Consider the following 144,179-nt stretch of genomic DNA (forward strand, 5'->3'; position numbering starts at 1 on the left):
AAATTACTGCAGTCTAACAAAAATATCAATATGCTTTTGAAGAATTAAAAAAATAATTACCCCTATTGTTTTGACTGAAGGTAATGTTGCCATAGATATGTGGACTTTAAATGCAACACATCATGTGTTTTAAATCATTTCCCATAAACAGTAGAGCATAATAGTTATTTACTGGGGTTTGAGTAAAATGTATTAAAAGTGTAGCTCCATTTAATTCACTAACATCTAAGTAAACTACTTATTTTTGGAAAGTAAGAGTAGAATTTATTATACATTTAAGCACCAGGAGGATGTTAATGCTATGATAGAGTGGCTTACTCTTCTGTAAGCAGAGAATAAACAAATCACTACATACTGGTCAACAAGCTAATAAATCTGTTTAAGACTGTCAACACCATGGCTTTAAGTAGAAGAATTTCCAAAACTGAGAGAAAAAAATGCCTTTTCATTTTAAAAGAAGATGAACTAGAATTTTGTAGATGTCATTAACTTTAGCATTAATCACTCTAAAGTGTTTGAAGTCAAAATGAAGAGCACTGACAATGTATACAAGAGGAATACAGATAAAAAGGAAAAGACCATAAGCAAAGTTCATTTGCCTATGATTATGTTCATTCAGGTACATGGGAAAGTGGGTACACCCCAGCATAGTACATGAGTCTTTTTTCTTCCTTGATATTTGTCTGGTAAAATAAAAGTCTATAAAAACAGAAAATGTCAGAGTTCTTAATATAGAGTGCTACCTAGGAGGAAAATAAAAAGAATCATTCATTGAATTCTAGTATTTGCAACCTTTTTACCCTCCTGACTTTCTACAGAAATGAAAAGGTGGAGGTAGTCTTTTGACAGAACACTATGACCTATGTGAAGTTTATGCTTCAGGGTGAAATACTAAAGAAAATGTTTTATTTTATTTTGTTTTAGTAGGTGAAAATAACTAAGACTTGGTTACTGGAGTGGCAGAGGGACCTCTTAGAAGTCAGATTCTCTTTTCTCTTTTTTGGATTTAGTTATCAAGGGCTTTAATTTTTTTTTTGTTCACTTTTTCTTAAATAAGATTTGCATAGACATTTAGTCAAGTACAACGAAAATCACCACGGAAACATATTACTATATTTCAATATTTCATTTCAGATTTGTTCAATATCCTAGTGTTGATCTGATTATAGATCACATACAAAAATAAACTATTTGTGTTTCAATGTATTTTTATGAAACTGAAACACATTTAGGTTTCACTATGTATACCAATATAGCAAAAATCCCACAGAAACAATGTTTCACTCTGCTTCAAGCTTATATAAGCAGTAGCACAACATATCTAGAAAAAAAGCATTATGCTTTCTAGCCCCAAGCTAGACAGCATAAAGAAAGAAATGCAATATAATAAGGTACAACTACTACACAAAGGATATAATTATGCATTTTGACTTTCCCATTTTAAAATGAAAATGAAATCTGAGAAAGGAAGTGCAATGGAGACAGGAAGGAAAGATATAAAATATGATTATTTTCTGGAGACATATAAAGATCCCAAACATTTCTTTAGTTTGGGCTTTAAACAATATTAGAATCAAATCATGAAATTCAGCTGAGAAATAATATAGTTACTTGGCTTACTTGATAAAATTCAGAGTAATACACAGAGCCTATTGGCTATTGTATGGAAAGCTTTATCAGATAAGTCAGTCTTAGGAGAATGACGGAAGAAAAAATTTTTCATTATCTATGTGCAAAGAAATAACCTAATAGAAAGAACTTGAATGGAAGAGAAGGGAAAATCTTGTGCACATTTATTTTCTGTAACAAGAAAATGATGTGAGGAAAATATGCACCAAACATTGGAAAATGAAACAATCTATGCTTTAATGAATCGTCTATGTTTCAGAACAATTCGAAAATATAACATTTTTACTTGTGAAAACTGAGATGTCATGAATTGAATAATTTTTAAAGAGTATATTCTTAGGCTTTATGAAAAAGATGTGAAATGCAGTCAGATACTTTCATCTTGTATATTGGAATTCAGATTTGAAATCAAGATCCTTTGGCTCAAATATTGGTTACTGTGCTTAATGTCTATTTGATCTTCTAATGGTATAATTAATCAATTTATTTTGATGCCTCAGAAATCTATATATTCAGCTATAATTTGGAGGCCCAGTCTAGCTTCCCTGACTGAATGCTTATCAAACATTTTAAATTGCATGCATATAGGCATTGCAAACTCCACATATTTAAAATGTACTTTTCCACTAACCCCATCCCTCTTCCTTTTGTCCATGTCACCACCATCCTTTTAGTTAAAAAAATTCTTGACCTCAGAATTAGCTTGCACTCCTCATTCTTACCCCACACATCAAATTAATTGCTAAATTATATAATTTCATTCTCTTGAATCTATTAATTTCTTCATGGTAAGGCCAAACATCGTAATTCAGACCCTTACTGTACTTTTTACTGAAATGATTTAAATACCTTCATAATCCCTCAACTCCCACCACCTCCATATGCATTTGCCAAAATAGTATTCCTAAAACAGAGTAATGAATGTATCACTTCCCTTCTCAATATATTTTAGGGATATCTTGTTACAACTATGATTAAATATAAATTATTTTGTTTGATAAAGAAATCTATCATAATAATGTGTTAATTCATTTAAAATATCAGTTATGTAAATTAATATTTATTTTATTACATTGTATCCTTTATCATCAAATTCCCTTAAATTTCACAGAAACTACCATCATTTTTAAGGCCTCAAGACCATTATCAAATAAATCTGATCTAGGTAAGAAGTCTAACATGGACATCACTTGAAGAGTCATACAAAATAATTCATCCAAAAAGACAGAATCCATGAAATGGTGGTAATATCAGAGACATTTCTGAGTAGATTTCTAGATGGAAAACAGCAGTGCTAAAAAGGGGGCAAAACCAGGAATCATAGTTCCAATGATGATACCTCTGATGCAGTATTTGATTCCAATTATGTATCAAAATAATCTGTAATAAGACAGCTAAAACATAATAAAGCTTTGAGATGTAACCTGGTCTGAGACCTTTGTGGATAGTAATATTTGCCACAGACTTCCACTCACTCAGTATTCATCAGCCTACCAGCCAAAACTGCCTCCTCTCTTGGAGTCATGATACTGTGAAAGAGAATTCTTTACTCTATTACCTATCCTGAGTTAACACTAACTTAAGTACCTCACTAGGTTATGAAGACAGGACTAACTCTCCTTCCTCTACGTTTTGATTGAATCAACACAAGCTTGAACTAGGTAGAGGAGCTCACAAACCACTTAGTGAATTTACACCCTACTTAGTGCTAGATGAGAAGCCAGCCAGATACTTGGAGAGCTCCACCCTTTTCTCTAACTCAGTGACAACTCAGGTGACGACTCAGAAATGAGTGAATCCTAGGAGAGTTAACACCTTTAGAGGTGAGAAGTCAATCCCACAGAGGCTGCCCCTGGGCAGTGCTAGACAATTTCGAAATTGTGATTGGCCCCTGTGAAGAGGGGCAGGGACAGGAAACCACCATAAAAACCACAAAATCCATCAGCTGGGGCAGGTTAAAAGTTGAATCTCCTGGAGAGGGTCTCTTTCACTGGAGACTGTGGCTGGGGTCTTGGCTTCAATTTAAACTGACTCCTGGACTACTTTGTTGGGTGAGTGAAAAGGCTGATTCCCTTCCTAGTTTCCTAAGAGATTAGCTTCCATCATGGGGGAAGCCTTGTAGTTACTGATTATAGGACCTCCAGGCTGAGGATTAATATAGGTATTTTCTCTAACCTCTCTCACATTTCTGTACTTTATTGTTTCCCCTCTATTTCGGTAAATAAACTTCTGACTTGAGATATAATAATTTTGGCACATTATTTCATATAATTTAAGTCCAACCTTTATAATATCAATTCCTTGCCATTTTCTAGGCCTCCCCAGTTGTCTATCATATCCACCCACCACCATTGTGCGCAAATAAAGTTCAAATTTTCCTTCACACACGGACTGAGATTGTTACCAAGGTATTTAAAGGATTCAACCCCCCACAGTGAATTCATATTTCCCATAATTATTTAGAGATAGTTCTCTATCTACTATGTCATTGGAAAGGAAGTTACTTCCAACAACTTCCGCCTATTTTCTTTCTAAAACATAATCATCTGTACCATTATACTGGGAAGGAAATTTGAAAATTTAGAGGGATTAGGGTGTAACAAGCCTTCAGAGGAGTTGAAAACCTCATTTCTGATGACCCTCTATGGAGGGACTTCATAAAGATTGTTTTGGTTTTGACTGAGACACATGTAAAAATGTCCATCCATCTTAGGTAAGTCTTCCTTCCCCTCCCACTTCCTGGGCTAACACTGATTCATCACATAGGCAGCTTCTGGAAAGTAGGCCACCCAATCCAAATAATCAAGTCATAGTAATGAAGCTTCTATTTTAAGATTCTCTTCTATGTGTTCAGGAATGCTTGATGCTTGAGAATGACATGAGAAATGGAAAATGCAGTAACTGTGTTGGTTGTGGACACAATATCAAACTTCTATAATAAAAAAATGGGTGCACTGATGGAAGATAATGGTGCATAAGGACTTTAAAAATGGAGGCTATCTTTTACATTAGATAAGATAGTGACTACTTCAGTGACTTATTTAACTGGTACTGCAGTTTTATAGCTTTGGTAAATGTCAGTTGTAATAAAATTTAATATTTGACCTATGTTGAAAGACGAGGGCCAATATATAATCAATTTTTGTAAGTCAGGGGCCAGTGGAGAAAAATTTGAGATCATACTACTTTGATCTTTCAAAGGTAAACAATCTGACTGGTATGAGGAATATTTTTTAAACTGTTGTAGTTCCAGAATTTTCTGCGTGGAGAGTCCATCTACTGGTACAAATTGGCAAATACTCCATAACATATTTTTAGAGAGATCCTTGGGGACACTGAGATAGTAACTCTTAAATTTGGGACTTTTACCTAGTTAGTCATGCCAAAAAACATGCTTGCCCTCTTTTGATTATCACATTACATTTTTTCACACTTACAGAAAGAAACAATTATAAATAGTTTATAGTTGTCATTGATAGAGATTGTTCTGGTAGAAAAGGCTGTAGCTTTTTTCCCTACAAGGAACATATAACTGGTTCACAGATGAGACATGATACTGCATCGCAGTTGCCATGGGACCCTTTACACATGCAAACTATATATGTAGTATATATAACAATATGAACTATAAATGAATAAAACAATATGAAGTACATATATGAAAAACAACTACATATAAATAAAATCAATACATAAGTATGTGTTAAAATTTTACTTTGCTCTTTTCAATTTTATAAGTGAAGAGCACATATTAAAAATACATTGATATATTACTAGTTTAGCATTTTCTAAGGAATTGAGTTATACCTCACTGGACATCTTTAAGGAGAAAGTAAACTATTTGGAGGAATGGCCTAAAGATTATTTATGTTTCAGATATATTTGGGGTTAGATGACTTCTGAAATCCTTTCCAACCCTAACATATTCTAATTTTACCCAAATAAATAAATCTTATTTAAATGTGTGAATTGTAGAATAGTTTTAAAAATATTGCTTTCACAAAAAATCAGCACAAGAAATGAATCATTAAGAGAATTACAGTTACTTAGTGAATTATTAAAAATCACTTATATGTGCAATTTTTTAAATTTATATCTGCAAATTCTTTGTGTCCCAATTGGTTGGTAAAGTGATTTTAAAATTACATTAATGAGTTTAAAGTAAGCATATTTCTTGAAATATCTTGCATCTTTAAATGGATTTATTTGATGCCACATGGAAATTGAGATTTATCTATTCAAGTTTTATCATTGTATAGATGAGAAAATTGAGGTCCAGTAAAGAAAAATGAATTGCAATCACGTAGAAAATAAATGGCATAATGTATTTGAAAACATAGATCTGTTGACTTCTAGTTTATGGCCCTTTCCAGTATTCTACAGTACTTTAGATTAATTAATAATTTCAGTGATAACAAATGCATCTTATGTTCAAGTTATTATGAATCCCCCCCAAAAAAAACCAACAACCTAGATTTGAAATTTCATAGTTCTAGCCCCTAACTTCATGAATAAAATATCTAGATACAAAAAGATTAAATTACTTATAGTCAAACGGGTAAATAGAAATTTGCTGCAGTTTAATAATAATTTTATAAGCAGAGCCATTTAAATGGAATTTTAGCTTCATTAAATGATTGAAAGATGGCTATTTTTTTTCACAACTCTAACATTAAATACCAACACAAAATACACTTTCAACAGAAACCCAAAGCAGAAGTTCCCCAAACTGCAGGTTTTCTTTTGATTCTGAAAAAAAAATGTGCTAATTGTTAACTAAACAGTAGAAGTTAATAATTTCCTATTAAATTCCTACTTTTTATCATGATGAAAAAATTATATTTCATTTTAATTGGGGGAAAATAATCACTCCTGACTGTAAAAATAGAGACAAAAATTAAGTATCAGTTCAGTATGATTGAAAGATAGATTAGCAAATGATTAGAAGCTGGAAATCTATAATATTGTCATAAAGGAATGAGACTGAAATATGGGGAAATGTCATTAAGTGCATAGAATTAGAAAGCCGAAAGAATGCAAAATGCAAATTTGTGATAATTTTCTATAAAATTATTGATTTTTTTTCTTATACTGTTTTTGGAGCCCTGCCTAGCCTTGTTCCAATAAGACAAGAAAAGCCAGAAGAAAAGATAAAATTACCAGAAGATATACAATGATCATTCAAGGGCAAAGAAAGCATGAGTTTGGCTTCATGTATCAGAAAACTACACATAAATCTGTGAAAGGAAAAAGAAAAGATGTTATCTGAGTTTTACTTAGCTTGAAGGAAAAGAAACACTGGTCTGGCATTTTATAACTTGTTAATGTAGTCACTTCAAATGATGTGCTTTATTTTTGTTTTGTGAATAATAACGAGAGGAATATCATGAGTAGTTATGTCTATGATTCTCACAGATTAATATATAGTATTGGATTTTGGGAAAGCTGAGGCTAATTCATTTTTAAAAAATTATTGAAATACTCTTTGCTTATATATGCTCTTCATTTCCTGGGCTATACCTTTTCTGAATGGGAGAACCATTCCTTATAATATTCCTTAATAATTCCTGGGTTTAAATAACAACTTTGTCTTTTCTTGAATATGTAACCTTGGGTAAGCACTCTACTCTTCATTGAGTCTCAGTTTCCTCATATGTAAAATGAACAGGATGAACGGATTCCTACAATATCTTTTAAATATACAAAATCTCAGAATTCTATGTAAAAGTCTAGTAAATATTTTTGGTATGAAGAAAATCTTCTACATTTCTGAGAAAACTCAGAAAATCTAAATTTTAATTAAGAGATTTTTTTTGTTTGTTTTTGACCAGAACTGTCATTCCATTGTGAATCCATTCAGGTCTACAAATGCTTTTTAATTTAAAATCTTAGTGAACAAAACCAGAAAAATGATTTACACAGAAACAGCAAAAATGTATAAAACTCCTGTGAATAAATTAATTAATATCAGAAATTCAAAGATTCAGGACAACTCCAAAAGACTCATATGAGATAAAAAGGCCATCTATTGCAATAGAAAGAACTGACAGAATTTGAATGAAGATTGAAACATACTATTCTTCACTTTTTATTTCCTCCATGAATTTTGCTCTAGTGTAACAATATATGTTTTCTGACAAACATGGTAATATGTGTTGTATGATAATGAACACACAACCCATATCATATTATCTGCCAGCTTGGGGACAGGGTAGGATAGGGAAGAGGGAAAGAATATTAATCCAAAATAGAAAAAATTATATTAACATGCAAAAATAAAAAAAATTCTTAGAGAATAGTTTAGGGCACTGAGAGAGTTATGGGCCCACACTCAGTATGACAAGAGATATTTCCACTTCAACAAACCATCTTTCAGAATAAATGTAATCCACTTGTGACAATGTGTTGTCAATAGTCAAATTCGAGTTAGGAAAATAGGAGGAAAAAAGGAATTTGACTAAAAAGAATTATACTGGCTGCTTTGTGGTCCACCTCCTGTTTTTCTGCTTTGTCCCCATATTGGGTCTCATTAAAAAGTTTCAAGGATGCCATGTGAAACCAGTGCATGAAATTGATTCCTTTTATTTCAAAGTATAACTTTTCCTGCCTCAGCTTTTTGGATTTGGTCCTCATTTTTCTTTCACTGACACTCATAAAATGAACCCAAACATTTACAAAGGAGCAGATAGAATTTAACAAGATTCAGCCTAAACCTGGAACTTTCCATCAGACAAGTCAGGTGAAAGACTCCACTGGGAATCCAGCACACAAACTGGGGCTTCTATCATAATAATAAGCACGATCACAGTCTTTCTACATCCACAGCATGCTGCCCTTAAGATTAATTTGCTCATTATTTAGGGTATTTAATAGAATCTTTGATAGCTCTGTCACCTGAGACTTCAGCTTAAGCTTAGAAAAACAGATCTAATGCTAAATGTAGATCTAAAGACTTGGGAAGAAAACAAGCTTTTTCTCCCCACCTCTTAGTAGTTATGTTTCTAAGCTTACATGTTTAATGTGTAAGATATTGGTAGTTTAAAGAGAGTCACCCTAAAGAAATAGGCATGTAAATTCCTTCCCATTTTTTCTTTAGTCATATTTCATTATCAAGCAAAATGAAACCAAGGGTACACAATCACAAAATTAATTATAGGGATTATAATATTTTCATGAAGCTTTGATACTAAACACCATTTCGTATATTATTTCAATGATATTGTTCTTGATTAGGAAATGCTATTCAGAGAGCTTAAAATATGTATTTATCATCACACAATTTTCTGTTAATGTTTCCATTGTCTCAACAACCAGACCAATGACTTAGTTTCTTTAGTTAATTGCTTCAGGTTTATGAGGGTAGGATCCAAAACTTCCTTCTTTCCTTCCTTCCTTCCTTCCTTCCTTCCTTCCTTCCTTCCTTCCTTCCTTCCTTCCTTCCTTCCTTCCTTCCTTCCTTCCTTCCTTCCTTCCTTCCTTCCTTCCTTCCTTCCTTCCTTCTTTCCTTCCTTCCTTCCTTCCTCCCTCCCTCCCTTCCTTCCTTCCTTCCTTCCTTCTTTCTTTCCTTCCTTCCTTCCTTCCTCCCTCCCTCCCTTCCTTCCTTCCTTCCTCCCTCCCTCCCTTCCTTCCTTCCTTCCTTCCTTCCTTCCTTCCTTCCTTCCTTCCTTCCTTCCTTCCTTCCTTCCTTCCTTCCTTCCTTCCTTCCTTCCTTCCTTCCTTCCTTCCTTCCTTCCTTCCTTCTTTCCTTCCTTCCTTTTTCTTTTTTCTTTTTTCTTTCTCTCTTTTCTTGAATTATACAATTCATTTATCATTTACCATAATCACTATTTGACTACTTATTTTGAATAAATGTAAGAAAATGTAGTTTTAGAATTCTACTTTTATTACTTTTAGAACTATTACCAAGGAGAAAAGTTACACAGACTAACTTTAGGGAAACTATATTTTAATCTATAAGAAGTTATATATTTTAGTTAAAATTTATCAACAGAAATATTGAAACTAAGCATCTTCTGTACTTCATGGTTTGTTCTTTGAATCAATTTTCCTTTAAAAATGCATTTAACATCCTCTGAAAATATAGGAGTTTGTTCCTTAAGAGGTTAAAACTACATAAATCTCAAAGAATTTATTTGTGTGTGTAGATAGATCATAAAATCCTATGTTTTCATATTAATTAAGTTTTTACAAGCTGACAGAAGGAAAACTTACACATCCAACATTTAATTATTTCATTTTGGAATTGTTACATTTTAAAATTGGAACATATGTTTATTTTAATAATTTTGAAAGAACATTCTATTGTATAAAAATAATTGGGTCACCACATTTTTATAAAATGATTTTTTAGAGAATTCTATTTTAAGCATATGTCAATTTAATCGATAGCATAAAATGAATCTGAATTCCTATTTTCTGTATTTATTGAACATTTATTAAAACTTAACACAATTAAAATAACAAATATCACAAACATTGCTAAATTAAGATTTTTCTTTCATTTATTAAATTCAAAATCAAGTTAGAAAAGCTAGTTAAATCAAGCTTTAAATATAGAGACTTGGTTTAAGGGCTAGGTTTGGTCATTTATTACTCTATTTTATCTGGTGGTTATTAAATATTTCTAAATAAGAAATACTGGAAACATTTAGAATTTTTATATAGCATTTTATTTCATATAGATTATCTTTATTTTTAATTATCAAGATGTATTGATCCTGAAGTTGAAATAGGTAATATTTACATTTATTGATGACAATTGAGTTATATCCTGGAACCTGCAGCCTATATATGTGTATGTATGTATGTGTGTGTCTGTCTGTCCATGTGCAAACTCATATGCTATGAATTCTTTTATACTATAGATGGTAGGAGAGGTTAGTAAAATATTTACTAAAAGAATAAGAATGCCGATTTCCTATTCAAAACCATTATGTAGCACCACTGAGTAAATGGGAAGCCACATTTAGGCACCAGAAAAATTCAAATATAATTTCCTTGAAGAGAGAGATAATTTTGTCTACTTATTTATTTTTTAGCATTCTATTCCCACTGCCCAAAAAAATCCCTTGTGCATGGTAGGCAATTAATACATGTTTGTAAACTGAATTGATTATTAGTGAAGTGGACAGCCTATGAGCCTCAATTCTCTTCACCTGAACTTTATGCCAAAACTCAGTGTCCAGTAATATTTATTTTAACTTTTTAACTTCCTTACTGAATATCAGTGTTGGTAAAACATTTTCTGTTCATCCTCTGTCAGGAATGCTCTGTCAGTTTCATCCTCATTTCCTCCTCAGTGACTCCAAGAATTGTTGCAAATAAACGAATTAATAAGTCCTGATTTTCTCCTTTTCATCTCCCTATAAGTTGTATTGGTATATCTCATGATGGCCGAAAATAAGCAGTTCACAGCTGGTGTGGACTAGGAATTGAGAAGGAGAAGAAAAAATAATTTCATTTGAATGATTTTTCACATTGCCTGAAGTTCTTTATTGATCAGGCAACTAATAGATAGATAAATCAATGTGCTTCAGAGCCATGTGGCAAATGTTCTATTTGGAAAGCACTTTTCTCTCTTCTACTATGATTATAGCCCATCAGCACCATATAATAATTAAAGAGGCAGAAATACATCATCAAAAGTGTGCTTAACAAAATGAGGAAAATCAGGTGCTTTTGTTTCATCTGTAAAGAGAAGTCTTCACAGAAATCAATTATGTGTTACATATACATTTGTAATCAACACTTCTCCACCTTCAGAAATCCTGATAATGAACTATAAGAAGTCTGTAACCTGGGGATGCAATCAATGCATTACGTGACAGAAGGAATGTAGTAAACAAGAGAACATTGTGCATTTTGATACTTTATTAGGATACACTCCTGATATTTCTCTGTGACCAAGGTTTTATTTAAGTATTAACAATTAAAAATTTAACAATACTTAAGGAAATATTTTATGCTAATATTTTCCCTAAAACCATTTAGTTCTTGTTGTTCAGCTTGTCAGTTCTCCTTAAATCTGATTTTGGGACTTTCTAGGCAAAGATACAGGAGTTGTTTCCATTTCCTTTTCCAGTGCATTTTCCAGGTGATAAAACTGAGGCAAATGATGTTTCAGGGTCACATAACCAGTAAGTGTCTAGTAAGTCAGGAACTCATTTTCCTGAATCCAAACCTGATGTGCTATCCACTGAGCCACCTGAGCTTTCTAAAAAACTTTAGGACATTAGTACTAAAAACATTCAGTACCTTTTAGCACATAATGAAGAATCAGATTCATATCATTGTCATTTACTAAGAAAACACTATTTATCTAGGAAGATCATCCTATTGAGATTAAATATATGCTGATAATGGGATTTTAATCATGATATTAAAATAGCATATAAAATTTCATCTGATCCAAAATGGGAAGAGACCTCTCTCTAGCAATAATTAGAAATGAAACTATTTAAAAAGCGAGAAAAGTATCTACAGTTCAAAAGCAAATGTGAAATTAATGAGTTGCCAATGTGTCGTATAGCTCAATTGTTGGGCAATTTAATTAGACTTCTTAGATGGGAACTAGTGAGAGGGGTTGTAAACATGTACCTGACAATGAAATTTCTATGCAATCTAAACTAAGATCTTAATTAACACAGAGATGATACAAATGAAAAAAAAAGTTACAAATTCATCATCTTTCTTTATCATCTTTCAGCTTAGTTTCACACTTATCATTTAAGATCTATTTTTGGTTGATTTTATTTTAACAGAAATACAGTTGCCACATGTAGCTCATAGAAAATTGACATTCTAAAAAGAAAAGGATAAGGATTTTTATAAAAGAAATAGCATATGGATCTTTCAATTCAACTTCAAACATCATCATTTTGGCAATAAAACCCACTGTGTCCAAAGGGACCCCTTGCTTCTATTTTTATCAAAATTAGCTTAGCATTCAAAACTTTCCCCATATTTCTCTAACTTTTCTTTGACTGTTTTCCAATACTGTACATGCTTAAAGCAGAAAACTGAATGGATTTCTTAAAATTATATTACCCTCTATATGGAGCCTTAAGGTTTGAAAGGTTCAACCCGTTTAATGCTCACCATTTGTGTGCATATACAAATACACATATACATATGTGTTTAAGTACATCTGTTTGTATATAAATCTGAAGAGACAAACAGAAGGACAGAGACAGAGGAGGAAAAAATAAGGGGAGACAGACAGAGAAAGACAACAGAGACAGAAACAGACACTGCAACTGAGACAGAGACAAAGAGACAGACAGAGTAAGAGAGAGAGAGAGACAGAGACAGAGAGAAGTTCATTTTGAATTATTCCGTCATCAAGAATTTTTTTCCTCTTTTTGGTTCTGGTTTTTCTTTGATAACATTTGTAAACATCAATTTTTTCAGACTAATGGTGTCCGCTTCATGCATTTACTTGGTGTACTTGATCTAATTCAGTTGCATTCTCCAATTACATTGAAAAAATATATATTTCTCTTTCCTCTAAGTCCATTATGGAGAGAGTCACATTTAAAATTATGCCATCCATACTAGTCTTAATATAATTTTTCTCTTGAATGCATCACAGAGCTAATTTTATAGATGGGGAGACTGAGGTAGACAGATTACCAATTTCTTATGAAAGTCATAAAACTACCTAGTTTATTGTAGATATTCTATGTGAACCTAAGTCTTCAGACATTGAATTTAGACCTTCTTTCAGATAATTGCTTAATCCTGCCCTTTTATCTCCAACTTTGATATGACAAAGGCATCAAGTTAATATAGAATTTAGAAATGCAAAAGAACATAAAGGCAATTTTCTTTAATATATTCCCTTTAGAGACAAGAAAAATGAATATCTGAGAGGATAAATGACTTGAAAAAGGACACAGAGACAGAGTTAAGATTTGGACTGAAGTTGTTGTACTCCAACACTAGTGTGTTTTTCCCCTAATCTTCCATACAGAGCTTTCCCTGCAGAGATATTTTCCTTCCATGAACAGTTTATACTGTATCTAAATTGTTTTCTGTTTCCTTTTACTGATTTAAGGACCTACTTCTATCAACCTGTCCTAGATTCTCTCTATTGTCCTCTTTCAGAATCTCACATGGACTCCTTGTGTATATTTTGATGAATTTGTTTTTAATTTACTATTAGATTATTCCTGTTTATGCTATCATTCCTGTGAAACAAATTCTGCTTAAGAGTGATATTTTAATAAGTGCTAATGAAGTTATTTAATCTATTATGATAGCTGAAATTAAATATTTCAATAGAGTGGTATCATTTGTTTATATCTTAAAAAAGTTCAGATCATGAACTATCTATGTAATCCTCATTAATGATTCTTGTTCAAATCCTACCCCCATTATTTTTACATGAAGGAGGATGGGGGAAAAGGGTACCCAGAATATACAAACACACACACACACACACACACCACACCATATGAGTATACCTCCTGGCATGTGTATAAACATATGTTTTTGTTCATTTGTATTTGTCTCTGACTTTATTGGGGGTTTTCTTGGCAAATAGTTTGGAGTGGTTTGTCATTCTATTTTACATTTTATTTTACAGATTAGGAAACTGAAGCAAACATTTACTGACTTGCTCAAGATCACACAACTAGTAAGTGTCTAAGGTTGGTTTTGAACTGAGGTCTTCCTGATTCCTGCCTCAGTATTCTATGCACTGCACTACCTTGCTGCACACACATACACCATATATTTAAGATATGTCATCCTCGTATGCTGATAGAAAAATAGAATATGCCACCTAGCAAGCAGATATATATTATATACATACATATATAAATATGTTTTACTATATAATACCATGTAGAATCTCTCTACTTCTCTCCCTGTCTCTCTGTTTGCCTCTTTCCATCTCTGTGTGTCTCTGTCTCTCTGTCGAGTACCAAAGATAGACTCTTTATATATATATATATATATATATATATATATATATATATCTGTCTTTCTGTCTGTTTCTGTCTCTCCCTCCCACTTCCCCACCTGCTAACATCTCTGGGTATCCATATCGTTAATGAATTTTTTTTTGTTATTTGTCTGGATATAAAGTGCATGAGATATCACTAACCAAGGGAACCAGAATGATAAAGGACCTAGAATTAATCAGTTGAAGAGAAAGTGGATGTTTAGAATGGAGAACAAAAGACTAGGACAGCAAGGTGGAAGCAGAGATAGGATGAAGGGAAGATAATTATCATGCAGTAAGGAAAAAGGTTGTCATATAGAACAGGTATTATCGTTCCACTTAGCCCTACTGAACAAAACTAGGAAAAAAGATTAAATTTATAATAAGGGAAATGTAAATGACCTCAAGAAATATCCTTAACAGAACTATTCCCAACTAGCGTCTCAAATTATGAGGCCACTTTGGACATCTTCAAGTAAATGCTAAATTGTGATTTTTTATGCTTGTTGCAGAAGAGATTTACGTTTTGATACAGGTTGTACTACATGGCCATGGAGCTGCTTTGCAACTTCAAAATTCCAATATTCTATAATTTTCTTCAATATTCATATAGTCACCAAGAGTTTCTTCATTATCTTTAGGTAATGAAGATTCTTCATAGATTATTATATTGAGTATCAGTCTATTTCCATCAAAAGTAAGAAATGACCTGATGTATAGTGAATTTTGCATTTATTTTGGAGAAGCAGAGAACCTTTGGGAAAATGATTAAACTTGTAGGCAAATTTAATGAGATATTGCTCAAATTTAGATAATAATGAATTTTCAGTGCGACAAAAATTATGGTACAATGCAAAGTGAAGAAGAACCAGGAAATTAAATACCAAGATAATAACAATATAAATGGAAAGATCAACAATAAAAACAAAATTAAATGTATAATTATAATGGTCAAGCTTTGGGGACTCTGAGTGTGTAACATATTAGATTCAGATGATATATTAAATCTTTTCTTCTCTATTTCATTTTTAATCTTTATCATAAAAATTGTCTCTTGAAATGGGGGATGTATACTTGAATGTCCGGGACCAGCAGGATACAACGATGGGGTTCATGAAACAGCCACATAAAAAGACCATAGGGGGAGAGAGGGGAGACCAAGCACACAAGAAAGAGACAGAGTCTGTCTGATAGTGTCAAGTCTCGTTTATTGCAGGTGCAGGGCAAGAATATATATGCTTGAGGTGGGGGGGTGGTGGTGATTAAGGACGGTTTGTACCAGGAGAGAATGTGAAGAACTATTATGGTTTGTGGCCGTTGGTCTTAACGACGCCAGTTTTCAGGAGGTAACTTGTTTGTTCAGATTCCAAAAGATCCTTATCTTGTTCCTGGTCATGAGTTGTCCCCAAATATGGTCTCTGACAATTCCCCCTTTCTTTTTTATTAGAGGGAAGGTTTTAAGTCAGGACTGCAGCGACAGCCCCTGTCTTAGGCTACACAGGGGGAGTTGCTTGACCATCAAGGGTCAAGGACCTGTGCTATTCCTGTCATTGGGTTACCGCCCTGCTAGTAAATTGGAGACGATCGGTATCGAATGGGGTGTGTGGTTGGTCAGTATCTGTTATTTCAATACGATGATATTGGACCATAGGGAACTTGGTAAGGGCTGAGTCAATATTTGATTTGATAAATCCTTTGATAAATCCAGTCAGGTGTTGGAAAGCCCAAGGGCCAAAGGTAAAGATTAGGAGGATGATAATAAAGGGAACTAGTATCGTGGGAATTAGGGTAGAAAGCCAAGGGGAACCTCTCAAAAGGTTATTGTACCATCCTTCTTGGGCCTCGGCCTCCTTTTTTCTAAGGGCTAGGCGTTCTCTCAATTTTGCCATTGACTTTCTGACTACGCCCGTGTGGTCAGCATAAAAGCAGCATTCTTCTTTAAGGGCTGCACACAATCCTCCTTCCTTTAAAAAAAGCAAGTCGAGGCCACGTCTGTTCTGCAGTACTACTTCAGAGAGGGAGGTTAGGGATTTCTCTAGAGCTGAGACAGATTTTTCAAGGGCCTCAATTGTATAAGAACACAGAATTTGGAGGAGGTATTGAAAACCTGGAGGGAGATGCAGGGGGTGAGTCCGGTGTTGCAGGCCCAAAAGGTGTTATTGGGGGCTTCTAAATAGTGAGGGGTTTGGGAGATGGAAAGGGTAACATTACAAAGGTGGGAGTGAGAGGAAGGGGGGTGACCTAGGCAGAGGCCTTTGCCGGAGACTTCGGCAAGGGTGACGCGGTTGGGGGACAGGGCACAGCGAGAGGAAGGGGCAGAGGTGTTGCGAGGGTGATCAGTGAAAGCGATTCCTTCATAGTATGGGGGCTGCGGGTGGAGACATAGCCAACAGCTGATTGTAAGGTTCGGGGTGGTAGCATTCAGAGCCAAATAGGAGCTATTAATGAGGTTGAGGAGTCTATCAGCGGTACCAGGAGGTACTTTGGGAGCAGGGGTAAATGAGAGAGTAGAGGAGGGGAATCGGGTTGGGGAAAGGGGTCGGTGTGAAAAATAGACTCGAATACAGGACTACAATCCCCATGAGCCTTTGCTCCACTTCCCCAGAATGCCTTGTAATCTCACCTGGGCTGAGATCGAGAAGGGATTTAAGCTCATTCAAGGCTTTTGAGAGGGCTCTTGGCTCTTTTTGGACTTCCGTTTGGAGCAGGTGATGTGAGGTTATTTTGTCTAGGCCTCTGGCCTAGGCACATGTTTCTTACTTGTATGTTCCTTAATCTTTAGCCTTTAATAAACCTCTAAAAAATATAATACTCCTTGCAGAGAGAAACTAATTTCTACCTGCCTCAGATGCTCAGTCTCCCCATCTCCCCTAAATTTTAACTGTTACAGTTGGTGACCTAATGGAAAAAAGAACTTTCAGTCTTCTGATTTCTTTTCTGATCTTATATTCAGTTTTAATATCTAGTACCTAGAAAAAAAAAATTTTTTTTTGAGCCATATCTCTCTGGCCAAGGTTTTCTACCCTCGCAAAGCTGCTACAGGCTCTGGACCTCCGTCCTGCCGCTTCCTGCCTCAGCCTGCAGCCCTGATCGTCCTCACCTGGTACCTGGTCCCAGCCTTGCCCACCCCCGCAGCCGCTCCAGCTCCTGGCCTCTCACTGGCCCGCTGCCTGCCTATTTCTGCGCCCCAGACCCACAAGCGTGACCCCAGCCAGCTCATCACCCAGATCCTTGGAGCAGATCGCTCAGGACTCATTGCGACCAGCTGGTAACAGTATTGGCCACGTGGGCAGAGGGGAGAGACAAGAGGGAAAGGAGACCGGGTAATTTTCCCTTAGGCTAAGCCTCCACGTGGCTGGGGTATTGGCTGCAGGGGTATCAGAGAGGGGAAAGAGAGAAAAGACTAGAGAGAAGAAACAGATCTTTTCAAACAGAAACTTAATAGCAATGGGCTGTTTAAAAGGATTTTTGACTCTTCTGGCAATTTCATTGATTTTGCCTGCCTGTCTGGGAGCAGACTCAGCCCAAAGATTCAACTTTAACTTTGGGGAGGAAAATGGGTGGCCCAGCAAACTGGAAGCCAGGCCCAGAGACGGGAGGTCTCTAGTTAAAATTTGGCCTCCCATGCTTCCCAGCTATGGGGCCCTGGACGAATCCCTTGAACCCCATAGCCTAGCCTTTACTACTCTACCTTCGGACAATAGACATTTAAATGGATAATTAAAAACAAACAAACAAACAAACAATAAAAACCATGGAACTTTGAAGAGACTAAAGGCTATATTCTAAGGCATTTCAGACTCCAATGGTTTATAAAAAAAATCTCTGTATTCTATTGCATTGTTTTGTTTAAGGTTTAACTTTGTGATTTTAAGTTCATATATTACTGGATTGAATATTATTCTGTGAACTGAAGGTTGATTGAATTTATTTTGAATGTACTGAGTTTTAAAATTATTATGTTCTAAACCCAAGATGAGTTTTACTTTGTTTTAAAAAAATATGTTTAAATACCAAGGTTGAAGGATTGCTATGTTTGAAAAAATTGTGACAAATGTCCATCAATTCATAGGTTTTAAAAATGTCATACAGCAACTTATGTGAAATATGAAAGTGTGTTTGTTTGCTATTGTATTAATTGGGCTATTGAGAATTTTGGGGATTTTGATATCTACATATTTGTACTACTGTATTTTTAAAGATGAAAAAAAAATTGTTAACCTTGTTCAATTCATTTGCCTTCTACTCACAGTGATCATGGCCAGATACAAAGAGGAAATGGATCTCATTTTTTGGTGAGAAAGCCTTGTATTTCATATTTTCTTAGCTGACACAGAGTGTCAATGATTATAAGCTATATTTTTGAATTTTTTAAAGCTCTTTTATTATTATATTTTTCTTGCATGTGCAATATACTTTTTCAGTTTTTTAATTATTTTTTCTCTCCTTTTTATATTTGAAGCACATGTCACCAGTATTAAGATTTTCTTTAACCTTTTGATTTTCAGTGCTACAAGTTTAAGATACATTTTCTAATACATGCCCTAAAAAGCTTGTGACTATAAAAATGATGCCACTAATTATTTAAATAAATTATGGGACTTTGCTTAATGATTCTGTCTGATTCCAGGACAAGAGATACACACAAGAGCAATTTCATAGGGCCAAAGAAAGGCCAATCTAGGATGGATTGATGCACTTCTAGGCCAATACAAAGGTCTTGAACCTAGTGTGAAGACTCGAGGTTACTATGTTTAACATGTGTTAAGACATAGGCTTTCCTTGTATCCACACTCACCCTGAAGATACTCACAGACCAGTATCCCCGAAACCTTGGCTCCTACTTGGCTTCTATAATCTGGTCCCTTTCTTTTCTGCCTCTCATAGTGTGGTACCTTTCTGTAGTCCTGGTACTGACTGGGTAAATGCATCATTACTTAGATCATTTTGATTGGGCCCTGATTGAAGGACCTGTTATAGATTTATTTTTCTTCTACTTGGAATTTTTACATATAAGACTTTGATAGTCTATATTTTCATCCAGAAATTTTTCTTTTCTTTTGGATTTTCTGATGTCTTTTTTAATATCTCTTGCCAATTGATTCATATACCTCATACCTCAGCCATGCATCCCTAACTGATTCTGAATCTTTCAATCACCCACAACACGGGGGAATGTAAAAAAATATCATTATTTAAATTGCAAAGTTTAAATTCCTTTTGAGAAGAATTTTAGGTGAAGAAGATGCTGCCTCTCTGAATCCAGAACTGAACTGTTGGAGAAGCCACCATGAAGAAACCTCCAGACCACAAGTTGCACAAAATTGAACTTTGGGTGTGGTTGATTGAACATTTATTTGTATGTATACTTTTATGCCAAAGGGGACTGCCCCCTAACGGCTTTTTGTCAATGTGTTCAGAAATTATTGGTTTTATTCTTTTTTCTCTTATCCTCACACTATTGTAATCTTTTAAGTTGATTTCGTTTTCATGATCCTTTGGAAAAAAATTAATTTTTTTGCAAATGATCACACGAGGGAATGTGAAAAATAGACTCGAATACAGGACTACAATCCCCATGAGCCTTTGCTCCACTTCCCCAGAATGCCTTGTAATCTCACCTGGGCCGAGATCGAGAAGGGATTTAAGCTCATTCAAGGCTTTTGAGAGGGCTCTTGGCTCTTTTTGGACTTCCGTTTGGAGCAGGTGATGTGAGGTTATTTTGTCTAGGCCTCTGGCCTAGGCACATGTTTCTTACTTGTATGTTCCTTAATCTTTAGCCTTTAATAAACCTCTAAAAAATATAATACTCCTTGCAGAGAGAAACTAATTTCTACCTGCCTCAGATGCCTCAGTCTCCCCGTCTCCCCTAAATTTTAATCTTTACATCGGGAGGGCTGAGGGTACCGATATGAGGGGCAGCGCTGGTCTGTAAGAACAAAATTAGGACCCATAGGGGTGGTAATAGGGGTCACGCGCAGTTGGAGAGTGAAGAGAAGGACATCATCGGGGCCCATTTTATAAAGGCGCAGTCCCCAGGTGAGTCCATCTGTCCAACGGGGATATCCGTTTTTCCTTTGTTGGTGAATTTAATAATAAGAGGGCTGCAATTGGGCAGGTTGAATGAACAGAGTTTGGGCTTGGGGCCTCTGCGGGGTGTGATAAGGTCTTTATCTTGGGGAATCCAATAGGCTGTGCCAATTGTTTCGCATCCCCAAGTGGCACAGAATCCATCTGAGTGACTCCCACAGTGAGCGGGCTGTCCAAAGCCAGGGCACCCGTATAGTGGGAATTGGGTATGCTGGGCCCATTGATCTTGAATCTGGGCGCCAAGCACGAGGGGAGAACAATAATGAACTGACAAAGTGTAGGGAATGCCAAGGGTACAAAGATCAACTGTGATATCGGGGAACCAGCGTCCACGCGGCCAATTTGAGGAAGAGATGGAGGTGATGGTGAGTTGATTAATAGGGTTAATGAGTTCTCATGTTTGGTATACGAGAAGATGAGGACTCTCAGGGCTCGTCGATGAGGAGCAGATGCTCAGGAACAGGATCAAGCAAATCGGGATCATTCTGTACTTTCCTGAAAATAAACAAAAGAAATCTCAGGGGCAGACCCCTGAAGAGTGTGTGTTAAGAGAAGGGGCAGGGGAGTCAAAGGTCTTTATCAGATGGGAGGGGACCCAACGGGCATTGTTCGCTTTGGCATCAAAGATACAAGCTGAGCCTTTTCCCCAAGTGAGGACAGGGTCAGGGCCTTGCCACAGGCCTGTAAGGGGGTCTCGCCAAAGGACTTTTGCCAGATCAGATGTGGTATGTGGATGCCAGTGGCGATCAGCAGCAGAGCGCCCCTCCGCATCTAGCGTGAGGAAGTTAAGGACGAAAAGGGCATGTGCAAGAAGCAGGGTCTGGTTGCCACATAATGGGTAAAGGGTCTCTTGGGACTTGAGTTTGAGAAGGGTGTTTTTAAGGGTTTGGTGTGCTCGTTCGACAATACCTTGTCCCTGTGGGTTGTAAGGGATACCTGTAACATGTTTTATGCCTAACTGGGAACAAAATTGTTTAAAGGCTTGGCTAGTATAGCCAGGGCCATGATCTGTCTTAAGGGAGAGAGGTTTCCCCATCATGGACATAGCAAGGAACATATGTTTGATAACGTGCTTTGTGGCTTCGCCGGATTGCGCAGATGCAAAAAGAAAGCCGCTAAACGTATCAATGGAGACATGGACATACTTGAGTCTAGCGAAAGAGGGGACGTGAGTAACGTCCATTTGCCATAGATGGCCGGGGAGAAGACCTCGGGGGTTGATCCCCAGATGGGGTTCAGGCAAGAGAGTAACACAATTCTTGCAACCTTTAACAATTGACCTGGCCAGTTCCCTGGTAATTTTGTAGGCCAAGCGAAGGGTTTGAGAGTTGAGGTGGTGCAGTGTATGTGCCTCTGTTGCAAGGGAGACAGGATCGGTTGAGGGATGGGGAGAGGGGGTAGTCGCGGTAACCAAGGCAGCTAAGCGAGTGTGTTGATCCGCAAGATTGTTCCCAAAAGACAAAGGGCCTGGGAGGCCAGAGTGGGCACGTATGTGACCCGTGAAAAAGGGACGTCTAATGGCTTGTTGAAGCTGGGAAAAAAGGGAAAAGTTAGCGGTTGTTGGCTGAACAGCGGGAACAATCTCGAGTTGGAGCAGAGATTGAACAACGTATCTGCTATCCGAGTAGAGGTTAAATGGGGTAGCAGGCAGGGAATGGAAGACAGTTAGAGCAGCATAAAGCTCTACCAGCCGTGTGGACTCATAGGGGGTTTTGATAGAGCGGGGGTGGTTATTCATAACTATGACGTCAAGGCCAGTTTTAGAGCCATCCACAAAGACCGTGGGTGCCCCTAGGATAGGCGAGGATCGGGTTTGGCGTGTAAGTATGAAGGGGGTAAGAGAGAAAAACTGCAACAATTTATTACTGGGCATGTGGTTGTCTAAGATGCCCTGGTAGGTAGATATGAGTATAGCCCAATTATCATTGTGAGATTTGAGCCAGTCAAGCTGCTCCTTGTTATAGGGGGAAACCACATGGTCAGGGGAGCGCCCGAAATGCCGGGTGGAGAGATGGATGCCCGTCATTGCTAATCGGGCGATCAGGTCAGGATAAGGGGCGAGAATCTTCCGGTTATACATAGGGAGGTGGATCCAGATGAGGGGAGAGGGATCTTGTCATAGAATTCCCGTGGGGGAGAATTCAGTGGGAAAGATGAGAAGGTAAAGGGGAAGGTGGGGAGAAAAATACCCAATGTTCTGTGTAGCTATAGCTTGTTCTACTTTCTTAAGGGAAGCTTCGCCTGCTGGGGTTAGGGAATGAGGAGAGGAGGGGTCAGCATCCCCTCGAAGGATGTCTTCCAGAGGGCGAAGGTCCCCCTTGGTGAGTTGTAGATAGGGGCGTAGCCAATTAATGTCCCCTAGAAGTTTCTGGAAATCATTAAGGGTTTTGAGAGTGGAGCATGTGAGTGAAACCTTATGTGAAAATAAGAAGTCAAGCTCAAGGCAGAATCCCAGGAAGGTGAAGGGGTACTGGGTCTGGACCTTGTCAGGGGCTATTCTAAAGTCACAGGCCTGAAGTGTGCATACAATGGTCTGAGCTATAGTCTGTGTTAAGAGGGAGGATGAAGCTGCTATCAGGAGGTCATCCATATAATGAATGATGTAAGCTGAAGGGTATTGAGTTCTTACAGGGTCAATGGACTGAGCTACAAACTTTTGACATAAGGTGGGGGAGTTAGCCATGCCCTGGGGGAGAACACGCCATTGGAATCGAGGGTTGGGCCCTATGTGATTAACTATGGGGATGGAAAATGCGAAGCGGGGACTGTCGGCTGGGTCAAGGGGAATGGAAAAGAAACAGTCCTTGATATCGATGACTATTTTACTAAAACCTTTTGGGATGGCAGTTGGAAATGGAAGGCCTGGTTGTAAAGCCCCCATGGGAAGCATAGTTTTATTGACCTCTCTTAGGTCCTGCAAGAGCCTCCATCCCCCAGATTTCTTTTTGATGACGAAAATGGGTGTGTTCCAGGGGGAGGTAGAAGGTTCGAGGTGACCCAAGGAAAGTTGCTCCTGCACCAATGTTATGGCAGCCTGAACCTTCTCAGATGTTAAAGGCTACTGATCAATCCAGACAGGGGAGTCAGATTTCCACGTGATTTTATCAGCCTGGAGTGCAGGGGGATCACTGACCCTTACGAAAAATTTTGTGAGAAACTTTGTAGCCCCAGACCTTCCCTGTTCTTATGAGGTTGAAAGGAAATGGGGTAGGAGAGGCCTTGTTCCCTTTTTCCGAGGCCCTTCCCTGGAAGGTATCCAGATTTTAACATCATGGTGGTGACAGGATCGCTAGGGCTAACCATGAGAAGTCGCATTTGGGCTAGGATGTCTCTGCCCCAGAGATTAACAGGAAGCCCTGTGACCACATATGGGCGAGTGGTGCCACTATTGCCCTCAGTATCTTGCCAATTAAGGATCTTAGAACTCTGAAGGGTATCTTGGACTTGGCCTATTCCTGATTGATGGGTAGATGAAGGTTGAAGGGGCCAGGAGCGGGGCCAGTGAGCCTGAGAGATAACGGTGGAATCCGCTCCTGTATCTAGTAATCCAGTGAAGGTTTTTCCTTCAATGTTTAATCGGAGAGTGGGCCGGGACTTAGTAAGTTGCTGCACCCAGTAAATATTGGAGGAGCCTGGAGAGGAAGGGCCCCGTGTGTGGGCTACCGCAGGGAAATTGCCAATCATAGGGAGGGGGAGGGCTTGAGCTAAGCGTCTGCCGGCAGGGATGGTAACAGGGCCATGTGGGGATTCTATGATAATTTTTATTTCCCCTGTGTAATCATTATCGACAAGGGTGGGATGTATTACGACACCTTGCAAAGTGGTGGGTGCTCTACCAATGACCAAGAAAAACATAGCAGGGGGTGGTGGTCCGAATTTGCCAGTTGGGAGGACTATTGGGCCTTCCTCAGGTGTCAATATTCTGGTGGTGGAGGCACAGAGGTCCAGGCCTGTGCTACCTGCTGTGGCTCGAGTAAGGGAGCTGGACAGGGGCTCCTGAAGGAGCCCCGCATCCCGTTTCCCTGTACTGGGGGAAATATCTGCCCATCAAAGGTAGTTCTGGATCGGCAGTCTCGGGCACAGTGCCGGCCCTTCCTACACTTTGGGCAAATGCTAGGCGGTGCTTTGGGGGGGGCTATTATTGGTGCGGGGGCCTGCCTAGGATTTTGTCCGGAAGGGCATTGACGTGCAAAATGGCCAGGTTGCCCGCATTTAAAGCAATTTCGGGGGGTGTTGGGGCGAGAAGCCTGAATGGCAGCCCCGATGGCTAAGGAGATGGACTTGTTAATTTTATGATCATAAGCATCAATATCATTGCATAGGCGGATCATTCCATCTAAATCAAAGGTCTCTTGCCTTTCCTCTTAGGGCAGCCTTACAGGCAGAATTAGCATTTTCGATTTCCAAATGTCTCACCATCGGGTTATCTGATCCATCCTGGCCAAAGACCCTTTCGGCGGTTTCTAAAAGTTTTGCAACAAATTGAGCGTAAGGCTCATTGGGTCCCTGGAGAATTTTTGAGAGGGGTGCCGTGACAGATCCAGCGGCAGGAACTGCCCGCCACGCAGCCATAGCAGTGTGTGCAGTTTGCATGAGCAAGTCAGGGGGTAGTCTCATTTGCTGGTTTTCTAATGCAAAGCAGTCACGGCCAACGATTTTGTCAATTGTCCAAGTGGCTGGGCATTTTTCCAAGTTAAGTTTAGCCTGATTTTCTGCCCTTTCAAGGAATTCTGCCTTCCAAATTAAGAATTGTCCCCTGGAGAGGACGGACTGCACTACCTTGGACCATTCGGAGGGGAGCATGTGTCCTTCTCCAAGCCCCTCCAGAATGAAGAGCGTAAAAGGAGCATTAAGGCCATAATTTTTAACAGTTGAATGGAGGTCTTTAATGTTTTTGAATTTTAATTTTTTATAGATCGGGGTACGGGACTGCGGGGAGCTAGAAGTATCAGCCCCCCTAGGGTTTTCACCATCGGTCTCATTTCCCTCCACTCCTTCGGAGTCAGAGGATTCGTCAGAAGGGGGGAGGGAAATGTCTTTGGGTGGAATCTGAGCAGCCTGTTGTTGCCTAGTAACAACCGAGAAGGCAAGGGCGGTCTTATCTTTTAATCAAGGTGGCTTGGACTTAGGGATTAGAGGCTGGAAGATATCTATTTGCAGATCATTTAATTGGTTAGTTAATGTATGCACCTCCTTTTGAAGTCCTAGGAAATGTTTGAGTTCAGCAACTTGCCGGCTGGTTGTTTTGTGGCCTCTTTAAGATTCTCAGAGCCAGGGAGTATGGGGAAAACAGGAGGGGTGAGGCTGCCGCCGAGATTGTATGGAGGAGACTTGTTTTTATACTGTGGGGGAGGCCTGTTTTCCAGGTGATTACTGTCCTGATAGTGGGCGGCCTCTTCTTCTAGCTCTGTCTGATAAGTGGGATTAAGTATGTCCTCTGAATCAGGGTTTGTATATAGAACGGGGTAAAGGTGGGGTTTGGGTTTGGAAGGGACAAGAGGTTCCCTAAGGGAGGGATTTTCAATTGGTTCATCTAAGAGGGAAGGAGGGCGTTTGTCTTTTTCTGGTGGTAGTTCCTCCTCCTCAATTTTTGTTTTATGGTCTAAGATAGCATCTTCAGCTAAGCTAAGGAGGTGGGAGACCTGTTTATTAGTGTCGGCTTCTTTAAGAATATCACGGATTAGTCCGTAGTAAGAAAAATATTCATTGGGGATCTCTTGGCCTGATTTTATTAGGCTGTTCAATTCTTTGCCCACTTTGTTCCAAGTAAGGGGGTGAATTCCGGGGACATGTAAAATGAGCCAGGGGCAATGTTCCTCTATAAAGCAGAAGAACTTAAATAAATTTTTCTTTTTTACCCTAATACCTCTCTCCCTGAGACTATTTTTTAACTCTTTAACAAATAGAGCTTCTTTTGAGTGTCTTCCCCATCTCATTCACATAGTTATCACATTCGCTTCCCCACTTTCTCGCCAATCCTCTCGCGAGAGAATAGAAATGGATACTAATGGGTCCACACTTGTAAGCGATTTGAGGGCTCAGTCAGAGTTGGTCTGGCCAAGGCCATTCACTCACGCCAGAATGGGATGGACCACGTCGCTTGAGCTTAGGCGGATGGTATAAACCCCCATCGGGAGACCGCCCTGTTACTCGTATGCGAATCGTGGGCTGAGTTTTCCTCTCCTCTCTGCAATCATACACACAGTCACACACACAGTCACTCTGGGGTAATCACTCTCAATTTTTTATGCCTATGGGGGATGGGACGACTTACCCTATGCCTCAAGGCTGTCCGTTCAGCCTCTACCTTTGTCCGCAGAATTTGTTTCTCAGTCGTCCAGTATGCTGTCTTACTCAATGCCTTACTCAATGTCTTACTCAACCCACATGTTGGGCGCCAGAATGTCCGGGACCAGCCGGATACAACGATGGGGTTCGTGAAGCAGCCACCTAAAAAGACCATAGGGGGAGGGGGAGAGAGGGGAGACCAAGCACGCAAGAAAGAGACAGAGTCTGTCTGATAGTGTCAAGGCTCTTTTATTGCAGGTGCAGGGCAAGAATATATATGCTTGAGGTGGGGGGGGTTGGTGATTAAGGACGGTTTATACCAGGAGAGGATGTGAAGAACTATTATGGTTTATGGCCGTTGGTCTTAACGACGCCAGTTTTCAGGAGGTAACTTGTTTGTTCAGATTCCAAAAGATCCTTATCTTGTTCCTGGTCATGAGTTGTCCCCAAATATGGTCTCTGACACTTGAAAATGAAAGGACAATTAAAATAATATCAACTTTTAACTGAAATGAAGAAAAGAAATAGAAAAACACTGGTCTCAGAAAGAACTAGATGATTTTGCTGCATTATCTCTTTAATTTCATGTTTTTAAGAGCAAATTGGACTAAACAAAAAGAAAAAAATTGCATAAATAATGCTAAGGTGGAGAGAAATTAGAATTGAGACAGAAATATCTAATTCTTAAAAGTCAATATACCAATTTGAATTATATGACTTTTTTTGTTTTGTTTTGGGAATCCTTATCCAAGGTGTAACCCTGAGCCTGAGTCTTCAAATGGCTTCAATGGAAAGGTGTTTGAAACATCAAAATTCAAATATTTTGACAAGCACTGGACTAGATGGCCTTTGAGGTCTCTACAGACTCTGTGATCCTGTGATTCTGATTATTGGTACACAGGCATTTGACCAGTGTTCTTTGAAAGAAAAGAAATGTGTGTTCTGAAACTGAAAGGAAAAGATCACATATAGGAGTCGTAACACATTGAAATGTTTTGTTGTTAAGCATGAAAGATTCAGATTGTTTGTAATTCTTTATAGGTTGGTGTCTTCTCTGTGATAGAATAGCCTCTATGTACATTATTTTTTTGAACTATTTAGTATCTGAATCTGTGTTTCCAGATAGTTTCTAAATAATTTTCAAATGCGAAGCAAGATAGTGACCTTGAAAGATGCTCTTTCACCACCTAAAATACTTTTACAAACTTTCCTCATATTTAGAGTTTGCAAAGATAAAACATTTCTTCTCTTGATTCCACTCTCACATGTGACTTGGATTTTCTCTGAGAGTATGTTTTTTCAAAGCAATTATTTTAACAAAAAAAAGAAGAACCTACTTTAGGCTTTTTGATTTATACTCAAAGCAACAAAGGTAAGGGTTCAGAATGTAATTAACTTAAAATATACCCTGGAACCTATCTAGCTCATCATGTTTTAATGAGTCTTTCTAAGTAGATGATCTTGGCAAAAATAAATAAATAAAATAGAGTAGAATACTGATTACCAAGGTCTTAGCTTTTACCTAAGCAAAAACCTTATGAGATGCATCTTTGGAAGCACAATTAAAGTGTCACTGAATAAAACTTTCTAAAAATGTGGAAAATAGATTTCCCTAGGGACTTAACCTTTGAAGATGTTAACAAAGTAGACTAGATTTGACTAAGGAGATGGGGCATTTGAAGATTTTCATACCAATAAAGGCTCAAGTAACAGAAAAATATTTAGTGGCATATGCAGATAATGGATGAGATATTTAGCCCAGAGTAAATATTATGTGAATGTTAAACAGTGAATAAAGTTTATAATAAACTCTGCCTAGAATGCATCCTATCCTCACCTCTGCCATAAACAGAATTTAAGTCTAAAAGTATATTAGAAAACATTTAAGCAAAACCACATTGAAAAGTAATATGCACTCCTCTCATGACATGACCTGTTCAAGCTTTTCTTGAACACATGCAAGTTGGAGGAATGATTTTCTGTTAAGGCAACCCATTCTCCCTTTGGATTGCTCTAATGATTTGGAAGTTTTTAAATAACAAGACAACTTTTGCCTCCTTTCAACTGCCTTTATTTCTGCCTCTATACTGAGGGTCAAAAATAGAAGCTTAATCTTTATTTCAGAGGATGCCCTTGAATACATCCACCATTGCTCTTTCTTCTCTCTTTGAGGTTTCAGTTCTGTAGGCTAAACTTTTGTTATGATTTTGGTCAGGCCTTAAACTACAAGTACTCAAGATGCTTCATGATGCTGCGTGCTTTCCTCTGAACCTGATTGAAAGCTACTCTTTTTAGAAGCAACAATGCTGATGAATTGATACACTTTGTTTTCAGCAGTTAATTTACTTTTTGATTAACTTTGGGATTTAAAATTTTAATGCTGTAAAATTCTGGGTCAAAGAGTGCTGAGATGAGGTTATGAGAACATTGTATATTAACCATTTGTTTCATATTTGACAGAAATATGGGTTTTTATAGCTTCTATATAAAAGAAAGAAGTGAATCATTAACAAATGAGAGTACACTGATTTGAAGGGAGCCAGCTAAGAAGACACAAAGAAAATATCAACAAGATAATCTATTTTACATCTCAAAATGCTTATATCTCTTGTTTATTTCTAAATTCTTCTCCTGTCAATAAATCTGATAGGTAAAATATGTTCCCCATTCTAATTTCATTATAACATATCCCTTTATGTTTAGGACACATGCATTTTGATTTTATCTTGGTAAATGGTATAAGGTATTGGTCTATACCTGGGTTCTGCTAGATTATTTTCCAGTTTTCTCAATAATATTTTTTACCAAATAGTGAATTTTTATGTCAATTGGGTAAGGACTAAATAATCTGTGGTATATGATTATAATGGCATACTACTATGCAATAAAAATAATGAACCTATTAATTAAAAATGGGAACACATAAAATTATCAAGAATAAAATGAGCAAAAGAGAACATTATATACAACAAAAGAAATAGTTTGAGGAATAACTTGTGTATGTCCACCTACAGAGAAATAACTGATCAATAGAAATAAGAAACTCATCATTACATATATATGTGTATGTGTGTGTGTGTGTATATATGTGTGTGTGTGTGTATATATATATATATGTATATATATATATATATATATAATTTGTTAAATATGGGTAGGGGAAGAAGGGAAGGAGATGTGAGAACCTGAAGGTAAGACACAAATAAATGGATTTAATAATTACACAATGCAATATAGCCCATTTACAAGAGCAGAGGCATCAGAAACCAGAATAAAGAACAAAAAATGCAGAATATGGAACATTGAAGGTGACTGAGCTGAAAAGTCAGCAGAAATTGACTATAAACTGACATGTTTTGCAATTTATATGAAATGCTGAAGTGTTTGTAGGAAAATTCTGGTATTTAAGTCTGATTGGAGGAATAAGAATATTCAGATATTTGAAGATCTGTTTGGGAAAGAGACTTCCTTGTTTTCATCTGCTATCTAAAGCTTCATCAGTCTTTTACATGTATCTTTTAAGTGAACTCTTTTCCAGAGTTCCCCTCTTCTGTACCCATTGTGGATGCCATGAAATGAACCTGTTAAAAGGATGTGATTATCCTTCCCCTGCTTACCTCTATTTTATCCCCTTAGAGAAATGGTCCTATGTGGTTTGGGTCTTCTTTTATGGTACATGTTCTCAGTTACAGATATAAGAAATTACCAGCAGGTATAGACATGGAATCCATGGATTGAAGGTGGTGTGGTGCAGCCAGTAAGTAGGAAGGAGTGTCCTGAGAGGCTAGTGTGACTACTTAAACATAGATCCTGTCTGACCTAAGATGTGAAACAAATCTTCTTTTTCTCCCCAGGGACTGTGGTGTAAAGGGGAAGAGGACTGTGCCACCACATTTTGGATGGAATATATATATATATATATATATATATATATATATATATATATATATATATATATATATATTGTGATGATGCTTTCTGAAGTGAATATTGGATTGTAAAAATTTACTGGATGTTCTAAATAAACATCCTAGTGCAAATACCAACAACATGGAAATGGGTTCAGATCAAGGACACATATGATACCCAGTGGAATCGTGCATCAGCTATGGGAGGGGTGGCGGGAGGGGAGGAGGAAAAGAAAATGGTCTTTGAATTCAATGAATAATGTTTGAAATTGACCAAATAAAACTAATGTTTAAAATAAAAAACAATTCACCTTCAAAAGATTCTTCTATATGTTTCATCAATGTTAGCTTTCTCTTTAAAAAAGAAAAGGTTTTATTGATGTCTGTTGTTTTTACATTACAATTATTTCTGGAAATTCTCTCCCCTCATATGAAACCCCTTCTTGTGGCAAAGAAAATTAATTAAATAAAAACATCTGATGCAATGATCAAAAAAAAAAAGTTACTGGATTAGATATAATAGAGGCCATATGATAAAGGAGATAGAGAGATGTAATCAAGAAACCCAGTTTCCCGTCTGCCTCTGACACATACTAACTCTGTTATTGTAAAGTATTTCATCTTTAAGTGTTCAAGACAAACATTGGAACTACAATTTGAAGATCTCTATTGACAGAAAAAACATCTCACTGGGAGTTCCCTAGACAAATGCAATCATAAAGTTAGATCCTCCAGGCCCAGAGACCAGAGTTTGTGGGTTCATCTGGCCCCAGGCACTTCCTAGCTGGTTGACCCTGGGCAAGTCATTTAACCCCCATTGCTTAGCCCTTACCACTCTTCTGCCTTTGAAGCAAAACACAGTATTGATTCTAAGACAGAAGATAAGGGTTTTAAAAAAAGTTAGAACCTCTACCTCCCCTCCCCTGATAGTATAGAATGGCATTTTATGGGAACACAACAAATACTCAGAGTAATATTTTTTGCAAAAAAAGCATTAATTTTATTTGTTGAACATTGTCAATCTTCCTTTTTTAAAAGATATTTTATTTAAAAAATATTTCTCTGACAGTGGCAGGGAATAACAACCTGCAGGGTTGCCTATGAATTGGGCATAGATGGACAAGTTATGGTCAATAAATATGATGAAATACTATTATGTTGTAAGAAACGATGAAGGAGGATCTAGGAAGGGAAATCTAGGAAGACTTGTATGAAGTAATGCACATCAAAGTGAATAGAACTGAAAGAACAGTTTCTACAATGACAATATTATAACAACAAAAAATTGAAAGATGTCCAAACTCTGATCAACATAATGGCCAAGCATTATTCTAGAGGACTGAAGATGAAACATGTTAGCCATCACTTCCAAGAGAGGTGAAGGACTCAGTTAAAAATGAGACACACATATACACATATATGTTTACAAAAACATAAACATGTATATGTAAAGCTATATAAATATGTGCGTGAACATATGTAATGTATTAATATAACATATTTAAATATATACAGTTTGTGTTTCTTTTCAACATAAGCAATGCAGAAATTTTGTTGAAATTGACTATGCATGTTTATAGAAGATATTTTGTTTTTATTTCATTTTTAATCAGGGAGGAGTAGAAAAGACAAATTGTAACTAATACTTTATTTTTAATCAAAATAAAATTTCATTTTAAGGTTATACAATAAAGCTTTGGCAAGAAAAACACAGGTATCTGTTTATATTGCCTTTAATTCCATCTATGACATAAAAGACAAAGAGAAGGCCTGAATGACCTTTCAGATTCTGAGATTTAGAGAAGAACTATACCTAGATGCATAAAGATGCATATATATTTACATATATATATATATAATATCATAGTCTTGATATAAAATAGAAAGTTTGAAAGTGTAGATTTTTCATTCCATTCCATTCCATGGGTTGTTGAATATTTAAAACTGATGCAAATAAGAATGCTGAATGATATTAATACCTAACATTTTATGCAGTACTAAAGGGTTTCATAACTCTTTACATGTTATATTTCATTTGATCCTCACAAAAACCCAGGGAGGTGAAAATAATGATGATGATGATTTATTGCCTATAATATGAAAGGTATTGGTCTAAGTGCTTAATCAATGTGATTTTATTTGATCATCACTACAATCCTCAAAATTAGGTGCTAACATTATTTCCATTTACATTTGAAGAAACTTAAGTTAAATGACTTACCCAGAGTCACAGAGATACTAATTGTCTGAGATGAAATTTGAACTCAAATATTTCTGATTCCATAATCAATACTCTACTGAGTGTGCTATTTACATGCTAGACAAATAATTATCTTGTGAAAGAATGTATAATATCAAATTAAAAAAATTTAGGTTACTAAATACTGATTTTTCAAGCTGGTTTATTTTTTTCTACTCTAAGTGCTGTGCATTTGTCACAGCTTCCTTACATTTTGGGAAATAGTAAAAAAAAATCTAAATATATGTCTCCACAGTTCAGTCAATTCTAATAACTGTTAAAGGAATAATATATGAAAATGGTACATATTTTCTCACCAGCCATTGCTTATCTACCACATTAACATCAATTTTGGCTTTCAATGCAAATATTTTACTTATGGACTGAGAAGAATAAGAAGCAAATGTAGTAGGGACAGTAGAGGATAGTATGGACATATCTTAACTCTATGCGAATTATTAATTCTATAATGTTACTAAAAATTCTTACAGGAACACTTTGAAGAAAATTCTGTCTCGGTAGTTAAAGAATGAGACCCAAGAGGGAAGTTAGTGAAATGTGGCATCACCAGGCTTTGTAGAACATCTGTTAATGCACACTAAAGCTGATGTTCTCTATTTAGAAAGGGAAGAGAAAAGAAATTTGAAACTAAGGAAAGAGTAATTATGAGACTGATGACTTTCCTGTTATCCTGTCCCATGATAGTTTGAGGGAAAGATTTTTATATAAATTGGAGGACTGCTATAGTCTGTCATGTAGAGTGACATAAAAATATAAAATACATTAGTATGCCCATGCTTTAAGGCATTTTAAAAGGAGTAGACCAGAAAGCAATGTTAAGTAACATGAGGTAGGAGGGAGAGGAAATGTTTCTGCTTATTTTGTAAGCAAGTCTACAAAGAAACTTATGGACAACCACCATGGCAACAGGTATTAACTCTTGCTTTTTGCTCACATCTGCACAAAAGCTAATAACATTTTAGCAAAGAATTCACTGATGCTGACAGTTGTGTAGATCCTATCTTAATAGCAGATCGAAGTTGACTAGAGAAGATATTTTTCTAAGATGCTGCCTTGAGCCATTTTTCAAATATGTAGAGGGACAGTGTCAGGTTAAAATGTAAATCTATTTGTTGTCTTATCTATCTCTTTTTAACCTGTTCAAATTCCACTTTAATGTTTAACACAAGTCCTGCCTTTTCTATGTAATCTTCTTGGAATAATGTACGTAATATTTTTCTCCCTCCTTGTGAATTTCTGTTCCATTTACAGTCTACAATATAACCTTCACATTTAATAACATAAATCCTTGTACGGTTTTCTGTTTGTATTAAGGTATTGTCTACTTAATACTATCATAGCTTTTCAAAATGTTATGCTATGCCTTTTGCCACCTATTTTATACCTCACAGTATTGAGGGTGACATATCAATCAATTTACAAGTATTTATCAAGCAGCAGGCCTTGTGCTAGGCTCTTGGGAGAAAAGTACAAAGAAGCAAATAATCTCACTAAAAGTAACTTACATTTAAATGGAGGAAAAAATAAGTACACATAAAATATATACACCAAAAAACAAAGGGAATAAATGTACATCTATCTATCTACATATTATTTTGCAATCTTTTTCTCTATTAACAAAAGTAAAGTACTACGTTGTTTTGATTTGAAAGTACTAGTCACTGAAATATGAGAAAAGCCTCCAAACAGAAAAAAAGTGATTTCGCTGAAACAAAAGAAGAAAGGATGTCTGTTAGGCAAACTAAAATATTAACTTCATTTCTGGCATAAAGGATGCTACTATTGATTGAGAGTAAAACTTGGACTTGAGAAGGCATGGTTTTTAGGACTGCAGCTGACATATGGCATCTTTTGATGCTATTAGCATATCACTTTTATTCTTGGTTCCTTAGAAAATTCTTTGAGACTACATGTTCCAGAGAAAATGCTGAATTACAATGAAAGGGGACTGTTGTTCATTGGAAGATAATCATAAATATATTCTCTACTCATCTCCTGGATGCACTGTAGATGATCAATGAATAATTGTTTGATGTGTGATGTAGCAATGGCCCATTTAAGATGTATAAGTACATAATTAAATATTAGCTTATTTAGTTATAAAGATATATCCCAAAAGAAAGAAAATAACAGCATACATGACTCTTTGGTAGTAACTTAAATATACTGTGTAGATGGAGGTAAAAAGGGATAAAAAGAACAACAAAAAAGGGTGAAAATTGTCAATGTGTAAAGAATTGCCTGTGCACATCCTATTAGGGAAAAAAGAGAAATTATTGGAGGATATTATACGTATCCCATAGAGAATAAAATGAAAAATAGTAGATCACCTATATGAATTAAAATAATATCTCTTAAAAGGACACATGGTTCAACTTTATTACTTTACTCTACCAGTAGAATCTTGAGGACATTGAAAAAATCTGCCATTGTAACTTTACAAAATGAGCACATTAGGATAGTGAAAATCCAAAGATTATTTTATTTTTTTCCCTAATCATTTTACATTGATACTAAGTCTTTCTTGTGAGACCTAAAATATATTGAAAGGAGGGAATTTATGGGGCTGATTTGTACAATCTAAGCCCTGAATGTTGCTAAAAGGGAACTATTTAATTAAGCCTGTAGATCAATTGATAGGTCCACAGAGTATATTGGTCCCTAAACCGTTCTGTGATCTGTCATTGTCTTTCCTTGCCTTGGAAATGCTCTCTGTGCTAAATGTAGCATTTGGTCTCATAAAGGAATTACCCAGAATGAACTTTATATGTTATTCTGTGCCAAAGGGGGAAAAATATCCTCTTAAGTTATTCAGGGACATAATGAACAATTTGTCAGATTTAGCTTTCAGCCAACTTAATATCTTTGCATTAACATTTTAAAAATCTTTTGTGTTTATTTCAAGTAAAACAATACCTGAGTCTGATTGGATCTAGTTAGACAATATCAGAAGAAAAGTATTGTAATATCTTAAACACAGTGAACATCTTAAAATAATTAGATGATAGTAATTATTTTAAGCACTTGCTTTATTTTGAATAGAAAACCACTTCTATAAAAATCATCACCACAAATGTCTAGAATTATGGTTTACAATGAGCCTTAGAATGGACTGCCATCCTCATAGCTACTGAACAATGGAAGAGTGAGCACTAGGCAAATTCTGAGGGTCAGTTTACTCATTGTTCCCTCTCATCTTCCTTTCAGTATCAGTTCTCATATATGAACTATGTGCTATTTCTGTTAACTTCCTCACTCTTCATTTGTTATTTAAAGAACTTCATGATCACTCTATCACGAATCATTTTAGCATTTTATTTATGACAACTCCTGGGTAAAATTCTGGAGCTAAAAGTGGAAAGATTAAAATAATCTTATTCTTAAGGAGTTTACATTCTAATGAGAGAGACAACGAATATATTTGAGACAATAATATGTAGTATAAATTATAAGTGGGCAGGTAGGTGATGTGGCTGTTGAAATGCCAGACATGCAGTCAAGAAGACTCATTTTCCTGAGTTCTAATATGACCTCAAACATTCATCAACTGTGTGACCATAGACAATATACATAGTTTTGTTTGCTCTTCTGTAAAATAAGCAGGAAAAGGAAATGGAAAGCTATTCCAGTTTTTCTGCCAAGAGAATCCCAAATAGGGTCATAAAAGATTGAAAATGATGCAACAAAAATAACAACAATGGTATAAAAATGAAGCGAATAAATAAACATGTATACAAAGTAGTTCAATTCAAGGGAGAAATGATATACCGAGCAGGTGGGAGAATCAGGAGAGACATTTCATGCTGAAGAGGTTGCCTGAGTTGTTTCTTAAAAGAATAAAGGATCTTTGTGTCACAGAGATCAGAAAGGAGAACATTCCATGCATAAGGCATAATCAGTACAAAAGGACAAACATAGAAGAAATTGTCATATTTGAGGAACAGCAAGAAAGCCTGTTTGATTGTATCACAGGATACAGGACAGAAAGTTACATACAATGAAGCTGGACAGTTAAATTGGAACCACATAGTGAAAGGCTTTAAAAGTTAAAGAGAGCAGTTCATATGTACTCCAGAGCCAACTGAAAACCATTGGAGTTGATTAAGTAGAGCAATAATATGGCCAGATTAGCACTTAAAGAAAATTACTTTGGCAATTGTGGATATGATGGACTATAGCAATGAGAAACAGAAGTCAGGAAGACAAACTGGGAAGTTATTGTCATACACTTTGTTAGAAGCAATGCAGGCCTGAATTAAGAGAAGGTACCTGTGTAAGTGGAGAGGAGAGGTTAAATGCAGGGGATATTTTGGAATGAAAATGGCAAGATTTGGCAGCTGAATGGATATGCAGTGTGACGAAGAGGGAGTTGTTGAGGGTACCACCACGTTACAGAACTGAATGTTTAGAAGGAAAGATGGAAATCTGGGAGAAAAGAATATTTATGTGGATTAATAATGAATTAAAGTTTTAGACATGTTAAATCTGAAATTTATCTAGAACATTGAGTTTGAAGTATTCAATAGGCACTTGATAATTTGGGATATACAAATGTGAGAGGAATATACATAAGAGATGAAAGTTAAATTAATGTGTGGTAAGGAAATTCCTAAGAGACTGTAGAAAAGAAGCAAGGATGTGACCCTGGCAAACACACAATATCAGTTTTAATGATACAGATAATGAGCTAGACAAAAAAATGGAAAAGAAATGAACAGAGAATTAAGAGAACTGTAGAAGAGTATTTTCTCAAAGGACATACACACACACCCCCCACAAAGTACAAATTTCAGCAAGGGTTTTGAATAGAAAGAATAATGAGATTAGATGATCAGAACTGGAAATGAAAATATTATTGATAATTTTAGAGTACCATTTCAGTTGAATGATGTGATCAGAAGCTAGATTTGCAGGAACTGATGAAAGAGTGGAAAGAGAGGAGAATGAGAATAGGATTGGTGTAATTTCAATGTATTTGGATGCTAAAAGAAAAAAATACAGAATGTTTGCTTGAAGAAATAGTCCAAAACTCAGTGAAATGTCTTTTTTATGAGTAAGGACACATTGGCATGTTTGAAAGCAATAAGTAAGAAATTAATAAATAAAATGGCATTTAATATTATTGGGGATTCAATATGAAAGGTAGGAAGAGAAGGGAAGAGATGCATATGCATATGTAAATGTGCATACCTTAGCATGGAACAGTTCCATTTTTGTTTTGTTTTCTTGAATTTTTTTTCAGATTATAAGATTGCCCCTATTTCCTTCTGAGAGGTCTCCTGTAAAAAAAATAAAACCATTAAGTAAAAATAATCCACACAGTGACACTGTCTGAATGTTCATATTACATTATAAACTGGTAGCATCCACACCGTTGTCTCTATATTTAATAATTAAAAAGAAAGATAATTATTTCTTTCTTTTATGCCCCCCCAGCCTATTGGGGGAAAAACAAAAAAGAGAAAGAAATCATTGCAAGAAATATAGGTATTGAAGCAAAACAAATTCCCACAATGGGTATTTGCAAAAAAATTGCATTTATATCTATCATCTGTCTCTAAATCTTGCACCTTTCTATTAGGATCCTGTTAATTTGTTTCAAAAGACTTCAGAAATTATGGATGATCATTGTATAGATCACAGGCATTGCAGTTTTCATTATCACCTGTACAGTGTTCTAATAGGAATTGTTCTCTTAGTTCTGCTTATTTAATTAAATATTGTTAAAATTATTTAAATATTTCTTAATAATATTAATATTATAGGATATGTGAAGTTACTAAAATGAATATTTTAGCATTTATGAATAATTTCTTTTTTTAATCTCCCTGGGGTATAAGTCTAACCATGGTTCTCTGAGTCAAAGAATATGAATACTTTAGTGAATTTTAAAAAGCACAATTACAAAATAATTCCTAATTTTTAAAACAATTAAAATATAGTAATATGTATTAATCAAGTGGATGTTTTGTAAAGAAAACTTTTAGTATTGACACCATTTAAAAACATTTGTTGAGGAAAGGTGGGCTAAAATGGTGGCAGAGTAGAAGGGAAAGGCCATACTCTCCTAACAACCAACATATACAAAGTATCACAAAAGGAGAAAAATCAAAATCAGACAAGTGAAGGGTCTCAGCCATGGGACATGGCCTTGAAGGTAGGCAGTTTGAGGGCATTTCTGCTCAATAAGGGTATAAAACTAAACCTACAAAAGCAACAGCTGATCATCCCTCCCCCATATTACCTACCATATCAAAGTCAGAGTGAGGGCCAAGAAAATCTCTGAATTCTCAGGGTCTGGCTGAGGGCACCACAGATTTACCCCTGAAGTCAGCACATTTCTTTGTGCTGGACTTTCTGCTGGACAAGCAGGACTTGGGACCTGATACTGGGGCATGGAGCATGTAGCATGGGCTCAGAGATAAGAGTGAGATGGGCTGCCCACCCACAGCAGATGTGGGGGAGAGTGGAAAAATAGCCTCAGGGCAAAAACCACTTGCTGTCTGCCCTCCTAACTTAAACTTCTGGTTGGGAAGGGAAAAGAAAACTAATACAGTAATGGCCACCAACCTCTAAGAACTACAATCCATAAGTACCAAAACAAAAAAAATAATAAGACACAACAGAAAAAACATCTGACCATGGAGAACTTCTATGGTGAGAAACAGCAGACACAGAGGCGACATCAGAGAGCAAAAACCAAACACATTGAAACTTTCAAAAAAGAGTGGAAATTGGTCACAAGCTTTAAAGGGATTCAAGAAGGAGTTCAAGAACCAAGTAAGAAAAATAGAAGAACTATGCGAAGAAAAGTGGAAGAAAGAAAAGAAAGAAATTTAAAAGGAAAATAACAGTTTAAAAGATAGAATCTCCCACTTAGAAAAAAATACAAAGAATTCACATGAAATAATAAGCAAATTAGAGACCAGAACTGACCTGCTGGAAGTCATGAAAAGCAGGCTAGACCAAACCAAAAAGGAAAATCAAAAGATATTTGCTGAAAACCAGTCTTTAAAAACTAGAATTGGGCAAGTAGAAGCTAATGATTTTTCAAGACAACAAAAATTAATAAAGCAAAGGCAAAAGAAAACAAAATAGAAGGAAACATGAAATGTCTCATTGAAAAGACAATGGACCTAGAAAACAAATCTAGGAGAAAAGGATTTGAGAATCATTGATCTACCTGAAAACATGGGAAAAAAATAGAATCCTTGACATCATATTATAAGAAATTATAAAAGAAAAATGCCCTGACATTCTTGAAAAAGGAGGGCAAAACAGGCATAGAAAGAGGTCATAGATCACCCTCTACATGAAATCCTCAAAAAACAATCCATAGAAATGTAATTGCCAATTCAAGAGCTTCCACGTCAAGACTTGAAGTAAATTTCCTCAGCAAGATGGTATATGATAAACCCAAAGATCCCAACTTGTGGGACAAGAACCCACTGTTTGAAAAAAACTACTGTGATAATTGGATAACAGTATAGGAGAGATTAGGGCTATATCAACTTCTCACACCCTATACAAAGATAAATTCTGAATGGGTAAATGACTTAAATATAAAGAAGGAAACAATAAGTAAATTAAGTGAATGTAGAATAGTATACCTGTCAGATCTATGGGTAAGAAAAAAAAATTAAGACCAAGCAAGAAATAGAGAATATCACAAAATGTAAAATGAACAAGTTTAATTACATTTAATTTAAAAAAGTTGTTCAAATAAAACAAATGTATTTAAAAATAGAAGAGAAGCAACAGATTGGGAAAATAAATCTTTATAACAAAAACCTCTGACAGAGGTCTAATTTCTAAAATATATAAGGATATAAATCAATTATACTAAAAATCAAGCCATTCCCCAATTGATAATTGGGCAAGGAACATGAATAGGCAGTTTTTAGATAAAGAAATCAAAACTATTAATGAACACATGAAAAAGTGTTCTAAATCTCTTATGGTTAGGGAAATGCAAATCAAAACAACTCTTGAGTTACTACCTCATATCTAGCAGATTGGCTATTATGAAAGCAAACTAAAGTAATAAATGTTGGAGGGGATGTGTGGCAAAATTAGGACATTAATGCATTGCTTTGTAGAGTTGTGAAATGATTCAACCATTCTGGAGAGCAATTTGGAAAGCCCAAAGGCTACTAAAAATATTTTTGATTTTGATCCTTTTGATCCAGCCATACCACTGGTGATTTATACCCCAAAGAGGTAGTAAGGAAAAAGACCTGTACAAAAATATTCATAGCTGTGCTCTTTGTGGTGGCAAAAAAATTGGAAAATGAGGGGTTGCCCTCCATTTGGAGAATGACCGAATAAATTGTGGTATTGTGGTATATATTGATGATGGAATTGTGCTGAAAGGAATAATTAACTGCAGAAATTCCATGTGAACTGGAAAGACCTCCACGAATTGATGCAGAGCAAAAGAAACAGAACCAGAAGAATACACAGAGACTGATACACTGTGATACAATTGAACATAATGGACTTCTCTACTAGCAGAAATTCAATGACACAGGACAATTCTGAGGGACTTTTGAGAAAGAATGCTCTCCATACCCAGCATAAGAAATGTTAGAGTAGAAACACTGAAGAAAAACATTTCCTTGATTACATGGTTTGATGGGGGCACAATTGGGGATATACACTCTAAATGATCACTCTAATGCAAATATCAATGATATGGAAACAGATCTTGACTTGATACATGTAAAACACAATTGAATTGCTCATTGGCTATGGGAAGTGGGAGGCAGAAGGGGTAGGAAAGAATCATGTAACCATTGAAAAATATTCTAAAATAAATAAGTTTAAAGAAAAATAAATAAAAACAAAAAGTTGTTAAATGTGAATCTTACAGTTTTAATTTGTATTCTTATATTAATAGTAATTTGGTATAATCATTTTTATGATTTGTTAGATTTTTAAATTCTTTTGAGAATTCTTTATTCATATGATTTGTCCGTTATTTGTGATGAAGAGGTAGGTAGCAATAGCACATTGATAGGATATTTCACAAAGTATAATGAGAAAATGATTGTGAACAAAGATATTTTATGAAATAATTTTCTAGTTGGCATTTTTTCTTATCTCAATTATATTGAGTTTTTAGTGCAAAAGCTATGTATTTCATTTAACTGAAACTTTATAATTTATCTCTTCCTTTCTTGGGGAAGAATTTTCTTCATATTCCTACATTTTCTTCCATAAATAAACATGACGATCTATCTATTTATCTATCATCTATCAACCTATCTGTCTATCTGTCTGTCTATCTATCTATCTATCCATCCATGTTAGGGCCATTTAATTCTATTCATGTTCAGGGAAATTTTGAAATATGCTATTAGGCTATATTCTAAAACATGTTTTCCTCAGTCATTCTTGATATTTAAATAGTTCTTTCCCAAGTAATGTAATACCTTGGTTTATTTAGTTCATGCATTTGTCATTCTTTCATTTACTGTTTTGATTGACATTTTTTATTTTAACTAATACCAAATATTTTCCCTAATTATAAAATTAGAAGCAGCTAGTTGAAACAGCTGATAGAGCATTGGACTAAAAATCAGAAAGAAGGAAAAAAAATGCCTAAGTTTAAATATTGCTGCAGACACTTCCCAGCTATGTAACCCAGGATAAATCACCTAAACTTTTTCTCTTAGTTGCTCATCTGTAATATGGGGATAATAACAGCACCTACTTCAGTTACTATGAGAATGAAATGAGATCAAAACATACATAGCTTCCCTTCCCTTATCAAAAGTTCAGAAAAAACAATGTGCTGACAAAAACAGAAAGAATACCATCTCATTCTCATGAAGTTAAATCAACAAGCATTTATTAAGCATCTACTATGTTTCAGGTACTCTAATAAGTACCTAGGCTATGAATATAAGATAAAACATCCCACATGCTCTCTAGGTGATTATAATCTAACAGTTCCACACATATTGTATGAAGACATACAAATATGTATGTGTATATATTTATATACATATGTTTATATATATATAGTATATGGGTAATTTATCCTTTCTATATCTGCTTGCACATAATTGTTTTCATATTTTCTTCCTTATAATACTGTAATTTCCTTGATAACAGGTATTGTGTTTTGCATTTCTTTGTGTCTCCTCAAATTCCCATCCATCTACTATATAGTAATTTGTCATCTGGCAGAACATTTATACTTTTATTTAACTACAGGGAAGACTGGGTCCTGGTTTTATCCATGAAAAGAGATGAGTAGGGGATGAAAAGGTATTTCAAGGATTTGTATTGTCAGTATCTTTCTTTGTATAAATGGGCTCCCTCTATTTGATATGATGTCTTTCCACTTAATGTCTTCATCTTGCTTCACTATACAGTTGGATCTCTGCTGAATTCCTTAGAAGAGTAAGGTGTTGTTGTTCCAAGACATGAGATAGTGTACTAGAAAAGAGTCTTTGTATTTGTGAATGTTAAAATTTCAGGATATGATATGCTAATGTTATATTAATGACTGTAATACAATGATTAGGAGAAGTTATAGTAATGATGGAAGAAAAAAGGAAATGGGGTTGAGAGAGCAAAGAGATCCTTCTTCTCGTCCCTTCTTTCTGAGGGGAGATAGTCAAATCCTGTCTCCTTGAAGGGGAGGTATGTCTTCTGGGAGATGGAGGACAAGAGACTAGAGATGAAAGCCTTGATGATATAACAAGATGCTCCCCTCTGAGGTCCAACCAATCCTTGAGAGGCAAGATGAGTTCTTATGCCTCTGCTTTCCCCAGGGACATCAACTGTCAATCCCTTTCAGAATCTTAGGGCTACCCAACTTTCAAGGACATATGGCAATTCCTTGGGTCAGGCAATCTTGAATCCCTAAGATATAGAAGTCAACCCCCTTTTGGGGAGAGGTGTGACCATCCCCAAATCTTCAATCCCACTAAATATGTTGTTAAAGATTGACCCAGACCTAAATATTGAATAACAGGTGATTTATTGGGGTTGAAGCAGGGAAGAGGTGTCAAGGGTATCAAATAGGAAAGTGGATAAACAGGGAAGTCCTACAGGTATCCCTCTAGCAGAATGGCCCTCCAAAGTATAGGTGTTATACGCTTCCCAGCCTTGATTCCTCTTTCTTGACTTTCGTCCATACTCTTAAGCTGACTAAAACTTGAATATAAGAGTCCAGGGAGAGGTAAGTGAGAGAGAGAGAGAAATCCTTGGAAAGGATCTGTGGATAGCTCTCTTCAAAAAGTCCCAATCCACAGTCCCAATGAGGACTTTAGACTGCTATTACAAATAGTTTGGTTGGAGTTATTCAGGGGTTCAGAAAGGGCAGTATATCTTCCAAGAAATAGGTTTCTCTTGAGCTTCTGGGGATCCACCTCTCTCCTCTCCTTCCCCAAGTTAGAAGTGACTTGTCTATTGAATTTCCAGCCTTTGTTCCTTCCTTAGAACTATGTTTTTTTTCTTTCCCTGCCCTTGCCCTTCTTTCAGTAGGTCCCTCCAAGAGATGTCTCTTGTTCATGTAAAATTTCTCTTATCTTACATGATTTCCAATATTTCATTAGATGAAATAAGCCCTGAATTAAATTTTAATGAAATGTGGCTACTTCTGGTTTTGAAGGAATTATGTTTGAAGTAAGGATAGATTCTTCCTAGGGGCTTCATTTACACACACACACACACACACACACACACACACACACACACACACACACACACATATACATTCATATACATATGTGCGTATATGAAAGCCTTCTGAAAAGAAAAACATATTTGAAGATGTGTTGTGGCTGACATTATTCAATGTCACAATTTATGGACTATTTCTATATTTAGAATTTGAAAAGATGTCAGACTTTATGAAGAACCTATAGAAATCCAATTCACTATTACTTCTACAAAAGTGATGCTAGTTTAAGAATTAGGATACTGTACTCTTAATTAGAATTTCAAACCCTAGCTTTGATATTTGTTGCCTAGAATTCCATTTGTGTTACTTACTAGACAAATCATAACCTCTCTAAGCATTAATTTCCTTATATAAAAAGGAGCAACAACATTTTCTGTTCTGCTTTTATAATAGATTTGTTGTAAGGACACTTCGGGGATTTTAGAGAGACTTGAACAGAAGTCAATCATTAACTTTAAGGGATTTTCAGTCCTTTCCCCAAATGATGGAATAGTGTATTAGACAATGTTCAGCTCTTCCAGGTAAACATGGAAGTAGTCTAGACTTAGGACTCTTCCCCTCTTCACCACCTACTGAAATAGACTACCTCAAAAAGCCAAAAAAAAATTCATATGAATGAAGGGATTCTACAGTAGTGCACATCATTGAAGGTACATAGGATATGGGTATTTCCACACCATGAGGGGGTGAAAAAGCTTCCACCAAAATGTGAGCTGATCCCTCTCCCACCCCACCTAAGGAGCTCCAGAGTCAGAGACAGTGAGCTAGAATCAGTGAGGGAGCGAAGGGAACCTCTACAGTGGGTTCCTCTAGAGGCGCACCTCAATTTCCTTGGCAGCTGACTAAAACCACCTAAGACCTACTCCTGAGATCAGCTAAACCTGAAACCCCAGCAGGCTGAGGAGCACAGACTGAGGATTCCCACAGGGAGATAGCATGGAGAAGGGCAGTGAACAGCAGAAGCTGCAGAGACTCAAGAGTTAGCCTCAGGCAAAATCCTTGCTCCTTAGCTCCAAACACAGAGAGCCTGCCCTCATCACTCAGATTTCTGACTGGAAAAGGAAGAAAAAACAACCATAGTGATAGCAAACAGTGCCTAGGAACAACTTCCCAACACCAAGAAAAACAAGAAGGCATTGATCCTGGATAATTTTTACAGGGGAAAAATCCAGACTACAGAGAAAATAGCAGAAGAGGAAATCCAAATAAATGTCCCAAAACCTTCCCCCAAAATGGAAATTGGCCACAAGCTCTTGAAGAATTTAAATTGGAGCTTACCAAAAATATGGAAGCCTTCTGGCAAGAAAAGTGGGATATAGTTCAAAAAGAAAATAACAGTTTAAAGGACAAGAAATCCCAATTGGAGAAACAGCTAGAAGCCACAAAAAGCAGGATAGACCAAACCAAAAAAAAAAGGAAAATCAAAAGATTATAGCATAAAATCAAAAGTTTATAGCAGAAAACCAGGGCTTAAAGACCAGAATTTGGCAATTGGAAACCAATGATCTTGCAAAACAGCAAGAATTGATAAAGCAAAGTCAAAAGACTGACAAAATAGAAGAAAACATAAAACTTCTCACTGACAAGATGACGAATCAGGAAAGCAGATGACTAAGAGACAATTTGAGAATCATTGGTCTACCTGAAAATCCAGAAATAAACAGAAATCTTGACATCATACTATAAGACATCATCCAAGAAAACTGTCCTGATGTGCTTTAACAAAGGGGCAAAAATAGACATTGAAAGAGTTCATAGAATGCCCTCTACACTAAATCCTCAAAAGACAACTCCCAGGAATGTAACTGCCAAATTCATGAACTTCCCAGCTAACGAGAAAATTTTACAAGAAGCCAAAAAGAGAAAATTAAGATATCAAGGAGCACCAATAAGGATTACACAATATCTGGCAGCTTCCACACTAAAGGACCTTAAGACTTAGAATATGATATTCAGAAAGGTGAGAGAATTGGGTCGTCAAACAAGGATCACCTACCCATCAAAACTGACTATATACTTCCAGAGGAAAGTATGGGCATTCAACAAAATAGAAGATTTCCAAGAATTGGTAAAGAAAAGTGTATAAGTGGAAAGTTTGCTATCCAAACACAAAAATCAAGAGAAACATGAAAAGGTAAATAAGAAAGAGAGGGGAAAGGGGAAAATATTTTTACTCAAACTTTCTTCTTTAAGGGCTTCAATAAGATCAAAATTTTTATATCAACATATGGGACTGTTTTTTGTAACTCAAAAGTTATATTCATTATTATAGTAATTAGAAGAATCATTCACAGAAACAGATTGGGATAAGTGGTATTAGATGATATGCAAAAAAAAGTAAAAGGGAGGGGGGAATAGAAGATGGCACCAAGAGATATTTGAAGAAATAAGATAAATAGGATAATCTATACCACAAAAAGAGACACATGGGAAGGAGAGGGGAAGAATATTATTATAAGAAAGAGAGGAAGAGATTGCTAATTTGTAATACCTAAAACTTACTCTCAGTGAAACCAATTCTGAGAGGGAAGAGAATTTAGATCCACTGGGGTATTGAATTCTATCTCAACCTTCAGGGAAAGTGACAAGGGATAACTAAGGGAGCAGGGGGAAGGGTGTAGAAAAAGGGAGGGAAAGAGATTGGGGAGGCAACTTAACTGACCCTTAAAAATAATAAGAAGGGAACAAAAAGAGAGGGGGCAGAAAGGGAAGCTTATTAAGGGTGGGGTTTAGGGGGACTGACTAAAAGCAAGCCATTGGTTTAAAAGGATATAGCAAAAGAAGGAAGGATAGAACTAGAAGAGGATATAAAAACACTGGGGAATTCACAAGTGGCAATCATAACTTTGAATGTGAATGAGATGGACTCACCCATAAAACAAAAACAGAGCAGACTGTATCATAAACCAAAATCCTACCATATGATGTCAACAAGAAACAAAAATGAGGCAAGTAGACACGCACACAGTTTGAATTAAAGATTGGAGTAAAATCTATTGGGCCTGAACTGATAGAAAAAAGGCAGGAGTTGAAATCATGATATCTGACAAAGTTAAAGTAAAAATAGATCTGATTAAAAGGGATAGGGAAAGTAACTACATCCTGATAAATGGCAGTATAAAAAATGAGGAAATATCAGTAATAAACATGTATGCACCAAATGGGATAACATCCAAGTTTATAAAGGAGAAACTAGTGGAGTTGAAGGAAGAAATAGGTAGCAAAACTATACTAGTTGGAGACCTGAACCTACCACTATCAAATCTAGAAAAAAAATGAATAAGAAAGAGATAAAAGATGTCAATGAAATCTTAGAAAAAAATAGAGTTAATAGGTATATGGAGAAAAATAAATAGGGACAAAAAATATTACAGTTTCTTTTTACCAGCACATGGTACATTCACAAAGATTTACCATGTACTAGGGCATAAAAAACATGGCAAACAAATGCAGAAAAACAGAAATAATAAATGCAACCTTTTCAGATCATAATGCAATAAAAAGAATAATCAGTAAGTGTACATGGAGAACCAATTCAAAAATTAATTGATAATTAAATAATATGATCCTCCAAAATCGGTTAGTTAGAGAACAAATCATAGAAACAATTAATAATTTTATTGAAGGAAATGACAATGATGAGACATCCTTTCAAAATCTATGGGATTCAGCCAAAGCAGTACTCAGGGGAAATTTTATATCCTTGAGTTCATATATTAATAAATTAGGGAGGGCAGAGGTCAATGAATTGTACATGCAAATAAAAAAAAAACAAAACTTGAAAGCAAAGAAATTAAAAATCCCCAGGAGAAAACTAAATTAGAGATCCTATAAATTATGGGAGAAATTAATAAAATCAAAAATGAAAGAACTACTGAAGTAATAAACAAGACTAGAAGCTGGTATTTTGAAAAAACAAACAAAATAGAAAAAGTAATGGTCAATCTAATAAAAAAAGGAAAGAAGAAAAGCAAATTAACAGTATCATAGATGAAAAGGGAGATCTCACCTCTAATGAAGAAGAAACTAAGGCAATAATTAAAAACTATTTTGCCCAATTATATGGCAATAAATATGCCAATCTAGGTGATATGGATGAATATTCACAAAGATATAAAATGCCTAGATTAACAGAAGAAATGGGATTCTTAAATAATTCCATATCAGAAAAACAAATTGAACAAGTCATCAAAGAACTCCCTAAGAAAAAAATCCCCAGGGCCTGATGGATTCACAAATGAATTCTATTAAACATTCAAAGAACATCTAATCCCAATACTATATAAACTATTTGACATAATAAGCAAAGAAGGAGTTCTACCAAATTCCTATTATGACACAAATATGGTACTGATTCCAAAGCCAGGCAGGTATGTAAATATAAATGTAAAATAAATAAGGAAAATAATGAATGCTAGAGGGGATGTGGCAAAGATGGGACATTAATGCATTGCTGGTGGAGTTGTGAATTGATTCAACCAATCTGGAGGGCAATTTGGAACTATACCCAAAGGGCAATAAAAGACTGCCTGCCTTTTGACTTAGCCAAAGAACTGCTGGATTTATATGCCAAAGAGATAATAAGGAAAAAGACTTGTACAAGAATATTCATAGCTGCGCTCTTTGTGGTAGCAAAAAATTGGAAAATGAGGGGATGCCCTTCAATTGGGGAATGGCTGAACAAATTGTGGTATATGTTGGTGATGGAATACTATTGTGTTCAAGGAAAAATAAACTGGAGGAATTCCATGGGATCTGGAACAACCTCCAGGAATTGATGCAGAGTGAAAGGAGCAGAACTAGGAGAACATTGTACACAGAGACTGATATACTGTGATACAATTGAATGTAATGGACTTCTCCATTAGTGGTAATGCAGTGATCCTGAACAACTCTGAGGGATTTATGAGAAAGATCACTATCCACATTCAAAGGAAAAACTGTGGGAGTAGAAATTCAGAAGAAAAACAACTGCTTGATTATATGCGTTGAAGTGGATATGATTGGGGCTATAGACTGTAAATGATCATTCTAGTGCAAACATCAACAATATGGAAATAGGTTGTGATTAAGGACATATGTAAATACCCAGTGGAATTGCCCATCAACTACGGGATGGGTGGGTGGAGGGGAGGGAGGGAAAGAAAATGTTCTTGTAACCAAAGAATAATGTTCTAAATTGAGAAAATAAAATTTAAATTAATTTTTTTAAATAAAGAAAAGGAAGATGACAAAAAATGGAGTGGATGTGGGAAAATTGAGACACTAATGCACATCTGGGAGAGTAGTAATCTGATTGAACCACTCTGGAGAGCCATTTGGACCTATGTGCAAAGGGCTACAAAACAGTACATACCCTCTGACCCAGTAATGCTATTACTAGGTTTGTATCCCAAAGAGATAAAAAACAAAAAGAGGAAGGATCTATATGTATACAATTGTTGAAAACAGTTCTTTTGGTGGGGGCAGAGAATCGGAAAGTGAGGAATGTCTGAGTATATGATAGTAATGGAATACTGTTGTGCTGTAAGAAATGATGAACAGGATGAGCTCAGAAAACCCTGGAAACGTTTACACAAAGTGAAGAAGAATGAAGCAAGCAAAACCAGGACTACCTTCCACCCATTGTCACAAATACTGTATGATGACCAACTATGAATTACTTAGCTATTCTCAGCAATACAATGATTCAAAACAATCCCAAAAGTCTAATAAGAAAAAAATGCTATCGCCTTCCAGAGGAAGATCTGATGGAGTCTGAACTTTTTATGATTTTTTTTCTTGATATTTTTTCTTCAAGTTTCCTTTCACAAAAGGATTAATATGGAGAAATGTTTTATATGATTGTTCATGTACAATCTATATCAGATTGCTTACCATCTCAGTGGAGGGAAGGGAGAATTCAAGACTTAAATTTTTTTAATGTTGAAAACTTTTCACATGTAATTGAAGAAAAAATAACATTAAAATATAAAAAACAAACAAAAGAAAATGTTCTGCTGATTCCTCTTTTCTGCCAGATTGAAAATACTTAACACGATCTACATCTGCAGCCCAGGGATCTTTGTAGGAAAATGTTATTTTTGTCTTAATTTTTTCCAGATTACATGTTGATATGTTTTTTAATATTCATTTTCTGACATTTTCCAATCTATGTTCTTTTCTTCCCTCTTATTTTTCCTTCTTCTCCAAGAAAGCATGTGATTTTATATATTTCTATGTTTGCCATGTTTTGAAACAAGATACATATTGCTCACACTCCTTCCAGGAAAATAATTGATACATGAGTAAAGTAAGAATGAAAATATATTCATATTTTTTGCTACAAAGGAAGTGGTAAACATCGATAAAGATTTGTAATATGTTAAGGTAAATCACAAGAGCAGTAATAGGATTCTAGTATGTTTCTAGATCACTTAAGATGGTGTCATCAATGTGGAAGATACTGGAGAGCATTAGGGAAACTGGAGGATTAGGAGAAATGTGGACATCTACAGTAAGTGGTTTTTCAATTCTTTAGTAAGAGCTTTATAGACAGAAGAAATAATGCATGCAAAGGGCCTGAGTCAGCACAGGCAGTAGTAGATTTTTGCTGCATTTTCTCAGTGAACAAGGGGACTTTAAATCACAAAACTATGTGGTAAAGGGCAGAGGCTTAGGTCCTCCTTTTACTCTATTCCCCATTATTGGGGTCAAGAAACATGATCTAGAGTTTTGGTTTTTCATTTTTTCTTTTTATTTTAAGAGCAGAGGTTGAGTTTCCTATCTGACCCTAGAATGTAAAACAAAGGATATAGGAGTCGAGGGAATCCAGGCCAATCCAACTATGAGTTCTCTAGGAGCAGAGAGGAATCATTTAAAATGACCTGGACTGTAGCTCATCAGAAATTGGCAGAGATCTTGGTTTTGGACTTGGAAGTTGTTGGGACCAGTATTATTTTCATTTCAGATAAAAATTCTACAAGTCTCCAGATGTCTAGCTACTTTATGGGAGAACCTACTTCCTACTCATACTTCTCCAAAGACCATGGCGGTATGAGACTAATCTCTTGGAGGAAATGTGGGTATGTAGTCCTTGCTTACATTTACAAATGTATATCTCTTTGTAAAAACTAATCTAAAACTAAATGGTTAATTGGAAATGGGATATCAGGAAGTGGGCCATAAAAGGAGAAGTGGGGCTCAAATGATGGAAGAGAAAAGAGGTAATATGCAGCTCCCTAAGTGGGTCTAAGAACCCTAAAGAAAGATGGAACAAACCTGGCCCTGTGAGATTGGGGCCTTAGTCAACCATATTATACTGCTCCTCTTTCCACTCCCTTGTGGAGAGACTATGTGTATAGATATTAATAATTTTGTAAAAAGTAATATTGGGACACTGGAGATTGGCTGGGAGAATGAAAAAAGGTCCCTTGTAGGTTACAGCACTTGTTCTGATCCTTCAAAAGTTAAGGTAACTGATACAATTGGAGATGGCTTTCCCTTCTGTCAAATAATAGTACTGAATTTATATTCCCAGTTGTGATGATAATAGGAAGGAAGCAGGATAAATACCCAAAGTCATTACTTGATAACATTTATATGATTTTCCCTTATTCTATTTTCTTCCACAAAAGTCCTATTCTGATTTCTCATGATAGTGAGAAGGTTGTCATGGGTTTTTTGGACTAGGTGGAAGAGCACAGGCAGGGATGATCTACCAAACACTTCTAATACAATGTCAATAATGAAATACATTTGGTAGGAAAGGCCTTTTAATCTACTTCTTTTGACTCAAAATCCAGGATTCTTCCAAATATATCAAATATTTATCTAAAAATATTCCTTTCTCTCAAAAATTTACCTATTAAATCACTTTCCAGCATCTAAATGGCTGATCCTCTTATTTTCCAATGGTGAATCATGATGGATTAATAGGATGTAATCTCTTTAAATATTATATTTCTTTAAGATTCCTCTTTAAGGAAAGAAACATTTTTGTCCTTTTATCTCCAGTATTTATAATAATATTTTGTCATTTTGAATATGATGATAACTTATTTAATGATGGGATATTCCTAATGCTTAACCCATTGAAAGTAATAAGTGATAAGAGGCCCAAACAATCAGTCTCAAAAGCCTTAAATTAAATGTAGAAACATTCCTTGAACTATAGGAATGGACGAACTATGTTCACCCTGGTTAAGGAAATTTTGGTCTCAAAGGTAAACTATAAATTGTCAATAGTACTACAAATGCATTGTCAGGAGATACTAGGGTAGCATTCCGGCACATCTCTGAGGAGAAAAGGTAAGACTGATTTATGGAAGAATATAGTATTAATAACATGTATAGCTATAACATACAAGCATGGTAATAGTTATGATATTGTATCATGCATAGAGGATGCTGACCAGTGTTGTGAGTGAGGTTAGAATTCTTGCTACATGAATATAAGTTGATGGAACTGGAGAGATTTATTTTGGAGAAAAAAAATCCATGAAAGTTGTTTTCAAGTATTTGAAGGATAATGTTTATTTGAACCATATTCTTCTCCTTCCCAACCCTTAGAAAACAGAGCTAAGAGATGGCAATGGACGGAAATTATAAAAAGAATTAATATGAACTAAACAAAAACCTCTGAACAATTACACAATCAAATAGAACCTGTGAGATGATTTATTTTAACCCATACTTAAAAAAGATTCTCTAAGGGAAAAAAATCGAACTTCAGTGTGAAGTACTACAAATACATCAGAAAAAGGAAAGAGAATGAGCTAGAATTTACTAGATGTGTGATCCTGGGCAAATCACTTAACTTTCTTTGCTTCAGTTTCCCTATCTGTTAAATGAGCTGGAAAAGGAATGTCAAAGTTTCCAGTAAATTTGGCAAGAAAACCCCAAATGGGGTCACAGAGTCATATTCGATTAAAAAATGACTGAATAACAAATAAGGATCACATATTCTACTAAGTGCTTTTACACATTTCATGTTATTTCATTCTCATAACAGCCATGGAAGGTAGCTGTTGTAATTTTCCCCACTTTAGAGTTAGGGAAACTTGAAGCAGACAGAGGTGAAATGACTTGCCTAGCATCCCTGAGTTAGTACATTTCTAATTCTGGATCTGAACTCAAGTCTTCCAAACTGTATTAGAGGGTTGGTTTGGGTATAATGGAGGAAAAGTAGATAATAAATGTCCAGTAGGTAGAAGGAGGGTGAGATGGATTCCCCCTTCAGTCTTCTTGTCTCCCCACTAACCCTGTCTTTACTCCCCCCTAATAAGTGATTTAATGGATGAACCTTTTCACTTGGGGAAAGAGACAGAAATCAGCTTTCTCCCCCTTCAATGTGAGAAGGAAGTCAATTTAAGATGACTGACAACTATATTCTAACAAATGGTGGTTAGGGGTAAGATAAGCAAAATATCTGTAGGATGGTTTTTATAAGAAAAAAGGATAAGGAAGTCCCTGTCTGTCTAAAAATATCTTTCTCCCTCCCTCCAAAGTTGAGAGACCCAAATTTGTCAGCCGGTCTCTAAGAGGCTCAGGGTTTGGTGACCCCTGGTCTTAGCACAGCAGAGCCAATGTCCAGACCCAGGGGGTCACAGGAGCTGTGTGAGATCTTCTGATGCTGTTCTTATTCTTCTCAGTTTCTGCCACAATTCTTGGTTTCTTGGGGAGTGGGGGGGCAGAGGGAATGGTGGTTAGGATCAATGAGGGATTATGTATGGCTCAGGAGAGAAATCTCTGATCAGCCTGTCACCCTTGCTGTCTCATGATAGAGAGATTAACTGTCTCCCACCTGGAATCTCTCTTCCCTCAAGATTCCAAGCCTCCTTCACCATCCTCCCCTGTGGATGCAAACCTCTTCATGTCTTCCAGGCTCTGCCCTTCAAAGTCTCTGGACCATTCCTATATCACAAAACTCCATCTCCAGGAGTTGCATAACACCAATTAGCCACCTAATAATTTTTCCTCAAGTAAGGAAAACCCACAGCTTACTTAATTTTGAATAACTCTAATTATTGCTGCATATTTTCATTGAAGTTTTTATTTATATTTGTTCCATTTTGTTCTTTCTGACAAACTTACATTTTCTTCTTTCAAAATTTACCTTCTGCTTTTAGTTCCATCCTAAGCCAGGCTGAACAAATCTGATACTTCATTCACAAGATAGCTCCTTGAAAATACTTTAAAAAGCTGGACACATTCCTTCATTTGGTCAGTCTAGATTGCCCAGTTCCTTCATCTGTCCATTATATCACACATTCTTAAGACTTCACCATCCCATTTGCTTTTCTTTATGTGTTTTCCACTATATTAATGTCCAACATGTAATTTTGGACCTAGAATTGATCATGATACACAAAATGTTTTCTGATCAGAGAAGTATACAGCTGAACTTGCCTCTTTCTAGTCATGGATGCTATACATCTTTTAAAACAACTTGTGACTGCATTCTTTTCATCTGCTACTATTTATACTTAATGCAGATCACTCAAACTTCATGATCCTTTGAAAAAATTATAGTTGAATTACTGTCCAGCTATACTGTATCCATTCCACTTTAAAGTTCATTTTTAATGAGGAAATTCATGCTGACCTAAAGTAAAATGGACAACTTTGTCAAATAGTAAGTTGCCCCATCACTAGAACTCTTTAAGTTGAGATTTTATAGAGATGTATATATAAAATATGTATGTGTGCATATATAAAAGGATATTTTATTAATTGAACTATTGATTTATAAAGATTCTCTTAAAATTAGTAGGTTTTATGATCCTTTGATAGCAAAATAAAATTAAAATATTATGTTTTCATTCTCTAAGTGAAATTTGAAATGTATTTTAGACATTTTCACTTGGTAATTTATTAATGGCATTTAAGGTTTACTTTTAGAAAATTTTGCAAACTCATAAAAAAGATTGCCTTTTTTGGCTAAAATATTTGTCCTGTGATTTTAGGGTAATCTTTCTACTCTGAATGAATTTGAACTCTTTTTTTTTCTTGAGAAAAGTCCTGGATCATCAGCATCTGAGATGTAAACATAAGAAGAGTATCCGGAATACTTTAAAACCTCTTTCAAGAACATCAATCTCTACTTTCAGGAAGAAAGCTATATGTAATAACTGAACTGCCTGTAATCCATGAAATGGCAGACTTCTCAATCAGAAAATAAAAATAACCTTTCTTACCAACACAACCACAGAGAAGACTGAGCAAGCGTTAATGATTTCTTGGATAAATGCAATGTCAGCAACTATAGACTTTAAATACGAGCAGTTTCTTTTGCTTAATGAGGTGATGTAACCTGTTAATATTTCAGGTCACTACATTGAGAGCTTTCAGTACTTAAGCAATTTAGACTCACAGCAAATGAACAGAGAGAGAACAAATAGATCAATATGTGATTACTGAGGCAATGACAAATTGGCAGCATTTCACTTCTGAATATAAAAGATCCATGAAAAAAGACAAATGTCCAGGAAGAATGGGAATAGATCTAGGGTAGAGCAGCTTGGCATATAAACAAGTTCATTCTGGTGGTACATAGATGACCTTATGTCTTCAATGTGTTTTTGATACTAGTTAGCGAAAAAGGTAGAAAATAATATTAATGAGGTATTATTACTAAATGATTGTACATAACATCTTAATTTTTGTAAAACACTTGTTTTACATTATCTAACTTAAAACTCATTACAACAAGCTGAAATTGCAGACATATTTTCCCATTTTCTGGACTAAAAATAATAAGGCAAAGAAGTTAAATGATTTTCCCATCTTTATTTGTCTAGTAAGTGGTGAGGGAAGAATTGGAACATAAGTCTTTTCTCACTTCATGCCCAATACCTTTTACTATACTAACACGCCTAATATGTATTTGCACAGCAAACTGGCTATAATGAAGATACTTTTATATATATTCTCTAATGCAGTATAAATATCTTAATCCTGGGAAAAATATTTAAAAATTGATATTTGAGTCACAGATTTAGAACTTGAAGAGACTTCTTAGACTCCTTGAGCATTTCTGTCATTATTAGATTCAGGAATCATTTTCTTCTATTGTAAGATATATAAGATATATGTGAATGGAAGAGGAACTACTTAATTAAGAATATTCAACTATAGTTTTCTTTCTCTGTTTTAAATTCCTCTGTTTCATATACAAAATCGTATTTGTAATGAATAAGATGAATTTTTTAGAATTTAATGAAATGTACTTGTGAATCTATTTGGTCCCAGATTTTATTTACTTAGGGGATTTATTTACAATTTATCTTTTTTTCTGAGATTAGGTTAAATTTTTTATTCTTCTGTTATTGTGATTATTTTATGTTTTGTTTTATAATGTATATTTTGTTTGCATATCATAGGAGGACATTGTTTCTAATAATATTCATTATTTAATTGTATTTTTCATAAATGCCAATGTTTTTGCCAACAAAATAGATGTGATTAATTGTACATATTAATTCATGGTTATTTTGAAGATTTGCTAATTTCTTCTTTGAACTTAGGTATTTCTGTTTTGGTACATAATTGTGTAATTTTAAATTGTTGCTTATCTTTTGTTTTGATTATTTTTTTTTGACTCAGGGATTCTTTTAGATTAAAATAGTCTTAATCCTATGAATGCAATTTTATTACATTGGAGTAATTAAAGAATGTTTTTAATATTTCTGCATTTCCAAATGTTTGTGAGTTTTTTGCCCTAATTTATAGATTATTTATTTTTTGTAAAAGTGGCATGCAAAATATAACTATATTAACTTCTTTTCCAATCAATAATTGCAAGTTAAGTCTAATTCCTAATTCCTTAACTTCTGCTAATGGATTTTTATTCAATTTTTCTAGGTCTGAAAATGCTTATTTAAGAGTTCTTGTCATTTTAGTTTTATAATCCTTTTTTCCATGGAACTCATTCAGAATTTCACGCAAGCCAAGATTTACCATGAATGATAAATTAATTTCAATAATTAAAGGATATTCTTGAAATAGCAGAGCATAAAATGCAATTTTAATAATTGTTTTCTGATATTCTGAATTTTATGTTCTCTTATTCCCTCTCTCTATCCCTCCCCGGAGATTTCAGACAATATGATATAGGTTATACTTATGCCATTATGTTTTTTATTATTATGCATTTCCATGTTCATCATGTTGTGAAAGAAAATACATTAGGAAAACACTCATGAACAAAATGAAGTGAACACTATTACGTTTCAGTCTTTTTTCAAATTCTGTCAGTTCTTTCTGTGGAAGTTGATAGCTATTTTTCCCCCTTAATCATACATTCTTTGTAGCTGTCCTGAATTGCCAATAATAATTGTAATAATTGTCCTGTTGCTCATTTCTTAGGGCAAAATTATATTCTATTACAATAATATACCACAACTTGTTCAGCCATTCCCCAATTGATGGATTTCCCTTCAAATTCCAATTCTTTGCCACTACAAAAAGAGTTTCTATAAATATATTTGTTGCAGGTGGGTCCTTTTCCCCTACTGATCTCTTTGGGATATAAACCTAAGAGTTTTATTCCTGGGTCAAAGGGCATGCATTATTTTATGGTACTTTAAGCTTGGTTTTCAATTGCTCTCAAGAATTGTTCTTAGCTCACAGCTTCACCAACAGTGTATTAGTGTCCCAATTTTCACAGATCCCCTCTAAAATTCTTCATTTTTTTTTTATTTTTTGACATATTAGCCAGTCTGGTAGGGGTGAGGTAATACCTCTGAGAAGTTTTAATTTGCCTTTTTCTAATTATTAATGATTTGGAGCATTTTTTCATATAGTTAGTTTTAATTTCTTCATCTAAGAACTCCCCTTTCATATCTTTTAACAATTTGTCCAATTGTTGAATTACTTATATTCTTATAAATATGATTGAATTCTCTATATATTTGAAAAATGAGGTCTTTGTCAGACACTTGCTATAAAATATTTTCCAATATTTTTAAAATTTCCCTTAACAGAACTCTTGGCTTTAAATTTTATAATCTAATGAACTGAAATTATATATTTATAATTTGAATTTCTTGATTTAATACAACTGATTAGTTTTCATTTATAATTCCTTGAATTAGGATAGCCTGCTCTTGCTGATAATGACCTGCAGGTATTCCAGTGATTATTAAATGATCTATCCTTTATTTTTCAAATTAATTATTTTATATGGCATCCTCAATTTTTCCCATTTAATTTTTTTTAAATTTTCTTTCAAATATTTCTTCTTGTCTCATAGAGCAATCAACTTTTGTTTAAACCATTCTAATTTTCAGGTACTTTTTTATTTGGGCAAAATTTTACACCTTTTATGTTAAATTGTTAATTCTGTTTTCAAATCTCTCCTCTCTACCCTTCCCAGCCTTCACTTCCTTCAAGTTATTTCCTTTATAGCTCTCATTTTATTTACATTGTAATCTTAACTTTTTTGTTGTTTAGGTTAAATCCTTTCTTCTTGAAATGCTAATTGATCTTGTGAATGAGTTATATTTTACTTCTAGCTTGGCTTTGCATTATTCTCCACTGCTAGGTTTATGTCTTGGGAATTACTGATATTTTATATCTATCTCATTTCACTTAATTTATTTTTGGATTGAATTTACTGTGGATTGAAGTAAGCTTATTGAGATCTGATTCCTAGCTCTACTTAGATCCACCCTCTTCCAAAGACCAAGAAACAAGTGAATAAGCTGAGGACCTGCATCCTTTCTAGTGTCCTAGCTCTACTCCTGCCTTTAGAAATAGCCCTTTTGGAGAATATTCAAGTAATTACTCCTCATCTGGGATCCAAGAGCTAGATTCCACCTACTCTAGGCAACACAATCCAAGTGACAGCTGTTTAAATAAGTTTAAGACTCAATTTTGCTCTAAATCTTATCTTATGGACTGACAAATTACAAACCTCTAATTTACAAATTACACATAATAAGGTCTTTGGAAAATGAAGCTGTTGCAAATTTGGGAATTCTTCATAGATATAGTCAGATAAAACCTTGAATGTATTAATGATAATTATAGAATACCATTCAACAATAACTATTTTCACACTTTACATACAATGCTTACCTTGGTTCAGAAACACTAAAAGGACATTATTTAAAGTTAATTTTATCAAATAAGACAGCCAGTAAAATTTATAAATTCTGATTATCGTGAAATTCCAAAATATTTATTTTTATTTCTATTGGTCAAGAATCAAGATTTATAAAAGACTCCTTATTTTAGTACAGTTCCACAAATATGCTCCAAGGAAAAATCAGGTTAATCTGTTTTTCTAATGATGATATTATAGATATTTTTTTCATTACTGATAATGGCTCATTTTATTTGGTGGCTGAGATGGTAAAGAAGTTAATAGCCTCTGAGCTAAAGTCTTAAGTCATTTGGCACTTTTATTAAATTCTTAGGTTAACTCATATATTTTTAGACAATGTATATCACCAGAAACTAATGATGATATTAGAATATTGTATTTAAAATATTTCTACAGTCATGTTAATGATTATTATGCTAATAATGTCAATGTGTAGAAACATATCTAAAAGGCTAAAATGTAGTCAAGATTATTTTCTATACTCTAAATTCAGGGAAACCAATTTGCTTAATTTTTTAGCTGCAGAACTCATGGCTGATTGAAATTCTTATTTTTCATTACCAGCTGCTAAATGACTTCCAAATTAGTCTCTTTCTCAGTCACAAGGCAGGCTCCAACTGTTATCCATATTAGCAAATTGAGGTGGTATCAGGGGAAGAAAATGAATTGATCTGTCTGAGATAATATAGATAATAAAGGGCAGAGTTGAGATTTGAACACATATCCTAAGATCAGTAAAAATTCATCACACTTTCCTACTGTGTCTCCTTGTTCCTCAGTAAATATTTATCATTAAGAAATTGTAAAGGCATGAAAAGTTAATATATTTAATTGATCATCTTATTTAGATCAAATACACCATTTAAAGAATCATCTGCAGTGCCTTAGTAGATGGTATGTTTTAACAGCTGGTCAGCACAGTGGATATAGTGTTGAGTCAAGATTCAGGCAGACAGGAGATCAAATTTGACCTGTGATACTTATTAGCTATTTGACCTTGAGGATATAAAATAATCTCAGGACATTTCAGCGTATCTACTGTAAAATGGGGTAATAAGAGCACCTATTTTCATAGGGATGCTGTAAGACTCAGAAAAGAGAGTATCTGTAAAGCTCTTAGCATGTTTTCTGGCACATAGTAGGTATTTAAAAAATGCCTACTTCCTTTCCCACTTCACTGCAAGTTATTCTCACCCAATATATGTAACTCTATTCATGTTAGTGAGAAATGAAAAAGTTAAAGCCAATATTTAAAATAGTTTACAATTACTTTATTAACCCTGAGGATTCAAATCATGTCTATCATAATATTTTTTACAAATGGCTACAATTTTAATAAATTGTTTTCAGAAATTATGCAATCCATGTTTTCTCCCTTCCATATCTCTCCTGTCCCCAAGATGACACATAATATGATATACATTGTATACTTAATGCATATTTACATTTTCATGATGTTGTGAAAGAAGACATCACACTAGACAAAAATTGATGGATGAAATAATGTGAAGAATGGTTTGCTTCAATCTGCATGCAGACTCCATCAGTTCTTTCTATAGTGGTGTATAGTCCTTTCCATCTGGGTATCACATGTGTCCTCAATCCTAACTCTTTTCCATGTTGTTGGTATTTTCATTAAGGTGTTCATTTAGAATCTCTCCTCAGTCATATCCCCTCCACCCCTGTAGTCAAGCTGTTGCTTTTCCTCCGTGTTTTCACTCCCCCCGTTTGTTCTCTGCTTGAGGGTAGTGTTTTTATTTTCTCCTTGATCCCAGTGGATTGTTCAGGGACATTGCATTGCCACTAATGGAGGAGTCCATTACGTTCGATTGTACCACAGTATATCAATCTCTGTGTACAATGTTCTCCTGGTTCTGCTCCTTTCACTCTGCATCAATTCCTAGAGTTTGTTCCAATTCACATGGAATTCCTCCACTTTATTATTCCTTTTAGCACAATAGTATTCCATCACCAACATATACCACAATTTGTTCAGCCATTCCCCAACTGAAGGGCATCCCCTCATTTTCCAATTTTTTGCCACCACGAAGAGCACAGCTATGAATATTTTTGTACAAGTCTTTGTCCTTATTATCTCTTTGGGGTACAAACCCAACAGTGCTATGGCTGGATCAAAGGGCAGACAGTCTATTATCACCCTTTGGGCATAGTTCCAAATTGTCCTCCAGAATGGTTGGATCAATTCACAACTCCACCAGCAATGCATTAATATCCCTACTTTTCCACATCCTCTCCAGCATTCATTACTTTCCTTTGCTGTCATGTTAGCCAATTTGCTAGGTGTGAGGTGATACCTCAGTGTTGTTTTGATTTGCATTTCTCTGATTATAAGAGATCTAGAACACTTTTTTCATGTGCTTATTAATAGTTTTGATTTCTTTGACTGAAAACTGCCTGTTCATGTCCCTTACCCATTTATCAATTGGAGAATGGCTTAGATCATCATGTATTATTGTTGTTATTGTGTATACTGTTCTCTCAGTTCTACACACTTCAGTTTGCAAAATATTTTTTTTATTTTTTATTTTTTACTGATTGTCATGTTTGCATTTCTTATGGCAAAATAGTCTTGCTTTATAATCATAAACCAAAGCTTATTCAGCCATTCCTCAATTGAAGGACATCCTCAGTTTCTAGTCCTTTGACAACAAAAAAGAGCTACTATCAAGATTTTTGTATGAATAGGTCGTTATCTCCAAACTTTGATCTCCTTGATACATTGTTGTGATATAACTAAGCTCTCAGTTTTCTAGACAATTCTATAAGGTTATATATTGGAGGAAAAAGTGTGCTGAAATTTACTCATCTAGAAATTCCTTATTACAGTGAAATCATATGTTTAGTTTCTCTTTTACTCAATAAAGATTTCCCCCCAAACAAAAACCCTGATTTTCATTTAGAGTTCCATTTTTAAAAATCCTTAATTAAATATTTATACCTATATTTAAAAAAATTAATCTGAAGGAGAAGATTATCCTGGGAAATGGAAACTTTCTTCTTAGCCATATTAATATGGGACACAAATGATACCAATAGCTTTACAGAAGATATGTATTAAACTTATTGTAATGATAGTCTAATAGCAGTATATCAGCAAGCCTCAAGGAGAGCAAAGGATACTATGACAAAGTAAAGAAACCTTTGAGGCAACTTTCTCACAGCCAGAGAAAATGGGGAAAAAACTATTTATCTGGAATACTTGCATTTCTAACATTCTTTTTAGACCTTCTTAAGATCAGCACTCTCAGATTTATAAACTGCATTGACTGAATTGTGCCAGGCACTTCTATTCAGCTCAAAATAAGTCCTTGCAGCAAACCATTATTGATGGGAAGTGCTAGAGTGGTTAGAATACCTATTAGCTTTGGGAAAGGATGGCCACAAAATACCATAAAAACAGGGAAGCTGATATTATTTAAGCTATTTTATGTTTCAAATTTACTTCAGATCTTTTCTTAAGTACAATGAGACTAAAATATTTTCTATAACACCATATGCAAAAGAGCTTAAGTATTTCATCAAGCCCAAAGTATCTTTACATAGTAGATATTTTGGGGGAGAAAAAGTGGTTAGTATGATAATGATGGTGTTGAATCAGCACCAAGATGGGTCTCCACTGTAAGAGGACAAAACATCAATGTGTGTATTTGTTTATATATCATGTTTTAAAGTTTGCATATATTATCTCACTCAAGAAACAGAAAACCCAGTAAATAGGTACAAGAGGTTCTATTATTAACATTTTTTGCATGAGCAATTGAAGAAGAGATTTTAAGTGGCACATCCATCTTTACACAGAGAATAAGCATCATAGGTACGATTTTAATGCAGATATTTCTGATTCTATGTAAGCTAGTAATATTCTGCATTTGTATAAATATTCTTCTTATGGCCTTACTTTCCTGTATGTTTTTCATAAGTTTTTTAGGAACCAATGAACTGAATTAGATGGAAGGAAAATGGGCATACATATATATTAACACACATGCATATATGTATGTGTACACACACACACACACACACATATATAAAGAAAGAGGGAGAAAGAGAATGTGAGAGACAAAGAGACAGTAACAAAAAGCTTGTGTTAAAATTCTGGTATTTCAACACTGTAATTGGGCTTAATCTCTGAACACAATATGTAAGATTAATAAAATGGTTGTGTTATCCCTAAAATAAGAACAAAATAATCTTGAAGAGGATTTGCTGTTACACACACACACACACACACACACACACACACACACACACACACACATATGGGGTGTATGGGGTGCTCAGGGAGGGGTAGTATCTCTGGTATGGAGGGCTTGTCGTGCCCTCCTAGGGCAGCCCTCCAGCCTCTGACCCTCACCTGACACCCAGCTCTCACTTGTGGCTCCCAGTAGCTGCTAGCATGCGGCAGAGGCCACACCCTGGGCAACGGCTTCGACAGGCTGGCTAAACCTGGTGAGGGTAGCCATCGGGTCGTCGACCCCTGGTGAACCAGGGCTTTGCTCACCCAGTATGTGAAGACTGCTTCGGCCAAACAGATGGAAGAAACCAATAAGAAGGTTCAACAGCTGAGATGGCGACGCAGCAAAGCACTGTGGAGTGCTTAGGGTGTGTTGGAGCACAAAGGACAACACGGCCATCCAATGCAGCTGAGGAAGTCTCCAGGTGTAATGATTTTTCGTGCCAATGGACCCAGGCTTCCAACGCCGAGAGAGTGGGACTGTCTCTGTGCATCGACTCTTCCACTTAAATCTCCTTCATGCACAAGTGTCTTTGTGTGCACACTCATCTACATCACAGATGAAAGCGCACAAAGACAATCATCATCCTCGGTTACCGAGAGACTACTACTATTACTATATATAATTTCAAATAAATTATCACTTTTTAATAAAATAACATCCTACAAATAATGTAAATACCAGGATATTTTCACTAACCTAAGAGTAAAAAGGTAACATCAAATTGCCTTCAAAGCACATCTACATTATAGCTGTCTCTTCTAGCCATTCATCATAGTCTTATTAGAAAAAATATACTTGACTATTGACAAGGCTGCCAAACTACTTGTACATACTCTATATTTTATAAGTCTTCTAAAAGCAAGCAAAAATGAATGAATGAATGAATTTTAAGGGGCTACTGAAGTAAATATTTGCATTATGTATTTGAAATGTAGATATGGAAAAATAATTATCATGTGACATGCCATAACATTTATATTTCTTCTTGTGACAACAGAATATTATATTATTGGACAGAAAGATATACCTCCATTTCTTATCTTCTAGAAGCCAAGTTCTCTCTTCGTTAAATCATAGGATTAAAATACACCTGAACTTAATATAAAATTTGAACCTGTAGTTATTTTTCAACTAAGTGAACTGAGGGAAGTATGTTAGGGAAATATGTTAAGTATGTCAGTATGTCAGAGAAGACTAAGACTTCCGTTATGAGGGCTTGCCAAGCTCTTTTCAGAGTTGCTTTCCTCCTTTGGTGTCTGCCTACCATCCATCTCTCATCTGTGGCTCCAAGAAGCTGAAACATGTACAGTGGTCACACACTGGTAAACAATCTTCACAGATGGGCTAAACCAGTTTGAGGATAGCAAACAGGCCTCAAACTCATTGGTGACTTAGGAAGGGGTGTCCACCCCAGACATGCAAAGACTACCCACACTGAAAGGGGCAAATGAGAACAATTTGTTTTAATGGCATGAAAATTAGAAGCAGGCACTGTAAAGCATTTAAATCTTGGCTAGACTTTGAAGAAGTGGAAGACATCCAATGCACCCTGAGACATCACTACTCATCTTGATTTTTGTTTTGCTACTGGAATTTGATAACTCTTTAAGAGAAAATGAGGATAATTATGTTGTACAACTTTGCTTCACTTAAATCCAATTTAGGCACAAGTCAAAAGACATCATCAATAGTGGTGACATTTTGGTCCTCTTCAAGTATGAAGGACAACAAAGAAGTAAATGGAGGCTCAAAGTAATCAACTAAATTGCCCAAAATCACACATGATAAATTCATAAATTTCACATTTAAATGAATTTTTTCACTCCAAATTCATATCATATAATGTGAAAGGAGACCTCATAATCAGCAGCATTATATCCATGAATTTTGAGTTACAGTTGGGGAATTAAGTTGAGATTTCAAATCTTTAATTAGTATAATTTTATGAGAATTAATTTTGTTTCCATTAGAAGCAATAGTGCTTCCAGATTCCCATGATATGCCATCAGTTATTTTTCAATAGACTCAGTAGATCAAGTTAATTTTAACCAATCAATGAGCATACTAATTGCATTCCTGAAATAGAATCAGTACAAATTAATAAGTACTCTGGAGTCTGAGGGAAAAAAATAGACATAACTATGTTCTTAAAGACTTAAAATCTAAAGCATTTAATTAGTGTTTCCTATGTTCTAGGAACTGTGTTAAGGGTTGGGAATATAAAAAAAAAAATATAAAGACCGCTTCTACCTTCAAGTAACTTAAAATTGAATGACAGAGAAAATGTACAAATAATTATGTTTCAAGAAACACAGACAGGCAAATAAAAGATAATTTCATAAGGAAGGCATTAGCATTTAAAAAGGAAAAGGAAAGGAAGACAAATCATATAGTTACCATTTAATTACATGGTATAAAATCATATGATACAGACCATAAATGCTTCAGGAGTTAATGAGTAATCAATGAAAACTGGAGTAGTCAAAATAGCAAAATAACAATAACAAAAAAAAGATTTTTTAGGACTTCAAATATGGGCTTGATTGGGGAAGTAGAAGAGACATGGAAGACTTGTGACATTCACAAACCAGATCCCTTGATACAAACTAATCCTGGACTACACTGCTGCTTTAACTTGGGAAACACAGCATCACCTTCATCTGAATGAATTGACAGTTATACTGATTGTCACTTGAAAAGGATTTCAGAGAAGGTCCAGCTCTGTTCTTTAATAAATTTAAGTACATTTCATCTGGATTCAATGGGATTTACAGCAGATTTGGAGAATCAGTAAAAATCATAAACTTTAGGACATGGAAAAACCAAAAGGATGAGAAGGAGCAGTTGTTATTAGGACTATGAGGAGAAGTCAACATTGATAATGGATATTAAATTTCACTCCAATTTTGTAAGGAGAACTATCAATTTCATTTGTCATTCTGTATGGCTATCTATTTATCTATCTATCTATCTATCTATCTATCCATCTATCTATATATTATATGTTAGACTGTACACTTTGACAATAGGTCTTTTGCCTCCTTTCTTATGCTCAGACATTAGTACAGTGTTTGGCATATCGTAGGCACTTAATAAATGTTTATTGATTGATAGATATTCATTTTTCTATAAAATTTGTGTATATGTGTATTCTGTAGAGAAAAAAAGAAGGATCTGCAATTAAGGAGGATTAGATCATGTAAGTACTTTGATAATGAATAACTGGATATTGTACTTAATTTGGCATTTACAAACACACACATGCTGCTCAATTACAATATTTTTATTTCTATAGTCAAGTATGTTACAGTATATTGATAGTTAATACAAGCATGTTCTGCTAGAGAAAATCCAGATCAGCTTTAGTGCTAAAACTAGGTAAAAGATGTAGGTAGAATGAATTCAGAGAAGTGAGGTGGGAAGGTTCATTGTACAAATGTGCCAAATGTACCCAGTTGGAGTGGTGAACTTAACAAGAATCTGATCAACTTTGCAATTCTGCCTTGGGGCCAAGCTAAAATAATTGATGAGTGGGTATATATAAACATCCCTATCCTAAAATCTAGACCATGCTTCAGACCTCATGCTATCAGGGCTCATAATCTATTCATCTACCTGTATTCCTCATTATTCATGCTTTCTGTCTTATTCTATCCCTATTTTCATTTCTTACTTGATATTTTCTACTTTATTCTCTGGAAATAGAAATAATTTATATAGTCATTATGACAATTGCTCCCTGGAAAGAATATGCATATTTATTGTCACAGAGATTTGATGCTCTCCAGGTATTAATTCAAAATGTGAATGTCTGTGTGTGAACTTAAAATACAGATATTTTAATGTGTATTTTTTTAAATCACATCTTTCTTTGAGGCTTTAGATAGCACTTTTGACATCATTTTCTTCTTTTGAGTTTGTGTTTTGATCTGCCTTTCACCGTAGTATCTTTGCAAGATCAGGTATTTTTTTTTCTGTTTGCTCATTTTCCCAGCCTGTTTCTTAACTTTTAAATATGTGGATGTTGGGCTGTGCTCTTGAAGTGAATAAAGCATGGTCCTTTCATGCATTTTATAAAGCTGTTTTCAGTGATACTTTGGGGGGATCTATACATTTTCACTTCTTCCAAGTTGGTATGATCTAAGGAGAGATGTGTTTTCTAGAGTTTTTAAATGACCACAAGCTGTCTTTTCCATTCTGAGACTGTGAACAGGATCCCTTCTCCCTTGGGGCTTAATTTTTGGTACATTCATGTTCCTCCTCAGTGTTGGAATCTGCCTCAAGAGTGCATCCTAGAAGCATGTATAGGCAATGCAACTGAGTACTGCACTCAGTGCTACCAAAGAGACCCCTGTTATCTCCAACTGAATAGTTGTCTGACCTCCTCACTGTCTGTGGGTTTAGAGCTCCAAGAACCTGATATTGATTCTGTTGACCCCAATGCTTATTAGTGTCTTGTGACAGAGGGCGTCTGAGAGAGTCTCACATCTGGGCAGGAGACCTATCCTTCTGACATTCTAAGTTGTATTGTGTTGAAAAGTTTTTATACTATTCTTTTGCGGGGTTTGTGGCTCCAGATTTCTTTTTCAGGTGTTGTTTAATGTTTTTAGGGGAATTTGTGAGAACCCAGGTAGACCCGAGTCTTCTCTCTGATATCTTGGCTCAGGTCTCCTTTGCATATTCTTTTAATCCTGAATATACATGACTGCCTAATTATTTCTAGATCTTACAAAATCTTGGAAGTTCTGAGACAGATTTGTCTCAGAAGTATGAGTTGTAGTGATAGAGATTTTCTCAGTGAAGTACCTTTTTTGAACAATGTAACAGGCTTTCTCTAACAGACAAGTTAGAATGTTTTCTTTTTTTCCGGGTTTCATGTTCATCAATTATTAGTAATAATTTTCTGATATTTGGTATCCATATTCTCTCCCTCCCATTCCCCAGTATGGAAGGTAGTATTAGATAGTACATGTACAGTCATACCATACACAAGCCCAAGTTCATCATGCTGTGAAAGAAGATACACATCACTTTCAATAGAGAAAAATTTATGGAGGAAATAAGGTGAGAAATAGTATGCTTGAATCTGTTTTCAGAATTATCAGTTCTATCATTGGAAGCAGAGAGCTTTTTTGTCATGAGTCTTTTGGAGTTGCCATTTATCTAATTCTGAGAGGGGGAAGTTAACATCTCCTACTAATATAGTTTTCTTGTCTATTTTCTCTTGTAACTCATGTACAAGATATCATGTTTTGATGTTCTTATTTGATGCATATATTTAATATTGATATAATATTATTGTCTATGGTACTTTTCATCAAAATGTAATTTCCTTCCTTATCTCTTTTAATTAGATTAATATTTTCTTTTGCTTTGTCTGAGATAATTGCCACCCCTGTTCTTTTTCCCCCCTAATTGTCTTCTGTTTCTTACTATTTGTTTTTAATGCTTTTTTTGAACTCTTCCACGGATATTTTTTGGCCTTGACACACTTATGATTGCTAATTGTGTATTTCCTTCTATCTTATTTTACCCCTGATTATGCTTATCTCTCTCTGCTTTCAGCTTTTCCATGTGTACAAATGTTTTGCACATAAGCATTTCCTCAACCATTTTACTCTCCTTTTTGTCGATCACTGCTTCTCTTATTTCCTCCTACATCCTACTTCCCTATCAAGTAAGAAAAATCTTTCTAACTGAAAGTGAATATTTCCACTTTGGTCTAATTCCAATGACAGTAAGGTTCAGTCATTTCCCAACACTCCCACATCTCTTCCTCCACTGTATGAACTCTTATGAGATTCTTCATGAGCAATAGTCTGACTTTTTTCCCTTTTCCTTTTCTCTTCCCCTTGTTTGGTCCTCTTTCCTATACCTTAATTTTTTTTTTGGGGGGGGCAATATCAGTTCATCCTATTAAAATTACTCCTTTCATTCTTTCTATATATACTCCTCATTGCCCTAGTAGTGATAAAGTTCTTAAGTATCTTGAATATTATAAGTGTCTTAAGTAGTTCAAGGATCATAGATATCTTAAATATCTTAATTAACACCTTCCTACATGTGAATGTACTCAATTCAACTTTATCAAAACCCTTAGGTTTTTACTTTATATTTATTATTTATTTATTATACTTCTCTTGAATCTTCAAATTTGTTTATTGAATTTTCTTTTCAGCTCTTATTTTCTTGGTCAAGATTTTTAAGAGTTTTTCTGTTTTAGTTTTGTTGAGCCTTTCTGTTAATTCTTTCATTACTTGATTTTCTAAACTTCTTTTCAAGTTCTTCCAAGGGTCTTTTTGGGACCTGACATCCTTTCACATTTTTCTTTGAGGTTTCACATGTTTCCTTTTTGGCATTGCAGTACTCATCTTTTTTTTTTTTAATCCTTGTCTTTTATCTTGCAATCAACACTATGTATTGGTTCTAAAGGAGAAGAGCAGTAAGGGCCAGGCAATGGACTCACACAATAAAGAAGTGACAGAAGCCATATCTGAACTTCCCTGGCCTCCTGCTGCCATCTTCTGCGTTCATATTTTGGTCTTCCTGGTCATTAAAATGACTTTCTAGGGTCAGGTGTTTTCTTTTTCTTTTTTTTTAATCATTTTTTTAGTTATTTTTCCCCTATTCTTCTGTTGATGTTCTTCTCTTCTCATGAGCCAGATGTGGGTATTCTTCTGTTGAGTATTGTTCCTGTAGGCTTGTTATGGGGAGGCTTGCAAGTGTTTTGTCCAGCCATATTCTACTTGCTATGCTGACAATTTCCCTGTTGTTTCATGGTCTAGGTTGTTCCACAGTAAGCTCGTTTACTGCCCCTGCTAAATGAGTTGGACTGAGCTTGTACTGCTTCAGACACACTGAACTTTCAGTGACTCAGGCCACATGGTTTATTGGCTGAAATAATAACTCTATCACTTTAGACAGACAGCAGTGTACAAGATTTATCCTGTCCTGCTTAGCTGAAAAGTCTTCAAATAGGATCTGGAGATGGTCACTATGTCTTTTTTCCAAAGGTTTGTCTAATTAATTTTGTAGTGCTTGTCTGTGATTTTGACAGCAGGGTAACACACTTTTATATCAGATTAATTCCTGAGAACTATCTACTAAATTATAAAACAGTTATGACTTACATTGATAGAAAAAACTATAAATTCTTGAGGTAAGAAAGAACTTACGCTAGCCTATTTCTTCTGGTAGTAACTAGGCAACAGTATATGGCAGTAAGTAGAATCTATAGTTTAATACCGTTTCTAGCCAGAAATGATAAATCTACAACTCCAACATCAAGAAGGATTACTATTATCTTTTGGGGAGAGTAGAAAGACGTGTTGAACTTAAATAATTTCTATATGAATTAAAAATTAAAGGAGTTAGGAGAAAACCCTATTTGATGCTAAAGTCAAGTGGGTTTGGTAAAGGTCATTATATAGCCTTGATAATTCTTATATTAATTAGAGAATGTGTTCTAAAGAAGCATTAACAGTGTATCTTACCTAGTTTGGAGTGAAATGATGTATTCTATTGATGAGTCCTTTTTATTAATTCAAAAACAACAATAACAACAAACTTTATAAAAAAGTTTCATATTCTCCTTAAATTTTATATGAAACATAGTATAAACTGTGTTCTAATAATATTCTTGAAAACTCCTATTTTCTCATGAATGATACAGTTTTAAAATGTGTTGAAAAGGAATAATATAATTTGGATAGTATCTACAAAGGACTCATCAATCTATCATAACCTTCTGGAGGCTATAAGTTCAAAGAAAGTAGCTGCTTTCTGAGGGCTCACAAAACCAAAGAAAAAGATGCTTATAGAATGCTGGCAAGGGGGAAGAGAAATCTATAAAGTCCTTAAATTGACTATAAAACATAAACTTGGTTTTTAAAATATACATTTTAGACCCATATACAATAAATTAGTAAGCATAGTAATGTAGATATAGACTCATATCAATCTTGACATGTTCCCTGCAAATTAAAAAAGAAAATGGAAGTTGTTGCTAACCAGAAGAATAATTCATAGTTTTTCTGTGAATAAACAAATAGAGTAGTAAACAAAGTAGATGTTTTTATCTTTCATCCAAAGAAAGGATACATTTTAGAATCTTCTAGTTATCTCCTACAGCATTTTTCATAAGTATTCAAAAACAAACACATAACAGACACCATGAAAGTAATTCTGATACATTCATCAACTACTAGTACAACATATAAGGAGGTGGAGAAAATAGGAAATGTAGTTTGGAAAGTGAAAACATATTTCACAAATGCATATATATGTGTATAGGTATTATATGTTTAATGTTTATATTACATATTTTGTATAAGAATATACACACACACATATATATATATACCCATACATACATGCATATACTCACATTTGAATGGAAAATACTGATTAAGATTATGACATGAGAAATACCTAAAGGCCTCTTGTTCAGTCATCCCAATTGTGTCTGATTCCATGCTAATTTATCTTATATTTATTTTAACCATAAGGAGAAAATGTTAAATACATTGTGAGAACTGTTGTCTAATCAGCATTGAGAAAAATCAGATGTGAGATAATGATAATAAGAAAATTAACCAGATGATGTTTAATTTCTTGATGGTCCTTTTCTGTACTAACTGTACCCAAATCCATCAATTATTCAGGAGGTGGATCCTCCAAACAGATCCTAAGGAGACGCGCAAGTGTTGAATGATACAGTGTCCAAGGTCAAACAGGTAGTTTATGAAAGTCTGAATTGAGATTTGAGCACAGGTATTCCTGACTGCAATCCAATATTCTGTCCATTAAACCATACTGTTTCTATAATAATCATATTAGTAATGATGGCTTATATTTATAGAGAGGCTTAAGCATTATGTATAATTAGAATCTGCTCCCCAGGACTCTAAATACCAGCATCTCATTTAGGTATTTACCTACCACCTTACATAAGGAAGATATATTTGAATGTAGCCCCGCCTCTCGATCTTTTCTTCTGGGAAAGTGGTTTTGGAGGCTGGGGGGGAGAACCAGGCCAGAGAATTTTTCTCATGTGGCTTCCTCTACCCCGCCACCTGCACGCCACAGCGGCATTCCGGAAGAAGAGAGTGAGAGGCGGGGCTAAATCAAAACATATCCTCCCTTTGTAAGGACATAGGTAAACACTTAAAGGGGATGCTGGGATTTAGAGTCCTGGGGAGCAGATTCTAATTATACAATTATGAGTCATTTAAACCGGAGTCACATCAGTATCAGAGAATTTTGCAGCATTTAAAGGGGATTCAACGTGGGAACTTAGTTCAACAAAAATGTACTTTGTTTTGATAGCTGTCCAATTATTTTACTGAGATAATTCTTTGTCAGACTCATACCAGTTACCTGACTATGAATTAACCTCCTTGAATTAGTTTTGGTCCTGATTTGATTTCATATTTACTCACAGTCAAGGCCAGTCTTCTCTGTACATTTTGTATATTATTTTTTCTTTTCCCAGATTGCAAAATTTACCTGTATTTTCACCTAGATAATTCCCTTATCTGTAATGGTTTTCTATTATATTTTAACTTTTTAAACTTATAATACATTAAAATTGGAAGAAAGAAACTCAAAAGGAAACATGTTGAGGCTAATAAAGTAATGGAGATTTAATGAAACATTTTATTTCATACAATGAGAGATCATTGCCTGAGGTCATTTTATTCTGGGATTGTTAACAACACAAAGACTCAGTCCATCATCCTGTCAATGTAATTGAATTAAGCTTTCTAAGCCAAGAGTACAGTCAGAAAGACAACAAACTGAGAAAGACCAAGGTTGTCTATTGCCTTCTCATGAGCCAAACTCTTTTGTGATGTCAATTTATATAATTGAATTTTAAAACAAATTGAAAGCTAGCAAATTTCACTTAGGAAAATGGTGTGATGCATAAAAATTAGCAAAACATTATATATTAACCTAACATTAAAGGTTATATTTGCACATACTTATTAGGATTAAATTAGTTATATATTTATTTGGAGAAAATAATTTGCACTTGAACTGATTAAATTTGAGAAAATTAGATTCTCTTTATGGGGTTAATCTTTCAATTTGATTAATAGGCAAAGTAGATAGATAGATAGATAGATAGATAGATAGATAGATAGATAGATAGATAGATAGAGAAAGAGAGAGAGAGAGAGAGAGAGAGAGAGAGAGAGAGAGAGAGAGAGAGAGAGAGAGAGAGAGCGAGCGATCTCTGGCTTCCACTGGTGCCAGTTAGAATTTCTTCTCGTCTATTTATATTAATACTATATTATGACTTTTAGCTAACTATAAAACAGCATTTGTTGTTTGAGAGGATATTCTAAATCTTTTTTAACTTCATTGTCACCATCAAAAGTATCATTGTCTTTCTAGTTACCCAGGATTAATATCTCTATGTCCCTAACAAGACATAGAAAACATTAGAAGATGTAAAATAGATAACTGACTACATTAAATTTTAAAAGTTTCTGCACCAAGACAACAACAATGCAATCATGATTAGAAGAGAAACAACAAATTGTGGGAAATATAGGGTCTCTAAAAAGAGCTTCATTGTTCAAATACATAGAGAACTGAGTCAAATTTCTATGAATACAAAGCATTATCTGATTGATACCTAGTAAAGGATATGAATGGGCAATTCTCAGATAAAGAAATTAAAACTATCTTCAGTCATATAAAAATGGCCAACTCTATTAATTAATGAAATACAAATTCAAATAACTCTGTCTTGAGGAGTAGGGATTTGTGAGAGAAAAGGAGAGAACATGGATTGCAAAGTGTCAGGAAACAATTCTTAAACATTTTATCCATATGTAAAAAAAAATTAAAAATAAATGAAATGCTGTGTTGTTCTTTCTCTGTTTCTGCCTCTCTGTTTTTTGTTTCTCTCTCTCTCTCTCTCTCTCTCTCTCTCTCTCTCTCTCTCTCTCTCTCTCTCTCTCTCTCTTTCTCTCTCTTTCACACGTGCACACGCACACACACACACAGAATCTCCATGTCATTCTTGACTCCTCTTTCTTGCTTATTCCACATATCTAAAAATTTGCCAAATCTAGTAATTTCTTTCTTGATGAATTCTCTCACATTTTTAAGCTTTTTTTTTTCTATTCAAACTATGACTACCTTAGTTCAGGCCCTCATCTTCTCTTCCCTGGACTACTGCAACACTCTGTCAATTTTTCTGCCTCAAGTCTCTCCACACTCCAAACTATTTACACTGACTGAAAATGAACCAATAAATTTTCAATAGAGATTCAGGGAGAAGGATAAAGGGAAGACATTTTTAAAAAGGCAAATAGGTAAATATGAATGGCAATTTGGGGTTGGCTATTAGTCTGGTTAGAGTCTGTAGCACATATAGGGGAGTATTATGTCTGAATACTTCCATCATTTAACCATTAAGCCAATGAATTCTGTTCCTCTTTTCTAAATTAAATCATTCTTCCAAAACTCATTTATTTACTGTTTGACAAATTAATGACTATGCTATCATTATCAAGGTTATTGATGAAGTTACTAAACAACAGGGCAAACCATTGTAAATGACTGTTTGTTATGGGCTGTCAGTTTGGTATTATTTTAATGATATGTAATCTTTGATGAAAGCTCTTTAGTCAGTTGTTTCCCCAACTAATAACTGTGTAATTTTGATCATATTAATGATATATGAATGAAATTTCTATGCAAAGCAGAGTTTAGGACTTTAATATTCCCCTATCCATAAGACCTTTGATAGGCCATATCTGATCTGAAGAAATACCTGAAGTGATGTTGATGATCCAGCCCTGACTTGAAAAGACAGGGAACTTCCAATCTACCTAGGGACACCTTTCATTTTTGGTCAACTCTAAATGTCAAGAAGCTCTTATACCCCAAGTGGATCTTATAAAAACTTCTACTTATTAGTCCCACTACTACCCTCATTTCCAATAGAACTGACATAACCTATCTTCCACAAAATAATCTTTAAATATTTAAAACCTTTAAATCATATATTTAGAGCTGGAAGGAATTTCAACAGTAGTCTAATGTAATTCTCTCTTTATATAGATGGGCAATTGAAGTCTGGAGAGGTAAAAGAATCTGCCTGCAGTTCCACAGGTAAATAAAAGAAGGAGTATTCAGACACAAGCACTCCAACTCCAAACACAATGTTGTTTCCAATGAGGTATTTTCCCCCCAAGATTCCAAGACCAATATAAAAGCTACACCTCACTGAGCTAAATATTATCATTTAATATATCGTGAAGAGGAGAAAAATTTTAAAATAATTACTTCTAAAACTAAAAGAATCATTTCAACTTTTATTTTAGTACAAAATATCTGGAGAAAACAAGGAAAGAACTACATGAAATTATAGTGAAATGAGCAGAACCAAAAGAACATTATATATAGCAACAGAAATATTGTTTGAAAAATCACTTGTTCATGTCTCCCTTCAAAGAAAGCATTGATAGATATAAATAAGACAAAGTTTTATATACATATCTTTTTATCAAATGCTGCCTTCTTGAATGGGAAGTGGGAAGGGAGGAAGGGAATTAACTGGATATTTTAATATAACAAACAAACAAATAATTTTAAAAGTACCCACGTTTCATTTATAATCGCATTTGCGGATAAAGAACTTTTGTGAAAGGAACCAATTCCTTTTGGGGTATGACTTTCTAAACTAGGTCAATTTGTCATGCCTGCTTTTGAAATTTCCTCTTTTTGTCCATGCATTATACTTCCATGAATACAACCTGAGATTAAATTTGCCTTTTTTTAGCAGTGCTATTGCACTTCTGACATATTGAGAGCTCATGTCATAGAAGATTAGAGTGTTATTTATTTTAAAGTATTCTGTTCTTTATAAGGGGTTGATTTCACTGAAATGTAAGATCCAAAAAGCTTTTATTATTGCTTATGTTGATTTGCTTCATCTCTTCCCCACTTCCAACACTTCCCTCTATTTTTCCAGAATCTTTGCAAAATACAATAGAACAAGTTGTTTTTTTTTTTTATCAAAACCAAGTACCAAAATGTAGCAGCTAAATTTGATAGTTTAGTTTTAGATAGTATTATTGAAAAGTGGGAATCTAGAACTTTTTCATCTGAATTCAGTTCTATAAAAATGTCTTTCAGTGCCTGCATTATATAATATAGTATATATTGGTGGATAGAAAGACAGCTTTAAAATCGGGAAGATTTAGGTTTTGGTTTAGTTTTTGACATGTGCTGACTCTAACTTAAGGCAAGGCAAATAACCTCTCAATGATATAGGCAGTTCTCTAAGTTGTAGAGATACTATTACACATTCACACGCTTTGATAGTGGACATTTTTTTAAATTTCTTCATCTAGGACTCCCTTCATTTGAACCAAATCAAAGGTCCAGTTGCTACTTCCATAGATACCTTGCTTAAGCCAAACCAAACCAAACAAAAACCTTCTTAATGACAATAATTAGGAATTTGAAATGTTTGTAGTGCCTGAATCCTGAGTTCAGAAAACAGTTTCATTTCTGTGAAAACAGTACTATTATGTAAGATTAGGATATATATATGTATGTATATAATACATATTTTCTGCTCAGAATTTGAGAAGCAACATGGTATATAGTGGAGAGGTTATAATACTTAGAATCAGGTGATACCTATGTCAGGCATTCATTACTTATGTGACCTTAGGCAAGTGACTTCAACATTCTGTGCCTTAGTTTTCTCATCTTTAAAATGAAAAGAGTCATACTAGTTTATATTAAAGGTACAATCCTGCCCTCCTTCATATTATATTTCCCTAGTGTTAAAAATAGAAATGTACTTTGGCAAACTGGTTTTGAAAGGTAATGGGTGTTTAATTGAAATTTAAAAATCAAAATGAGAGTAAATTTAAAATGGAAATCTTAAGCCTTACCATTTACCATTATGTATTTTCAATTGATATATTTCGTCCTCATTCTTTTAGCCCATTTCCTAAAGGGAAGTTATACCCTTAGAAATTCTACAGTAGTTTAGAAAACCAGCAGTCTGCAAAATTTCCAAGGATACAAATATATTTGCATTTCTGAAATACGAACTACTTTGTTTTGCCAACCTTTGAATTTATCATTAATGGACTTAATGAGTCTTCTAATCAAATCCAGTACATTTTCAGTTCCTTAGCAGCACCTTTGTCATGCTGGGATTGGGAGGAAGAACATCAATGGGAATTTTATTTAATCAACCACCTGCCTTACAGTCAAACCATGTTTGGTTTGTGGCCCACACACTCCATAGAGCACAGCAGTCTATTGCACAACCCTTTTAATCAGGCTCTTATGCTCCACTTAAAATCATCTTTCTCCATTTAGCTTAATCAGTTGGCTCTGAGAATCTTACCCAGAAAGGGAAGCTCCAGATAAAACATTTTCAGTTTAAATATATAACCAACTGCTAGAAGCCTGAGGCTGAAGTTCCCCATAAAGTTGCTTTCCCCAACTCTTGCATTACTTTCCATCAACCAAAAAGGAAACCCTAATTGCACAATGACAAATGATATTGGTCTTTCATGCTATCAAGTTAGGGCACAATGAACTAATTACTTCTATAACTAGATGGTCTGTGTTAAGCCTACCATGCAATGAATTCCATGGCCTGGAGACAATTACAGGTGTGAAATTATGAGGGGGTGCAGGATGGAAGAACACCCCTTAACTATGTGTATTTTTAATGTAATTACTGTAATTTGGTTTACTAGTTCTGGCATTTAGAGCATAAGAGACATACAATTTTGAATCACTTTGAAAAAGTTCAAATACTTTGTGGAATGACAGCTTATTTTTTAGCTGTAAAAAATTTTATCTTATCTTCTATTCCGGTATGATGATTAATGGCTGTCCCCCATGTAATCTCATTAATTGCTCAATTTAACTCTTTAGGAAAATATTTCAGTTAATTTATGTGACATAAGACAGCATTGGATTCATATCATTTTCCTATCATTAATACAAAAAGTTATTCCTTTAACTGGAAACCATTAGAAAATTAGGGACCTTTCATAATTAAAAAATAGTTCCTCTTTTCTTTTAAATGTTAATAAACTTTGATTGAAAAGGCAGCTGGGTGGTAAAGTGGCTACAACACTGGGTCTGTAGTCAAAAAGACTTGAGTTCAAATTTGACCTCAGGCACTTACTGGCTATGTGAACTCAGTAAATCCATTAGCATCTGCTTTCCACAATTTCCTTAAATGTAAAATGGGGATGATAATAGAATCTTTTTTCAAGAGTTGTGGATTTAATATTTTAAAGTCCTTACCACATGTGCTTGGCATATAATAGATATTTAACTAAAAAAATTCTTCCTGATTTCTCCTTCTTCCTTAGATCTCAGACAACTGGTGATTTCTATAATTACATTCAGAGTGTGGAAACCTTTAACAACACAGTTAGTACCTCTTGTGAAATTTAGTGTCTTAGACTTGTTTGGCTGTACTGAGAAGTTATAACTTGCTCAGAATTACATAGGCACATCTGTCAGAGACAGGCCTCTTAAAAGAATTTTGACTCCTTGGAAAATTCTACCTACTTCTTACTGTTGTGTCTCTTTTAATTTAGTATTGTAACTATATCTGGATCCAGGACCTCTACTCTCCCCACTTCAGAATGACTAATTTTGTCCAAGACAGAATGTCTTAGCATATACTCTGAAAGATATAAAGAATGTAAATTATTTAACTGCCAGAGCTACCTACTCCAATCGAAATGATTATTAGGTGACTATTAGGATTTTTTTTAACATTCACATTTTGAACTCTAAATTCCCTCCCTTTTCCCTATTCTCCCATCCACTGAGAAAGAAAATAATATAATATAAATTAGACATGCAAAGTCATGCAAAATGTTTCCATATTAGCCATGTTGTTAAACAAAATAACCCCCCCAAATAAAACAAAACAAAAAACTCATGAAAGCTAAAGAAAGAAAAAAAGTGCATCAGTCTGCACTCAGATCTCAGGTTTTTTATTCTAATTGAATAAGGTATTTATTATAGTTTGGCATGACACAATAAGTACATTAACTTAGATAAAACTATCATTTTGTATATTATTTTATAATGTTATAATAATTTATAATAATATTTATTATATTATTATATATTACATAATATTATTATTGATATATCATATGTAATATTATTATATTTATTATATTGGCTATCCTACCAATGAGGAATTAAAATTTCTCCAATTGTTTAGATTTGCCTATATTTGCATGACATTTGTATTCTGTTTTCATATTGTTCTTGTGTGGGTTTTAGTGGGTAGACTCTAAAATATTGTATACAATCTGAAATTATTTTATATTCTGATATGGTTAATATTTATCAAGGCACTACATACACCTGGGGAGGGGGACTTCCATTCTATTGCTATCCACCATTCTCTAGAAGTATATCATATCTATTTTTTGCTTATATTCTATTTCTCCTTTACTTTCTTTCCTATTTATTTTATGGTTAGAGTTTATGTATCTCTGAGAGGTTAAACTGAGGTTCTTTACTAATATAGTTTTACTGTTTTTTCCACCTGTAATTCATTTATTTTTTCTTTAACAATTTAGATGCTGTCATTTAGTGGATATAGATTTAGTATTTATATCATTTCATTGTCTATTGTTCCTTTTAGCAACATGTAGTTTCCGTGCTTGTCTATTTTCTTTAGTTCAGTTTTTGCTTTGTCAGAAATCATGATTGCTACACCTTATTTTTTTTCAATAACTTCAGCTGAAGCATAATATATTCTTCAGCTCATTTTAATTCTCTGTGTTTCTGTGTTTTACTAGTGTTTCTTGTAAACAACATATTTTTGGATTCTGGTTTTCATTTCATTCTGCTCTCTGATTTTGTTTTATGGGTGAATTTATCCCATTCACATTCATTTACAAAGATTAACTTTGATTTCCCTCCATTTTTTAATTCCATTTATCCTCTTTATCTTATTTTTCCTGTGCCTTTTCTAAAATCTGTTTTGTTTCTGTCCAGTTACTTTTTATCTGCCTTCATTTTTTACCCTATTTTCCTCTTATCCCTCTTTCTTCCTACTTTTCTGTTGGGTAAGATAAATTTCTATTATGAATCAAATATATACATATGTAGATATATGTGTATGTGTATATATTTTCAGTGTATATATGTGGATATAGATTCACTATATATATACATATTCACAATGTATATACAGATATATATGGATATATATATATTCTTTTGAGTTCTATTTTTAAGCAATTTCATTTTTCTTTGTAAACTTTTGTAATTATTGTTCCATCTGCCCAATTCTCTTTTAATGAGTTATTTTTCATTAATATTTTTACCTCTTTTTTTCAAACTATTAATACTATTTTCATAATTTTCTTTTATCTCTTTAATTTTCCCCAGTTTTTCATAGACCTACTTTTATTTTATTTTAAAAGTATTACTTTTTATTTTTTTCATTTCTGCAAAGATTTCTTATTGGATTTGTGCCTGATTTGTATTTTTTTTTTGAATCTTTACTTACAGATGTTTTCAGACCATTGTTTTTATTCAGATTGTGTCTAGACCTTCCCTGTCACCAATTAGCTTTTTAATGTTCATGTTCTTTTGTTGTTGACTCATGTTTCTAGCCTATTTCTTAACTTTGAATTTTATGTTAAAGTTGGTCTCTTCCTGCTGGAGATATTGTTCCAAACTTCAGGCTTTTTACCTTGCTATTTTATGAACTATTTCTGGGACTTTCTATAAGTTTTCAGTGCTTCTAAACTGATAGAATATGTGGAGAAGTATTGTCACTGCTTTCCTGGTCTACCCTCTTGTTCTTACCTAAGCTGGTGTGCTGCTCTCTTGTTTCTTTATAAGTTGTCACTGATCTCTGCCCTAGATCTCAAACCAATATCCCTGCTCCCTCACAACTATAAGCATTTCTCTCATTCCTAAAACTCTGAGCAGTGGTCATTTTCTCATTTAAATTTTTCTTTAAAATTACATGTTCATTCAATTTTAAATAACAATTTCCTGACATTTTGTAATCTACATTATTTCCTTTCCTCCCACATGTCCCCTCTGCCCCAAATGTCTGATAATATGATATATGCTTTACATGTGTTATATAATACATATTTTCATGTTCATCATGTTGTGAAAGAAGACAAATGTTGCTTACACTAGAGAAAAAATATCATGGATAAAATGAAGTGAAGAATGGTATACTGACTGCCAGTTCCTTCTGTGGTAACTTTTTTCATGATGATTCCCTTGGGGTTGTCTCAAATCCTTTCATTGATGATGATAATTAATTCATTCACAGTTGATCATTGTACATTATTGCAGTTACTGACATTCTCCTGGTTTTGCTTACTTCAGTCTGCATAATTTCATATTGATATTTTCAGGTTTTTCCCCATTAGATGGGGGGGACACAATTATTTCTCTCTACTCTGGAATTATGACTTTGAAAACAGATCCTTGTCCATCATCTTATGGTAGAAAAATTTTTGCAGTAATTTCTTTCTAATTAGTCATATATTAGTCATATTCTTTCTGGGCTAATAACTCCTAAAACTGCAGCTGTTGTTCTTTCAACCACCTCCATGGTCCATTGCTGGTGTTTCACTCATTTACACTCTGTGTCAGTTTCTACCCAATAGGACATACCTTTCACTCTATCTTCTATGTTGTCTTGGGTTAGAAAACAATGTACTTCATTGTCCTTTTGTTGGCTATACTACTCCAGAACTAGATTTGATGTATTATTTAAAAGTTATTAGGAAAGGAAGGCTGGGAGGGTTTAGTTGGAATGCTTCCCCATTCTACCACCTTGTTTCCTTATATGGGGCTTGTTTTTAGGGCAGTCACTGGATTACAATTTCCTTCTTTTAGAATCCGCCTTTATTATCTTCTTGCTAATCACACTGGCTTCAGTTGGCTCCTTTATGGCTCTTTTGATCATCCTCATAACTCAAAATACCAAAACATTATTTTCTGCCTATCAAGTTCCCCATTAGATAGTAAGTTCCTAGAAGGTAGGGCATTTTGGATTATTAAAAATTGTATTCCTACAGTTTAGAACTTTGTTGAGCATATGTTTGCCCTAGGCTTCTTTTGTGAGAGTGGCAAACACTTATGATAAGCATTCATTCTGCAGTTTTTATAAAATGTATAATCAAAGAGAATTATAACAGCCTTTTATGTTGTATTATCAAAGCGAAGATATTTTAAAACTTCTAAAGAAGATACTTCATTGGAATAGCTGCATTAAAGAAGATCTCAAGGGAGCAGTTAGCTTTATCAAATCAAATACATTAAAACATAACTAACAGTAACTCAATATTACTACAGTAGCCTTTCTGTTTTCTCTACATCTTTCAGTCAATTGTGTGGCTGAGAAGATATCTTTTGCTGAGAATTGTTCATATCTATCAAATGATAATATGTCTCTGAGTGGTCCTTTGTGGGGATTCATGTATGACTCAATTTCAGAGAACGATGGAGAGACAGAGATAAGAGAGACAGAGACATACAATTCACAGACAAGACAGAGAATTCACTAAGATATATAGGATCAGTCAATATTTTCTCATGATAGTTTTAATCAAAACTGTACTTCATGAAGTTAATTAATGATTATCCTTCAAAGAGAAGTGTCAACAGGATGCTGATTTGTGAATTTGCTAATCAATTTCCCTGCTACAGACAACCTCTCTTAATTTTTCATTATACATTTTTCAAAAATGTTGTCACTAATGAAGTCAATCATTGTCTATGTGAGCAGACATGACTGAAAAGAAAAAAAAATATGACAAGCTGTCTATTTATACTGAGTACTTATATACATGTAAAAAAGAAACATTCTTTGGATAGTATCTGAAGAGATGATTTTTCAAAATGTATTTCTCTTAATGATGAGAAGTGAAATATTTGTATTTTAAGAAAATGGGCTTAGATTATTATGTATAACTTAATTGTCCCTCAAATTTCATATGCCATGTTATTGTTATCTATCTTAAAGTATTTAACGATCTTATGTGCATTTGTATAACTGTTTTTGGTGTTCATTAAACAATTTTTTTAGTCTCATGATTCATTCAAATAGTTAAAAGTTAAAAGATTTTCAATTAAATTTTGTTTTTAGTATTATGAGTGAGAACAGGGAATTCCTATAAAATTAATGAGGTCCATTACCGCTTAATGGAAAATACCTTAACAATGCTACAAGGAAAGCCTGAATTACCAACACTAAGTTTTAATAGAATTCATTTCTGATAATGCATTTGAGAAATATAATCTCCTTCAAGCTCATTATAACCAAAGTAAATCAATGTTTCAGTAATGTTCTATGACAGAAACATTAGTAAATATTAAATATAATTTGCATATTGTGCTATAAGCATATGTTCAGTTTGCCCTTTCTGCTTCAAAACTGAGGTTGTTTGCCAAGTATTAGAGGTCATGATGTAGCAGAATGGGAACTTCCAGACATTGCACACATTCCAACAACATGAGCTCATTCAGGTTTCACTGTTTTAAAGAGCTTATTCACATTTTTCTCCAATCATCTTGGCACAAAGGCAACTTAACTTGTCTTTGTGGATTCTTGATCATGGAGAAAAAAAGGGAGAGAGATTTCTGATGTTCAACAAAGGCTTCCATCATTTCATTTTAAGCATATCATGTAATATGTCAATGCTTTGTCATGTGTCAAGCACATGGTCTTATCTTACAATTGATATACATTTTAAATTGTCTAACTTGCCTGTAGCGCTATTGACTGAGACAGAAATCCAATCAGATATGACAAATCACTGGGAAACTGCATCTGCCAAAACTGGCAGCACTGACTTTTTCCTGCAATTACCTTGTTCATTCTGTATAACTACTGAGATATAACTTGTGGGGGAATCTCTTTGCATTAAGCATTTTCAATGAGAAGAGATAGCAAAGAGTATTACTAAGATTTCTCTCTATTGACCTCATAAAATGTTTGGATGCTGCTTAAATAATACAATAAAATAATAGCATTTGAACCACAGCCTACAAAGGTTATAAAATTATAGGATAAGAATATGAATGAAGTAGTTAAAAATTAAAAATAAAGAGGTAGATTTAACAACCTCATCATTTTAGGGCAGCTATGAAAAAGGAATATACATCATTTTTCAAGTCAAATATTCTATACCAATTATAGGTCAAATTTTAATAACCCCACTAATTTCCCCTATACAATATGTGTTGCATGCTAATTTTTCTATGTTGTATCCAAGCAATAAAACAACAGTGATATAAATTTATTATAGTTGGGGAATTATTTTTTTGAATTAGCCTTAAAGGCATACTTAAAAATTGAACAGACCCAGCATTTCATATTTTTCAATAAAGATCTACCATAGTAACCAGTGTTATAAAGATGAAATATCTGAAATCAGTGAGCATAAGTTGCCTCAAGCTATACATCACTATAATACAATGGACCATTTCTTTCCCTTTTTTTCCTTTTACTAATATTTTGTCTGCTTTCCCCCCTTCAGTTAGGGACTATCTAGAATTTTATACCATGTGACTAGAATGCTTATGTTTATTTAAAAATAAATATAGCATGGACTTTTTTTCAGTTTCTATTCTCTTAATGCCAACTGCTCTACAAGTTTCCACTTTACCTCTGGAATTTGTAGATTATACTTTCAAATTATTAACTAAATTTTTCCAAATAGAGAATTATGCATTGTTACTTTGCATTTTGTCTGTTTTCTAACATTTTATAGAAAAGATTAATATGTATACATACATATATTGTGTATTTATTTACATATCTTTAATTGTATAGATGTGCATATGAATATTGATTTAAACATATCATCTATGTTTTAATATTTTAAAATTTCATAAAAGCTTTTGTAACATTATAAAACCCTTTGTGTATAAAACATGTACATATATACATATACACACATATACATATATGCACCTATATGCTAATATTTATTTATAGCATTCTAAAGTGTCATGAATGGAGCTAAACACTTTACTACTGCTACTACTATAACTACAATAACTTCTACTACTACTACTACTATTGTTACTGCAGCTGCTGCTACTAATAAAAGTTAATATAAATTTTAGTTGGTTCTCTTACTATGTATGAGGGACCATGATTAGTGCTTTATAATTATTATCTCATTTTATCCTCACAACTACCCTAGAAGGTACCTATTATTATTATCCCCATTTTATAGATAAGGAAATTGAGGCAAACAGAAATTCAAAGATTTGTCAGGGAAATAAAATGAGTAAATCTTTGATTCTGAATTTGAACTTAGGTTTTCCTAACTCCAGTCTCAATGTTCTATCCACTGTACCACCTAGATGGCCCTTATACATATACACACATATATAAGTCCTTAGTTTTGGTTGCCTTTGATGTGACTCTTATTTCTCTTTTAGTGGCATCTATTTATTTATTAAAGTTGTAATTAAATTAGACCATTATAAAAATTTCAGGATCATTTGGAAAATTCCCAAACAGATAAGAATGGAACATTGCTACTTGACTCAGATAATGTAATTTGGTGATATTTATAGAACTCAGTGTTATATACCCAAGTATTCCACCAAAAATGTTAACTGAAAAAGTTTCCAGATGCAATATTATTCAATTGAAAGCAAACTGTTGTAGTCTTTCCTGGTATTATTGCTAAATGTATTATAATCAGATAGACATTTTTGAATCCATTTTTATGTTCTAGATGAATTCTGACCCTCTTTTTTTCTAATTGTATGGAACTATGGAATTGAGCCAATAACTGATAATCTGCTTACTACAGCAATATCAGACAATAATGTATTGATTAATTATGATTAATAGAGCCATAGTGAGTAGAGGAATGCAATATTATATAAGCATGATCACTTCCTCTGGCATGTGTCTGACACCTTGCTAAAAGACATACGTGCTACATAAATTCTTGGTTGGCTTTTTGGTTCCTGTGATTGAAGTGTGTATCAAAATTATTAATTATTGAGTCAGGAAATGCTCATTTGATAGGCTATATGATTTATAAAAACTGTGCATTACTAGCTCTTTCTTTCTCACTCTTACTCCAGCAGTTCCAAAACTATAACCACATAGCAGTGATAAAATATCCTTTCCTATGTAAGCCTGTAACTACAGCTCAAGTCTCTGAATTTGTTTTATGGATTATTATTCTTTCACGGAGTTCAGGATACTGATAAAGAATTCTGAGAAGGGGAAGCTTCCTCCTTTGGCCACTACTTCATAATTTTCAAAAGTTAAAATTACTGAAGTGGTGCTGGCTATAAGAATGAGATGGATCTTATAATTCTATTATTTATAGAAAAGTATTAGTCAGGGAATGATAAAATTAAAAAGATTAAAAATGCTTAAAGTATAATCTGGTGGTCAGAAAATCTAGATTTTGTGAGTTACATGGACAGTGTAGAAGCAAAGTATAAGTGAATTTTTTCGTTTAGCAGTCCTACAAATTTGTTCTTAATACCTGATAAATTATAAGTATGATGGATTTTTAGAATTTGTAAATTCATAATTATATTTTTTATTTTTAAGTATTTTTGTGATTAAGAAAATATAGAGTTAATGTATATCTGATATCTACCTTTTGTATAAAGTAACTTTTCTACTAGGGACCCTTTTAATCAATTTTATGGGAGACCATAGGCCAGAGTCATATCTCTGTGTTTTTTTTTTTGAGAGGTTTTTCCATGGAGTTCAAATCTTGGTGGGCAGGTAAGTGTTCCTGTGGATAGAGATCCAGGCCTGCAGTCAGGTAAACCTTAATTCAAGTCCAGCCCCAGATACTTACTAGTTGTGTGATCCTGGGCAAGTCATTTAACCCTATTTATTTTCTCATCTGTAAAATAGGAAGGAAAAGGAAATGTCTGAGTATCTTTGCCACGAAAATCCCAAATGTAGTCAACAGAGTCAGTCTTGACTGAAAAATAATTGAAACCCAAATTAATTTACTTATTTGGTGTCATACACATTGAACTAGCAAAAAAAAAATATTTTACTGAATTAGAAAAAAAAAACATAACAAAGTGCATTTGGAAGAACAAAAGGTCAAGGATATCCAGGGAAATCATGAAAAAAAAATGCAAAGGAAGGAGGGCTTGCAGTCCCAGATCTCAAACTATATTATAAAGCAGTGGTCATCAAAACAATTTGGTACTGGCAAAGAAAGGAGGATCAGTGGAATAGACTTGGGGTAAATGACTTCAGCAAGACATTCTATGATAAACCCAAAGATCCCAGTTTTGGGGACAAAAATCCACTATTTGACAAAAACTGCTGGGAAAATTGGAAGACAGTGTGGGAGAGATTAGGTTTGGATCAACATCTCACATCCTACACCAAGATAAAATCAGAATGGGTGAATGACCTGAATATAAAGAAGGAAACTAAGCAAACTAGGCAAACACAGAATAGTATACTTGTCAGATCTTTGGGGAAGGAAAGATTTTAAAACCAAGCAGGAGCTAGAAAAAATCACAAAATGTAAAGTCAATAATTTTGATTACATCAAATTAAAAAGGTTTTGTACAAACAAAAGTAATTCATCCAAAATTAGAAGGCAGGCAACAAATTGGGAAACAATCTTCATTACAAGAACCTCTGACAAAGGTCTAATTACTCAAATTTATAAAGAGCTAAACCAATAATTGTACAAAAAATCAAGCCATTCTCCAGTTGATAAATGGGCAAGGGACATCAATAGGCAATTTTCAGTTAAAGGAATCAAAACTATTAATAAGCACATGAAAAAGTGTTCTAAATCTCTTATAATCAGAGAAATGCAAATCAAAACAACTCTGAGGTATCACCTCACACCTAGCAGATTGGCTAACATGATGGCAAAGGAAAGTAATGAATGCTGGAGGGGATGTGGCAAAGTCAGGACATTAATTCATTGCTGGTGGAGCTGTGAATTGATCCAACCATTCTGGAGGCCAATTTGGAACTATGCCCAAAGGGTGCTAAAAGACTCTCTGCCCTTTGATCCAGTCATAGCACTGCTGGGTTTGTACCCCAATAAGATAATAAGGAAAAAGACATGTACAAAAATATTCATAGCTGCACTTTGTGGTGGCCAAAAATTGGAAAATGAGGGGATGCCCTTCAATTGGGGAATGGCTGAACAAATTGTGGCATATGTTGGTGATGGAATACTATTGTGCTCAAAGGAATGATAAAGTGGAGCACTTCCATGGGAACTGGAACAACCTCTATAAAAATAGACTCGAATCCAGGACTTCAATCCCCATAATTCCTTGCTCCACTTCCCCAAAATGCTTTGTAATCTCACTGAATTCTCACATTGGCCAAGATTGAGAAGATATTTAACCTGATTGCAAAGACTTTTGTCACTCTTTTGGACTTCTGTTTTGGAGCAGATGCATCTCTTTCATGATGTGAGGTTATCTTACGTAGGTCTTTGGCCTAGGCATGTGTTTTTCTTATTCTGTATTTTCTTTAATGCTTAACCTTTAATAAACCTCTAAAAATATAATACTCCTTGCAGAGAGAAACTAATTTCTACCTGTCTCACCCTGTCTTGCCTGAGTATCCCCTAAATTTTTAATCTTTACAGTTGGCGACCTAATGGGAGAAAAGACTCTTAAATTTCTGATTATTTTCTGATCTTTAGTTCAGCTTTAATAGCTAGTGCCTAGAATTTTTTTAAGCCATGTTTCTCCAACATACTTTTTTAGAAAACCATCTTGATCAGCTCCTGCTGGCAGCCATTCGATTGAGACTTCTTGAGCCCTTCCCTTCCACCGGCTCGGCCACTTCCTGCCTACAGCCCCGATCCTGACCTCTCTCCATCCCCACCTGGTGCTCTGGCTCACGGCCCTGCTTTCCTGCCCCAACCCACCCCAGTGGTCTCTCTCCCACCTGGCCCAGCCGATCCCAATCCAGCAAAAACTGGCCTCCAACCCAGCCGGCTCATCACCCAGATCCTTGGAGCAGATCGCTCAGGACTCATTTCTACCAGCTGGTAACAGTATTGGCCATGTGGGTGGGGGGGAGAGACAAGAGGGAAAGGAGAATGGGTAATTTTCCCTTAGGCTAAGCCTCCACGTGGATGGGGGTATTGACCACGGGGGAATCATAGCAGGGGAGAGAGAAAAGGGAGAGAGAAGAAACATACTTTTCCAAACAGGAACTTAAAAGCAATGGGCTATTTAAAAGGATACCTTTTGACTGTTCTGGTGATTTTATTGACTTCACTATGTGTCACAGAGGAGACCCAGCTCCCTACAACTCTTGGACTAACTTTGAATTTGCAAATGGGTGGCTCAGAAAACTGAGAGCCAGGCCTAAAGACATGCGGTCCTGGGTTAAAATCTGGCCTCAGATACTTCCAAGCTGTGGGGCCCTGAATGTGTCCCTTAAACCCCATTGCCTAGCCCTTACCACTCTGCCTTTGGACAAAAGACATTTAAATGGATAATTAATAAAAAAAAACACCTAAGGAACTTTAAAGACTGGAGGTTATATATTTTAAGGCATTTCAGACTCCAACGGTTTATTTAAAAAATCTCTATTTTATTGTATTTTCCTGATTGTTTTGTTTAAGATATAACTTTGTGATTTTAAATTCATATATTACTAGATTCAATATTCTTCTGTTATACTGTTCATTTTAATGTATTGGATTAACTACTGTTAAATTCTATTGTTTTTCTCCTATAACTGTGCTGAACAAATATTATTGAATAAGCCCATATATGAAAAACTGTTTTTTTTTCTGTTTTTGACTTTGTAAATTGTCACATAGAGGTAGATGGACTTCAGAACTGGTTGCAATTGTATAACAACCTTTGGAAAATTTAATGTGCTAAATATTTCAAACTGATTTTAAGAGTTTATTAAATACAATTTTTGTAATTTTTTTCAACAATCTCTGGTCAATTTTGCCTGCCCCTACCACAAGGTAAGGCCCATAGCTGAAGTGAAATACATTTTATAACCCCCAACCTTCCCACATTTCTAAATATGTGAATGGAATTTGTGGCAGTTAATCTCAGGGCATTTGTATCCCTAAAAAAGCCTCCAAAAAAGGAGTACCCTTCTTTTATACTCTTCAGCTCACTATTTTACTTCCACCAGAATGATATATAGATTCCTTGATTATGTTCTTAACCCAACATGAGTTTTACTTTGTTTAAAAATATGTTTATACATTAAGGTTGAATGATTGCTATGACTATAAAAAATTGTGACAAATATCCATCAATTCATAGGTTTTTAAATGCCATACAGCAACTCCTGTAAATATGATAGTGTGTTTGTTTGCTATTGTAATTAATTGGGCTATTGAGAATTTTAGGGATATTGATACTACATATTTGTACTACTATTCTTTAAAAATGAAAAATGTTACCTTGCTCAATTCATTTGCCTTATACTCACAGTGATCATGGCCAGATACGAAGAGGAAATGGATCTCATTTTTGCTGAGAAAGTCTTGTATGCTATATTTTCTTAGCTGACACAGTGTGTCAATGATTATAAGCTATAATTTTTTTTTAATTTTAAGCTATTTTATTATTATATTTCCTTGCATGTACAATATACTACTTCAGTGGTTTTTTCTCTCTTTTTTATATTAGAAGCACATGCCACCAGCATTAAGATTTTCTTTAACTTTTTGACTTTTCAGTAATATAAGTTTAAGATACATTTGCCAATGCATACCCCAAAAAGCTTGTGATTATAAAAATTATGCCACTACTTATTTAAAAAATTATGGGACTTTGCTTAACGATTCTGTCTGATTCCAGGACAAGACATACACACAAGAGCCATTGCACAGAGCCAAAGAAAACCCAATCAGGATGGATTGATGCACTTCTAGGCCAATACAAAGGTCTTGAACCTAGTGTGAAAACTCGAGGTTACTGTGTTTAACATGTTGTTACAGCATAGGCTTTCCTTGTGTCCACACTCACTCTGAAAATACTCACAGACAAGTATCCCTGAAACCTTGGCTCATATAATCTGGTCCCCTTTTCTGTCTTTCCTAGTGTGGTACCTTTCTGTAGTCCTGGCTATTGACTGGGTAAATGCATCATTGCTTCGATCATTTTGATTGGGCCCTGATTTATTTTTCTTTTTACTTGCAATTTTTACACATAAGACTTTGATAGTCTATATTTTCATCTAGAAATTTTTCTTTTCTTTTGGATTTTTCTGATATCTTTTTAATTTCTCTTACCAATTGATTCATATACCTCATATCTCAGCCATGTATCCCTAAGTGATCCTGTATTTGTCAATCACCCTCTTAAAGGGGGAATGTAAAAAATATTATTTAAATTGCAAAGTTTAAACTCCTTTTAGAAGAATTTTAGGTAAAGAAAGATGTTACTTCCCTGAATCCAGAAACTGAACTGTTGGAGAAGATACCATGTAGAAGCCTCCAGACCACAAGCTGCACAAAAATGAACTTTGGGTGTAGTTGATTGAACATTTATTTGTATGTATACTTTCATGCCAAAGGGGACTGCCCCCTAACTGGCTTTTTGTCAATGCTTCCAGTAATTATTGGTTTGGGGTTTCTTTCCTCCTCATCCTCAAATTATTTTAATCTTTAAGTTGATTGTTTTCATGATCCTTTTTGGGGAAACTTCTTTCCCCAATAATGATCAAGAGGAGTAATGTAAAAATAAACTCGAATCCAGGACTTCAATCCCCACAATTCCTTGCTCCACTTCCCCAAAATGCTTTGTAATTTCACTGAATTCTCACATGGGTCGAGATTGAGATGGTATTTAACCTGATTGCAAAGGCTTTTGTCACTCTTTTGGACTTCTGTTTTGGAGCAGATGCATCTCTTTCATGATGTGAGGTTATCTTACGTAGGTCTTTGGCCTAGGCATGTGTTTTTCTTATTCTGTATTTTCTTTAATGCTTAACCTTTAATAAACCTCTAAAAATATAATACTCCTTGCAGAGAGAAACTAATTTCTACCTGTCTCACCCTGTCTTGCCTGGGTATCCCCTAAATTTTTAATCTTTACACCTCCAGGAATTGATGCAGAACAAAAGGAGTAGGGCCAGGAAAACATTGTACACAGAGACTGATACACTGTGGTACAATCGAATGTAATGGACTTCTCCATTAGTGGCAATGCAGTGATCCTGAACAACTTGGAGGAATCTATGAGAAAAACCACTATCCACATTCAGAGGAAACATGGTGGGAGTAAAAACACAGAAGGAAAACAACTGCTTGAATACATGGGTTGAGGGGATATGTTTGGGGATGTAGACTCTAAATGAACATCCTAGTGTAAACAACATGGAAATTGGTTCAGATTAAGGACACAAGTAATACCCAATGAAATTGTGAGTTGGCAGCGGGAAGAGTGGGTGGAGGGGAGGGAGGGAAATAATGTAATTATTGTAACCAAGGAATAATGTTCTAAATTGACCAAATAAACTTATTCAAATGGAAAAAAAGTACTTGAGAGGCAGCTAGGTGGCTCACTTTATAGAAAGTCAGGCCTAGAGATAGGAAATCCCATGTTCAAATCTAACCTCAGGCCATTTCCTATATATGTGACCCTGGGCAAATCCCTTAACCCTAATCCCTTTGCCCTCACCACTCTTCTGCCTTGGAACAGATACTTAATATTGACTCTAAGAAAGAAATTAAAGATGTTCGATGTTAAAAATTACTTCACAAACTCCATCCTTGGTGGGCATAATGAACTAAAGCAAGAGTATGGTGGAAAACCTATGGTACACATGCTAGAGAGGGGCATTAAGAGCTCTCTCTTTGGGCATGAGTGCCATTGCCCCAGGACACAGATCACCAGAGTTTGTTAGTAGAAAGCCACAGGAATATTGGGCTAGGCTTTTCCCTTTCCTCTCTTCATGAACCTGAGGACATTTCACATCACCTACCCTTCTAAAAGGTTTGCCATCTACTGGCTAAGAGACCAAAGGGTGGATCAATGGAATAGACTGGGGATAAATGACCTCAGCAAGCTAGTGTTCAACGAACCCAAAGACTATTGCTTTTGACCCAAGAACTCACTATTTGATTAAAAACTCCTGGGAAAATTGGAGACCAGCATGGGAAAAATTAGGTTTAGATCAATATCTTTCACCCTATGCTAAGATCAATTCAAAATGGGTAAATGACTTAATTGTGAAGAGTGAAATCATAAATAAATTAGGTGAAATCAAAGAGTATACCTGTCATATCTGTGGGAAAGGAAGAAATTTAAGACTAAGCAAGAGATAGAGAACATTGCAAAATGTAAAATGAATGACTTTGATTATATCAAATTAAAAAGGTTTTGTACAAACAAAACCAATGAAACCAAAATTAAAAGGAAAGCAACAAACTGGGGGAAAATATCTTTATAACAAAACTCTGACAAAGGTCTAATTTCCCAAATATATAGGGATCAAAGTCAAATTTACAAACAATCAAGCCATTCCCCAATAAACAAACAGTCAAGGGACATGAATAGTCACTTTTCACATGATGAAATCAAAACTATCAATAAGCACATAAAAAGTGTCCAAAATCCATCCTGATTAGAGAAATGAAAATTAAAACAACTCTGAGGTACTACCTTACATGTAGCAATCTGACCAATATGGCAGCAAAGGAAAGTGATAAATGTTTGAGGGGATGTGGCAAAATTGGGACACTAATACACTGCTGGTGAAGTTGTGAATTGGCCCAACCATTCTGGAGGGCAATTTGTATTTATACCTAAAGGGCTTTAAAAGAATGCCTAAGCTTTGACCCAGCCATACCATTACTGTGTTTGTACCCCAAAGAGATAATAAGGTTAAAGACTTGTACAAAAATATTTGTACAATAGATTCTGCCTTACACAACACATATTATGTAGTAGCCCAATTTCAATATTTCAGATCTATAGGAGCTATATTTGCATTTATAGGTGGATTTTTTCACTGATTTCTTCTGTTCACAAGGTATATACTTAATGATATATGAGCAAAAATTCACATTTTTATTATATTTGTAGGAATAAATTTAACATTTTTCTCATAGCACTTCCTAGTCCTATCTGTTATGTCATGACTATATTCAGATTACCCAGCTTATTTATTGTATTAATGGAGTTTCGAAGACCTGAATAGAACCCTATCCTGACATCTATATTGGATTTGAACTCATTTACCCTTTCGGTATCTCAAGATGATGAAGACTGTCTTTGTTTAGAGTAGGTATGGTGCCATGCTTCTTCAAAAGCTTTCTTTCCTAATAAAATAATAGATCTTTCCTCCTATCCCTTAAAGTTACAACTGATGTCAAGTTTCAATTAGGAAAGTACCAACAGCATATATTGTCTGTTTTTAAAGTTAGAAAGCAAGCAAAATTGGCTATCAGTACTTTTTGTGTATTCATTTTATGTTGCCCTTGATATCTATGCCAGTGTTTCTCAGTTTTTTTTTCATAAAATTTAAATTCTTTGTGGTCTTTTAGCTTTCATTTGAATATATTGTTTTCTTTAAACACCAATCCATGTACAGCAGAACAGAGCAATCTTTGCCTTTCTAATGTTGTTAGGGATAATTATGTGATACACTTCAATTCAACTTGCTATTTAATGATCTTTTGATTACTGATTCATCCTTATACCATGTATCAAATTACTTTGACCTGGTTTTCATTAGCACAATGTCTTGTTTACTCAGATTAATCTAAGCACAGTTAGGTGAAAGGAAATGAAGCATATTTCATAGTTGAGGATTAGGATTTTCAGGAACTTGGCTGTTGGCAAGATACTCTCCCCAGCTCTTTCAGGAGAGGAAGTATGCTGGTTTTAGAAGTCCAGGGATATCATAAATTTCAGTGGTATATTGTTACACCAAATTGCATATTCTTGGCTTGTCTTTCTAACCTCCAAATTTTTGCTCTTTTCTCAATGTCACAGGGGGAATATGACCACCTAAAATGGTTTATATATTATCCTTCAGCTTGTTCTCTTTATGTGATATTCCATCTCCTATCGTCATGTTTTTGTATAAGCTAATTCTCCATCAATGGAATTTATTCTCTTCTTTTATGCCTTTGACTTCTTAGCTTCTTTCTAGGTTCATCTCAAGTACTACCTCCTACAAGAGGCCTTTTTATGAATCTCTAACTTCCCCATATTGCTTCAAACTTGCTTCAGATATTTTATATTAATTTGCCTTTATGTGTGTTTACTCTTAACTAATAGATTATTTTATTTTTGTCTTTATATTCACAATGTCTAAAATATTTCCCATAATGTCAAGTGCTTAATAAATGCTTGTTGATTGTTTAATGTTAATCCTCTTACACAGGTCTAAGGGCTTATTGATAAATTGGCTGGCTGGCTTTCTTATCAATGAGCTAGTTCTGATACCTTGACATAGTTTGAACCAGTCTATTTGAATCATGATAATCAATTACCAATGGGTAAGTAGCTACCATATGCCAAAAACTGTTCTGACAAAGTTATGGTTCTGTCCCTATGTATTTTGAAAATAGGCTTTAGCTTAGGCTAGACTACTAAGAGGATAAATACAAATAAAAAAGTGTCAGAGATCCTGGTAATCTAACCTTTCCTGTTGGCATTGAGAGTTTATGTGGGAAATAACAACAATCTCATTATGATTGTAAGGATTAAGGATAGTCAATAAGGGTTTCTAGGATTAAAAAAGGGGTGTGTGTGTACATGCACGAGTACACATGAGCATGTTTTTTTTTTTTTAATAAATGGACAATGTCCAAGAAAAGAGACAAAACAAGACAGCCAAATTCAATTATTTAAGAATAGAGTGTCTCATGGGATGGATCAAAGAAAAGAAAATTTGGCCGTTCTGCCAGCTTTGGAGGGATGGTTCAAGGAGTTCAAGTGCTGGGAGAGAAGATGGATCTAGGATTGAAAAGCCAAGCAGATGAGGTTGAAGAGAAAAATGAACATTCTTATACACTGACTAACATTAGAGCTGAAACCAATTTAAAGTAACATATAATTTTATAACTACAATGTAACAAATTAGGACCTTATTTTTTCAGTTTATCCCTTCTGTCTATTAAACCAGTTACACAAAATATATCATTACATGATGACTGAAACATAAGTATATCTATCTGCATAATTCTATATAACTACAATCAGGGATATATGACATTGTGCTACAAACCTGAGTGCTTACTGGTCCTATTCCTAGTAACAGCTGTCAAGTACTAACAGGTTTGTAATGGCTTTTGTGATGTTTATAATTGCTTTGGAATATCAACATCAGCCTGATCAGGCAGTAAAAATGCCTGGAAATAATTTTTCAGTGCTCTAGAACAATAAATGTCCTCATGCTCTATATGAGTGCCTCTACTTTTCCTTTATTTTATCTGAGTTCCATCCTGATTTACAATCCAAATAGTTAACAGCATATCCCATGTGCAGGGCAGAAATCTTTCACATTACTCAATCCTAAAAATCTTCCTTATGAAAGCCTGTAAGCTCTGCTCTCCTGGGCTTTGGCCCCCATAGATGTTTTCTTTGAATTCTCTCTCCACTAAGAAAATAAACATTTTCACTGTTTTCTCTTTGGTCAGAGTAAAGCATTATGACTCTTTGTTAAAAGATTGACAATTAATGGTAGCAGCTTGTGGGATCAGAAAGAGGATGCCTTTCCTGCCTACAGGATTTAGGAGAGTTATGGTACCTACATCCTTTGTGCCTCAACTCAGTCTGGATTCCTGAAGATAGAGAATGATCTGACCCTTCTCTGATTTGGATTAATGAAGATCCTATCTTTAGTTGAGCCATTTTCCCATAAGAGTGAATTCTTAAAGCTGCCTCTGAAGAGGGAAACCTGGCTCTCTCATCTCTGGAGAACTCTTGATTTAAATGCATTGGTCATTTCCTTGGATTATGGGGAATTTGGTTAGCAACAAGAAGTCACCACAGGAACATTGAGAAAGGACATTGGTTTATGGATCCCTGGTAAGTGTCAACAGGTAAATAAGAAACCTCTTTTTTTTTTAATTTCACAAAAAGGCCACAAAAAGGGGATGGTGTTGTTTAAACATATTCAACTCTAAACATAAGTTGAAATGTTTTAAAATTTTACTTCAGAATTAGAAGAAAAAACTCCTACAGTTTTGTATTTGTTCTGTGTGTCTGCATATCTCCATGTAAGTTTAATTCAGACTGAGGAAACCACAAATGATACTTTTTCTAAGTGATAGTACATCATCCAAGTAGGGATTAACTATTTTATTTATTGGGAAAGGATTAACTACTTTATATCTGTCTGCGAAAATGTGTATGGATCTGTTTGTGCAAAACTGTGTAATTGTCACTGAGTGCAAGATAAGATTTTAGAAAATAAAACTTCTATGTGACATGCATTAGAACTTCTGTCTCTACCTCCTTGCATTCCTAAATGCCAGATGTGTTTTGGAGGGAGAGAAAGAGAAAGAGAGAGAGAGAGAGAGAGAAAGAGGGAGAGAAAGAGAGAGAGAGAGAGAGAGAGAGAGAGAGAGAGAGAGAGAGAGAGAGAGAGAGAGAGAGAGAGAGAGAGAGGCAGGGTTTAAAATAACTTATCTGTGAATCTGTAAAACTCTAAATTGTCCTTTAAATTAATATTATTCATTAAATTGTATTTATCATATAGTGAGTTTTTGGAGTTGATATTCTTTAAACTATAAATTAAGAGAAATAAATTTAACAGTAAAAATAAACTATAACATAGAATGCTAGATTTATTGCTTTTACTGCCAATATAAAACAAGCTGTCTATTCTGATTAGCAGAGAAAAGCTGGCAGAAGTTAATCAAGGAAAAAAAAAACTTTTGTAAATTGGAGATTAAAATTGAATGTAAATGAGTTATTAGGACACTTAATTGTATGCTTCCCACACTTTGAAGTACAAATCACTTATGTATTTTTCAGAAAGTTTATTGTAAATTATATGGCTTTTATGAATTTGAATTCTTAAGTATTGTTTTTGCCACTCCCCAAAAAAGAGAGAATTTCATTTAAGTAAGCAAATGGAACTGTATATGTTTGCTTGGGGAAATTCTTTCTCTTATTCCCATTGATAAATTGTCATTAATTAATTGTTCTTTAAAGGATTTTTTATTTGCTAAATGACATATTAAAGAATATTTAGTGTTTTATCTCATAGTTAATAGTAAAATTGGCAATAATTCAAAAGGTATAGTAGTTGAATTTTAATATTTATAAGGAAAGAAATGAGTGACCTTAAATTTGGAGATCTATAAGTTAATATGAAGGAGCCTGAAGGAAATTTTACCTTTGGGAAGTATAGAACTTTAAGGGTTTATTTTATTGGAAATTAGAGTACTAACTATAGTTTTATTTGAAGGTTAAATAGAGATAAACAATAATGATTTAGGACTACTCTATAAGTAGTGACTTCTTTGAAATAACTATAAAAATCAATTATATGTTTTTAATGTGATTATGGGGATAGATTAAAATTTGATATTTGGCAATTTTGAATTACTTAATATAGACAATTGATATAAGTATTGTATATCTATACACAGAGGTAAATATAAATATATATTTATATATATTTGCCTTGTTATTTTGCTGATTGGATATAAATTTCTCATACTAGGTAAGCCTATATGAAGTTTTCAAAGTAAGTGGTACAAAATGTATATATCAGAATTTTATTAATTCTGTGACATTCTGAGAAGTTATTTCATATAAGCATTTAGATTACTATGGATAAAAATAATGGCTGAAGTGACTTTGAATAAACTCCATTGGCTCTAGTTTTTAAGTGATGGATTCTTTAAAAATCTGGATTCTTTAGGGTTATTAATTAGTGGTATAGATTTTAAACAGCTAAAGAGGATGGTATACATTTTTTGAAATTGTCTGTAAATTAAAAAGATGTGTTTTTTCTGTGAAATTTGTTGAGTTCTAAGAGATCTCTTTGCTGATGTTAAAACCTTGGAAGTGTTTAGTTGGGCATATTGTAAAAATAAAAATAATAGTGAAATATAGATTATTTGAGATATGATTGGTAAAACAAATAGAAGATGAGATCAATGCTGGATCTAAATATGGAAGGAACAAGTTATTAAGAGACTCAAAGTCCATTTAAAAGTTAATGGACTTTTTACATTTTAAGTTCCATGCTGGGAATTAAGTTGACAGATAAAAGGGTGCTCCATCCCTCTAATCCCTCCATGTACAACACACAGAAAGAAAAATAAATAGTTCCAAAACATAGGAAAGCAGAAGGAAAATGTCTCACTGGGTTAAGAGTAGAGAACAGCCCAATTAGTGCATTGTCTGTGAGAATCAGCAGATCTTGGAATACTCCACAATTCTGTCAGAGGCAATGAAGCTGCAGGACAATAACTAAGCCAGGGGAGGGGTGGGGAGTAGAAAAAAGAACTAAAGACAAAAATTCCTGACCTTAGAAAATTAGGAATCAAAACTATTAATAAGCTCATTAGAAGGTGTTCTAAATCTCTTATAATCAAAGAAATGCAAAGCAAAACAACTCTGAGGTATTACCTCACACCTAGCAGATTGGCTAACATGACAGCAAAGGAAAGGGATGAATGCTGGAGGGGATGTGGCAAAGTTGGGACATTAATGCATTGCTGGTAGAGTTGTGAATTGATCCAAACATTCTGGAGGGCAATTTGGAACTATGCCCAAAGGGTGATAAAAAACTGTCTGCTCTTTGATCCAGCCATAGCACTGCTGGGTTTGTACCCCAAAGAGATAATAAGGAAAAAGTCTTGGACAAGAATATTCATAGCTGAGTTCTTTGTGGTTGCAAAAAATTGGAAAATGAGGGGATGCCCTTCAATTGGGGAATGGCTGAACAAACTGTGGTACATGTTGGTGATGTAATACTATTGCGCTCAAAGGAATAATAAAGTGGAGCAATTCCATGGGAACTGGAACAACCTCCAGGAAGTAATGCAGAGCAAAAGGAACAGAACCAGGAAAACATTGTACACAGAGACTGATACACTGTGGTACAATCTAATGTAATGGACTTTTCTATTAGTGGCAATGCAGTGATCCTGAACAACTTGGAGGAATCTAAGAGAAAAACCACTGTCCACATTCAGAGGAAACACTGTTGTAGTAAAAATACCAAAAAAACAAACAAACAAACAAACAAACAAGCAAAAAACAATTGCTTGAATACATGGATGGAAGGCATATGGTTGGGGATGTAGACTCTAAATGAACATCCTAGAATAAACAACAACATGGAAATATATTCTGATCAAGGACACAAGTAATACCCAATGAAATTGTGCCTTGATGCAGGAAGGGAGGGTGAAGGGGAGGGAGGGAAATAAAGTGATTATTGTAACCAAAATAAATAAATAAATGCATTTTTTTAAAATGAGGAAAAGAAAAACACAAGAAAGCATTGGAAAAAGTGAACCTTCCTTAAAACGACAAATGGCATCTATCTAAACTCATCAGCAAGCATATAATGGAGACAAAGTAAGAATCCTTCCCAATAAGATCAGGGGTAAAGCAAAGATGTTCATTATCACTCCTGTTATTTAATATTATATAAAAAAAATTCTTGCAATAGCAATAAGGATAGATAAAGAAACTGAAGAAATTAACATATGTAACAAAGAAACAAAGTTATCATTCCTTGTAGTTGACATGACCATATACCTAAATAACCCTAGGGAATCAATGAAATTACTATAGAAATAATGATTAACAACTTCAGTAATGTTCCAAGATACAAAATAAACCTACATCAGTTATCAGCATTTCTATTTACCACCAATAAAACCCAACAACTGATTGAAAAGGAAATTCTGTTTAAAATGATTCTAATTGATATAAAATATCTGGGGGCATACCTACCAAAACAAACCCAGGAACTATATGATCACAATTAAAAAATACTCCACAGAAATAAAAGTGGACCTAAACAATTCTGGGGAAAAAACACTAATTAAACATAGACAGGCTGAGGCAATATAGTAAAAATGACAATCCTACCTAAATTATTTTACCTTTTCATCACTAGCCAATTAGACTACCTGAAAATTATTTTGTAGAATTAGAAAAAGTAATGAGATTTTCAGATGGAAAAACAAAATCCCAAGTATGTCAAGGGAATTAATGAAAAATAATGAAAGGAGGAGACCTGTAGATGAGATATCAAGCTATGCTATAAAGTACTAATCAACAAAACAATCAACAAAACAATCTGATACGGGCTAAGAAATAGAGTTGTGGATTAATGGAATGGATTGGGTAATCAATACATGCCAGTTAATGTCCACTGCAACTTCATGTTAAAAAAAAAAAAAGATCCAAGCGTTGTGGGGGAAGACTTCACTATTTGACAAAATGTACTGGGAAAACTAGAATGTAGTATGGCAGAGATGTACCAACATCTCATATCATAAACTAAGATAAATTCAAAATAGATACTTGATCTAGATAGAAATAAAGGGTGATACCATGAACAAATCAGAAGAATATGGAAAATTTTACCTGTCAGAATTATGGATAAGGAAAGGATTTGTGATCAAACAAGATCATTACTAGAGTATTAAATTAAAAAGTTTGCAAAAATATGGCCAATGTAGCCAAAATTAGAAAGTAAACAACAAATATGGGGGGGATTATAAAAAGTACCTCTGACAAAAGCCTTATTTCTTAAATATATGGAGAATTGTCAAATTTATAAGAATTTATAATTTATAAGAATGTATAGGAAAAATTATAAGAAATTAATAAAAATAGAAAACATTATACAATTGCGAAATGGTTTAAGGATGTGAATAGGCAGTTTCCAGAGAAAAAGATTAAAACTTTAAAGTGATATGAAAAAGATGCTCCAAATCACTATTGATAAGAGAAATGCAAAATAAAACAATCCTGGTATACCACCTCACATGTACCAGATAGACTAATGTGACAAAAAATGAAAACGATAACTTTTGGAGAGGATGTGGGAAAATTAAGACACTAATACACTGTTGATGGAACTGTTGAAGTATAAAACCATTCTGGAGAATGATATGGAACCAGGCTCAAAGGGCAACAAAACTGTGCATATTCTTTGACCCAGCAATACCACTATAAAGTCTATATCCCCAAAATATCAGAGATAAGTGAAAAGGACCTAAATACTAGTATTTTATAATACTAGTGATGACAAAGAATTAGAAATTGAAGGGTTGTCCATCACTTGGGGAGTGTATGAATCAATTGGGGTATGGTGCCATAAGGAAAGATGAGCATAAATTTAGAAAAACAAAAAGCAAAAAACTTGAAAGACATATGGATTGATGCAAAGTTAAGTGAGATGAACCAAGAGAACAATGTATATAGTAACATACATATTTTTAATGATCAGCTGCTAAGGACTATGATGATTTAATAAATAGGGCAACTAGGTGATAAAGTGGATAGAGTTCTAGGCCTGAAGACAGGAAGATTCATCTTCATGAATTAAATACTAACTGCATGACCTGGGCAAGTCACTTAATCCTGTTTGTATCTGTTCTAGATTCTTGAAATTAACTGGAGAAGGAAATGACAAACCAGCCCAGTTTCTTTGCCAAGAAAACCCTAAATGGGGTCGCAAAGAGTCAGACATAAAAATTAAAATGATAGAACAGTAACAAAATTTAATTAATGTTATCTAGACAATTTTATAAAGATGCCATTTTTCCAACTGACAAATGGTAAAAGGATACTGATAAGAAGTTCTCAGATGAAGAAATTAGAACTATCTTTACTTATAGGAAAAATGCTCAAAATAACTATTCATCAGAAAAATGTAAATTAAAATAATCCTGAGATACCACCTCACATCTATCTGACTGGCTAACATTACCAAAAAAAAAAACACACACACACACACACACACCAAAACAACAGATTAATGTTGGAAGGAATGTGGGACACTAATCCACTGTTGCTGGAGTTGTGAACTGACTTAATTGTTCTGGAGAGCAAGGGGGAGAATTTAGCTCAAGTTTGAAAAAAAAACATATTAAAATTGATTTTATATGCTATAAGATTTAAATTTAAGGTTTTGACTAAGTATGAGAGTTATAAAATAATATTGTGGTTGCCAATTTTAAAATATTTTAGCTTAAATCAAAATGACTTTGAGCAACTTTATTTACAAAGAGGTTAAAGAGTGAAAGTGGAAAAATATAGATAAAGAGACAGATTCTAACAAACCGACTAGCCCTTCTCTGGTGAAGTCTGGCTCAGCCCCTTCAGGGGCTTTTCCAAGTCCCTTGTCTCCACTTGGATTTCCTGGTAAATCCTCAGCCTGAAGTACCAGGGGTGTCTTCAGTCAGGGTTCCACCAACACAGCCTTCTAAAAGCCAAGGCAGGGATCTCAGCCACTCACTCCAAATTCCAGGAAAGGAATGAATCTTAGATCATGCTGGTCTCTTCTTTTATGCTTCTTTTTCCACCTCATTTCCGATCATTTCCTGTTACTTCTCCTTCTTCACAAAAAAACAAGGCCAGTCTTTCAATTTGTCTAGCATGGAGTGGCCTTTGGAGGACTCCTGAACTTAATACTTGATGGTAAGTAGGGGTACTTTAAGTTCTTTATTTTTATTAGCTAAAAATAGGCAAGGGGAGAGTTAATCCTATCTTCACAATTCACTTGATGAAAAATATTAATTTAAGGTCATACTCATACTTTCATTTAATATATATTTACATATTGCTCAAGACATTATAGAAGAAACATATCACACATACAAAATAAATTTCATGAAGGATATGTAGTGGAAAACAGCATATTTTTATGTCAAAATATTCCATTGTTTCATGAAAGAACTTGGTACAGAGAACATCTATTTGTATGAAATTCTTAGAGCTTTCTCAAACACTATGTATCTTTTTGAGGAGATTTGATAGAGGAGAAAGAAGGTAGAAGGTAGAAATCAGGAATAAGAAAACCCCAAGTTAGAATTCTGCCTCTGAAACTAAATTGCCTTCTGGCACTGAGAAGGTCACAAATTCCCTCATTTTCATTTTTATCATAAATTGGAGATATTATTAACCATAGTGCATAAGTTACCAGGTTGTTGTAAAGCTTAAATGAGGTTTTGCATTTAAAACCCTTCTAATAGTTTTAATAATTATATACATGAGATATTTTTGTTCACTTTCTTGGTTTTAACCATTCTTTAACATAGATTAAAAAACATTTAAGACAACTTTATTTGAAATCTTATTTAAAATGAAAATAAAAACAACAATCTAGTGGATGCCAGGGTACTTTATTTGCTTAGTTAGAGTACAGAAACAGTCTTTTTTTTTTTGAACCCTTACCTTCCATCTTGGAGTCAATACTGTGTATTGGCTCCAAGGCAGAAGAGTGGTAAGGACTAGGCAATGGGGGTCAAGTGACTTACCCAGAGTCACACAGCTAGGATGTGGCTGAGGTCAGATTTGAACCTAGGACCTCCCATCTCTAGGCCTGGCTCTCAATCTACTGAGCTACCCAGCTGCCCCCCAGAAACAGTCTTATGAAAAATAATACAGATACATAAATTTAGATGATACTGCTTCATCATTGAAATATATTTAATTTATCTTAGTTCCTAATGATTTCTATAATGATTTGCTAAAGAAGGATGCATAATCTGTTGAGATAATTATTTGTAAAGATTTGACTGATTTTCCTAAGAACTTCAATGTACAAATGAAGAAAATAAGCCTTAAGAAGCAGAAAAAGACCATGAAGTGACAATTACCTTTTTCTAGAAAATAAAAGATGACAAAAGGAAGAATAACCTTTATGACAGAGGATAGCACTAGAGAAAAAGTGCCAGGCTGAAGAGTATGTGAAATTGATCTCCTCGACAGCGGAGGGGCCCCAGGAGTTTGGAATCCTAAGGAGGAGAAGACTCAGGCTGGTAGAGGAGTTGCTCTCTCAGGCTTGAGAAACTGAAGGGCCAAAGGGAAAGGGTGAAAAAAGACTTTCTCCTGAGGGTTACCCACTTTTTCTACTGGTGACCAGAAATCCTTCCCCCCAACACTTCCCAATTGAAGGGAATTTCTGAAAAGAAAGATGAATAGACTTTACCTCAGCTCCTGTTGCCCAGGGGCTCAAGCTGCCAAGGCCTGAGTTCCCCTCAAATTTGAGGAGGGAGGGGAAAGGGTTTAGTTAGAGAGAGGGACCCCCTTTTCCCACTTTCTTTTTCCCAATCTTCCCTGTCCGTTATTCCTTTTGTATTATCTGTTTGAGTTGACATTAAAAGTTACCTATTCTCCAAGCTGAGTGTGAGTGAACAGAACAAGGGCAGACCCTTTGGTCTTGAGTAGTGGAGGGGGAAAAAGAGGGACAAGAGCGAATTGGGGAGAGCAGTTTTAACTAAGGAGAGAAAGCAAAAGGGGGAAAATCTTCAAACCTCCTCTCCTCTCTCTGAGCCAACCCTAAAAATCAGCTGCCTCCCCAAAATCCCACTTTGAGAAGGGGGGATTCTCCACTCTTTTCCCCTCTCAATACTGAAAGTCTTAACCCCTCCGGTTACAATTTAACCTCCTTTTTTAAATACACCTTTCAATTCTTAGAGCAAATCATGAGATAAAAGGCATTTCCCAGAAGAGGGAACTGATTCTCTTGAAGAGGAAACAATCATTCAAAAACAAATTAGGAGTCAGATACTGTAAAATGGAGACTTGAATCCAGGACTTCAATCCCCAGAAGTCCTTGCTCCACTTCCCCAGAATTTTTAGTAATCTCACTGAATTCTCACAAACTATTATTTAAAGGGTCTCAGCCTATGGCGGGGTCTCTCTGCTTTCCTGTTGCCGCTTCCAAGCAGACATGCCTTTTTCATAATGTAGGTGAGGTTGTCTAGGCCTCTCTGGGCCTTGACACATGCTTTCTTATTCTGTATTTTCTTTAATCCTTAATCTTTAATAAACCTCTAAAAAAATAATACTCCTGGCAGAGAGAAACTAATTTCTACCTGCCTCAGCTTCCCCAAATTTTAATCTTCACAATACATAGAAATTATTCCAAGAGATATAATAGGATCACAGATTAGAGCCTAAAGCAAAGGTACTCAGAAGATTTATTATTCACCCCACTCAATAGACTTGAATTACAATGCCCTAAATTAAAGATCAAAGGAAAAAGAAGTATTCATGATATCTCATACCCATGTTATTCTGCTAATATCATTTCTACCACCATTACTACTACTACTACCACTAATACTACTAATACTACTGCTATTATTACTACAATACTGCTACTAAATGGAGAGATTAGAAGAAGAAAGGAGAATAATATATATAACTACACATATTCTCTGTTCTTCATGAACTTTTAAAACTTCCCAATATAAGAATTATATGAAAAAGGCAAAGCAATTACCAGCCTTTTCCAGAAAGCCAAGATATCAAGAAGTTTACTGAAGTAATAATCTAATGAAGAGAGAGAAGCTATGGCTAATCGTCATTCCCTAATCAGTGGCTGAAGGGTATATCCCTGAAAAAAAAAGACATTGTTATACTAGGGAGAGAGTTATTCTGCAATGAGATGAGGGCCTTAATAGTGAGTATAATCTGTTGTATTTAGGGTTTAGAGAGATGACTACCTCAAAGACAATGCTGTGCCTCCATAAATAGTAGATTATTTCACAAGGAGAATAAGAACCTCTGGAGACAACTAGCATCCAGAAAATATTAGGGCATGAACTCAGAAAGCATATTTCACGGAAAATAGGAAGGAAAATGGTTGTGGATAGGATGTGGGGTAGCATGTTCAGAATGCTTGTTAGATGCCAAACTGGGGAAGGAAAATTTAAGTACATGAAATGTTATTACTAATACAAATTAGATGAGAAAGTCAAAATTTTACAATGAATTCCTTATTTGCAAGTAAGTAAAAATCATTCATCTTGTAGATTTTTTAAATAAAGAGAGGCAGTGTGGCTAATGGAAACCTGTCAGGAAGAACTGGTTTCATATCATGCTTTAGATAAGTATTAGTTATGTTTCCTTGGGCAGATAGCCTTAACATTTTCTGACTTATTTTCCTCCTCTATAAAATGAAGATGCTGATTGATGATCTCTATGGTCCTTTCCTGTTTTTTAAATCTATGATGTAGAGTTTATCTACAAGTATATGCTACTATGATGTAATGAAGGATCTGGAAAAATAAATCAATTAGTTTTCTCCAAACTCATTTGATAAAGTAAATTTATGTCAAAATAATCTTTTGGGTGAAGTAATCATTTTACAATTAAAATGACAATATCATCTATTTAGTTCTAGAATGAGATCTAAAAGTCTATCAACCAGAATCTGTTGTGCTATTTACTTGTTTCTTTCCTAAATGGTCATTTTTGAGTCATTGCAAAATATTCAAGTTCTGAATCACTGAAGACAGATTACTAATGTGATCATGGCAGGGAGAGGATATTAAGAGAGGCATAGCTTTTCTAAAATGATGACAAGATAGCCTTAGTTTTCTCTGCTATGATCTAAATGTATCTGGAATATCATTTATATTTTTGGGTACCATATTATGAGAAGGACATTTTAACTGGAGAGTATTCAAAGGATGATAGCTACCATAATGAGTTTATGCCAGATATGTATATATTGAAATAATCATATTAAAGGAAATATGTTTTAGAGTGGGTTCTTTGTCATGCATGGTTTTGACTTTACATGAGACCCCTTTTAATACAGAGATTTTGTCATTTTCTTTGAATAGAAAGCTAAGAAAAATTTAAAAAACCACCAGTTCCAAACCCTGCTGGAGTATAATGCTGCTTTTTTTATCCTTTGTTTTTGAAAGATCAGTGACATTATGAGGTGATGTCTTGACCAGTGTGTGAATTTTGGAAGTGAGGCAGAATTACACAAAGTTGTCATCCTTACTCTCTTCAAGATTTGTCAAAGTCCAGTGGCAAGGTTACTGGTGACTGCTTATGGCTTTGGGTTCAGCGAATTACCTTGGCTTCCAGTACTTATACCAGAGGTAAGCCTTCTCTGAACACCCTTCATATAGTTCTGTAAATCCGTACCATAAGGATAGATTCTCTAATTCCCCTTTATTTGATTTTATGTCTCTACCTTCTGATACAGAGATGAAAAATTCTTGAAGGGACAAGTGCAATTCTCTGCTACTATAAAGACTAAGAGTCTGGGGTTCTGAATACAGAAGCTAAAAGAGAGGCTCAGCTACTATTAGAACAACTGGATCTACTTCCCCAATAACTGGCCACTTAAAAATATCATCCTAGGCCCTTCCTGAACTCTAGAGCCAGCCTCCCTCCACAGTATACATCTTCCTTGCTTGTTTAAACTTTGAGTCAATGTGCTAAATCTGCCACATGCCTAGCTTGTCCTGGATCAATAGTCTGGGCCCCTTTCTAAGATTCTGAATGCCAAATTCAGTAATATGAGTATTGCAGGTCACTTTTTCAATTTTCCTATATTTCCATTTGTCAAAAATGAAAATAAACACCATCTGAAAGCTTTAAGAAGGTTTTTTGAGGGAACTGCATTTAAAGATTTTTAAAGTCAATTCACTAAATGAAAAGATTAAGTCAACCATAAAATCTCATGTTTTTAATTTGCTAATCTCTTATAATCTTAGAGTTTTTCTTTGCTGAAGGAAATTCAAGACAAGTGAGTGAATTATAATTTTAGCAGAATAGATCAAATTCTATGAAAAACAAATATGTGAACAGTTATAAAAGGCATTATAATACTAATGTGCTACTTGCTTATTTTAAATTAAATATCCAGTATACTGACTTTGTGATACTGTGAGCTGCTGATACCCTCAAAATATTCTGTATGATTCTGGCCATTAATTTGGGAATCTTCTCTGGTTCTGACAGACTTTCCAGAACTACAATTGGTTGTATACTTCTTAGCCACACAAAGGATTTAATATAGAAAAAAAAAGAATTAGAAAATATGGATATTTAATGAAATCAGAGAAAATGACATTCACCTATGTATCTCAAATTCCCTCACAGAAATTAGTCATAGGCTCAGATACCACCAGTCTTATCAAATGGGGAGATTTTCACCATGGCAGAAGATTAAGGAATTCTATCCCTCTTCTTTTATTTTTTCACCAACTGCTGGATATCACACAAAGCTAGAGGTTAATTGAACAAGTAGCAAAACATGATCTAGGTTACTTGGAGTTACTTGTCTTTACATTATTTGACTCAAGACCTCCATTGTTTGCTATTTTATATTATTGCATTTCATATATATATACATATATATAATTTATTCATTTATTTAGAATATTTTTCCATGGTTACATGATTCATGATTCTCCCTGCCCCACTCCTCCTTCCTGGAGCTGACAAGCAATTCCATTGGGTTATGTGTAAAGGAAAATTGAATCAAGCTCTGGAGTTTCTGCCACTGAGTTGGAGCAAACAGCAGTTGGAAGGTTAGAGTGAAATTAATGGACAGCAATGACAGTTGACAGGAGGAAGGGCAACTTGGAGAATGACAGTTGCTCTTGAAAGGACTCTCTTTCCTGGCCCTTGGACTGGAAGGAACTCTCTCTCTGTCTTTGGATAGAAGTACCTCTATTCCTGGATTTTCCCAACTGTGTGCTCTACCTGGATTCCTGTGAATATGTCATCCAACAAAGGGAGATGGTTTGAACTGTAAGGCCAGTCTTAAGGGATGTCAGCCTGAAGAGAAAGGCTCATCCAGCTCTGAAGGTCAAAACCTTTTCTTCCTCTTGCTGTCTACTGCTCAAGACTTTGAACTTAAGAAAACTAGCACAGATATAGTATATATAGGAACAAAAGAAATCTTCCACCAGCCTGTGAGGTCTGGCCTCAGCTCAAAAGCTGAGAGAGACTCAACCCAATCTAGGGAAATCTCGACTTCCTCTTCCCTGATATCTTCCATATTCTAACTTGTTATTAAAATTTCATCTTGAGTTAAATAACCCACAGTCAGATAAGAGGACTGTCATTTCAGGGGGACATAGAGGGAGGAAAACCTCAGGACAGCCATTCAACATAAACGGTCCTTATTGGACCCCTGCTGGGCGACCTTGGTGCAGGGGGAGGCTTGTCCCTTAGGGGGGTCCATGCTTTCCTGCTCTGGGGTATCTTCAACAGCAATCAATAGAGGAGATGTCCCTTCAGGCTATCACAGTTGTCCCATTTCTCAGGAACTCCATTTTTCAAAGATAGCCTTTCAGCAAGGCATATCTCTCTCCTTTTATCTCACCAGCATCCATATATCCTCTCTCCCTTCAATTCCTCCATTCCCTGTTACAAAACCTTCTTTATCCCTTGTACCTTTTCAATCCTCTACAATTCCTTTAACTATTACAGTTATACATATATCATTGTTCAAAACCTATTTACATATTATTCATATTTGAAATAGATTTATAATTTAATGCCAATATCCCAATCATATTCCCATCGAACCTTTTTTTTTTCTGCATGTCTACTCCCACAGTTCTTTCTCTGGATATGGATAGCATTTGTCTCATAAGTTCCTCTGGATTGTCCTGGTTCATTGCATTGCTCCTTATGGAGAAGTCTGTTACATTTGATTGTGCCATAGTATATCAGTTCTATATAGACAATTCTTCTAATTCTGCTCCTTTCACTCTGCGTCAATTCCTGGAGGTCATTCCAGTTCACATGGAATTCTTCCTGTTCATTATTCCTTTTAGCAAAATAGTATTCCATCACCACCAGATACCATAATTTGTTCAGCCATTCACCAATCAATGGACACCCTCTCATTTTACAATTTTTCACCACCACAAAGAACATGGCAATAAATATTTTTGTACAAGTATTTTTCCTCAATTATCTCTTTGGGGTACAAACCCAGTAGTGGTATGGCTAGATCAAAAGGCAGGCAATCATTTAAAACTCTTTGGGAATTATTCAAAATTACCTTCCAGAAAGGTTGGATTAATTCACAACTCCACCAGCAGTGAATTATTATCCCAATTTTGCCACCTCCCCTCCAACATTTATTATTATCACTTACTGTCATATTAGCCAATATACTAAGTGTGAGGTAGTACCTCAGAGTGGTTTTGATTTGCATTTCTCTAATCAGGAGGGATTCATGTGATTATTGATAGTTTTGATTTCTTCATCTATGAATTGCCTAATCATATTGCAAATTTGTTGATTGGGGTATAGCTTGATTTTTTATAAATTTAATGTAATTCTTTATATATTTAGGAAAATAATTTTGTTTGTACAAAACATTTCTGATCTGATGTAATCAAAATCATTCATTTTACATGTTGTAATGTCCTCTATCTCTTGCTTGGTCTTAAATTCCTTCCTTTATCACAGATATGATAGGTATACTAATCTATGTTCACCTAATTTATTTATGAATATCTTGGTATAGGGGGTAAGATGTGGATCTAAACATAATTTTTCCTATACTGTTTTCCAATTTTCCCAGCAGGTTTTGTTAAATAGTGAGTTCTTATCCTAAATGCTGGGATCTTTGAGTTTATCAAACACTAGCTTATTGAGGTCATGTAGCCCTAGTCTATTCCATTGAGCCTCCTTTCTATCTCTTAGCCAGGACCATATTGTTTTGATGAAGACTACTTTATAGCACAGTTTAAGATCTGGTACTGTGAAGCCGCCATCCTTCACATTTTTTAATTGTTTCCCTTGATATTTTTGATCTTTTGTTCTTTCTGATGAATTTTGTTATAATTTTTTCTAATTCTATAAAAAAGTTTTTGGTAGTTTGATAGGTATGGCACTGAATAAATTAACTTGGGTAGGATTATCATTTTTATTGAATTAGCTCATCCTATCCATAAGCAATTAATGTTTTACCAATTAATTAGATTCAGTTTTAATTGTGTGACTAGTGTTTTGCTGTTTTATTAATATGGTTCCTGTGTTTGTCTTGGTAGATAGATTGCTAAATATGTTGTATTGTCTTGAGTGATTTCAAATGGAATTTCTCTTTTTAACTCTTTCTAATTGAGTTTTGTTGAAAATATACAGAAATGGTGATGATTTAAATGGGTTTATCTTATACCCTTCAACTTTGCTAAAGTTGTTAATTATTTCCACTCTTCTTTTAGTTGATTTTCTGGGGTTCTTTAAGTAGACTATTATATCACCTGCAAAGAGTGATAGTTTAGTTTCCTCATTGCCTATTTTAATCCTTTCAATTTCTTTTTCTTCTCTAACTGCTATTCCTAGCATTTCTAGGACAATGTTAAATGATAGAGTTATAATAGGCATCCTTGTTTCACTCATGATCTTATTGGGAAGGCTTCTAACTTGTTCCCATTGCAGATGATACTTACTGATGATTTTAAATATATACCATGTAAAGATTAAAATGTTGGGAGACTGAGGCAGGTAGAAATTAGTTTTTCTCTGCAAGTAGTATTATATTTTTAGAGGTTTATTACAGGTTGAGGATTAAAGATATTACAGAATAAGAAAACACATGTCTAGGCCCACAGAGAGGCCTAGACACAACCTCACCTACATTATCAAAAGAGCCTCGTCTGCTTGCAAGCAGAAACAGAAAAGATAAAAGAGACACAAAAGCCTTTGCAATCAGGTTAAATACCCCGTCTCACTCTCGGCCCAGGTGAGAATTCAGTGAGATTAGAGGGCATTCTGGGGAAGTGGAGCAAGGATTTCTGGGGATTGAAGTCCTGGATTCGAGTCTATTTTTACAACCATTAATTATTTTGAGGAATGGTTCTATTCCTATACTTTCTAGTGTTTTCAACAGGAATGGGTGTTGTATTTTGTCAAGGGCTTTTTCTGCATCTATTGAGATAATCATGTGGTTTCTGTTGGTTTTATCACTGATATGAACAATTATGTGGATGGTTTTCCTAATGTAAAACCAGCCTTGCATTCCAGGTAAAAAAAAATCTCCCCTGGCCATATTGAATAATCCTTGTGCTAACTTACTGTACTCTCTATGCTAGTACTTTATTTAAGATTTTTGCATCCTTGTTCATTAAGGAGATTGGTCTGTAGTTTTCTTTCCCTTTTTTTGGTCTTCCTGGTTTAGGAATCAGTACCATATTTGTATCATAAAAATAACTTGGTAAGACTTCTTCTTTGACTATTTTATCGGATAGTTTGTATAGTACTGGGATTAGTTGGTACTTTAATGTTTGATAGAATTCACTTGTGCATCAATCTGGCCTTTGGGATTTTTTCTTAGGGAGTTTTTTGATGTCTTGTTCAATTTCTTTCTCTGAGATGGAATTATTTAAATATTCCATATCTCTTTTGTTAATTTAAACACTTTATATTTTTGTATATATTCACCCTTTTCACCTAGATTGTCACATTTATTGCCATAACAAAGTAGCTTCTAATAATTATCTTAATTTCCTCTTCATTAGTGATGGGATTGCACTTTTCATTTTTGATACTATTAATTTGATTTCTTTCTTTTTCTTAAATTAGATTTACTAGTACTTAATCTATTTTACTTGTTTTTTCAAAGTATCAGTTCCTAGTCTTAATTATTATTTCAATAGTTCTTTTACTTTCAGTTTTATTGATTTTTCATTTAATTATTAGAATTTTCAATTTAGTTTATATCTGGGTATTTTTAATTCATTCTTTTTTCTAATTTTTAAAATTGCAAGCCCAATTCATTGATCTCCTCCTTCTCTATTTTGTTGATGTAGGCTACCATGAACTACTGAGAAGAAAGTATATTACTTTTTTTTTTCCTTTTCAGTTTTCTCTAGATGTCTATTAACTCTGACTTTTCTAGCATTTTATTTCTTTTACCTCTTTCTTATTTATTTTTGGTTCAATTTATCAAGTTCTGATGGGGAAGCTTGAGGTACCCCACTTGTATGGTTTTACTATCTATTTCCTCCTTAAGCTCCTTTAGTTTCACCTTTAGAAATCTGACTGCTATATCATTTGGTGCATATGTGTTTAATATTAATATTACTTCATTCTTTATATTACCTTTTGGCATATGTAATTTCCTTCCTTATCTCTTTTAATAAGAACACATTTTACTTTAGCTTTCTCTGCTATCATGATTGCTACTCCTTTTTAATTTATATGATGCAGAATAAATTCTACTACAGCCTTTTACCTTTAATGTGTGTATGTCACCCTGTCTCAAATGTGTTTCTTATAAACAAAATATAGTAGGATTCAGGTTTTTAATCCACTACTATCTGCTTCCATTTAATGGGTAAGTTCATCACATTCATATTCAGAGTTATGAATACTAATTGTGTATTGCCCTTCATCTCATTTCCCCCTTTGATCCTGCTCTATTTCCTTTCACTCCATTCCACCTCATGAATGTTTTGTTTTTATCACCTGCCCAATTCTCCCTCCCTCCATTTACCTCCCCTTCTCTTGTTTTATTCCCCTTCTACTTTTCTGTAGGGTAAAATATGATTCTATATCCCAATGAGTATATTTATTTTTCCCCACATATGACAGTAACAATTAAAGTTTAAGTATTGCCCATTGCTACCTTTATCCTCTCCTCTCTATAATGATTTTTCACACCTCTTTATGTTATTTAATTTACTCCATTCCATCTTTCCCTTCACTTTTTTCTCTATGCAATCTTCTTTTTCATCCCTTGATTTTTTTAATATTTCATATCATATATATATATATATCATACATGCATATCATTTTATATCATCACATGTAAATTCACATCATATTATCATACATCATTATATACATAAAATCATCATAATAAGCTTATTTCTTCACCCTCTTCCTGAGTGAATTCCTTCTATCTTCTTTATTACAAAAAGTAATTTTTGAGAATTACAGGTATCTTCTTTCCATTTAGAACTACAAACATTTTGAAATTAATGAGTTCCTTAAATTTTCTCTTTCTAATTTACTCTTTTGGGCTTCTCTTGGGTCTCTTGTTTGGACTTCAAATATTTTTTTTAGGTCTCGCTTGTTCCTCAGGAATGCTTGGCCATATTATATCTTATTGAATGTCCAATTTCCCCCCGTAAATTATATATTCAATTTTGCTGGATAGGTGTGTCTGGTTTTTAAATCTAGATCTTTTGCACTTATGAATATTATATTCCATACCTTCTGATCCTTTAATGTAGAAGCTTCTAGGTCCTGTGTGATCCTGATTGTTGCTCCATGGTATTTGAATGGTTTCTTTCTGGCTGCTTGCAGTATTTTCTCCTTGACTTGGGGACTCTTGAATTTAGCTATTATATTCCTTAAAGATGTTATTTGAGAATTTCTTTCTGGAGGTGAGATGTGAATTCTTTCAATTTCAACTTTATTTCCTTATTTGAGGATATCTGGAAAAATTCTTTGATAATTTCTTGTATTATAATGTCCAAAACTTATTGTTGATCATGGTTTTCAAGTATTCCAATAATCCATAAATTTTGTCTCAGATATATTTTATAGGTCAGTTGTTTTTTTTTTCAATAAGATATTTCACACTTTTATTCTGTTTTTTCATTCTTTTTATTTTTTTATTGTTTCTTGATTTATCATAAAATCATTAGTTTCTAGTTGCTTAATTCTAATTTTTATGGCCTGATTTTCCTTGTTCAGCTTTTGGTTCTTTTTTTTTTCATTTTTTTCTTGCATTGCTTTCATTTCTCTTTCTCATTTTCCCTCAGCCTCTCATAATTTGTTTTTGAAGTCTTTTTTTGAGTTCTTCCAGAATCTGTGTCTAAACCAAATTTTTCTTTTGGACTTTGTATATGTTTGCTTTGCTTTCACTGTCTCCCTCTGTGTCTGTACCTTGCTCTTTCTTTCCATAATAGTTCCTTAGATTTATGTGCTTTTTTGGTTGTTTGATCATTTTTGTTATCTTTTTTATAGGTATGCTCTATTTTCTGGGAGTTTTATACCTCTTAAACTTCAGTCCTTCCTTGATGCTGTCTTTAGCTTTATTTTTTTTCCTGTGTTTCCACCAGTTTCAGTTTTTCCAATATACTATGATGGCCTGAGTACTAAGAGCTCTCAGAGCTGCCTCTGACTGCTGATTCAATTCATACTCAAGATGCTGATAGCTTAAAGAATTGTCTCAGGCTTGGGAATAAGCTTTTGGTCTTGCTCTGAGCTAGATCAGGTCAGGAATTGATCAAATTTTTATCCTTAGGTTTAGGTGTAAGTTTTTGGTCTTATTGTGTACTTGATCTAATGGGACACACAGTTGATTGTTCTGTCCTGGAGCTATACCCTGAGGTTTTAACAAAAAAAAATCTGGACCTATATTGAGTCTACCAACTGCCCCAAACTGGGATTTATGTCCTCACTCCAAGCCCAGACTGAGACTCCTGATTTTGTTTGGACCCTACACAGATCAGACCACTTCAGTAAAGACTTCCTTAGGTTGGGATTCTAGACTTCACCACAGGTTTATAATTTCAAGAGGTGTGGGTTGATTGGTCCCTTATTTAAAACCCCAGCAGAGTATCAGGGTCTGGATGTTTGCTTGGGATTAAGTTCTGAACCTGTTACAATGGATGTGGGGTGAGTGTTTGTGGCTTCCTTTTGGCTTGCTCTTCACTCTGTTAAATTTATGGTTGGTTTAATATTTAATTGGTGGTCTTCAGGGATTTTATTTCTAATTCCCAAAATGAATTACTAAAGTAAAATGTAATTTATGGTACTTTATTTACAATAGAGGGAAGATATTAAGGAAGAGAGAAAAGGGGACAGAGAGAGAGAGAGAGAGAGAGAGAGAGAGAGAGAGAGAGAGAGAGAGAGAGAGAGCTCCAGCTTCCTTTGATCCAGGTAGAAATTCTAAGTCCCAGCCAGTGGAAAGGAGTCTCAAGATGATGGGCCTTTCTCAGAGGTTCAAACCTCCAGAAAGGCAAGGAAACTAAGTTAGCCTTTCACTCACCAGGGTAACCGTCTAAAAGGGAAGCAGTCTGAGGTTTCCTGCTTCCTTCCTGAGGTTTTCTAAAGTTCCTCCAGGGGTGCAGTTCCAAAGCGAAGTGTCTTCACTCCAATTCTGAGTGTCTGTCTTCCATTCTCTCCTCAAGTGTCTTTCTTCCAATCCAACTCCAAGTGACCCTTCCAGTCTCTCCTCTGAGTGACTCTTCTTCACTCCAAGTGGACTGATCACTTCCAGTCCAACTCTGAGTGCTAATTGATCCTATGTGTCTCTGTTTCCTCTATTTAATGATCTTTTTCTCTTGTGTCACCTCCCCTAAATTTTATGTCTACCAATCACAGCAGACACTCCTCTCCAGGACTGCCCATTCAATGTATGAAATGGGTGTCACACCTTTTCTAGTTAGTTAACACCTTTTTGTAGTTAGTTAAAACCATTTTTGGTTAGTTAACACTCTTTTGTAGTTAAAATGGGTAGATCTACTTTAAATACTAAATTAATACTTTGGGGATTAAAATCTAAAAATAGACAGGGGATTACAATTTAATCTTCACAACAAAGGAAGAGCTAAGTACCTTCATTATTACAATTAGGGGATAGCCAAATCCAATCTTCACAACTCCTTGCTATAGCCTCCTACTGACTATACTCATCCTCACCCCTGTTCCCCAAATGTTCTCTGTCTACATTTTAGGTTTTTATTTTCTTGAAAGTTATTTTACTCTGTCTCTTTGTTGATTCCTTCTCATCTGTATTCATTTTGTGTCATTATTTAATATTGGTTGGAGAGAATTCTCAATGTGACTCTGAGCTTCTCTGCTTTATTCAGTCATCTTGACTCTGCCCCCAGAACTCCAGATTGCTATCTCTTGAAAGTTCCTCATTCTATTTTTACAATGCTCTAATTATTGAAAAATTATTCTTTAAAGATCTTGAAATTTCTATTCCTGTCCTAGTTATGCCATATGTCAAAGAGAAAAAGTTTAATACATATTTCAGAAAACCTGACATCAATGTAGAATGTTCAGGTCATACAGAAATCATGTGACTCATTTGGTTCATTGTAGAAATAGAAAATCTCCAGTCATACAACTTTGATATTGTCCCATAGAATAATAAAGTTTGACATTTGCAAAGAGTCTCAGAAGCCATACTATCCAACTCTTACTAAAACAGATAATTCCCTAAGTGAAATCTCTAGCATGAATTATTTAATGTTGGTTTGAAACCAGTGATTGGCAAGTGCATCTACTCCCATGCCTATTCCTTTCACTCTTGGGCAGCAATAGTCATTATCCATTATTGTTTCTTCATATGGAATTAAATTTTTTTTCTTGAAATTTCATTCATTATTCTGTCCATTTATAGTCCCTAAGTTGAACTAGAGCAAATAAAATTCATGTTCTATATAGTAACTCTTCAAATATTTAACGATAATGTTCATGCTTCCCTCCATATAGCTTCTATTCCCCAGCCTCCATATCATATCTTTATTTTTCTGAAATGGAAAGTTTTCTTTCTCCTCTCCTCCAAACTATTTGTCTTTTATGAACACTGAAAATGAAAAAGGTAGATGACGGAGTCCAGAAGAATTATCACAATATAATCTTTTCATATACCATCAATAAGAAATAAATTTCTGAATCCTGGTCCTTAGGATTTTAACTACCACATGGATGGCTTCAGTCTGACCATCACACTGGGCATTCACCTAGTGTGCTCTCCAGTGACTGAGAGCACCTAATTCCTTGTCTCAAACTTTATTACCTCCCTTTTTCTTCCAGGTCAACTTCAATCATGTCTGGTTCAAACTCAGTCACATAACCTGCACTAGGTGACTTGAAAAGGAATGTAGGGCAGCAGATAAGAGCCCATGTGTGATCCTGGGAGAGGGTTCCTTTCACACACAGCAGACGGTACTTAGAATTTAAGCTGTTCAAACTCCTTGGACCCCTTCATTCTCTCTCAGATACATGTACAAATACATTCTCTAAGCACTGCTGGATTGCTGGATTCTAGTCAGAGTACTCTGGATATCTGCCTGCTCATGTAAGAACAAGACTGGCAGCATTCTTAAAACACAGGGAAGAGAGAGTATTGAATTGTCAGCCTTAGCATAGTATGTAATAAATGTTTGTTGACTGGTCAAAAGGAAAGGGTGGTCAACAGTGGCAAATGCTTTCGAGAAATCAAGAAGGACAAACTGAAACCATGAAACTCTGCAAATAAAAGATTACCGGTAGGGAATAGTTTCAGTTGATAATGAGGTCAAAAGACATAAAGTAAGGGATTGAGAATTAAGTAGGTGGAGGGAAGTAAATACATTGTGTTTGAGCAGCTGAGTCATTTTTTTCAAGATTAGCTGAGAGGGGGAGAGAAATGTAGGAGACTCAGTCTAAGCATAGCCTTGAGCAGCTGATGCTTATCTCATCCTGAGCCTATTCTTTAATTATTGTAAATATGAACAACCTGTGCAAGTATCTAAACCTGTATAAAAACAGAGGTTATGGTTCAGCAAAACTGCTTTTTTCCTTGCTACTATCAACAGTGGCCTTCCTTTCTGCTCTGTGTTCTCTCTAATTTCTCTCATTCTTCTTATCACCTTTGAGGATCCTGACAGGTTAGGCCTGACAAGTGGCATTTAATGTGGGGTCCAAGAAGGTACACTGAGGGAGTAGAGGTAAGAAGAACCTCCCCTAGTAGCAGAGACTCAGTAAGGTATACCAACCAGGTAAGAAGAACCTCCCTCCTCATGGCAAAGGAATCAAGTATAGTATAGGGAGTAATAGTCAGGAGTAAAGCTTGGGGCAAGCCAGGTCAAAGGAAAAATAATTATTTTTGCAAAAGATAAAATCTATGTTATGGGCTAAAGGCACCAAGGTTAGCCCTGCTCAATTTCAAAAATTCCTGGATCATGTCAGAGATGTCTGCCCTTGGTTCCCAAAGGAAGGTTCAGTGAATTTGGAAATTTGGAATCAAGTGGGAGAAAGAATGAGAGACTCCCATACATCAGAAGGGCCTACAGAAGTCCATGCTGAAGCACTTTCATTATAGAATTTTATTTGGGACTGCTTAGACCCTTATCCCACCTATCTTAACATGCCTCTACCCCAATGCCAGCAAATAAGGGTGGAACTATGGAGGCATCCTCTCTATACCCATCATTTAATTTATACCAGGCTTCTCCAGGAGGGCAAGATGTTGGACCCCTAAAAGAAAGCATAAAATTTAGAGTTAAGTCATTTATTCCCTCCCCTTCAGATACGTCTAATTCAAAAGAATAAATTCCTTTCCTCAGTCCCCTGGATGAAGTCCTCCCTCCAGAGTGTGGAGTAGAGTTGAAAAGTGGCTGCTCACTTCCTTCCCCTGCTTTCCACTCTAACAACACTGCTTACAGCTCTACTACCCTGTTGAACATGTCAAAACTCAGTGCAACATTTACAAACATTAATTTAAGGGTTATCCTCTCTGATGTGCTTACAGGTTACTCCTCCTATGTCCATGATGTCTCCTTTATAGCAGACCTTATCAAGAATGCAGAAGATGGGACGAAATGTTACAGTATTTTTCTTTTCCAGTGTTGGAGCAAACATGCACAGGGTAAGCTTACACAAGTGCATTATCCTATATGGTTCAAAACTTTAAAAGAATTAAAGCAAGCTACTTCTCAGAATGAGGCTACTGCCCCACTCACTCTGGCAAGTGAAAACACATGCTCATGATGCCGCCCCCCCCCCCCAGATGATTGGCAGCAGATAGCCAAGGCTTGTTTGTCAGGAGGAGACTATTTATTATGGAAGTCTGAATATATGGATAAAGTACAAGCTCAGGCAGAGAGGAATAGAAATTCTCAACTTGAAATTGATTATGATATCCTTGCCGGGAAAGGAGCTTATGCTGCTCTTCAAAATCAGTTGATTTATAATTTGCGAGCTGACCAGCAAATTGATACAATTGTATTGCAAGACTGGTGTAAACTTCCCTCCACCAATAAGACCCAGGAATTAAGCAATATTAGACAAGGGTGCAAGGAACCTTATCAGAATTTTGTTTCTTGACTGTTCCCAGCAGTCTCTAGAATTATTCAAGACTCTGAAGCTGGCACCCTTTTAATCTGTCAGCTTTCGAGAACACAAAATCTACTAGTCAGGCAGCCATTAGACCATATTGAAATAAAGCTTCTTTACATGATTATGTGAAGCCTTGGGCAGACATAGGACCCTCATATCTTCAATGTGTGGTGTTTGCTGCAGCAGTGGAAAAAATTGGACTACTTCCAAAGGGTTCTTGAGCTTTTTTCAGTGTGGACAAGAAGGGCATTTGACCAGGAAATGTAAGGGAAGGCTTGCAGGGCAGAGAGATATGCAAGGTAAGGCTACTTTCTGCAAACTTCCTAATTCAATATGGCCACACCACAAGCACTAAGTTTCAGATATAAAAGTGTATTTTGGCTGCAGCATGCCTCCTATGAAGAAAATATACAGAAGTAGAATTGGGGAGTTTTGGACAAAATAGTCAGTTTCTAGCAAAAAATAGAACTTTACATGACTCTATAAATACCAGTATAAATTCTTTAACTCAGCTTCCTCAGAATACACAAGAAAAGACAGACTTGTCATGTAAGGTAAAAAGGCTTTTGGGATTTCAACTAAAGCTATTGTAAGCCTATATGAGGTGCTCAAAGGAAAACTCTTAGAAGTCAGGGGAGGCAATCCCAGTCTAAAAACTGAGATAGGACCCTCCTGATCTAAGTAAGGTTAATGATCCCTGAGTAGGATTTTGGCATGGGCCTCTACATAGTCTGGGTTTGTACATTACTCAGTGTTCTTTTAAAAACCTGAGGACATCTCTTCATTGCCTACCTTTCCTTTTGTGATGAATTCCTATAAATAGCACAGAAAATAAATTATAAGACAGAGGTTCTGAGTTTTTATTTACCAAACAAACAAGGTCAAAGATTAGAGCTTAAATTTTCAGAAAAATCTGTATTGGGATAAAGAAAGTTTGTTTGCAAAAATGATATATATTGAATATTTTTATCAAAAAGATTTCCAAATATTTTAAAGGGGGGAAATATAAGAGGCTCAGCCTAAGCATACCCTTGAGCAGCTGGTGCATATTTCATCTTGAATCTACACTTAAATTATTGTAAAAATGAAACCTGTGGATGGATCTTTATGCTTCTATAAAAGCAGAGGTTATTCATTAATAAATCTACCTTTTGGGAGTGGAGTCAAGATTCATCCCTGCCTTTTTGGTCATCCTTCTCCTTCTGGTTAGCTTTTTTGGGGGGTCATTTTTCACTTTCTTTTCCTTATTTTCAAGCTGGTCAATTCTGCCTTTCAAGACACCATTTTCTTGTTTTAGTTCATGTGTCTGTTTCCAGATGACTTATTTTGCTCTTCAAGTTCTTTACCCAATTTTCTTCAACCTTTCTTAATTGGTTTCTTGAATTATGTTTTGAGTTCTTCCAATGCCCGAGTTCAATTCATTGGAGTTTCTACATGTAGAGAAGGATGACCAAAAAGGCAGGGATGAAACTTGGTCTTTAAAAGTTAGAATCAAAAAACTAGCAGCAAATGACTTCAAAGGCGGCAAGAGTCTATAAAACAAAATCAAAAGAATGAAAAAATTGAGGAAAATATGAAACACCTCATTGATAAAACTACAGTCCTAAAAAATAGAACCAGAAGAGACCATTTAAGAATTATTGGACTACCGGAAAATCATGACAAAAGAAAAAACTGTAAAGAGTAAAATTTAGGGGAGAGGGGGGAAACTGAGGCAGGTAGAAATTAGTTTCTCTCTGCAAGGAATATATATTTTTTAGAGGTTTATTAAAGTTAAGGATTAAGAATATACAAGTAAGAAACATGTGCCTAGGCCAGAGGCCTAGACCAAATAACCTCACATCATGGAAGAGACGCCTCTGCTCCCAAAAACGGAAGTCCAAAAGCGGGGCCGAGCCCTTCAAAAGCCTTTGCTTAAATATCTTCTCGATCTCGGCCCAGGTGAGATTACAAGGCATTCTGGGGAAGTGGAGCAAAGGCTCATGGGGATTGTAGTCCTGTATTCGAGTCTATTTTTTTACATCCCCCCGTGTGATCATTTGTGGAAAAATTAATTTTTCCCCAAAAGGATCATAAAAACATAATAAACTTAAAAGATTACAATAGTGTGAGGATAAGAGAAAAAAGAATAAAACCAATAATTTCTGAACACACTGACAAAAAGCCGTTAGGGGGCAGTCCCCTTTGGCATAAAAGTATACATACAAATAAATGTTCAATCAACCACACCCAAAGTTCAATTTTGTGCAACTTGTGGTCTGGAGGCTTCTTCATGGTGGCTTCTCCAACAGTTCAGTTTCTGAATTCAGGGAAGTAGCATCTTCTTTACCTAAAATTCTTCTCAAAAAGAATTTAAACTTTGCAATTTAAATAATGATATTTTTTACATTCCCCCGTGTTGTGGGTGATTGATCAAAATCCCCAAAATTCTCAATAGCCCAATTAATTACAATAGCAAACACACTTTCATATTTCACATAAGTTGCTGTGTGACATTTTTAAAACCTATGAATTGATGGACATTTGTCACAATTTTTACAAACGTAGCAATCTTTCAACCTTGGTAATAAACATATATTTTTTTTTAAAACAAAGTAAAACTCATCTTGGGTTAAGAACATAATCAAGAAATCTATATATCATCCTGGTAGAAGTAAAATAGTGAGCTGAAGAGCATAAATAAAGGGGTGCTCCTTGTTCTTGGAGGCTTTTCCCAAGGGTACAAATGCCCTGAAATTAACTGCCCAACTTCCATTCGCATGTGGGAAGGTTGGGGGTTATAAAATACATTTCACTTCAGCTACTAGAATGGGCCTTACCTCGTGGTAGGGGCAGGCAAAAATAACCAGACTGTTAAAAAAAAATTCCAAAATCATATTTAAAAAACCCTTAAAATCAAATCATTTGAGGTATTTAGCACATTAAAATCCCAAAGGTTGTTAATACAATTATAACCAGTTCTGAAGTCCATCTATCCTCAGCAAAATAGAGAAAAGCTGTTTTTTCATATATGGGCTTATTCACAATAATATTTGTTCAACACAGTTATAGGGGAAAAACAACAGAATTTCAAAACTCAGTACATTCAAATTCAATTCAATCAACCTTCAGTTCACAGAATAATATTCAATCCAGTAATATATGAACTTAAAATCACAAAGTTATATCTTAAACAAAACAATGCAATAGAATACAGAGATTTTTATAAACCATTGGAGTCTGAAATGCCTTAGAATATAGCCTTTAGTCTCTTCAAAGTTCCTTGGGTTGTTTTTTTGTTTGTTTTTAATTATCCATTTAAATGTCTATTGTCCGAAGGTAGAGTAGTAAGGGCTAGGCTATGGGGTTCAAGGGATCCGTCCAGGGCCCCACAGCTGGGAAGCATCGGAGGCCAGATTTTAGCTAGAGACCTCCGGTCTCTGGGCCTGGCTTCCAGTTCGCTGGGCCACCCATTTTCCTCCCCAAAGGTAAAGTTGAATCTTTGGGCTGAGTCTGCTCCCAGACAGGCAGGTAAAATCAATGAAATTGCCAGAAGAGTCAAAAATCCTTTTAAACAGCCCATTGCTTTTTAGGTTTCTGTTTGAAAAGTCTGTTTCTTCTCTCTAGTCTTTTCTCTCTTTCCCCTCTGATCACCCTGTGGCCAATACCTCCAGCCACGTGGAGGCTTAGCCTAAGGGAAAATTACCCTGTCTCCTTTCCCTCTCTTCTCTCCCCTCCGCCCATGTGGCCAATACTGTTACCAGCTGGTCGCAATGAGTCCTGAGCGATCTGCTCCAAGGATCTGGGTGATGAGCCGGCTGGGGTCACGCTTGTGGGTCTGGGGCGCAGAAATAGGCAGGCAGCGGCTGGTGAGAGGCCAGGAGCAGGAGCGGCTGCGGGGGTGGGCAAGGCCGGGACCAGGTACCAGGTGAGGACGATCAGGGCTGCAGGCTGCAGGCAGGAAGCGGCAGGGCAGGTCCGGAGCCTGTAGCAGCTTTGCGAGGGTAGAAAACCTTGGCCAGAGACATATGGCTCAAAAAAAAAATTTCTAGGTACTAGCTATTAAAACTGAATTTAAGATCAGAAAAGAAATCAGAAGATTGAAAGTTCTTTTTCCCGTAGTGGTTAGCCAAAACTGTAAAGAGTAAAATTTAGGGGAGAGGGGGGAAACTGAGGCAAGTAGAAATTAGTTTCTCTCTGCAAGGAATATATATTTTTTAGAGGTTTATTAAAGTTAAGGATTAAGAATATACAAGTAAGAAACATGTGCCTAGGCCAGAGGCCTAGACCAAATAACCTCACATCATGGAAGAGACGCCTCTGCTCCCAAAAACGGAAGTCCAAAAGCGGGGCCGAGCCCTTCAAAAGCCTTTGCTTAAATATCTTCTCGATCTCGGCCCAGGTGAGATTACAAGGCATTCTGGGGAAGTGGAGCAAAGGCTCATGGGGATTGTAGTCCTGTATTCGAGTCTATTTTTTTACAAAACCTGGACATCATTGTACAGAAAATTATCCAAGAAAACTGTCCTGGCATTCTTGAACAAGAGGGTAAAGTAGAGATTGAAAGAATCCACAGATCACCTACTGAATTTAATCCCCAACTGACAACTTCCAGGAATATTACAATCAAATTCAAGAACTACCAGACCAAGGAAAGCATACTACAAACTACTAAGAAGAAACCATTCAGATATCATGGAACCACAATTAGGATAACACAGGGCCTGGCTGCACCCACACTGAAGGACTGGAGGGCATGTAATATAATATTTCAGAAAGCAATGGTACTGGGTCTACAACCAAGAATCAAGTACCCAGCAAAATTGACTATATTCTGGCATTGGAAAGTATGGTCATTTAATAAAATAGAAGACTTCCAAGCATTCCTAAAGAAAAGACCTGGCATAAATAGAAAATTTAATGCCCAAATACAGAACTCAAGAGAATCACCACAAGGTAATTAAAAAATGGGGAAAAAAACAAAAACTTTTTAAGGGGACCAATAAGTTACAATGATTTGTATTCCTATAAGAAAAAAATGATATTGGTAACTCTTAAAAATTGTTATCAGGGTAGCTAGAAGAGGTATACTTAGAGAAAACAATGACAAACTGTATAGGATTAAATGTCAAGTATATATATATATATATATATATATATATATATATATATATATATATATATATAAACTAGAGGTAAAAAAGGCTATACTAAGAGAAACGGGAAAAGAAATAAAATGGGGTAATTTTATATTTCATAAAAAATATCATGGGGGGATGGGAAGAGGAGACCAATACAATGGAAGGGTGAAAGAGGTTGGAGAGAGTCTCCAAGAAAATTTTAATCATTACAGTGGAAAGGGTCAGAAAAGTTCAAATAAAAGGAAAACCTCCAAGTTCAATCATCATCAACATCAACATCAGCACCATCATCATCAACATCTTCATCAGCATCTAAGTATCTTTTACTGGCTCAGGAAAGATTATTGCTATCATAATACCATCCTGTGAAGAATACTGAATTAGAACCAAAAGACCTAAACTTTAGGCTTGAGTGCCACTATGTGTCCTTTGGGAGTAAAAAGAAAGCCTTCTTTTTCCTGTACTCAGTTTCCTCATTAATGTATGAGTGAAGCTTACCTGGACTCTGCATTAAGTTAATCAGGTGTAACGAAGAGATCCTGATATATATTAGATACTTGATAAATATTTAGTGACAAACCAAAAATAATTTAAAAAACCTAAGACAACATATTAACTGATGCCAAGTGAAGTGAGCAGATATGCATCATATTGTTTTACAATATTATAACAGCAATATTATAATGTTGATCAACTTTGAAAGGATTAGCACAATGATTCAAGACATTCTGAAGGAGTCATGATAAAAAATGCAACCTCTTGAGAAAGATTTGAAAAACTTTGTGTACATTTAAGCATACTATTTTTGTCTCTTTTTTGACAATATGGCTAATATAGAAATGTTTCTATGATTTTATATGTATGATTTATATCATATATCATAAGCATATCTTCTCAATGAGCAGAGTAGCAATGTGAGGAAAGAATAGAATTTGCAACTCAAAGTTTTAAAAAATAATGAAAAATAATTTTTGAAATTTCTTAAAAGAAGGTTTTTATAAAGAGTTGCCTTTTGCTTACTACCGGAAACAGTGGCCCTCCTGACCCCTCTATGTTCTCTCTTATTTTTCTCTCATTTTTCTTACTCCATCTCATTCTTATCACCTTTGATCTCAAGACAGAGAAACATATAGGATATTTGTATACCACATGTTCTGATGTAACTATAACAGTTTGTATTTATATTAATTAGAGACTAAACTTAAAAGTTATAAGGGAGGTAGGATATAGTTCTAATATTATATAGCTCATAAACTGCCACAAATGTGTTTACCACCATGACAGTGTTTTCTTTATCATTTAATCAGTCATATTAAATTAGACTTTATAAATGTGGTATTTTCTAAAGTGATATAGCTAAATATATATTGCCTCTAAAAACATTTTTGACAAATTAATTCCTTTTCATACCCTTGTACATAGTGTAAGGGGGGAAAGGCTTGTTTTTTAAAGGATTGGACTGGATTATTTAAGAATGTGGTTGCCAGGAATTTAATTTATTCCAAAGAGATTTATTTACAATTTATTTACAAAATATAGAGAGTCAATTAAGAAAATCAGAGAGAGAGAGAGAGAGAGAGAGAGAGAGAGAGAGAGAGAGAGAGAGAGAGAGAGAGAGAGAGGGGATAGGGTAAGATATCTAGCTTGAGCACTAAGTAATTTACTCAGGCCCCTGGCTCACTCTGGGCAGGGAGAGTTAGTCCTTAGGCCTTGGCAAAGCCAACGACTTATGGAAGTCTCTGTCAAGAGATATGTCTCTCCTTGTGTTAGTTTTTTTTTTCCCAGAAAATCCAGCAGGTAAGTCACCTTTTCACTCACCATGGGTCAGTCCAAAGGAAGAGATTTTAGAACAGCCTCACCAGGAACAGAGTCTTGGGTCTGATCAGCAGATTCTCTACCAGCCTCCACTCCAAAGAATGAAGAACTCAAAGTTAAAACTGAACTCACTCCCTATTAAATACATTTCCTTTTGTGTCACTTCCTGTCTCTTCCTCCACTTTTTATGTGCATGTATCATAGTCTAAAGCCTTGTTACGACTGCCCAAGAGGCAGTCAGTCATTATCTGATCATGATTCATTATCCACTGTGGCATACGTGGGTCAAAGACCTCCCACTTAATGATTAAGTGGGATGTTTACACTTTTGGTGATTAAATCTAAAAATGGGCAGGGATTACAATTTAATCTTCACAATCAGGGGAGAGTTAATTAATTTCATTTTCAAAATTAGGGGAGAGTTAAATTTAATCTTTACATAGGCAATAAGAAAGAAGCCTATAGGGAAAGAGATATGGGAGGATATGGGAGAAAGGAATAACAGGAGGAAAAAGGCATTCATGAGAAATGAATAAGTAAATTATCAGTCAAAAGGCGTAAAGATAATGTTCTTAATGTAAGAACCTATTGAGGAAAAAATTTAGTTGGAACTCTAATAAATTCCTCCTTTCTTGCCTCTAATCTTGTCAAAATTTTGTTGTTACAAAGGGAGAGAAAGCCATATATTGGAATGTCTCTCTCAACTCCTCAGGTTAGTTTTTTTCCATAAAATCCAGCAGTTAAGAGTCAGATTTTCACTCACTATCTGTCAGTTAAAATGAAAAGATTTTTTTTATTTTTTTTATTTTTTTTAAATATATTTTATTTGATCATTTCCAAGCATTATTCGATAAAGACATAGATCATTTTCTTTTCTTCCCCCTACCCCCCATAGCTGACGCGTAAGTCCACTGGGCATTAGATGTTTTCTTGATTTGAACCCATTGCTTTGTTGATAGTATTTGCATTAGAGTGTTCATTTAGAGTCTATCCTCTGTCATGTCCCCTCAACCTCTGTATTCAGGCAGTTGCTTTTTCTCGGTGTTTCCACTCCCATAGTTTATCCTTTGCTTATGAATGGTGTTTTTTTTCTCCTGGATCCCTGCAAGTTGTTCAGGGACATTACACCGCCACTAATGGAGAAGTCCATCACGTTCGATTATACCACAGTGTATTAGTCTCTGTGTACAATGTTCTCCTGGTTCTGCTCCTCTCGCTCTGCATCACTTCCTGGAGGTTGTTCCAGTCTCCATGGAACTTCTCCACTTTATTATTCCTTTTAGCACAATAGTATTCCATCACCAACATATACCACAGTTTGTCCAGCCATTCCCCAATTGATGGGCATCCCCTCGTTTTCCAGTTTTGGGCCACCACAAAGAGCGCAGCTATGAATATTTTTTACAAGTCTTTTTGTCCATTATCTCTTTGGGGTACAGACCCAGCAGTGCTATGGCTGGGTCAAAGGGTAGATATTCTTTTGTCGCCCTTTGGGCATAGTTCCAAATTGCCCTCCAGAATGGTTGGATCAGTTCACAGCTCCACCAGCAATGAATTAATGTCCCTGCTTTGCCACATCCCCTCCAGCATTCATTACTTTCCTTTGCTGTTATGTTAGCCAATCTGCTAGGTGTGAGGTGATACCTCAGAGTTGTTTTGATTTGCATCTCTCTGATTATAAGAGATGTAGAGCACTTCTTCATGTGCTTGTTAATAGTTTTGATTTCTTTATCTGAGAACTGCCTATCCATTTCCCTTGCCCATTTATCAATTGGAGAATGGCTTGATTTTTTGTACAATTGATTTAGCTCATTATAAATATGAGTAATTAAACCTTTGTCAGAGGTTTCTATGAAGATTTTTTCCCAATTTGTTGTTTCCCTTCTGATTTTAGTTATATTGGTTTTGTTTGTACAAAAGCTTTTTAGTTTGATGTAGTCAAAATTATTTATTTTAAGTTTTGTGATTCTATATCTTGCTTGGTTTTAAAGCCTTTCCCCTCCCAAAGGTCTGACATGTATACTATTCTGTGTTTACCCAATTTACTTATGGTTTCCTTCATTATGTTTAAGTTACTCACCCATTTTGAATTTATCTTGGTGTAGGGTGTGAGGTGTTGATCTATTCCTAGTCTCTCCCACACTGTCTTCCAATTTTCCCAACAGTTTTTATCAAATAGTGGATTTTTGTCCCAAAAGCTGGGATCTTTGGGTTTATTGTATACTGTCTTGCTGGGGTCGCTTTCCCCCAGTCTATTCCACTGATCTTCCTTTCTGTTTCTTAGCCAGTACTAAATTGTTTTGATGACTGCTGCTTTGTAATATAGTTTTAGGTCAGGGACTGCAAGACCCCATCATATGTGTTTTTTTTTTCATTATTTCCCTGGATATCCTTGATCTTTTGTTCTTCCAAATGAACTTTGTTATGTTTTTTTCTAAATCAGTGAAGAAGTATTTTGGTAGTTCAATGGGTATGGCACTAAATAGATAAATAAGTTTGGGTAGGATGGTCATTTTTATTATATTGGCTTGTCCTATCCATGAGCAGTTAATGTTTTTCCATTTGTTCAAGTCTAGTTTTAGTTGTGAGGCGAGTGTTTTGTAGTTGTGTTCATATAGTTCCTGTGTTTGTCTTGGGAGGTAGATTCCTAGGTATTTTATTTTGTCTAAGGTGATTTTGAATGGGATTTCTTTTTCTAGTTCTTGCTGCTGAGCTGTGTTGGAGATATATAGAAAAGCTGATGATTTATGTGGGTTTATTTTGTATCCTGCAACTTTGCTAAAGTTGTTGATTATTTCAATTAGCTTTTTGGTTGAATCTCTAGGATTCTTTAAGTAGACCATCATGTCATCCACAAAGAGTGATAACTTGGTCTCCTCCTTGCCTATTTTGATGCCTTCGATTCCTTTATCTTCTCTAATTGCTACTGCTAGTGTTTCTAGTACAATGTCAAATAGTAGAGGTGATAATGGGCATCCTTGTTTCACTCCTGATCTTATTTGGAATGCATCTAGTTTATCCTCATTGCAGATGATATTAGCTGTTGGTTTTAGATATATACTGTTTATTATTTTTAGGAACGACCCTTCTATTCCTATGCTTTCTAGTGTTTTTAATAGGAATGGGTATAGTATTTTATCAAAGGCTTTTTCTGCATCTATTGAGATAATCATGTGGTTCTTGCTGGTTTGCTTGTTGATGTGGTCAATTATGTGGATGGTTTTCCTAATGTTGAACCAGCCCTGCATCCCTGCTATGAATCCTACTAGATCATGGTGAATGATCCTTCTGATCACTTGCTGGAGTCTTTTTGCTAGTATCCTATTTAAGATTTTTGCATCTATATTCATTAGGGAGATTGGCCTATAGTTTTCTTTCTCTGTTTTTGACCTGCCTAGTTTTGGAATCAGTACCATGTTTGTGTAGTAAAAGGAGTTTGGTAGAACTCCCTCTTTGCTTATTATGTCAAATAGTTTGTATAGTATTGGGATTAACTGTTCTCTGAATGTTTGATAGAATTCACAGGTGAATCCATCAGGCCCTGGGGATTTTTTCTTAGGGAGTTCTTTGATGGCCTGTTGGATTTCATTTTCTGATATGGGATTATTTAAGAATTCTATTTCCTCTTCTGTTAGTCTAGGCAGTTTGTATTTTTGTATATATTCATCCATTTCTCCTAAATTGGTGTATTTATTGCCAAATAATTGGGCAAAGTAATTTTTAATGATTGCCTTAATTTCCTCCTCATTGGAGGTGCTGTCCCCCTTTTCATCTTTAATGCTGTGAATTTGCTTTTCTTCCTTCCTTTTTTTGATTAGATTGACCAGTACTTTGTCTATTTTGTTTGTTTTTTTCAAAGTACCAGCTTCTTGTCTTATTTATTAAATCAATAGTTCCATCACTTTTGATTTTATTAATTTCTCCCTTAATTTTTAGGATTTCTAATTTGGTTTTCTGCTGGGGGTTTTTAATTTGATCGCTTTCGAGTTTTTTCAATTGCATTTCCAATTGATTGATCTCTGCTCTCCCTTGGTTGTTAATATAAGCATTCAGGGATATGAATTTGCCTCTGATTACCACTTTGGCTGCATCCCAAAAGGTTTGAAAGGATGTTTCGCCATTGTCATTTTCCTCGATGAAATGATTAATTGTTTCTATGATTTCTTCTTTAAACGGTTTTGGAGTATCATATTGTTTAATTTCCAATTGGTTTTAGATTTGGTTTTCCATGTACCATTACTAATCATTATTTTTATTGCCTTGTGATCTGAGAAGGCTGCATTCATTATTTCTGCTTTTTGGCATTTGTGTGCTATGTTTCTGTGACCTAATGTATGGTCAATTTTTGTGAATGTGCCATGTGGTGCTGAGAAGAAGGTGTATTCCTCTTTATCCCTATTTATTTTTCTCCATATGTCTATTAATTCTAATTTTTCTAAGATTTCATTCACTTCTTTTACCTCTTTCTTATTTATTTTTTGATTTGATTTATCTAAATTTGATAATGGTTGGTTTAAGTCTCCCACTAATGTGGTTTTACTGTCTATTTCTTCCTTCAATTCTCCTAGTTTCTCCATTAGAAATTTGGGTGCTAAATTATTTGGTGCATACATGTTGATTAATGATATTTCCTCATTGTCTTTAGTCCCTTTTAACAAAAGATAATTACCTTCCCTATCCCTTTTGATCAGGTCTATTTTTGCATTGGCTTTATCGGATATCATGATTACCACTCCTGCCTTCTTTCTATCAGTTGAGGCCCAGAAGGTCTTACTCTATCCTTTAATTCTGACCTTCTGGGTGTCAACCCGCCTCATGTGTGTTTCTTGAAGACAACATATGGTAGGGTTTTGGGTTCTAATCCATTCTGCTATTCGTCTACGTTTTATGGGTGAGTTCATCCCATTCACGTTCAAAGTTATGATTGTCATTTGTGGACTCCCTGGCATTTTGATTGCCTTCCCTAATTCTAACCTTTTCTTCTTCGGCTCTACCTTTTAGTCCAGTGATTTACTTTGAATCAGTGCCCCTTGTCCCCTCCCTTGATGTTTCCCTTTTTAGTCCCTCCCTTTTTCTTCCCTCCCCCTCCCCCCTCTCTTTCCCTCCCTTTTTGTTCTCCCTCCCCCCCTCCCCCCCTTGGTTTTCCCTTCTCCTTACCCTTGTTGGGTAAGATAGAATTAAAGATCCCAATGAATCTGGATGTTTTTCCCTCTGAGTTGATTTCCCTGAGATTGAGGTTTAAGTAAACCCCCCCCTCTCTTCCTCTCCTTCTTATAGGAGTTTTCTTCCCCTCCCCTTCCCATGTGAATCTTTGTGTGAGAATCATTATTCTATTTGATCTTTCCTTACCCCCTATTTATACATTACATTTTCCCCACAAGTTAGTATACATAGATTGATATAAATGTAGTCCTTATAGAAGAGAGTTTGAGTAAAAGAAGAAGATAACATTTTTCCCCTTTCCTTAATATTTACCTTTTCAGGTATTCTTTGCTCTTTGATTTTCGGTATCAAACTTTCCACTGAGCTCTGGTCTTTTCTTTGCAAAATGTTGGAAGTCTTCTATTTTGTTGAATGCCCATACTTTCCCTTGGAAGTATATAGTCAGTTTTGCTGGGTAGCTGATTCTTGGTTGGAGACCCAGCTCTCTTGCCTTTCTGAAGATCATGTTCCATGCCTTACGATCATTCAGAGTAGAACTTGCAAGGTCTTGTGTGACCCTGATTGGCATTCCTTTATATCTAAATTGTCTTTTTCTGGCTTCCTGTAGGATTTTTTCTTTTGTTTGATAGCTTTGGAATTTGGCAATTACATTCCTGGGAGTTGTCTTTTGGGGGTTTAGTGTAGAAGGTGTTCTGTGAGCTCTGTCAGTGGCTGTATTGCCCCCTTGTTCTAGAATCTCTGGGCAATTTTCTTTGATTATATCTTATATCACCATGTCCAGTTTGGTGTTTATTTCTGGCTTTTCTGGAAGTCCAATTATTCTTAAATTCTCTCTTCTCCCTCTATTTTCCAGATCTATCACCTTGTCGGTGAGATATTTTATGTTCTCTTCTAATTTCTTGGTGTTTTGGCTTTGCTTTATTAGTTCTTGCTTTAAAGCCTGGTTTTCTTTTACAGTTTGGTCAAACTGGTTTTGTAGATGTGTGAATTTCTTTTGCATTATTTCCCACTTTTCCTCCCAGAGGGCTTCCATCTTTTTGGTCATTTCTGATTCAAATTCTTCATGGGTTTGTGGAGAGTTTCTATTTCCTTTGGAAGATTTTGGAGCATTTTCTTGTATATCTTCTATCTGCTCTATATTTTGTATTTTGGCTCCATAGAATGTGTCCAATGTCGCCCCTTTCTTCTTATTTTTCTTGGTATTTTGGGGCTTCTGTGCTTCTGTGGAGTTTGCCATCTCTGAATGTGGAGGATTAGCTTTTCTTATCTCTGTCTGGTGTTCAGAGGCTTTAGTCCTGGGCAGATGTTGGTTCTATGAGCTTTCCCTGGGTTAAACTGAATATGCCTCACTGGAACTGGAATGGAAGGGTTGGACCACGAGGCCACACTCTCCCCCCGGCTCGCTTTCCGAAGTTGCCTTCAGAATCGCTGGCCATGAGGCTGTTTCGTTGGCCTGTGGGGGGATGGGCTGCAGCTTCCCCAAGCTCCGAGGGCAGGGACTTTCACTGAGACTTGGATAGCAGGATCCAGCCCGTGAGGCTGTCTTGCCCGCCCTGAGGGTTGCTGTTGTTTGGACCAGCTCTCTGCAGCGGGAGCCCCAGGCAGTAACTTTCACTGGGACTCGGGTAGAAGGCCCTGAGGGTTGTTGTTCCAATGACCCTGCTCTCTGAGCCGGGCCGGGCTGCGCCTTCCCGGAGCCTTGGACTCTGCACTCCTACCCCTGAGGTCCGAGTGATCTCGGGTTCTGGCTTTTGAGGTGGAGCCGTGCCTTTTGAACTGGGTCCAGGTCCAGGAGGAGGGTTCCCAGGGTCTCTGCTGTTGATCGTTTTGAATTTCGGCGCCTTAAGTGCTTATAGTTTGAGATTGGTCGGGAAGGGTTTTCCGGAGATCTGAACTTTAGCTTTCTCTAAGCCGCCATCTTAACCGGAAGTGAAAAGGAAAAGATTTTAGAATAGCCTCACCAGGAAACAGGGTCTCGGGTCCAGTCACCACATTCTTCCCCAACCTCTACTTCAAAGAATGAAGAACTGCCAGTAGAACTCCATTCAGCAAGTTGTAACTCCCTTTTAAAGACACTGTGTCTTGCATCATTTCCTATGCCTTCCCCTAATTCTATGTCTACCAATCACAGTTAAAAGTCCTACTTTGGGACTGCCCAGGAGGCAGTCAGTCGATTCTGATTCATTACCCGCTATTGCACACGTGGGTCACAGACCTCCCACTTAATCATTAAGTAGGATGTTTACATGTTTGGTGATTAGATCTAAAAATGTGCACATCTCCATACTCAACTTTTAAGTAGGGTGTTTACACATTTGGTGATTAAAATCTAAAAATATGCAGGGGTTACAATTTAATCTTCACAATCAGGGGAGAATTAAATTTAATCTTCACAATAGGAAGATGCCACTCAAAGTTTCTGGCTATTGGAATTGTTTTCCCTCCTTAATGGGTAGCTTAAAAAAATCCTCATAAGGGTGGTCTAATTTCTTTGCTCTTCTCTAGAATTCTGAATCTGTGATCAGTCTTTCTTAGCTTAGTGATACAGGCATAACTGTTAGTTCTTTTTGCTGGAAGTGGGGAACAGTACTAGGATGTCTATTAGAAGATTGGAAGGTCAAAATATTTGAAGGATATAGGAACCTACTGTAACTTAATAGGGCAGAATGGGAGAGGGAGAGGCATAGACTAAAGTCAATCTGAAATGTGTATCTCTCCCAATAACAATGTATGTGGATATTTGTGTGTGTGCATATTTAGCTGGTGAGGGATGCTGATTATGAGGGCAAGCTGATAGAGGAACTGGGATACAATAGAATCAAGGACACAAGTAGATGAGCTGATCTTCACAAAGAGAAGAATTATTTCTTCATTAAAGCTTAGAACAAAGGTCAGAAACATTGGATATCTGACCAAGGGGAATTGTTTGTTGATTAGAGGAGAAAAAAGAATGAATGGCTTTCATTTTCTCTATAAAATATGAGGAGATATGTTTATTTTTCTCAATCTCACAACACTCAAAGGACTACACAGTAAAGATATATATTAAAATGTATTTACTGAATGAAATTGAACATAAAAGATAATGTATTACATTTCCCAAAAAGCTTAATATGGGTCATCAGAAAAAGGACTAAAACAAAAATAGATATTCTTGTTGAAGTCTGAGTTCTCACTTTTGCTTCATCAAAGAAATAGGTTATCATCAAGGTTTGAAGCTACTGGAAAGGAGATTTAAGAAGTATAATCCCCTCCGCACTGTTATAAAATAGCAAAGAGGAATAAAGGAACAATTTCACCACAAAGCCTCTTAAAAGCACTATCCTTCCTTTTCCATGGGAAGTTTTTACTTACTGATTAATCATTTTGATAGCACGTGAAGTACAATGGTTATTGGAAAGCGTCTTCAACAGCTACAACATAACCCTATTGTGCTTGAAGACTACACTAACTTGTCATATTGCATGTTGGATATGTTTCCTGTGAGCATCCTTTTGAGTCTTTTATAGTATCTTTTATATAAAGCAATTGACTGCCTTTGCTATTGATCTAGATACTTTTGTTGCTACTGTAAGTGGGATTTACTTTGCTATCTGCCCTAGTCTGGAAGTCTAACATCCACTCACTGATCCAGTTCCACTATTGTTAATCTCTGGTGCTTTGACCTTCACTCTTTCCTTACCCAGAATGGTTAGCATTTCTTCATAGAGTTTCATCTCTTCACAAAAGTGGTGCTCTAAGTGCTAGATTTATTTTGGATATTTGATTGATTGGCTTATTTCTCCTAAAGCTCAGAACTCCTGAGGTCAAATGATAAAACAAAAAGGCAACAAGAGCAAGAACAATAATAAAATGTAATAAAATTGTTATTATTAAAGCTAGAATTTTTATTTTGCTTTAATTGTTTACAAATCACTTTTTCAATGTTATCACATTTGATTTACATTTACTATTTCAAATGAACCACCAATATCAGTTTCCTGAGAAGTAACCTGTATAAGCACATAGAGTTACCATCTTTACTTCAAATTAAATACTTAGCAAGAATTTTTTTGGACAATTTTGTGATTTATTTTGGATAGGACTTCCCTAAAATGAAACTCCCTTTTCCAATGTAGCTCTATGTCTATTGGGAAATATAGTCAGAGAGAGTTGCTTTGTAGCATTGAAAAACTGAAATAATCACTGTCACACAACTAATATATATCACAGTTGGGACTTGAAAATACATTTTCTTGCTCTAATCCTAGCTCTCTAACCATTATGCATTGTTGGTTCATTTGTCAAGGGATTCCTGAAAATTCCATGATGTTTATTTGTTTGTTTATAAACTCAGATTACATTCTTCCCTTGAAGTTGAGAAAGCCATATAAAATACTTAGTCTTTTTGTTCCTTCAGGATAAGAATAATTCAATGAATGAAAAGGAAACGAAGCAAAAAAAAAGAAGTATTCTAAATAGAGATAATAAAATAGTTGCCCACCAGAGTAATAGAAGATTTAGAAATTGACTTCAGCAAATTGCTCCACCTGAAACTCATGTTCCTGGGACTACTCTTCTTCCCTCCTTTTGCTTGCAGGAAGTAAGAGGTAAATATCTGAGAATTTTACCCTAATCCTCCTGCTTTTAAGGACAACACTCAAAGAATTCTTCTCATTTCTCACCTCGCAATTTCCCTGGACATTGTCATCTTCAGAAATACATGATTCTACAAAATAAATTTGACTGATAAATTCATTTTCCACCCAAAATGAATGATTCATCCTCATTGTCCATGCTTTCCATTCTTTCTCCATCACTGGGTAACCAAACCCCTCAGATCTCTTTTTTATGTGTTTTCTCTCTCATTAGATTATGAGTTCTTTGAAGGCAGAGAATGTCTTATGTATGTGTGTATGTGTTTATTTTTTGTATTCCCATCACTTAGTACAGTGCCTGTAGAAGGTACTCAGTAAATGATTATTGACTAACTCTGGCTAATAAGGGATTTTTTTCAGGATTATAACAATATGAATTTATATATCTGTTAAAGAAACTCTCCTAATAAACATACAAATCTAAGAGAGATAGATATACTTATTTCCTATGGCTATCAATGGAGATTCTGCACCCAAATATGTGCCAGTTTTGTAATCTTAACTTTGGTTTCAGTTTTCACAATTATTTATGATAGTAATTATTTATGCAGTCTAAATTAAAGATTGATGACTAACTTTTATAAAAATTCAGTGATATTTTGTACTTTTTGAGGCCTGCAAGATATATTTTGGTGTATAGAGATACATATTTACTTGTACATGCATCATGTATTTAAAATATATGAATATGATGAATTATTTCAACAATTATCTATAATGTCTAGATGACAAAATTATTTAATGTTGCTACTATCTCAATATTATATGTTCAAATTGGGAATTTAATTGGCTGCTGAAAACAAGTCTCTTTTTAGTGTTTTATAGTACCAGACAAACCATGAGAGTTAATATACTAAAATTAATCTAAAAGTTATCAGTAAGACAGCAATAGAGGTAACCTTTTCAAAAACATGAAATTCAGATTTAGAAGTTAACTGAATAATTACTATTGTAACAGAAAAGCAACTAGAAATAAAGTTTAAAAATTCAGTTCAATTGTATTAAATTAACTTTCTTATTTTTTACTAACTTTCATCAAATATCAAATGTAAAATTTATGATCAGTAAATCAAGAAATATGTGAAATTGTATAACTCATCTAATTATTAACATATTAAACTTTTACTTAATAAGTGCATTTCAAATTTTATGAATGAGTCATTCTTTAAATTATTTTAGATAGCAAAAATAGTTTGCTTTATGCTTCATAAAAATAAACATGACAAATAGAATAAAAATAATAATACAACTACAGATTATTTTCTGAAAACTGATATATTTCATATACTCTGCCTTAGTCAATCAATTGTCAGGCCTAACTCTATTATTTTGCCTTAACTTCGAATGACCTAAGTGCTTTCAATATCAGTTTCTCTAAACAAGGAGGGCAGAATTTAATTTTTCTTTTTTTTTCTTGGTACCCATTCTCTAATGATTTCTGTGAAGCGTATAGATGACCTTCATCTCTAGTGATCATATAGAAATACTCTATCACATCCTCATGGCCTGAACTGACTTCTAGGTCTTAACTAACTCTTCTTTAGTGTTTTAGTTCTTTGAAGAGCTTTAATACATAGAAATCACCTCTTGAAATCCAGGTCACAGACTCAATCTGCTTTATGGCACCACTAACTTAGCTCACAACTAAAATTCCACTATTTTCTATCAGTTTATTTTCAGATATTGACTTTTCAAGCATTGACCTTAAAGTTAAGTGTCAAGCACTCAATTATTTCTTCATATCCACTAAAATCTCCTAGGAATTGACTGAATTCTTCTCTAATATTTTTTTTTTTTTGCTGATGGACAAAAAAAATTTCCTTTAAAGCAATTTAAGTTTATATAATATTAAAAATCAGCACAGGCTTCCAAGCTGTCATACATGACTATAAAGTATAATTTACTCATTTTCAGAAACTACTCTCTAGTTTAGAAATTGTCATTAATCCATTAAAAGTGGTGTTATATTTTTGCTTAATTACCTGTCTTTAAAAGATACTTTAAGATTTTCAAAGGAGCCTCTGGAAAGGATTTTGTATTTTTAGCAAAATTAAGTATGAGATCTCAGAAATTTGAGGCATTGATTATTAGTAATTAAAAGGTAACTAAAGATGACTGAATCCACTAGAATTTTATTTAACCTCAGATGAGTCTTGAATCTAATACAATGCCTGGAAAATTAGAAGTCATGATCAATCCATCAATAAACATTTGCTAAGTACTTCCATGTGCCAAGCACTTTTCTAAGTGCTGAAGATGCCAGGAAAATAAAAGATGGCCCCTAATTCCAAGGAACTTATAGACTATTGAAGGTGACCATTTTTAAGGTACAATGTACAAACAAAATCCATACAGTTTTAATTTTATAAAGTGAAAGAGGAAAGGTACTAGAAACAAAAAGAATTTGAAAAACTTCCAACTAAAGTATTGTTTTAGCTAGGGTTTAAAGGAAAACAAGGAAAAAAGTGCTATAGATGAGATTTAAATCTAGATTTACTAATTGTAGTTTCATTCAGCTTCTCCACCACTTTGGCATCTTAAAGACCAACCTCACGTTTATATGTGATTCAGACAATCTTGGGGGAATTATATTGCCATATTTATAGAGACAGACAATTTCTCATATAGCTTGGCCCATTTTTTTCTAAGCTTTGTAACTCTCATGCACTTGGTAAAACTATGCAGCATTTGGTTTGTTCTTAATAAATATTGTGGTTGCCCAGCAAATATTGGAGCAATTAGAAAACATTTTGATACATGATTTAAAAATATTAATAAATATTTATTTCATAAAGAATAGCAATTAAAAGACTATAGAGGGACAAAGCTCACAAAGATGAACATGCTCTGTTGAAAGTCCATTATCCAATGATATTAATACTCAGACACAGGAAAGTAAACAGAAAAGAAATGAGATCACTATATAGTTTGAAAGAGATAATTTATGATCATTATGAGAAAATACAGGTCAGTTTTCTTCTCAGCCTCATTTACAATATACAGAGAGAATGATATAAGCAATAATAAGTAGCTCTCATTGATTATGGACTACTTTGTGTGATGGCTACATTAGGGAAAAGTGTTTTATTTTTTGATGGAAATCTTTCTCTAATTCAATTTTAACTAAATAGATAAGAAAAGGCACAATACTTAGAGATTTCTCTTTAAAATATCAAGCTCTAGTTAGCCGGTCTGCTCCCCAATTCTGACTCCTCTCTGTAGACGAGCTGAAATGCTTCTTCATTTTTACTGTCTTATGAAATATCTATTTCCTTGGCAAATAATGCAGCAACTTAGAGCAAAACAAAAATGAGTTTCATAGCAAAACTAAATTAATGTGTTTCTAAGAGAAAGTGTATAGTCACTGTTATAATTTATGAAGTCTTGTATTCCAAATGATCAAGTACCATTTCTCTTTGCAATCTGACTTTCCCTACCTAAGTCTTTCCCTATGCCAGCCAAAATAACATAATATTTTTAGACTGAGTTCATGAAATGGAAATGCATTGGACTGTAGAAACTATAATCTTTCCTTTAGTGAAAGTAAATATGATTTTACATCACTATGTATGACAGATGACCTAAGGAAAATTGTACACCATAGCATCTGAAAAAAGTAGCAAAACATTAATTATGGGCATCAGTGCAGTAAATTAGTTTATATACTTTGTTAGTTTTGAACAAGGAGTAATTGTTCTTTTTATTTTCAGCAAAGATTGGGATATTTATATGCCAATATATGGCTTTCTCTCCCTTTGTAACAACAAAATTTTGACATGATTAGAGGCAAGAAAGGAGGAATTTATTAGTGTGAGTTCAAACTAATTTATTTTCCTCAATAGGTTCTTACATTAAGGACATTATCATTTATTCCTTTTGATTGATAAAAATTTACTTGTTTGTTTCCATGAATGACTTTTTCCTCCTGTTATTCCTTTCACCCATATCCTCCAATATCTCTTTCCCTATAGGCTTCTTCCTTATTGCCTATGTGAAGATTAAATTTAACTCTCCCCTAATTTTGAAAATGAAATTAATTAACTCTTCCCTGATTGTGAAGATTAAATTGTAATACCTGCCCATTTCTAGATTTAATCACCAAAAGTGTAAACATCCCACTTAATCATTAAGTGGGAGGTCTTTGACCCACATATGCCATAGTGGGTAATGAATCAGAATTGACTGACTGCCTCCTGGGCAGTCGTAAGCAAGGCTTTAGACTATGATACGTGCACATAAAAAGTGGAGAAAGACACAGGAAGTGACACAAAAGAAAATGTCTTTAAAAGGGAGTGACAACTTCCTAAGATCAGTTTTAACTCAGAGTTCTTCATTCGTTGGAGTGGAGGCTGGTGAAGAATCTGCTGATTGGACCAGAGACTGTTGCTGGTAAGGCTGTTGATTTTAATCTCTTCCTTTGGACTGACACGTGGTGAGTGAAAAGGTGACTCTTAACTGCTGGATTTTCTGAAAAACAAAACAAAACAAAACAACTAACCTCTGAATAGACTTACCTCTTGAAAGAGACTTCCCCAGGTCATCAGCTTTGCTGAGGCCTAAGGACTAACTCTCCCTGCTCAAGTTGAACCAAGGGCCTGAGTAAATTACTTGGTGCTTAAGCTAGATATCTTACCCTATCATTTCTGATTTTCTTCACTCTTTCTATATTTTTAAAATAAATTGTAAATAAATCTCTTCAAAATTAATATAAATTCCTGGTGACCCTATTTTTAAATATATCCAGTCCAACCTTTAATAAAATTAACCCCCATCCCCATTACACCTACTAAACCAAAACTATTTCTCCTTTATTCTTAAAAACAAAACAATGCAAATTACTTCCAAATCTGTATGTCTGGATTTATACTGATTACCTTAGGGACTGGAAGAAAGGTAGTATCTTAAATTGAAATTGTTAAGTTTGAGAAAAGGTAGAAATAGGGGAGGAAATAATAAATTTCTTGAGGGCATTTTGAGGTTGGGATGCCTAAAATATTTTCTGTTGAAGAGGATTACTTCTTACTTTACCCCTCAGCCTCTAAATCTATCCTTGTCACAGTCAAAATCTTGGGAGAATTAATCATATTACTTGTCTTTATTTCTCTTTCTCCTCACTTTCTATTTATTGTCATCTGGCTTCTGTTCTTACTACTTTATGCAATTGCTTTCTTCAAATACAAAAATGATCATTTAACTGTAAATGTGAATGCTTTTTTCTCACTCTTCTTTCTTTACCTCTTTGTAGGACTGTATACTTGACTATCCCCTCCTACAGGATATTC

General features: G+C 35.0%; 2 long non-coding RNA genes across 2 annotated transcripts; one reads left to right on the forward strand and one right to left on the reverse strand.

The window, feature by feature from the left end:
* Positions 1 to 27,195: 27,195 nt before the first annotated feature.
* On the reverse strand, positions 27,196 to 73,256 carry LOC103095320 (uncharacterized). Its single transcript, XR_461391.2, has 3 exons — positions 73,107 to 73,256; positions 38,312 to 38,400; positions 27,196 to 27,418 (listed from the first exon to the last, which is right to left on the reverse strand). It is a non-coding gene; the product is annotated as an uncharacterized LOC103095320 (long non-coding RNA).
* Positions 73,257 to 120,636: 47,380 nt separating this feature from the next.
* Positions 120,637 to 139,991, forward strand: LOC103095502 (uncharacterized). Its single transcript, XR_008916127.1, has 3 exons — positions 120,637 to 120,772; positions 121,576 to 121,692; positions 138,660 to 139,991. It is a non-coding gene; the product is annotated as an uncharacterized LOC103095502 (long non-coding RNA).
* Positions 139,992 to 144,179: the final 4,188 nt, after the last annotated feature.

Source organism: Monodelphis domestica, chromosome 2, assembly GCF_027887165.1.
Source record: "Monodelphis domestica isolate mMonDom1 chromosome 2, mMonDom1.pri, whole genome shotgun sequence".
Classification (NCBI taxonomy): Eukaryota; Metazoa; Chordata; class Mammalia; order Didelphimorphia; family Didelphidae; genus Monodelphis; species Monodelphis domestica.